Source organism: Mesoplodon mirus (assembly GCF_964341445.2).
Source record: "Mesoplodon mirus genome assembly, chromosome: 18".
NCBI classification, from domain to species: Eukaryota; Metazoa; Chordata; class Mammalia; order Artiodactyla; family Ziphiidae; genus Mesoplodon; species Mesoplodon mirus.
The window spans coordinates 1,812,931-1,957,109 of NC_138994.1; the positions used below are offsets into that span (position 1 = coordinate 1,812,931).

Sequence of the window (144,179 nt, forward strand, 5' to 3'; positions counted from 1 at the left end):
GACCCTTTAGAGCATCATATTCTATATATATATATTTAATGATAACAGAGAAAACGGAGACAATATGTAATCTCCCTGCCCCGGTGTGACTAGTTTCTTTTAATATAAATCCACTGCACATGACATCCCAAAGATGGCATCCCATGATGTCTTTGAGAACAGACTCTCAAGCTTCCACAAGGTGGCTCCTGAAGCTGGGGGAGTCCAGGGCTCTGCTGGAGGTGGGGTTAGTGTGGCTTCAGCTGTGGCATCCTAGCTGAGGGCTGAACTGGGACAGAGTGTACCCCAGAAAGTACAATGAGGCCAAGGGTTAAGAAAAGAGGGCTAGGGCCTCCCTGGTGGCGCAGTGGTTGAGAGTCCGCCTGCCGATGCAGGGGATACGGGTTCGTGCCCCGGTCTGGGAGGATCCCATATGCCGCGGAGCGGTTGGGCCCGTGAGCCATGGCCGCTGGGCCTGCGCATCCGGAGCCTGTGCTCCGCAACGGGAGAGGCCACAACAGTGAGAGGCCCGCATACCGCAAAAAAAAAAAAAAAAAAAAAAAAAAAAGAAAAGAGGGCTGAAATCCAGGATTAGGGGCTTTAAAGATATTCTCCCAAGTTTCTTATGAGCCTGTAAATATATAGACAATGGAGTAGGGACAATAATGCTTTGAGGAGTCAACATGGAAAGTATTCATACTCACTCTCAAGGCTGTGTTCAGACAGTTTCCTGTATCCGTGCTAGGCTGCTCACAGCTGGGATAGAATGGGCCTTGTTCTGTGTCCTCGCCACTCAGGATAAGTGAGATCTGGGCTTCCCTGGTGGCGCAGTGGATGAGAGTCCGCCTGCCGATGCAGGGGACACGGGTTCGTGCCCTGGTCTGGGAAGATCCCACATAGCCACGGAGCGGCTGGGCCCGTGAGCCATGGCCGCTGAGCCTGTGCATCCGGAGCCTGTGCTCCGCAACGGGAGAGGCCACAAGAGTGAGAGGCCCACGTACCGCAAAAAAAAAAATAAAATAAGTGAGATCTGCCACAAGTCTCTACTTCGCTTTGGGAGCCCTGGTTTTGCCAGGCAAGCCACCACTTTGTGCAGGGTGACAGCTTGCCCCTACCCAATCGCTCCAGTCCAGGCCCCCGCTCTGGGCCTGGCATTCCCCAGGGTCTGATGGGGAAATCTGACTGCTTAGGTTTTTTTTTTTTTTTAAATTGAAGTATAGTTGATTTACAATGTTGTGTTAGTTTCAGGTGTACAGCAAAGTGATCAGTTATATATAATATATACATATATATATTCTTTTTCAGATTCTTTTCCCTTATAGGTTATTACAAGATATTGAATACAGTTCCCTGTGCTATACAGTAGGTCCTTGTTTATCTATTTTATACATAGTAGTGTATATCTGTTAATTCCAAACTCCTAATGTATCCCTCCCAGGCCACTTACTTTTTTTGAACAACAAAAAAAAGCAGCATTCATCTTTTATCCTTTTCTTGAGTGTTTTCATTTTCTGTTTTTAAAATAACTATCTTGGGGGGCTTCCCTGGTGGCGCAGTGGTTGAGGGTCCGCCTGCCGGTGCAGGGGACGCGGGTTCGTGCCCCGGTCCGGGGGGATCCCGTGTGCCGCGGAGCAGCTGGGCCTGTGAGCCGTGGCCGCTGGGCCTGCGCGTCTGGAGCCTGTGCTCCGCGATGGGAGAGGCCACAACAGTGAGAGGCCCGTGTACCGGAAAAAAAATAAATAAATAAAATAAAATAACTATCTTGGGACTTCCCTGGTGGCACAGTGGTTAAGAATCTGCCTGCCAATGCAGGGGACACAGGTGCGATCCCTGGCCCAGGAAAAGCACACGTGCCGCAGAGCAACCAAGGCCAGTGTGCCACAACTACAGAGCCTGTGCTTTAGAGCCTATGAGCCACAACTACTGAGCCCGCGAGCCACAACTACTGGAGCCCGTGCTCCACAACAAGAGAAGCCACTGCAATGAAGATGGAAGGCAGCCAAAAATAAATAAATAAATTTAAAAAAGAATAAAACAATTATCTTTTCAGATTACAAAGGTAAAACATTATGGAAAATGTAGAAAATACAGTAAAGTAGAAGGAAGATTTTTAAATAACTGCAATTCCAACAAGCACTTTTACATTTGATATTTCATTTCCTTTTTTTAAATGCATTTTTAGTCTCACTGTATATATAATTTTATGTTCTGCTTTTGCACTTAACATAATTAAAATGTTAAAAATATTTAAATGGATAATACATGAGCATAATACAAAATTCAAAAGGTATAAAAGGAAAACACAGATAAATAAAACTTCCTGACTAAAATTTTTTTCTGATCGCAGAGGCAACTTCTGATATGGTCCTTCTAGAGATATTTCATTCTTACACAGATATACATGCATATGCATAATCCTTTTCTAGAAAAAGATATCAAAACATTGTTCTGCACCTGGTTTTATTTATTTAGCACCGTATCTTGAGCATTGTTCCATAACAGTACATATGAAATATACCTCACTTTTTAAAAGGCATTTTATTTTGAGATATTATTTACATTAAGGAAAATGCACAAATTGTAACGGAATCAATTATTTTTTACAAATGTATACACTTGTGTGATCATCACCTAGATCAAGATATAGGGCATTTCCATCACTCCAGAAGGTTCCCTGGTGCCTTCTTCCAGTTTTTACTGAAATCACTACTCTGGTTTCTATCACCAGAAATTAGTTTTGCCTGTTATTAGAGTATATGTATACTGTTTTGCAGTATCTATTGCGTGTGGCTTCTTTTGCTAAACATGTTTTCGAGATTCATCCATGTCACTATATATCAGCAGTATGTTTTTCATTGCTGAGAAGTACTCCACTGTATGAATATACCACAGTTTGTTGGTCCATTCTTCAGTTGATGGACATTTGGGTTGTTTCCAGTTTGGGCCTAATATAAGTAAAATTCCTTTACAAACCTTTTTTGGTCTTGGGTATATGACTAGGAATGGAATCGCTGGGTCGTAGGGTAAGTGTACATGTACGTTTATTAGGAACTGCCAAACAGCTTTCCAAAGTGCTTGTGCTATTTTACACTCCCATCACCAGTGTATGAGAGAGTTCCAGTTGCTTCACACCTTAGCTAACAAGTGGTATTATTAGTCGTTTAAATTTAGCCATTCTAGGAAGTGTATAATAATGTTTCCTTTTGCTTTTAATTTGCACTTCCCTAATGGTTAATGATGTTGAACGTATTTTTTTACATGCTCACTAGCCATTTGAATATCTTCTTTTCTAAGTGCTTCAAGTATTTTGCCCATTTAGAAAAAAACAACTGTCTTTATCTTATTGATTTATAAGAATTATATATTTATACACACTTATATATATATATATATATGGACCCATTATGGATATATATATGATAATTATATATATGGATCCTTTATCAAATATTTGTACTGCAGATATTTTCTTCCAGTCTGTGGCTTGTCTTTTCACTTTCTTTTTTTTTTTAATTTTGCTAATTTAAAAAAGTATATTTATTTATTTGGTTGTACTGGGTCTTAGTTGTGGTAGGCGGGCTCCTTCGTTGCGGCATACATGCGGGATCTAGTTCCCCAACCAGGGATCAAACCCGGGACCCCTACATTGGGAGTGCAGAGTCTTAACCACTGTGCCACCAGGGAAGTTTCTTCACTCTCTTTTTTTTTTTTTTTGCAGTACGCGGGCCTCTCACTGCTGTGGCCTCTCCCTTTGCAGAGCACAGGCTTCGGACGTGCAGGCCCAGGGGCCCAGCCACTCCACGGCACGTGGGATCCTCCCGGACCGGGGCATGAACCCGTGTCCTCTGCATCGGCAGGCGGACTCTCAGTCACTGCACCACTAGGGAAGCCCTCTTCACTCTCTTAATAGTGTCTTTTGATTAGCAGGTTTTAATTTCAATCAAGTCAAATTTATCTTTTTTCTTTCCTTTTATGATTAATGCCTCTGTGTTCTTGCATGCAGAGATCTGGGATATTTCCAAGCACACAGGATAGAAGAGGGGCTTGTGCAGTTAATACAGATTACTCAGTTATACAATGAAAACTTTGATAATCTCTTGGTAAAATTTCAAGAGGGATGTAGGTTTTTTTTTTTTTTTCTGTTTTACTTATTTATTTAATTTTTAATTTTTATTTATTTATTTTTTATACAGCAGGTTCTTATGAGGGATGTAGGTGTTATATGGGAGAGTTGTCTGAAACTGGAGCAGGGAGGCTGAAGGGCGGAAAGGTAGCTGGAGCATCCAGGCAAAGGATTAAGGAAAAGAGCCGTATATAGACATGAATACTGTGAGGGTCATTAGATGTAGGTTTGAGCAGAAGAAATGGGGTAGAGAGCAGAGACTTGCTGGGAAGCTGGTGATCCTGAAGTTGTTACTGGTGTCTGAAACACAAACTATGGGCCTATCAAGACTGTAGAATATCAAGAATGGGAAATGGTAGGAAAACATCAGGCTGTTGACATGTGTTAGTCTTCATGTTGGTCCTATGAGAGAGAGAAGTTTTAGGCTGAGGCAGCCTGTTTTAAAGCAGGTGTAATATGGTTTTGCTGAGAGTGTCTTGCAATCCAGGTTTACTGGATGTCCTATGACTTGGAGGCTTGCAGGACTAGAAAAGCTAAAACCTCCAACCCAAGAGAAAGCACTGGCAGAAGCAGCACACTTCGCAGGAGACCAGTTTGAGTCAAAGACCAGCCGACTACACTGCGATGCTTTAAACATTTCCGGCCCATTAAGAGGAAAAACCCGGGGGCAAAGAGCAAATTGTAGATGGTCTTTCTGTACCTTAGATGACCGTTTTGAAGAGCATCAAGGCAGAGGCCAGGTGCAGAGACCTGTGGGCTTGGAATCCCTAATACATATTCCTGTCGGTCATAGGACACCTGTGCTCTGCCCTACCTCTGGGCTTCAACCTATATATGACAGTTTAAGACAGTTTGGGTCAAGTTTCTGGTACTTGCAGACAAATGCATTCTCATAGGTACACTTGGTAGTGGCTTGTATATGTTGTTAGTCTATCAACAATCAAAAAACAGTTGGGGAGGTACCTTCCTGAGTCAGGGAGAGACTATCCAGAATGAGGCGGACCCCAGTCCCATTTCCACTTCAGCCACAGGAAATGGACACGCCCATGCACGTAAAAAAAAGGCCACTAGCCCAGTAGCCAATAGGATCCCTCCTTTCTGAAAGTCTTAGGAATTTTCCTTTCCTGAGCAGGAGGGTGGGACTAAGTAGAGGGGAAACAGAGAGAGTGGACTTGAGCTCCCCCTGGAGGCCCACACGATTATCTGCACCAAGTTGTCCAGGAATTAGGAGTTTAGCCGCAAGTATCAGAGGCCCTTCACTGTCCTGGAAGGATACCTTTGTCATTGGTTTGGTCCAGGCTGCTCAGTTGTGTCTGAAATTGAAGGTTGGAGGGAGGCCTGTGCGGCAGTTATTTTCTGTGATCTGATTTTTGCTTCCAAACCACCCAAAGAGAAAACCTTTTATTTATGCCTTTCTGTTTTGAAGACACACAGACACACAGAATGGTTGTATTATTTAGGACACTTTGCTTATAAGTCACAGGAGCCGACTGAAATTCGATTAAGCAAAAAAGGAGAATTATAAGGGTATAGTGTTTCACAAAACCCCAGGGAAGGAGTACAGCCAGACCCCAGGAAAGATCCAGAAGGCCACCAGGAGTCTCTCATTTCAGCTCCTTTTTGTGCTTATGTCGAATTCTTTTTTTATTTTTTTAATAAATTTATTTATTTATTTATTTTTGCTGTGTTGGGTCTTCGTTTCTGTGCGAGGGCTCCCTCTAGTTGTGGCAAGCGGGGACCACTCTTCATCGCGGTGCGCGGGCCTCTCACTGTCGCGGCCTCTCTTGTTGTGGAGCACAGGCTCTAGACGCGCAGGCTCAGTAGTTGTGGCTCACGGGCCTAGTTGCTCGGCGGCGTGTGGGATCTTCCCAGACCAGGGCTCGAACCTGTGTCCCCTGCATTGGCAGGCAGATTCTCAACCACTGCGCCACCAGGGAAGTCCATATGTCAAATTCTTTTCTCACTGCAGACTGGCTTTCTCTGCTCCCCGGTCTGCACCGTAAGGGGCTGCCCCGCTGCTCCGGAGTGTGACGCCTGCCATCCAGCCACCCACAGAGCCCCACTGGATGTTCTCAGGCCCAATTCAAATTCCAAGAGAGACAATCTGCTTGGCTCTTGGTACAGCTTCTCTTAATCCAATATATTTGGACTAGGGAATGGAGGCACACACTCTCTGGGTAGTTGATCTATTCCTGGAGAAGAATTCTTGGAGAACTGGCTCACAGTTTAGGCAAACACCCTCCATTTTAAGAACTCCTCCCTGCTGGAGTAGAAGGTTCCAGTTCTTGGGACAGGGAAGAGGATTTTCCTGGAACCTACCGATGGTAACCACAGCACATCACAACAGTCCCTGCTGGGGGATGTTTTAGGATGCTACAATCGCCATGAAAGCACACACCTGTATCTCCGTCTCAAGAATGCAAGAAATTCACCAGGAAGGCAGACATTTTTTTTTGGAACCAGGCCTGGGACAAATTAAATATTTGTCTAAATATTTAATTTACATTTTAGCTATGTTTATATATTTAAATATTTAAAAGCTATTTTAACAAATTGTTAAAATAAATGTTCTATCCTCTTACCTTGACAAATATATCTTTAAAAAGGCAAAATCCAAAATATTGTAAAGCTGTGATTTTTGTAGTTATTTTATTATCCCCCCTTTTTTTAAAAAAAGGTTTCTTTTTTGGCCGTGCCCTGAGGCATGTGGTATCTTAGTGCCCCAACCAGGGATTGAACCTGGGCCCCCTTCACTGGGAGCATGGAGTCTTAACCCCTGGACCACCAGGGAAGTCCCTTTTGTAGTTACTTTAATTTTTAAAAATTTAAGCCATTAAATATTTTTATAAAAATAATTACAATTTTTGCATTCAATAACCACTTAATTCCCAGTGTAAAGAATTGGTATTGGAACTTCCCTGGTGGCACAGCAGTTAAGAATCCACCTGCCAATGCAAGGGACGTGGGTTCGTGCCCTGGTCCGGGAAGATCCCACGTGCCGCAGAGCAACTAAGCCCAAGCGCCACAACTACTGAGCCTGCGCTCTCACCCCGCGCACCTAGAACCTGTGCTCCACAAGAGAAACCACTGCAATGAGAAGCGCGTGCACCGCAATGAAGAGCACCCCCCGCCCCCCCACCACAACTAGAGAAAGCCCACGCGCAGCAATTAAGATCCAATGCAGCCAAAAATAAATAAATAAATAAATAAGAATTGGTATCACACTTCAAGCATGATACATCTAGAACTACATGTATAAAAATCAGAGTAATAAAAATTGCTTCTATTTTTATTTTTTTAAACTATCCAATTTAGGATGTTTATTTTTGGCACGAGGCATTGAGGACTCTTTTACATTAAAAATTAAGGTAGGGCTTCCCTGGTGGCGCAGTGGTTGAGAGTCTGCCTGCCGACGCGGGGCACATGGGTTCGTGTCCCGGTCCGGGAAGATCCCACATGCTGCGGAGCGGCTGGGCCCGTGAGCCATGGCCGCTGAGTCTGCGCGTCTGGAGCCTGTGCTCCGCAATGGGAGAGGCCACAACAGTGAGAGGCCCGCGTACCGCAAAAAAAAAAAAAAAAAAAATTAAGGTAAGATCTTACTCCAATAAAGATCTATTAAAAAAACAAAACAAAATGTCTCATAGTATGTTGTTCAGAGATCTTTGTTTACTATTTTTAAATGTTCTTAAGCCACACGTTCAATTGTTGTGAACAGCACACTAATTTTCTAGTACTTTTGGAACCATGAATTGAATGGCAAGAAAATAAACACTAGGTAGTGGGCAAGACTCTATTGCTATTTATGTTATCAGAGAGGAAGAATTTGACAAATTTAAAAATGTGTCTTTTTCTTTTACCTAAGCACTTTGCTGCTCAAATCTTAGCAGCATTCCAAAGCACTGTCCACAGACAGTGATGCTGGAGATGATCTGTGATATAATTTCCACCAAATAACCCTCAAGGACCCAGCAGCCATCTTTTTGACTGAGGATACCAACCCATCATATACTCTGTCGTGTGAGATGAAATGAGATAATGTGAGATACTGTATGTACAAATGTTTCATAAATGGTAAGACATCATACAAACAGTAATGAATACAGTCTCCATTGCCCTGATCAGTGATTGGTCCATTTTTAATGACCCACAGCTTTTGATTGATATTTCCAGTACCTGAGCCAGACCCATCTGCCCTGTCCGTCTTATCTGGAGTTCAAATTTTGATAGCCCATCCACCAGTTCCTCTGTTTTAGATACCTGCCACCAGTCAGCATAGCGCTTTTCCGGTGCCCGGACAACCTTTATGTGGTACATTGAAGATGGTTCTTAAAGTAGTGGAGAGCCAGCTTGAACTGGATCTGAGCTTTGGTGTTGGTCCGGTATACGTTGTAGCTCCTCTCCAGGGCTGCCAGCTCTGGGTCCGCCGCTGGAGAACGGGGCTGGTGACCTATAATCACATTTGAGCAGGACCCCACAAGCAGGCTCCCGAGCCCATCAATAAAGAACTCTGCCAAGAGAGGGAAAGTGCAAGAAGGACATGTGAGCTTCCGCCAGAGACCCAGGGCCATGCTGCAGGTCTGGGAGGAGAGTCAGGGGGAGGGGACATAATTTATACCCCTGGGGAGCTTCCCCCCCTGTGAAGCCACCTGCCCAGGCTACTGAGTTGGAAGGACAGACAGTGATATGGGTAGAGAGACGCAGATTGCCTTCCAACTGGACGGAACTGTGGACTCCAGGACTGAGGGGAATGAGAGGGAAGGTCACCAGCTGCAGTTACACAGGACAGGATGTCTGGCAAAGGAGCAGGTGGGAAAAGAGGGAGGGGCCAGAGCTGTAGGCAAAGGAAGGGGAAGGGTGTCTTGGAGAAGCAGAACAGCCTGGGGGAGGCAAGAAGGCAGAGAGAGTGGAGGGAGGCAAGAGAGACCACGAGGTCTCCATTTTAGGGAGAAAGGGTGAGCTCCCCATTTTGGGGAGAAAGGACAAGCTCCCCTGAGCAGTGGCACACGGCCCTCCCTCCTTGGGCAAAAGCAGGCTTCTGAGAACAGTCCACAGCACAGCTCCCTTCCTCACTCTCCAGCCTCCCCACCTGAGTGCGCCACTCGCTGCAGGCGGGGGTCGAAGCCAACTCTTTGGAGCCGCTCTGTGTGGGCCAGGAAGAAGTTGACAACACCACTGGTCACCACGCAGCTGGGGAAGCCGTCCAGGGGCCGGAAAGACCCCGATCGCCGGTGGAGACAGTCCCCATTCTCACTGTGCTCCAGGAAGAGCTTAAACTGGAACACGTTTCCAAGCACACTGCCGCCTACCTAGCCGGTGGGCAGAGAAATCCACATTAGAGAATAGACTCAATATCCATGTAGCCGCTGTCAAGAAGCCTTACTGGACCGAACCTCGGTTATGACAAGAATCACACCCTTTATCTACCCTTCATACTACACTTACACCAAGTGCAAAGGGCAGACATCTCTGCTCCGATTACCCTCCAGCGAGCTCACTCCTTCCAGAAGGTGACTCACTCCCTTCCAGTACAAGGAGTGGTGTTTAGGGGCAAGCAAGAGGCAGCCTGCTCGTGCAGGGGTCCCTGTGTGGACTTCCTGCAGCCAGTAGTTATTCTCAAGCTGCCTTCCTTCCATTCTCTGCTCCCGGCTCACCTGTCTGGGCTGCCTGTCCCTGCACTCGTGGGAGATGCATGCATCTAGCTGTTGGAGCCCGAGCAAAACAGGACAGGCAATTATATCTATTCCTGAACCATCATCATCACCCAGGGTGGCACAGCAGTCTGATTGTCTGCCATCACCTGTTCCTTCCCTCCCCACTTAGTAAATGAACCCTCTTGAGTTTTAACTGGATTAAATTAAAGTCTAGCCAATTACCCCACTAAAGATGAAATTTTCCCACTTCCCTTGCAAGGTCTGACCATGTGTCTAAGTCCTGGCTGAAAGGAGGTGATCCAGAACAGATGTCTACAACTTTTATAAAGATCTCAATCTTAAAAGAGAACTTCTTGTCCTACACTTCCCCTCTCCCCATTTCTTCCGACCGTGCAGCTGAGGACCACCAAGATGGACAATGGGGAAGGAAGCTGGTCCAGGATGACCCTGGAAGGAGCGTCGAGTGCCAGCTTGCATTCTTACACGGGTGGGAACTGCGCTTTCTATGTCATTTACGCTATTGTGATTGGGTCTCTAGAGACATCTTAGTCAAGCCAGATGCTTTGGGGACTGTCCATCTGGAGTGTGAAGTAACTGTGGTCACTGTGCTACTTCTTATACATTTTCTGTCTTTTTAACAGCTTTATTGAGATATCTTTGACATCTTAAAATTGTATATATTTAAGGTGTACAGCTTGATATTTTGATATATGTATACATTGTGAAAAGATCACCACACTCAAGCTAATTAACAAATCCATCACCTCTACCTAGTAATCTCTGCAAATTTCAAGAATACAACACAGCATTATTAATTATTGTCACCTTTTTCTTCCCTTTTCTGTATGTGACTTGACTTTGGATGTTTTTGTTATTTTTTTAACGTCCTCAGGGCCACACAGCCTTTTACAGCCTTGTGCCACTTTCAGTTTTGTGATGGCGTGTGACAGTGCCCGAGCCCCGCTCGCTTCCTCCGGCCGCTCCAGGGAGGAAGGTAGAAGTAATAAACACACCATTTTAAACACAGAACAACGGTGAGCTTTGCACGCGGGTGTGGGTGTAATTCGCTCAAAGAAAAGTACGAACAGACGCAGAAGCAGAACTCGCGCGTCTGATTTCCCGTGTGATGGTCTCAACCCCAGAGCGGTGCTGCATCGCCTCCTGCCCCGGGCCCTCCCCCGCCCCTTCCGCCCTCCCTTCTCTCTTTCCCTCCTCTTCTTTCGAATACTTTCCTCTCTTCCTTTCTCCTCCCCTTCCCCTCTCACTTGTCAGATTGCAATGGGGTAGAACCAGCAACTCTCCCTTACCACGTCCAGTTCCGTCTTCTCTAGGACATCCACCAGCACCTCAATCTTGGTCTTGTCGTTGAAGAGGAAGTCATCGTCCACCCAGAGAACGTATTTGGTGGTGACCTGAGATATGGCCAGATTCCTACCAGCAAACCAACCCTGTGAGTAGAGTGAGGTTAGATGGTGGTTGCCTGCCCTGCTACGTATCAGCGTCACCTGGGAGCTTTCTCAGTTCCCAACAACCAGGCTGTACCACAAACGGTGGCTGAGAACCACTGGGTTAAAGGGAGTTAAAGGGGGTCCACGTCTCAGAGACACGGGGAGAAGGACAGGGACTCTCGGGATCAAAGACTGAGACAAAGGCAGAAAGTCCTTCCTGGGCCCTGTGGCTAATATGGACAAATGGAAGTCCCCTTTCACCCGAGAGAGTCTCTGTGGCTCTCCCGCCCTTTCCCCTCATGCAGCCTGGACGGTGTTGGGGGGGGACGACACTCTGGTACGTATAATATCCACTATTCACTTCCTCCTGTGTGTGCCTGAAAGATGGTGCATGGGGGCGAGAGACGCTCCAGCGAGGGGGGAATTATAGGGATGAGAGGTTTCTCTGCTGTTGGACCTGCATGTCAGGAAAGCTTAGACTGTCAGACACCTCAAGTCACTTAGAAGGCCCTCAATCAATTTCCACACCAAGTGTGAGGAGAGGCAGATTAACCACCCTGTTAATGCAGAAAAGGGAGGGTGGCCTGATTTCTCTGTGAATTGGGAATCAGCAAGGGGACACCCCTCCCATGCCAGGACCCTGCTGCCTTGGGAGGGCCACTGAAGCAGCCCCATTCAGGGCAGAACCTGACGGTGGGCCCTCTTGTCCCGGGAACCAGGTGTCTCCCCATCTGGGAGGGACGTACCTTCCCATAAGGCATGGTGTAATACTCCACATGGCTGTCATTAATTTTCAGGGGCTCCTTGCTGTCATCAGCCACGATCACGGTCAAGTCTGGGTAATACTCACGAATGCTCTGGAGCATGGTCATGAGCTTGTGGGGACGGAGGAAAGTTTTGGTGGCAATGGTCACCAGGTCTCTGAGCTTCCTCTCTGAGCAAGAAAGGGTAGATGTCAGAGCTCTGTCTTCAGGAAGCCTCACTGTCCTGACTTGCATCATTCCGGGGGCACGTGGGTCGTCTGGTGCGGTGGGGTCAGGTGAAGTGAACGCATGCTGAAAGCTACACCCTCACCTGTTGTTTGTGGGTGAATGCAACAGAACCCGACTGCAGAGCCACTTCTCAGAATGACAGAAATCAGAAACCATTCCATAAACCCTTTTCTGTACATGCTGCAGCATTACCCAGCTTCTCCTGGGTCTGTGGGAGTGAGTGGAAATGACACAGGGAGACAAGAGCACAGCCATTTTGGGAAAAGACCGATCTGGGGTAAACAAACCTTGCAAACTAAAGAACAAAGGCCCTGGGGGCCCGAGTCCCAGAGGAAAAACACCAGACTCACAGGAATAAAAGATTAACTTTATCTCTGTGCCACTAAGAGTATACTTAGTTGCCACAAGACAAGAAGCTCAACTGTGAATTTTATACCAATCTGTTCCTGGGCTTTCTTACAGAACATTCTCATGCATTTCTTCCCCTCACAGAAGCACTCCCTATTCCTGACAGCCACCATGGAGCCACCTGCTGCTGACAAAGAAGTTGGATGATTTCTGGAAATTATCCGTGATCATGAGACAAACCTCCCTTTTGTTATAAAAGCAACTCTCGAGGCTTCCCTGGTGGCGCAGTGGTTGAGAATCTGCCTGCACATGCAGGGGACACGGGTTCGTGACCCAGTCTGGGAGGATCCCACATGCCGCGGAGCGGCTGGGCCCGTGAGCCATGGCCGCTGAGCCTGTGCGTCCAGAGCCTGTGCTCCGCAACGGGAGAGGCCACAACAGTGAGAGGCCTGCGTACGGCAAAAAAAAAAAAAAAGCAATTCTCCCCTTCTACTCAGGGAGCTGGCACTTTTTTCCCGCCTTCTCTCTCTCTCTCTCTCTTTCTTTTAAAATTTTTGAATTTTATTTTATTTTTTATACAGAAGGTTCTTATTAGTTATCCATTTTATACATATTAGTGTATACATGTCAACCCCAATCTCCCCATTCAACCCACCACCACCACCACCCCGCCACTTGGTGTCCATACATTTGTTCTCTACATCTGTGTCTCTATTTCTGCCCTGCAAACCGATTCATCTATACCATTCTTCTAGGTTCCAAATCTATGCATTAATATACGATATTTGTTTTTCTTTCTGACTTACTTCACTCTGTATGACAGTCTCTAGATCCATCCACATCTCTACAAATGACCCAATTTCGTTCCTTTTTATGGCTGAGTAATATTCCATTGTATATATGTACCACATCTTCCTTATCCATTCATCTGTTGATGGACACTTAGGTTGCTTCCATGTCCTGGCTATCGTAAATAGAGCTGCAATGAACACTGTGGTACATGACTCTTTTTGAACTATGGTTTTCTCTGGGTATATGCCCAGTAGTGGGATTGCTGGGTTGTATGGTAGTTCTATTTTTAGTCTTTTAAGGAACCTCCATACTGTTCTCCATAGTGGCTGTATCAATTTACATTCCCACCAACAGTGCAAGAGGGTTCCCTTTTCTCCACACCCTCTCCAGCATTTGTTGTTTGTAGATTTTTTGATGATGCCCATTCTAACTGGTGTGAGGTGATACCTCATTGTAGTTTTGATTTGCATTTCTCTAAAAATTAGTGATGTTGAGCAGCTTTGCATGTGCATCTTGGCCATCTGTATGTGTTCTTTGGAGAAATGTCTATTTAGGTCTTCTGCCCATTTTTGGATTGGGTTGTTTGTTTTTTTAATATTGAGCTGCATGAGCTATTTATATATTTTGGAGATTAATCCTTTGTCTGTTGATTTGTTTTGCAAATATTTTCTCCCATTCTGAGGGTTGTCTTTTCATCTTGTTTATGGTTTCCTTTGCTGTGCAAAAGCTTTTAAGTTTCATTAGGTCCCATCTGTTTATTTTTGTTTTTATTTCCATTACTCTAGGAGGTGAGTCAAAAAAGATCTTGCTGTGATTTATGTCAAAGAGTGTTCTGCCTATGTTCTCCTCTAAGAGTTTTATAGTGTCCGGTCTTACATTTAGGTCTCTAATCCATTTTGAGTTTATTTCTGTGTATGGTGTTAGGGAGTGTTCTAATTTCATTCTTTTACATGTAGCTGTCCAGTTTTCCCAGCATCACTTATCGAAGAGACTGTCTTTTCCATTGTATATCCTTGCCTCCTTTGTCATAGATTAGTTGACCATAGGTGTGCGGGTTTATCTCTGGGCTTTCTATCCTGTTCCATTGATCTATATTTCTGTTTTTGTGCCAGTACCATATTATCTTGGTTACTGTAGCTTTGTAGTATAGTCTGAAGTCAGGGGGTCTGATTCCTTTAGCTCCGTTTTTTTCTCTCAAGACCACTTTGGCTATTTGGGGCCTTTTGGGTCTCCATACAAATTTTAAGATTTTTTTGTTCTAGTTCTGTAAAAAATGCCATTGGTAATTTGATAGGGATTGCATTGAATCTGTTGATTGCTTTGGGTAGTACAGTCATTTTCACAATATTGATTCTTCCAATCCAAGAACATGGTATACCTTTCCATCTGTTTGTATCATCTTTAATTTCTCTCATCAGTATCTTATAGTTTTCTGCATACAGGTCTTTTGTCTCCCTAGGTAGGTTTATTCCTAGGTATTTTATTCTTTTTGTTGCAATGGTAAATGGGAGTGTTTCCTTAATTTCTCTTTCAGATTTTTCATCATTAGTGTATAGGAATGCAAGAGATTTCTGTGCATTAATTTTGTATCCTGCAACTTTACCAAATTCATTGATTAGCTCTAGTAGTTTTCTGGTGGCATCTTTAAGATTCTCTATGTATAGTATCATGTCGTCTGCAAACAGTGACAGTTTTACTTCTTCTTTTCCAACTTGAATTCCTTTTATTTCTTTTTCTTCTCTGATTGCCATGGCTAGGACTTCAAAAACTATGTTGAATAACAGTGGTGAGAGTGGACATCCTTGTCTTCTTCCTGATCTTAGAGAAAAATGCTTTCAGTTTTTCACCATTGAGAATGATGTTTGCTGTGGGTTTTTGTATATGGCTTTTATTATGTTGAGGTAGGTTCCCTCTATGCCCACTTTCTGGAGAGTTTTTATCACAACTGCGTGTTGAATTTTGTCAAAAGCTTTTTCTGCATCTATTGAGATGATCATATGGTTTTTATTCTTCAATTTGTTAATACGGTTTATCACACTGATTGATTTGCGTATATTGAAGAAACCTTGCATCCCTCGGATAAATCCCACTTGATCATGGTGTATGATGCTTTTAATGTGTTGTTGGACTCTGTTTGCTAGTATTTTGTTGAGGATTTTTGCGTCTATATTCATCAGTGATATTGGTCTGTAATTTTCTTTTTTTGTAGTATCTTTGTCTGGTTTTGGTATCAGGGTGATGGTGACCTCATAGAATGAGTTTGGGAGTGTTCCTTCCTCTGTAATATTTGGAAGAGCTTGAGAAGGATGGGTATTAGCTCTTCTCTAAATGTTTGATAGAATTCACCTGTGAAGCCATCTGGTCCTGGTCTTTTGTTTGTTGGAAGATTTTTAATCACAGTTTCAATTTCATTACTTGTGATTGGTCTGTTCATATTTTCCATTTCTTCCTAGTTTGGTCTTGGAAGGTTATACCTTTCTAAGAATTTGTCCATTTCTTCCAGGTTGTCCATTTTATTGGCATACAGTTGCTTGTTGTAGTCTCTGAGGATGCTTTGTATTTCTGCAGTGTCTGCTGTAACTTCTCCTTTTTCATTTCTAATTTTATTGATTTGAGTCCTCTCCCTCTTTTTCTTGATGAGTCTGGCTAATGGTTTGTCAATTTGGTTTATCTTCTCAAAGAACCAGCTTTTAGTTTTATTGATCTTTGCTATTGTCTTCTTTGTTTGTACTTCATTTATTTCTGCTCTGATCTTTATGATTTCTTTCCTTCTGCTAACTTGGGTTTTGTTTGTTCTTCTTTCTCTAGTTGCTTTAGGTGTAAGGTTAGATTGTTTATTTGAGATTTTTCTTGTTTCCTGAGGTAGGCTTGTATTGCTATAAACTTCCCTCTTAGAACTGCTTTTTCTGTATCCCATAGGTTTTGGATCATCATGTTTTCGTTGTCATTTGTCTCTAGGTATTTTTTGATTTCCTCTTTGATTTCTTCAGTGATCTCTTGGTTATTTAGTAACATATAGTTTAGCCTCCATGTGTTTTGTGGTTTTTTTACATTTTTTCCCTTTAATTGATTTCTAATCTCATAGCGTTGTGGTCAGAAAAGATGCTTGATATGATTTCAGTTTTCTTAACTTTACTGAGGCTTGATTTGTGACCCAAGATGTGCTCTATCCTGGAGAATGTTCCATGTGCACTTGAGAAGAAAGTGTAATCTGCTGTTTTTGGATGGAATGTCTTATAAATATCAATTAAATTATCTGGTATGTTGTGTCATTTAAAACTTGTGTTTCCTTATTAAATTTCTGTTTGGATGATCTGTCCATTGGTATAAGTGAGGTGTTAAAGTCCCCCACTATTATTGTGTAACTGTCGATTTCCTCTTTTATAGCTGTTAGCAGTTGCCTTATGTATTGAGGTGCGCCTATGTTGGGTGCATATATATTTATAATTGTTACATCTCCTCCTTGGATTTATCCCTTGATCATTATGTAGTGTCCTTCCTTGTTTCTTGTAACATTCTTTATTTTAAAGTCTATTTTATCTGATATGAGTATTGCTACTCCAGCTTTCTTTTGATTTCCATTTGCATGGAATATCTTTTTCCATCCCCTCACTTTCAGTCTGTATGTGTCCCTAGGTCTGAAGTGGGTCTCTTGTAGACAGCATATATATGGGTCTTGTTTTTGTATCCATTCAGCGAGCCTGTGTCTTTTGCTTGGAGCATTTAAGCCATTCATGTTTAAGGTAATTATCGATATGCATGTTCCTATGACCATTTTCTTAATTGTTATGGGTTTGTTTTTGTAGGTCCTTTTCTTCCCTTGTGTTTCCCACTTAGAGAAGTTCCTTTAGCATTTGTTGTAGAGCTGGTTTGGTGGTGCTGAATTCTTTTAGCTTTTGCATGTCTGTAAAGCTTTTGAATTCTCTGTCGTATCTGAATGAGATCCTTGCCGGGTAGAGCAATCTTGGTTGTAGGTTCTTCCCGTTCATCATTTTAAATGTATCATGCCACTCTCTTCTGGCTTATAGAGTTTCTGCTGAGAAATCAGATGTTAACCTTATGGGAGTTCCCTTGTATGTTATTTGTCATTTTTCCCTTGCTACTTTCAATAATTTTTCTTTGTCTTTAATTTTTGTCAATTTGATTACTATGTGTCTCAGCATGTTTCTCCTTGGGTTTATCCTGTATGGGACTCTCTGCGCTTCCTGGACTTGGGTGGCTATTTCCTTTCCCATGTAAGGGAGGTTTTCGACTATAATCTCTTCAAATATTTTCTCGGGTCCTTTCTCTCTCGCTTCTCCTTCTGGGACCCCTATAATGTGAATGTTGTTGCATTTAGTGTTGTCCCAGAGGTCTCTTAGGTTGTCTTCAGTTCTTTTCGTTCTTTTTTCTTTATTCTGTTCTGCAGCAGTGAATTCCACCATTCTGTCTTCCAGGTCACGTATCCGTTCTTCTGTCTCTGTTATCCTGCTCTTGATTCCTTCTAGTGTAGTTTTCATTTCAGTTATTGTATTTTTCATCTCTGTTTGTTTGTTCTTTACTTCTTCTAGATCTTTATTAAACATTTCTTGCATCTTCTCGATCTTTGCCTCCATTCTTTTTCTGAGGTCCTGGATCATCTTCACTATCATTATTCTGAATTCTTTTTCTGGAAGGTTGTCTATCTCCACTACATTTAATTGTTTTTCTGGGGTTTTATCTTGTTCCTTCATCTGGTACATAGCCCTCTGCATTTTCATTTTGTCTATCTTTCTATGAATATGGTTTTCATTCCACAGGCTACAGGATTGTAGTTCTTCTTGCTTCTGCTGTCTGCCCTCTGGTGGATAAGGCTGTCCAAGAGGCTTGTCTCCTGCCTTCTCTCTTGTGCACAAACTATCTCTTTTAATAAAAAGCTCTGCGTGCCTAAGAGTCTTGCAGAAGCAATATTCATTTCTGTGGTACTGCTGCTGCCCAAGAATCTGGAAAGGGCTCAGTAACAGAAAGTGTCAAGTAAATCATGTTCAAGAGCATGGCAAATGAATCCTCTCCTACCTTTTCTCTTCTCAAGCCACATGATAAGTTTGGTTCTTTTGTTATAGTAAAGAGAGAATCAGGGGCCTGAATTACCATAGGAGGTCGTCAAGGTAGGGGACTCCCAGCCAAGTTGGTGGTATAGAATTTTGCTTTGAAATTCCGTATTGTTCCAAACACATAGCAATGATAAAGAAAAATGCAGACATAGCCATGCTAAAAAATAGACAACATTTCTTCCAAGAACATATATCAACAGCTGTGAGCAGAGCTGGAGCTGGGCTTGCAGCAATCTGAGGTCAGAACAGCAGAGGAGGCTGGGAGGCCAAGTCTGAGTGTTATAGTGGAATAAAAGTGTCTCATAAGGTATGTGGGTCCACAGCCAGGCTTTTTGCTAGAAGCCACGGACTGAAGCCAGGCTGCACTCCCTCCATCTCTCACCACATACTACCTGCTGGGCAAGGAACCCCAAGCATCCATCATCCCTGTACATAACTCTGGGTGCAGAGATGACACCACATCACAGCCAAGCCCTGTGCCAAGCCACCCTCAGGCCCAGCAACTGGCTCTTCAGTGACGCCAATATCACTAGGGGACAGTATACATTTCATACTCCAGTATGAAATGATGGACTAGGAATCTTGGGCTACTGGGACTAGAAGCAATTGTAAAGCTGTGAGATGGGAACAAATCAGGAGAGAGAGAGCGGAAAGAGGGAGAAAGAGGGAGAGAGGAGAAAACGAAACAGACAAGCAAAAGCCTCCTACTCAAGATGAGCCACCAGAAAAAATTCCAAGACACTCAAAGAAAACTACAGCCAGCAAACCTACCCTGCACAGTGTGTATCTACCACTCTAGACAGACAAAAGAACAGAGGGAACTGAGGAGGATTTAAAATGAGAATGTGTAAAATCTGTAAAGTGACAAATCACAGAATCACCTATGTGAAAGAGAAAATATGGAACAAAAACAGGCATAAATGAAACGAGAAATTTAGATATGAAACCAACTTAAAATTATGGAAGATAAATGTAAAGAACCTATGGGAACAGATGCATATGTATAACTGATTCACTTTCTTATAAAGCAGAAACTAACACACCATTGTGACGCAATTATACTCCAATAAAGTTGTTTAAAAAATGTAAAGAACCAAAAGGGAGACCTGACTTCAGATATTTAAAATTTTTTAGCAAACATAAGAGAATGCTATGAACAGCTCTATGACAAAAAAAAAAAATAAAGGTAATTTACATCAAATTTAAGACAACTTTACAGAAACATTTAAAAAATTGACTCAATGTACATACAGATCAGAAACCATTAAAGAGGACTTCCGGGTAAGATGGCGGAAGAGTAAGACGCGGAGATCACCTTCCTCCCCACGGATACACCAGAAATACAGCTACACGTGGAACAACCCCTACAGAACACCTACTGAACGCTGGCAGAAGACCCCAGACCTCCCAAAAGGCAAGAAACTCCCCACATACCTGGGTAGGGCAAAGCGGAGAGATCCCCACACAGAGGATCGGTGCCGAGCGGCACTCACCAGCCCGAGAGGCTTGTCTGCTTGCCCGCCGGGGCGCGCAGCGCTGGAAGCTGAGGCTCGGGCTACGGTCAGAGCGCAGGGAGAGGACTGGGGCTGGCGGCGAGAACTCAGCCTGAAGGGGGCTAATGTGCCACAGCTAGCCGGGAGGGAGTCCGGGAAAACTCTGGAGCTGCCGAAGAGGCAAGAGACTTTTTCTTCCCTCTTGGTTTCCTGGTGCGCGAGGAGAGGGGATTAAGAGCGCTGCTTAAAGGGGCCCCACAGACGGGCGCGAGTCGCGACTGAAAGCGCGGAGCCCAGTGACAGGCGTGGGACGCTGGGGCTGCTGCTGCCGCCGCCAAGAAGCCTGTGTGCGAGCGCAGGTCACTGCCCACACCGCCCTTCCGGGAGCCTGTGCAGCCCGCCACTGCCGGGGTCCCGGGATCCAGGGGCGGCTTCCCTGGGAGAACGCACGGCGCGCCTCGGGCTGGTGCAACGTCACACCGACCTCTGCCGCTGCAGGCTCGCCCCGCACTCCGTGCCCCTCCCTCCCGCCCGGCCTGAGTGAGCCAGAGTCCCCGAAGAGGCTGCTCCTTTAACCCTCTCCTGTCTGAGCGAAGAACAGACTCCCTCCGGCGACCTACACGCAGAGGCGGGGCCAAATCCAAAGCTGAGACCCAGGAGCTGTGAGAACAAAGAAGAGAAAGGGAAACCTCTCCCAGCAGCCTCAGAAGCAGCGGATTAAAGCTCCACAATCAACTTGATGTACCCTGCATCTGTGGAATACATGAATAGACAACACATCATCCCAAATTGAGGAGCCCGGAGTCAGTGCTGTGCCTCTGAGGTGGGAGAGCCAACTTCAGGACACTGGTCCACAAGAGACCTCCCAGCTCCACATAATATCAAACGGAGAAAATCTTCCAGAGATCTCCATCTCAACACCAGCACCCAACTTCACTCAACGACCAGCAAGCTACAGTGCTGGACACCCTAAGCCAAACAACTAGCAAGACAGGAACACAACGCCACCCATTAGCAGAGAGGTGGCCTAAAATCATAAAAAGTCCACAGACACCCCAAAACACACCACCAGACGTGGACCTCCCCACCAGAAAGACAAAACCCAGCCTCATCCACCAGAACACAGGCACTAGTCCCCTCCACCAGGAAGCCTACACAACCCACTAAACCAACCTTAACCACTGGGGACAGACACCAAAAACAACAGGAACTACGAACCTGCAGCCTGCAAAAAGGAGACCCCAAACACAGTAACATAAGCAAAATGAGAAGACAGAAAAACACACAGCAGGAGAAGGAGCAAGATAAAAACCCACCTGACCTAACAAATGAAGAGGTAATAGGCACTCTACCTGAAAAAGAATTCAGAATAATGATGGTAAAGCTGATCCAAGATTCTATTTCCCAGATCCAAAATCTTGGAAATAGAATAGACAAAATGCAAGAAACAGTTAACAAGGACCTAGAAGAACTAAAGATGAATCAAGCATCAATTAAAAACACAATACATGAAATAAAAAATACTCTAGATGGGATCAATAGCAGAATAACTGAGGCAGAAGAATGGATAAGTGAGGTGGAAGATAAAATAGTGGAAATAACTGCTGCAGAGCAAAATAAAGAAAAAAGAATGAAAAGAACAGAGGACAGTCTCAGAGACCTCTGGGACAACATTAAACGCACCAACATTCGAATTATAGGGGTTCCAGAAGAAGAAGAGAAAAAGAAAGGGACTGAGAAAATATTTGAAGAGATTATAGTTGAAAACTTCTCTAATATGGGAAAGGAAATAGTTAATCAAGTCCAGGAGGCACAGAGAGTCCCATACAGAATAAATCCAAGGAGAAATACGCCAAGACACATATTAATCAAACTGTCAAAAATTAAACACAAAGAAATCATATTAAAAGCAGCAAGGCAAAAACAACAAATCACACACAAGGGAATCCCCATCAGGATAACAGCTGATCTCTCATCAGAAACTCTACAAGCCAGAAGGGAGTTGCAGGACATAATTAAAGTGATGAAGGAGAAAAACCTGCAACCAAGATTACTCTACCCAGCAAGGATCTCATTCAGATTTGATGGAGAAATTAAAACGTTTACAGACAAGCAAAAGCTGAGAGAGTTCAGCACCACCAAACCAGCTTTACAACAAATGCTAAAGGAACTTCTCTAGGCAAGAAACACAACAGAAGTAAAAGACCTACAATAACGAACCCAAAACAATTAAGAAAATGGGAATAGGAACATACATATCGATAATTACCTTAAATGTAAATGGACTAAATGCTCCCACCAAAAGACACAGAGTGGCTGAATGGATACAAAAACAAGACCCATATATATGCTGTCTACAAGAGACCCACTTCAGACCTAGAGACATACAGACTGAAAGTAAGGGGATGGAAAAAGATATTCCATGCAAATGGAAATCAAAAGAAAGCTGGAGTAGCAATTCTCGTATCAGACAAAATAGACTTTAAAATAAAGACTACTAGAAGAGACAAAGAAGGACACTACATAATGATCAAGGGATCGATCCAAGAAGAAGATATAACAATTGTAAATATTTATGCACCCAACATAGGAGCACCTCAGTACATAAGGCAAATACTAACAGCCATAAAAGGAGAAATCGACAGTAACACACTCATAGTAGGGGACTTTAACACCCCACTTTCACCAATGGACAGATCATCCAAAATGAAAATAAATAAGGAAACACAAGCTTTAAATGATACATTAAACAAGATGGACTTAATTGATATTTATAGGACATTCCATCCAAAAACAACACAATACACATTTTTCTCAAGTGCTCATGGAACATTCTCCAGGATAGATCATATCTTGGGTCACAAATCAAGCCTTGGTAAATTTAAGAAAATTGAAATTGTATCAAGTATCTTTTCTGACCACAATGCTATGAGACTAGATATCAATTACAGGAAAAGAGCTGTAAAAAATACAAACACATGGAGGCTAAACAATACACTACTTCATAACGAAGTGATCACTGAAGAAATCAAAGAGGAAATTAAAAAATACCTAGAAACAAATGACAATGGAGACACGACGACCCAAAACCTATGGGATGCAGCAAAAGCAGTTCTAAGAGGGAAGTTTATAGCAATACAATCCCACCTTAAGAAACAGGAAACATCTCGAATAAACAACCTAACCTTGCACCTAAAGCAATTAGAGAAAGAAGAACAAAAACATCCCAAAGTTAGCAGAAGGAAAGAAATCATAAAGATCAGATCAGAAATAAATGAAAAAGAAATGAAGGAAACGATAGCAAAGATCAATAAAACTAAAAGCTGGTTCTTTGAGAAGATAAACAAAATTGATAAACCATTAGCCAGACTCATCAAGAAAAAAAGGGAGAAGACTCAAATCAATAGAATTAGAAATGAAAAAGGAGAAGTAACAACTGACACTGCAGAAATACAAAAGATCATGAGAGATTACTATAAGCAACTCTATGCCAATAAAATGGACAACCTGGAAGAAATGGACAAATTCTTAGAAATGCACAACCTGCCAAGACTGAATCAGGAAGAAATAGAAAATATGAACAGACCAATCACAAGCACTGAAATTGAAACTGTGATAAAAAATCTTCCAACAAACAAAAGCCCAGGACCAGATGGCTTCACAGGCGAATTCTATCAAGCATTTAGAGAAGAGCTAACACCTATCCTTCTGAAACTCTTCCAAAATATAGCAGAGGGAGGAACACTCCCAAACTCATTCTACGAGGCCACCATCACCTTGATACCAAAACCAGACAAGGATGTCACAAAGAAAGAAAACTACAGGCCAATATCACTGATGAACATAGATGCAAAAATCCTCAACAAAATACTAGCAAACAGAATCCAACAGCACATTAAAAGGATCATACACCATGATCAAGTGGGGTTTATTCCAGGAATGCAAGGATTCTTCAATATACGCAAATCAATCAACGTGATACACCATATTAACAAATTGAAGGAGAAAAACCATATGATCATCTCAATAGATGCAGAGAAAGCTTTCGACAAAATTCAACACCCATTTATGATAAAAACCCTGCAGAAAGTAGGCATAGAGGGAACTTTCCTCAACATAATAAAGGCCATATATGACAAACCCACAGCCAGCATCGTCCTCAATGGTGAAAAACTGAAACCATTTCCACTAAGATCAGGAACAAGACAAGGTTGCCCACTGTCACCACTCTTATTCAACCTAGTTTTGGAAGTTTTAGCCACAGCAATCAGAGAAGAAAAGGAAATAAAAGGAATCCAAATTGGAAAAGAAGAAGTAAAGCTGTCACTGTTTGCAGATGACATGATACTATACATAGAGAATCCTAAAGATGCTACCAGAAAACTACTAGAGTTAATCAATGAATTTGGTAAAGTTGCAGGATACAAAATTAATGCACAGAAATCTCTGGCATTCCTATATACTGATGATGAAAAATCTGAAAGTGAAATCAAGGAAACACTCCCATTTACCATTGCAACAAAAAGAATAAAATATCTAGGAATAAACCTACCTAAGGAGACTAAAGACCTGTATGCAGAAAATTATAAGACACTGATGAAAGAAATTAAAGATGATACAAATAGATGGAGAGATGTACCATGTTCTTGGATTGGAAGAATCAACATTGTGAAAATGACTCTACTACCCAAAGCGATCTACAGGTTCAATGCAATCCGTATCAAACTACCACTGGCATTTTTCACAGAACTAGAACAAAAAATTTCACAATTTGTATGGAAACACAAAAGACCCCGAATAGCCAAAGCAATCTTGAGAACGAAAAACGGAGCTGGAGGAATCAGGCTCCCTGACTTCAGACTATACTACAAAGCTACAGTAATCAAGACAGTATGGTACTGGCACAAAAACAGAAAGATAGATCAATGGAACAGGATAGAAAGCCCAGAGTTAAACCCACGGACATATGGTCACCTTATCTTTGATAAAGGAGGCAGGAATGTACAGTGGAGAAAGGACAGTCTCTTCAATAAGTGGTGCTGGGAAAACTGGATAGGGACATGTAAAAGTATGAGATTAGATCACTCCCTAACACCATACACAAAAATAAGCTCAAAATGGATTAAAGACCTAAATGTAAGGCCAGACACTATCAAACTCTTAGAGGAAAACATAGGCAGAACACTCTATGACATAAATCACAGCAAGATCCTTTTTGACCCACCTCCTAGAGAAATGGAAATAAAGACAAAAATAAACACATGGGACCTAATGAAACTTCAAAGCTTTTGCACAGCAAAGGAAACCATAAACAAGACCAAAAGACAACCCTCAGAATGGGAGAAAATATTTGCAAATGAAGGACTGACAAAGGATTAATCTCCAAAATTTATAAGCAGCTCATGCAGCTCAATAACAAAAAAACAAATAACCCAATCCAAAAATGGGCAGAAGACCTAAATAGACATTTCTCCACAGAAGATATACAGACTGCCAACAAACACATGAAAGGATGCTCAACATCTTTACTCATTAGAGAAATGCAAATCAAAACTACAATGAGATATCATCTCACACCAGTCAGAATGGCCATCATCAAAAAATCTAGAAACAATAAATGCTGGAGAGGGTGTGGAGAAAAGGGAACACTCTTACACTGCTGGTGGGAATGTGAATTGGTACAGCCGCTATGGAGAACGGTATGGAGGTTCCTTAAAAAACTACAAATAGAACTACCATATGACCCAGCAATCCCACTACTGGGCATATACCCTGAGAAAACCATAATTCAAAAAGAGACATGTACCAAAATGTTCATAGCAGCCCTATTTACAATAGCCCGGAGATGGAAACAACCTAAGTGTCCATCATCGGATGAATGGATAAAGAAGATGTGGCACATATATACAATGGAATATTACTCAGCCATAAAAAGAAATGAAATTGAGCTATTTGTAATGAGGTGGATAGACCTAGAGTCTGTCATACAGAGTGAAGTAAGTCAGAAAGAGAAAGACAAATACTGTATGCTAACACATATATATGGAATTTAAGGAAAAAAAATGTCATGAAGAACATAGGGGTAAGACAGGAATAAAGACACAGACCTACTAGAGAATGGACTTGAGGATATGGGGAGGGGAAAGGGTAAGCTGTGACAAAGTGAAAGAGCAGCATGGACATATATACACTACCAAACGTGAGGTAGATAGCTAGTGGGAAGCAGCCGCATAGCACAGGGAGATCAGCTCGGTACTTTGTGACCGCCTGGAGGGGTGGGATAGGGAGGGTGGGAGGGAGACGCAAAAGGGAGGGGATATGGAAACATATGTATATGTATAACTGATTAAATTTGCTATAAAGCAAAAAAAAAAAAAAAAAAAGAAACCATTAAAGACACAGAACTCATAGTTTTAAATTTCTTCCCTTTCTCTCACTCCTTCCCATCCACATTCACACATCCTTAACCACCGTCCCCAAAACTTGGACCAAAAAAAAAAAAAAAAAAAGACATAAGGATCAGATAAGTTGTAATAAAACTCCAAGAGATGTATTATTCCTATTTTATTACAATTCACTTCAGCAAACAGTGAAAAAAGGAAAGCTATCCAACTTGTCTTACGAGACTTGTATAATATTGATAACAAAACTGGGCAAGGACATTACAGGAAAAAATAGTCTCAGTTTTGAATACAGATGCAAGAATACTATATAAAATTGCTTCAAATTTAATTCAGCATTTAATCAACTAATACATTGCAATCAAGATGGGTTTATTCCAGAAATACAGGAAAAATTTCAACAGCAGAAAGTCAATCAATGTCACTACATAAACCCAATTAAAGGAGAAAAATTATTTCAATGGGGACAGACAATTTATCTGATAAAATTCAATACTCACTCATATAGAAACTCTATGCAAGGAAATAAAAGTAGAAATAGAAAAATTCTTAGCAGCAGTAATAGAAGGAAAGGGACTTCCCTGGTGGTCCAGAGGTTAAGACTTCGCCTTCCAATGCAAGGGGTGCAGGTTCAATCCCTAGTCGAGGAGCTAAGACCCCACATGCCTCGCAGCCAAAAAACCAAAACATAAAACAGAAGCAGTATTGTGACAAATTCAATAAAGACTTTTAAAAAATGGTCCACATCAGAAATAGAAGGAAAGAAGGAAACTTTCTGACCCTGACACATCTACCACACTCCTACCCAGCAAACATGAATGGTAGAGCATTCGAATGTCCTTAAAGTCAGGAACAAGCAAAAGTGCCTGCTGCCACTGCTATTATTCAACACTGTACCAGAGATTTTAGCAAAATGCAGTAAGACAAGAAAACTAAACAACTGACAAGAACTGGAAAAGAAGAGGTAAAAACTATTATTTGTTCAAGAGACTCTGTGTTAAAAACGATCACTAATATGAGTGCAAGAACTGCTTGTGTAAGTTCAACATTCAAAAATCACTAATGTCTTATATACCAACAGCAACCAGTTAAAATGTAGAAGAAGAAGATCCAATTTAGAAAAGCAATAAGAAATATAAAGCACCTAAGACTAAATCCAGTAAAGTGTGCAATTCCTTTACAAATAAAACTAGAAAATAAATTATTGAAGAACCTATGAAGAGACTATGACTTGGAGATCCTAACATGGAGAGGTATACCGGATTCATGGTTGGGAATATTCAACTTCATAAAACTGCCAATTCATCTCTAATTAATCTACAAATTCTATGAAATTCTCATCGAAATCTCAAGGGATTTTGGAGGACCTTGATGAGCTGATGCCAAAACTCTAATGAAAAAGTAAAAGACCAAGAAGGGCTGAGAAAATTTTGCTAAATGAAATGCAGTCATCCTGAAGTATAGAATTGATCCCCACTAGATACAGAACCTGTTATAAAGTCTATGGAAACATTGTGGAATGAGCCCAAGGATAAATAGATCAATGTGACCTAAGAAAGGTTCAGACCCCTGCATGCATGAAAGTGGGTGTGTGAGGGGGCCGGCTGTACGAGCAGGAGGTGGCTGCACCGCTAGGTCTGTGGTGGTGGGACAACAGGCTCTCCATATACAAAAAGTTAGGCCCTCTTCACATGCCACACGTAAGTATCTAAATGTAAGAACCAAACATGTGCAACTTTTGAAAAAAATACAGGAGAGTATCTTTATGGCTCCAATGTAGGGAGGAATTTCTTGAATAAGGCACAAAAAGCAAAAGCTAGAAAAAAACCAACGAATCAATTTTATTAAAGGATAAAGCCTTATAATAACAAAAGACCCCGAAGCAAAATCAAAAGACAAGCCATGGACTGACAAAAGGTCAGAAACTAGAACTTCATGCCATACAATGTAACTTTTATGAGAAGTTCAAAAATGCATTGTACCACACTGTATATGCTGTGTGTGTGTACACGTGTGTAAGCATAGAAATCTACATATTAAAATGTACAAAAACAGAGAAAAGAGAGATCATGACTGCTGGAAGAAGGGAGGGGAATAAGATTGTGGTGATTTCCATTTTATCGGTAACACTTTATCTTTAAAACAAATCTGAAGCCAAAAAAGGCTTTTGGTGAACTCCTTGTACTTATTTCTTTTATTTATTTATTATTATTTTTTTTTGCGGTACGCGGGCCTCTCACTGTTGTGGCCTTTCCCGTTGCGGAGCGCAGGCTCCGGACGCGCAGGCTTCAGCGGCCATGGCTCACGGGCCTAGCCGCTTCGCGGCATGTGGGATCCTCCTGGACCGGGGCACGAACCTGTGTCCCCTGCATCGGCAGGCGGACTCTCAACCACTGTGCCACCAGGGAAGCCCCTATTTCTTTTATTTTTGAGATAGTTATGATGTTAAGCCCATACTTTAAATCCCTCTCCATAGATATTTAATACTGTTACTTTAAAATAACAATTTATATTTTGAAAATAATCTATTTGAATAGATTACATTTTGAATATATAGGTAATACAGTAAAAAAATGTCAACTGTTCAAAATTCTAAATGTATTGAAAGTTATACCATGAAAATACTTCTTCCCATCCCTGTTCCCAACTACTTGGTTTCTTCCCAGGAGTTTACCAGTATTACTAATTTCTTGTTTATTTTTTCTGTAATCAAGCAGTTATGTCTTCTTTCCCCCTTTCTTTTTACAGAAAAGGTAGCTTACTCTTTACTCTTTTCTGTACATCTTGGAAAGCATTTTGTATCAGAATAAAAATCTTCCTGCTCCTGTTTCCCTCTTCCGTCCTTCTGAATGGCACTGCGTGGCATTTCATTATACCGATGGACCACACTTGATTTAACCAGTGCCTCCCACTTTTAAGGTTTTTGTCATTGCAAACAATGCTGCAATAAATACCTTCAAACAAATGTCATTCCACACAGATGTAAGCATCTTAGGATAATTTCTAGAAGCCACATGATAAGTGGCTGGACCAAAGCACATATACATTTAAAATGCTGATAGGACTTCCCTGGTGGTGCAGTGGTTAAGAATCTGCACTTCCACTGCAGGGGGCGTGGGTTCCATCCCTGGTCAGGGAACTAAGATACCGCTCGCAGTTTATGTTTCCCCACTCCTCCAATACAATATGAATGTAGTTTTCATTTGCACTTTTCTTAGCATGAAATTGAGCATATACTTTAATGGCTAAAAGTATTCTTGAATTTAATTTTTTGTGAACTGGCTTATTCTTTTCTTATTGTTCTTTTCTTATTGATTCACAAGTGCTCTTAAGTAAAATTAGACCTTTGACTTTAATGTGTGTTGAAGATATTTTTTCCCAATTTGTCCTTTGTCATTTGACTTTGCATATGGTAAGTTTCTGTCATAAAAACATTAAAAATTGTTATGTATTTTATGTTTTTAGTCTTTTCCTTATGGCCTGTGGGTTTTGTGTCATATTTAGAAAAGCCTTATATTCCAAAGATTGAATTTATTTATTTATTGATTGATTGATTGATTGATTGATTTGGCTGCGCCGCACGGCATGCGGGATCTTAGTTCCCGGACCAGGGATTGAACTCATGCTCCCTGCTGTGGAAACACGGAATGCTAACCACTGGACCACCAGGGAAGTCCCTCCAAAGTTTTTTGGTTTTTTTTTGTTTTTTGCGGTATGCGGGCCTCTCACTGCCGTGGCCTCTCCCGCCGCAGAGCACAGGCTCCAGACGCGCAGGCCCAGCGGCCATGGCTCACGGGCCCAGCCGCTCCACGGCATGTGGGATCCTCCCGGACCCGGAGACGAACCCGTGTCCCCTGCATCGGCAGGCGGACCCCCACCCACTGCGCCACCAGGGAAGCCCCAAAGTTATTTTTAAACTCCATGTTTTTTTCTAGTACTTAAAAAAAAATAGATATTTGCCTATTTGGAATTTATCTTGGTATGAGCTGTGAGATAGATTCAACTTGTTCTTTTCCACATAGTTACACAGTTATCCTGCATGATTTCTTGAATAATCCATCTTTTCTCCCTTTAATTTGAAAAGATACCTTTATCACATGGTAAAATATCAACAGGTCTATTTCTGGATTTCTAATTTGATTCCATTGATGTATATATTCCTGCTCTAGTACCACTCTATCTTTGTAATTTTTCTCCTCCTCCACCTCAGATGGGATCCCTTCTGAATCTCACCAATATTCTATAGGACCCACCATGAAGCCCCAGGGACAAGGGCCTTACCTGGTCCAGGGTCATATAACTTGGGCATAACAGGAAGGCGGATGGTCACTGGAAACTTGGCCACTGAGGACTTGGACTCCAGACTCACTGGAGAGAGAAATAAGGTCAGGGTGGGTGCACTGTGTCTGGGTCACTCCCCACGCTGCCCGGGAAGCTGCCGGGATGCGGGAGTGGACTGGTGGAGCGAGACTGAGGACCGCAGAGTCTATGGCAGTGTGACTCATAACCTGCTGTGCATCCCTGGGGCAACCTGCTGATCACCTCCAAAACTCACATTTCCTCCCCGTAAGAATCTGTCGGGTAAAGTGGGCTTGGAATCAGAGGGATGGATTAAGTTTGACTTTGCCTTGTTATCTGAAATTCCTTGGGTAAATCACTTCACCTCCTTCTCTATCTACAAAACCAGGATAATACTACCTGCCCCATTTTATACCTCACAGGGTCATTTTATGATAAGAAATGTTTGAAAATCTGAAGGTGAAGAGAACTCTGCCTCTAGTTTGTGCTCTTGGGAAATCTGTCCCACACTTCATTTTTTCTGTTGGTGTCCTGGGAATGCATCCTGTGTAGCTGCTCAAAATGGGAACGGGTGCCTTTAATTCATCCAGAAAGAAACTGGGGCTGCCCTGCCGGTGGCAGGAGTTGTTCTCCCAGGAACTCTGGGGACGGGAATGGGGACTGGTATGGGAGGATGAAGACAAAGCCACTGACCTGGGGGCTTCTAGTTCCCCACATCCCTTTTTCCTGTTAGTGCCCAGGACAAGATACTGATGCATAGACTGCCTCCCATCTACTGCAGCCAAAATCTTCAGGTTTGCTTGCTACTGAGAATGAGGAAGAGAACTGGATGGTTTCTAGGGACACAGCATGAATGATCTGTCTTCATGGAGAGTCGAGCAGGCATTTTGCCTGTCCTTTCCTTCGAGTCACTCTATGTGGTCAATGGCAACGTGGGGGATAGCACTGGGTACAGTAATTGGGAAGTTAGGTGTTTAGAGATAGAAACAGGAGCCAGAGAGGCAGGCTTCCTGGAGGAGGAAGACTTTGAGGGCCTGGTGGTGTTTTTCTGGATCCCTAAGCATTTTGGACAGGTCCCTAAGCATCCAAGGACAGCCTCTCACCTACATCCACCCTGCAGCGCTGATACTCTGAGCTTGTGTATGTCACGTGCTGGAGTATGAAATTCAAAAGCTTCCGGTTACTGGTCAAAATGTTCAGCTGCTTCTGGCCTCTGCCCTGCACTACACTGTCTGGGATGTCAGCGAGGGTGTTCAGTGTACCCAGAGAAGCTGTCAGGGTGACCTAGGGTGGATGAGATAGAAAGACAAAATGCAAAGAACAGCACATACCCAGAATGGTCAGCAGGGGGCAGAGCGCATAAACACGAGAGGATGAGGATCACGGGTGCCCCTGAAACCTAGGGTCTGGCTCTGCGGTTGCTGCCCCAGCCCCAGTGAAGAATGATCAAGTCCTAGGACCTGGTGTGTTCAAGAGCCATTTCTGAAGCATTCTTAACTCTTGTCTTGCAGGATGCCATTCTTAAAGATTTCTTCCTACCCCGGCTGCTCATCTCTCTCTCTCTCTCTATTTAAATTTATTTATTTATGGCTGTGTTGGGTCTTCGTTGCTGCGCGCGCGCTTTCCCTAGTTGTGGTGAGGGGGGCTACTCCTTGTTGCAGCGCAGGCTTCTCATTTCTCATTGCAGTGGCTTCTCTTGTTGCTGAGCATGGGCTCTAGGCGTGCAGGCTTCAGTAGTTGCGGCACATATGGGCTCAGTAGTTGTGCCGCAAGGGCTTAGTTGCTCCGCGGCATGTAGGATCTTCCCAGACCAGGGATTGAACCTGTGCCCCCTGCACTGGCAGGCAGATTCTTAACCACTGCGCCACCAGGGAAACCCCATGGCTGCTCCTTCTGAATTCCGTTTGCCGTCTCCTCGTCTCCTCCTTGTCTCTCTGACTCCAAAGAGAGCTTTTCAGGGTTTGGTTCTGTGTCCTCTTCCCTTCTTAATCTACACCTTTTCACTAGAGGAGGTGGCAGCTTTAAATACTATTTATATGCTGATGGTTTAAAAATGTACATCTTCAGGGACTTCCCTGCTGGGGCAGTGGTTAAGAATACGCCTGCCAATGCAGGGGACAAGGATTCGATCCCTGGTCTGGAAGATCCCACATGCTGTGGAGCAACTAAGGCTGTGCGCCGCAACTACTGAGCCTGCGCTCTAGAACCTGTGAGCCACAACTACTGAGCCCACGCACCACAACTACTGAAGCCTGCACCCTAGAGCCCGTGCTCTGCAACAAGGGAAGCCACCGCAATGAGATGCCTGCGCACTGCAACGATGAGTAGCCCCCGCTTGCCGCAACTAGAGAAAGCCCGCGTGCAGCAATGAAGACCCAACGCAGCCAAAAATAAATAAATAAATTAAATTAAAAAAAAATTTTTTTTTAAAGTACATCTTCAGCTCCTATCTTTCTGAGATCCAGCTGCCTGGTTGGTTGCTCTGCTGGGAAGTTTCACAAGCAGCTCAAACTGATATCTTCAAAACTGAACTACATTTTTTTCTCGATAAACCTGTTTTCCACCCTGTCCCTGGCTCTCCTTGCCTTGTGAATGGCACCTCCACCCACTCAGCTGTTCCAGTCCCCAAGTGAAGTCATCTTGTCCTGCTCTTTCCCCAACACCTACAGCCAATCCATGAGTGAGTACAGCCCGGTCCACCTTCAACATGTAGCTAGAATCCGTCTGCTTCTCTCCATCCCCACTGCTACTCTCTTCCCTTGCCTTCTTGTCTTTTGCAACAGCCAGTTATCTTTAGGAAAAGTAACCTAGATTATGTCATTCCTGCTGAAAACACTTTAGTCATTCCAGAGACACTTTCTGAGATCCAAACTACAGGCACTGGGAAAAGAGCAGTGAATAAGACAGACTCCCTGCCCTCAAGAAGCTTATAGTCTAGTGAGGAAGAGTGGCAATAAGCATATCATGACACATATAAAGTAATTCAGGTATGATAAGTGCCATGAAGAAGGTAACACACACACACACACAAAAGAAGGTAACACAGGGCTTCCCTGGTGGCGCACTGGTTGAGAATCTGCCTGCCAATGCAGGGGACATGGGTTCGAGCCCTGGTCTGGGAAGATCCCACATGCTGCAGAGCAACTGGGCCCGTGAGCCACAACTACTGAGCCTGCGCATCTGGAGCCTGTGCACCGCAACAGGAGAGGCCGTGACAGTGAGAGGCCCACGCACAGCGATGAAGAGTGGCCCCTGCTCGCCGCAACCAGAGAAAGCCCTCGCACAGAAACGAAGACCCAACGCAGCCAAATAAATAAATAAATAAAGTGAATTTATTAAAAAAAAAAAAAAAAGATTTTAAAAGAAGGTAACACAGAGTAGAGAAAAAGTAACAAAGGTGTAGGGGGCAGCGGCGGTGAGGGTAGTTGTGGGGGAGGTGGCCAGAGGCGCCCTCTGGAGGACAGAGCAGCTTTGCTCAATCACCACCCATTACAGACTCGTGTGGCATGCAGAAGGGGGAAAACTAAAACTATATTTCCCAGACTCCTTTTCAGTTAGGGTTCTGGATGTGATTTACACCCCACCCCTTAGACATACTTGCATAGACCATGATTTGGAGTTATCTTAAGTGGGAAAGAAGGGCAGGCCACAGAGCACCCGCCTTGCTGGCGCTGACCTGAACAGAGGCAACACAGCCCGGCTGCGGCGGCAGCTTCCTCTCGTAGCTGAAGGCAGCAGGGCCCTTGGTGGCCCAGTCCTCTGGAAGTCCTCCCTGGAGCTCCAGCTACCCCACGGCTGGAAAATTCATGACTTCTAGAGACACCCTTCCCCCTCTCCCCACCATGGACTCACGTCTAATATTTAATCAAGATAGAGACTCTGTCAAAATCAGAAACCAGCTACCATGGGGGGAAGAGGGCACAGGCAGTGAGCCAAAGACAGGATGCCAAGTGCAAAAGGGAGCTGGGAAGGGGACTCTTGCCTCATAGATGGGAGCATCTGGTCCTTCAAACTGGAGACCTGGAGAACACAGGAAAAAGGACGAAAAACAACATTTGAGAGGATGCCAAGGACTCCCTGATGCTCTCACCTTCCTGGCCAACTCCTACACATCCCTCCAGAGTCCCTTTAAGTGTCACCTATCCAGGGAGTTTGCTGACCACTCCCTTCTCCCCAGGGTTCTATTAGATGGTGTCCCATGGTCCTTCTCAAATTCCAGCAGTTCTAAAGCCTCCAATGCCCACCCTCAGTTTTGGATGGGTGCTGTGAATTAATCCAGTCCCTTCCAGGTATCTCTGTTACTAAAGGGAAGGAAGCAATAGATGAATAACGAATCATCCTTATATGAGTTTCCTGAAATAGTCATTCATAGAGACAGAAAACAGAATGGTGGTTGCCAGGGACTGGGAGGAAAAGGGAGTTACTGTTAAATGGGTGCAGAGTTTCAGTTGGAAAGATGAAAAAGTTCTAGAGATGGTTGCTGGTGATGGTTGCAGAACAATGTGAATGTACTTAATGCCACAGAACTAGATACTTAAAAATGGTTAAAATGGTAAATTTTATGTTATGTATGTTTTACCACAATAAAAAAAAGAACTACCCAAAGTGGCAAATCATTTTTTAAATGACTATTCAAAAACACTAGCAATTCATCCCAAATGACTTTATTTTAGAATCTATCTCTGTTCTTATAATATGATCAATTCAAGCTCTAATTCAGACATATTCTTCTTATGTGGCCTTAGATAACGCTGTGAAGTTGGCAAAATAATATTTACCTCACAGGGATGTGATGCTGAACTAAAAGAGTGTGTAAAATTCCCTCGTAGAGGGGAGTTTTAACTGGCATAAATATCCTTTGCCATATGCACTCCCTGGAGATGGGCTCATGCTTTGCCTGCTCCCATGATGCTGGAGGCCACCAAAAAGCCAATTATGTCCCAAGATTCCTCAATGCACATAGATGTCTGTCCTCTTCTCTGTTATCTCGGATACCCAGGGAGGTCACAGCTACTCAGGGCGATTCCCAGTGGTGGAAAGGGTGAGACTAATGAAATGGTTTCATTTCATTATGTGAAACCATGTCCAGCCTCAGTGTGCTGGGTACACAGCAGGTACCCAATGAATGACTGTTCCCTTCTGCTTCCTCCTTTTGCTTAAGAAGGAATAAGAAAGTTGCTCAGGTCTTTTCTGAACGGAGATGTACCTACCTGGGATGGGAACCGTGTGCAGGGGCATCACTTCCACCCCGTGGACAGGGTACCCAAAGGGCAGGTTGGGCTGAGCCAGCAGGGGCGGTGGGCGAGGCAGCCCTTCTCTGCAGAGAAACAAAACCATTGGCAGCTGCTTTGACGCCTGTCCCTAGTTAGTTCTTAAAGTGATGTTTGTACCCAGAGCTTTGTGCTGCCAATGGTGAGAAACTGAAAGTAGACTGGCCCCATCTGCCCTCCATTTTCTCTCCTCCTTTATTCCTGCCCCTCCCTCCAGCCGCTAATTCCACAAAGGAATTGAAGCAGATTACAACAAAGCACATTCAAAATCAAAACCACAACCAACAAAAAAGAAGAAACAAAATAATCAGACCGTATCGGCCAACCCAGCAGCAGCTGCTAAACACCAAAGACACATCTGAACTTCCTGGTAGCCAAGGTACAAAGTAATTGATAACCAATACACTGGACAAAGGGCAAAGCAGACCAACTCCTGAACAGTGGTAAAACTTATCTTGTCCCTGAACAAATAAAATATATAAAACTTTATCTAGGGGCTTCCCTGGTGGTGCAGTGGTTGAGAGTCCGCCTGCCGATACAGTGGACACGGGTTCGTGCCCCGGTCCGGGAAGATCCCACATGCTGCGGAGCGGCTGGGCCCGTGAGCCATGGCCGCTGAGCCTGCGCGTCCGGAGCCTGTGCTCCGCAACGGGAGAGGCCACAACAGTGAGAGGCCCGCGAACCACAAAAAAAAAAAAAAAAACTTTATCTAGGAGTGGATGTTGTCTCAATATTTTTACAGCAAACACATGACCATTTCCAGATGGCTTTGTTGTTGTAACAACCTTCAGTCAAAGGCATAACACAATCCAGTGATATTGACTGTTTGAGGGACTAAGGTAATACGGTTGATAGGTAGGCTTCAGGGATCCGTTTAACCATGGAAATCATTTAGATTACCTGGAAGAAAGATTAGACTACTGAAGTATTTACGGGAACATGAAAAGGACAAAATTTTAAAATGGAAAAAGGTACAGAAATAGGCAATTAACAGAAGAGGAAATACAAATGGCTAATAAATACATGAAACACGCTCAGCTGCAATATTAATCAGGGAAATGCAACTTTAAAAACAATGAAAAAAACAATGATACCTTTTCCTTGAAGTTTTAAAATTGTATGATAACAAGTGTTGATTAGGTGGAGTATGTAAATAAGGTACTACACTTACCGACTCTTCATGAAAGTGTGAAGTAATATGGGTCCTCTTGAAGGTAATCTGGCCATATTTATTAAAAGCAGAAATAAGCATATCCTACGATTGAGCAATTCAGATGCTAGGTAAGGGGAGAGACTTGTGGTTGTCAACAGTAGGACATGCATAAGAAGGTTTGTTTCAGCATTGCCTGAGGTGAACATCCTTACACACATCTTAATAAATGAAAGAAAGAATGTAAGTATAATGTAATATTAGTATAAATTATGTAAATATAATAATGAAAATTTTGCAAAAATCTGAATATCTTTCAATGGGGGAATGGCTTAATAAAATTCATTGCATTCATATTCATAGCTGTATAGCAATTAAAAGGAATGTGCTGGATGTATCGAACGCTCTTAAAAATATATCATTGAGGCTCTTGGTGTTGCTTGAGTGCTCATTTGGTGCAGACCTGGTACCTCTTTTGTGAAATGGCAGCTGAGGAGACTCCGGCGCTCGGACGGACAAAAAGCCCAAGGAAGGAGTCAAGACTGAGAATGGTTATCACGTGATTTGAAGGGCGCGGGGTAGGATGCGCAGTTTCAGATGAAGAGGCACACACCACTTAGCAAGCGGACGGAAGCCTGTGTGACCAGCAGGGTTTGCCCATGAGGCAGATCCGATTCCGATTTGATGGGCAGCCAATCAATGAGAAAGACACACCCACACAGCTGGAAATGGAGGCTGGAGATACCACTGATATGTCCCAGCAGCAGACAGGAGGTATCCACTAAAAAGAGAACCTCCTACTTTGTTCCTCCAGACCAAGGAGACATTCTCAGAAGACCACAATTTGGTTCCACCACATCTTAACAACTACAGTATCGTTTTCTCTGTTCTTTCATTTTCCCCTTCCCCATTCCTGCTGTGTGTGACAAGTGTATGTGCACAAACATATTGCTTGCTTGCTTTCTGGCTGCACAGCGCTCCTACCAGAGATGGAACCCGGGCCATGGAAGTGGAAACTTGGGGTTTTAACCACTGGACTGCCAGGGAATTCTCACGTGTTGCATTTTTAAAAACGAAATAGTCAGTGGTATGTTTTGATTGGCATCAAATGGAGATGGGATGGGGGAACACTGGTTATGAGAAAATACCCCCTGCTCCATTAGCAACAGCTCACTCGGCTCTTGTCTTCATATTCAGTAAGTTATTTTGCTCTCACTGTTTAACACAAGAATACCAAGATAAAAAAATCCTTGCAGGGCTTCCCTGGTGGCACAGTGGTTAAGGATCTGCCTGCCAATGCAGGGGACACGGGTTTGAGCCCTGGTCTGGGAGGATCCCACATGCCGCGGAGTAGCTGGGCCCGTGTGCCACAACTACTGAGCCTGCGCTCTAGAGCCCGTGAGCCACAACTACTGAAGCCCGTGTGCCACAACTACTGAAGCCTGCGTGCCTAGAGCCTGTGCTCCACAGCAAGAGAGGCCATTGCAATGAAAAGTCCTCGCACAACAACGAAGAGTAGCCCCTGCTCGCCGCACTAGAGAAAGCCAGCACACAGCAACGGAAGACCCAATGCAGCCAAAAATAAATAAATTAAATAAATAAATTTATAAAAAAAATCCTTGCATACCTTGTTCTATTGGAGAATTTTAATGTTTTTCATTGATCTTTGTAAAACCAAGGACAATTTTATAACCCTCTTGCACGTAGCTGTTACAGGTAAAGCAATCTGTATTTAAGGAGGTATAAATTCCTCGAAAAGAAATGCATCCTGGATAGTTTTTCTCTTCAAGTCAAACATCTTGTTGTTTAAATAAACTTCTTGTTTAAAATGGAAAAAAAAAAAGGGACTTCCCTGGTGGCACCGTGGTTAAGACTCCGCGCTCCCAATGCAGGGGGCCTGGGTTTGATCCCTGGTCAGGGAACTAGATCCCACATGCATGCCACAACTAGAGTTCACATGCTACAACTAAGGAGCCCACCTGCCGCAACTAAGACCCAGTGCAACCCAATAAATAAATAAATAAATATTTTAAAAATATAATAAAACAAAAAAAATCATTGAATGAAAGCAAATTTCAGAGTCATTTGTTCTTATGGTACCAATTACATTAAAAAATATACACACAAGGTACTTCCCTGGTGGCGCAGCGGTTAAGAATCCGCCTGCCAATGCAGGGGACGTGGGTTCGAGCCCTGGTCTGGGAAGATCCCACATGGCTCAGAACAACTAAGCCCATGCGCCACAACTACTGAGCCTGCGCTGTAGAGCCCGCATGCCACAACTACTGAGCCTGTGTGCTGCAACTACTGAAGCTCGTGAGCCTAGAGCCCGTGCTCTGCTACAAGAAAAGCCATGGCAGTGAGACGCCCGCGCACCGCAGCGAAGAGTAGCCCCCGCTCGCCGCAACCAGAGAAAGCCCGCGTGCAGCAACAAAGACCCAACGCAGCCAAAAAGTAACTAAATAAATTTATATATAAAAATATATATATACACATAAACGCCAGTAGTATATGTTTATATGGATATATATATAAACACATAAATATGTGTGTGATTATGTGTGTTCATCTGTGTGTAACAGTATAAAAATTAGTGTGAATAACATCCCTTTTACTACCCAGGCCCCCCATCACCCCCAGAAGAATCTCTACTTGCTGTTACCAAGAAGTTGCAGAGTGCCCTATTCCCCCAGGTGTGCTGGGACAGAAAAACTTTTGGGAGCCACTGATCTGGGCCAATCAAGTTTGTACTTGCTGAGCTGAGATAGGCAGGTTTCTAGCCTGAAGATGCCAAATGAAACAGGGGAAGAGAGTGTGTGAAAGAGAATGTGGAAACAATCCTGTTGACTGATGTGTTTTTGCTAAGAACAGCGCTAGGAGGATCTGGGCAGGGACATTGTTAGGCTCCAAGAGTGTCGGTGTCCAGCCTCCTGGCCTGAGAGCTGTCTGGTCCCGCTCAGCTGATATCTACTGGGATGCGGTACCCAAGCTCTGATAGCTTGGCTTACACCTGTATTGCCAGATAAAAACCCAGGTCTGAGTCCTACCCATCCCACAAGTTCCAGACCTGGCCCATACCAGCAAGAAGCCACTGGACTGTCAGCGGTGTGCAAAAGAACAGAGTGAGCCAGCAGATGGGAGTTTGTGCATCTAAGTGTAGTTTACCCAGAGTGTAATTACAACTGGGGGGGGGGGGGCGTCCCTCAGACCGCAGGGGAAAATGTGAAGATCTTGAGCCCTTTAAGGACTGAGGTAAGGAGAAAGACACCATTAGCCCCAAGCAGGATCTTCCTTCCTGAGCATGGGGGACTGACTAGCAGAAAAATTTCCCAGAGCCGGGCCTCTTGGATACCCCTAAATTGGTAGCCAGCGTATCAGCCATTGAAAGCAGGTGCCTCAATGACTTGGCCCAGCCCACTGTCCCCTGGAAAGCTTGGACACTGTGTGTAAAAGGGGCTTGCTTACTCACTTGCCTGCCACCAAGGGACACACAGCCATTGATATTCATGTATAATAGTGGTGTGTGAGATCTGGTTGTACTGACACAGGAGAGTCAATTGTTGAATTTTCAGGAACTTTGAAAGCCAGCTTTTAAACACAGCCAGTAATAAAAATTAAATTATATACATTTAAAATTAAATACAATGGGAACACAGGTAATAAATACTCAAAATTCTCCACTTCCAAATTATTTTACTACATTTTCCTATTATTCTGCTCTTGAGCTTATTTTCATCTATTGTATCTGTATGGTGGAGATATTTTATAACTGGAATTCAGTGATATCTTGTCTGTAGCTTGAAATCAGCCAGTGTGATTATTAAACCACAGAAATTGGCAAACACTACAAGCCACTATCTAAAGCCCATTGTTAAACATTTACACCACTGTTCATACTTCTCCCCCCAACATACATAAACACACCTCTACACACGCACGCAACCACACAAATGTCCACCCCTCTTCTAAAAACACAAACTAATACACTGTACAAACTTTCTGCACCTTGACGCAGAAAGGTGCAGATTTACTTCACCTTCTAAAGGTGCAGCGGGATCTACTTCATTCCTTTTTAATGCCTGAAGCTTCATCCTCCAAACTGCTTCTCTTCCCTCAGGAAGTGAATCACACCCAGAGCTCTGTCCAGAGTCACACATCACCCTATGCCTCTTATTCATTCATTTCTTGACTTGCCCGGCACAGTGCTAAACTGAGGACAAAGAGATCAATAAAGTCCCTTTCCTGGAAGGGTGAGAACCCAGAGCCAGACTCCAAAAGCTAGAATACAAAGTCATCTGTTCAGTAACAGAGGTCAGGCCAGCTCTGAATGTCACCTTTTTCTTGAATGTTCCTTTTTCAATTCTCAGAGCTAGATGCTGCTCTCCCTCTTAAAACCTACCACATCCCTCCCTCTGACTGCTATTATAACATTGAGCTTGGCATTGAACTCTTGAGTTCCATGCAATTTGCTGAAAACACTCCCTGGGCCACAGACTGCCCATGTGCTCTGTGATGATGGTGGCGCAGGGAGGCTGTGATGGGGAGAGTGGCCACTTGACCCCGGGGGGGAGGTCTCTATTATACTGTAATTTTATATACTGTAATATTATACTGTAAACTCATTGAGAGATGTTGTCTAGATCAGATTGATCTTTGTACCTTGTACCTTTGTACCTCAGTGCCTTGCTCAGTGCCATGAGTCTCCCTGCCCAGCTACTTCCTTAATGGCCTGAGACCCAATTCATGTCAATTATCATTACTGGACTCTGTTTTTGTTCATACCCGGATTGCCAGGTATAATCCCAAGAGAGTTGGGCATTTCCAACAGGTGAAGGAGGGGGCAAGTGCGAACATGGCCCGTCTTCGGACTTCCCAGTTTGGAATCTGTTCCTTCTTGTAATTCCTTCTGCCCAGCTCCCTCCAGACCAGTCCCCACTCCCAGCTAGTACCTCCTCTTATCCCTCCCTGCCTCCCAGCCCACTTGCTCCAATCTCTCCAAAGCTCCCTCCCTGCTCTCCCTTCCCCCACCGTGCACCTCCTGCCAGGTGCACACCTGAGGCACTCCCTGCTGGGGACGGCCGTGACTTCTCTCCCTCTGCAGCCCGGTGCCACCCAGGATACAGACAGAGCCATGTTCCCTCATAAACGTGCTCCCGTGTTTCCCCTCCCACCATCCACTTATTCTACAGACGCCTGTTAGCCCTGCTCTGTGCCAAGCACCTCAAGTCCCCGAGCACAGGGACCTCACAGACAGTGGCAAAGGGAGACCAGGAGGCAAATGGTGGGAACCATCCTGGCAGGAAGCAGGCAGACGGTGTTACAGGGGCACATGGCCGGGGCAAAGGTTCTGCTTGGTATAAGAGCTTATCATATCATCTGTCTATCTATATATTTTTCTTACCTCCTCTACTATCCTATAAATTCACTGAGGCTATAAAGGCCTTCCTTGGATCAACTTACTAAACGCCAACCCGAGGGACTATTATCATCCCCACAGCAAAGAGGAGGTTAAGCTGCTTGCCCAGGGTCACCTAGCTGAGACGTGGAGGAGGCAGCCAGTCTGTTCCCTGGCAGCACTGTTAGCCACTGAGCCCCACGCTCCTTGCACAGCCACAGGGGGCCAGGGCTCACACCCCCGCCAGGATCACCGGCACACTGCACTGGCTTCCTGATCTCCAACGCTCCCACCTGCTGCTGTTCCCTCTTCTGGGGAGTCTTGCATTTGTATGGAGTCTGGGGTAGTGACTGATTCCCACAACCAAAGCTGGAGGGGCCTGACTGCCCCTTTCCCTTCTTTAATTCAAGACTTAGGCTCAGTCAACTGAGCAGTAAGGCAGTGGCCTAGGGACCGTTCATCAAAGAGGCACAGACAACGTCCGTCGCGGCAGCAGAAGGAAAGTTTACCTTCCCCCCAACAGCTCCTCAACAGGTCTCCCTGCCTTCCCTTGCCTTCCCCCCAGGTTATCCTCCATAGAAAAGCCAGAGTGATATTTTATATATGAAAGTATCTCATAGAATAATTTGCCTCTTTTTAAAACTGTTCAATTCTTTGCGTCACCCAGAAAGCAAAATGCACACTCCTCCTGCTGGCTTACCAGGGCCGTCACCACTGGCCCCTCTGGACTCATACTGCCAGCCTCCAGCTGACGCACTAGGCGGCAACGGCTATGGCCTGCTTTCGTGTCATGCAGCCATCAAGAAAGGCCCACTCTGGCTTTGGGCCCTGTGTTAACTCTTCCTTCTAGGATGCTCTTCTGGGATGGAGGATTGTGGGAGACTCCTGCTTGATATACAAATCAGAGTTCAAGGTCACCTTCTTTCATTGTACCATTAAATTTTATGCCATCAACCACAATTTTTTTTTTTTTTTTTTTTTTGCGGTACGCGGGCCTCTCACTGTTGCGGCTTCTCCCGTTGCGGAGCACAGGCTCCGGACACGCAGGCTCAGCGGCCATGGCTCACGGGCCCAGCCGCTCCGCGGCATGTGGGATCTTCCCAGACCGGGGCACAAACCTGTGTCCCCTGCACCGGCAGGCGGGACTCTCAACCACTGCACCACCAGGGAAGCCCCACGATATTTTAATTTACCTCTCCATATAGCACTTATAACGATCTACTATTTAGGTGATTTATGTATTTCTTTTCTCTCTCTTTTTTTTTTTTTGGCCGCACTGCACAGCATGCGGATCTTAGTTCCCCAGTCAGGGATCGAACTTGCACCCCCTGCAGTGGAAGCGCGGAGTCTTAACCAGTGGACCACCAGGGAAGTCCCTCTTAATGTATTATGTATTGCCTGTGAAGAACTATAAGAATGATAACGTTAATAATAAACCACAACAATGACAGTAGGTAATATTTCTGCAGTGCTTCTATATGTCAGGCCCTTTATCAGTTACTAGCCTTTTGTATGTTAACACAATGTTCCTTACAATAAACCTATGAAGGAGGTATCTCTGTTCCAGTTTTTCATATGAAGACACTGAAGTACCATGAGGCTAAGGAACTTGCCATCCAGCCTGTTCCAGAGTTCAAGTCCTTAATCACAATGTTATTACTTAGTACAGCACGCTTTCCACTGAAACTCATAAATGATTGCTAGGAGGGAAAAAAATGGGAAAAGACCTGCTCAGCCATTCCGTGCTCCCCTGGTTCTTGACTTCCCAGCCTGGTCATCCTACCACCTATGGATTTGGGGGAAGTGCCAACATCCTTCCTACAAATTCCCTCTTGATATGAGCCAGACACAATCCATCCCTGCTCTTTTCAACTGACAATCCTGGCCGATACACCCAGAAGGTTTAACTCCGGGCTTTGCACATAGCAGAGGGACAGTACATTCTTAACATATAAATGAATAAGAGAGTGCAACATGGTGAGACTCTAAAGGTACGTGCTCTGATGGCCTGGGTGCGTGAAGACTGTGCCCCCAACACCGCACTGATGTTTCAAAGTTTCTTCATTCCTTTGCTCTTTCTTTATTATGCAATGCTTGAGACATGTCACGTGTGGTGGGCTTTTTGTTTTGTTTTGTTTTTGCCACGCAGCATGGCTTGCAGGCTCTTAGTTCCCCAGCCAGGGATCAAACCCAGGCCCCTGGCAATGAAAGCGCCAAGTACTAACACTAGACCTCCAGGGAATTCCCGAGTTTTAGAAATCTGTATTGAAGGACTATTTCCTCAGTTCTCCTTACTTGGTTTACTCCTAATAGTTCCTTCCAGGGACCCTGACAGAGCGGGAGTGCCTTCCTTCTCTCCCTGGACCCACACCCTCCGGAGACAGTAGGAGAGCTTCTGTCCCACCTCAGGGCCCAAGAGCCCTCAGAGTCTGCATTACCTCCTCTGAAAGTGTTCAAGTTCAGCCTGTCTCCTCACTTTCACCGCAGGGAGGTCGCTCTGGCCATAGGCATCCTCAAAGTTATAGCTTCCCTGACGTTCCGAGGCTTCACATTTGCACTGGTTTTTCGGGAAGAGCCTAGAACAAGATGAGGACTAAGATCACGGATTGGGTGGGTGGGCTGGTGGGTAAGGCGGGGCCTGAAGCCTAACCCAGTGTGTTGCTCCCCTCAGACTCTCCTTTCCCATAGCCACCATCTGGGTTGGGTTGAGACTCTAGAATGCCAGCAGTGGCTGTTCCCAAAGACACAGGGAGGGGAAGGAAGGGGAAAGGGCAAGAAGGCCCCCCTCTCAAAACCAACGTCATGGCCACCAAAGGGGAAACGTGGGGGGGAGGGATAAATTAGGAGCTTGGGATTAACATAGACACACTACTATAGATAAAATAGATAACCAACAAGGACCTACTGTATAGCACAGGGAACTCTACACAATATTCTGTATATAACTGAACCACTTTGCTGTACACCTGAAACTAACACAACATTGTAAATCAACTAGACTCCAATAAAATAATAAAAAATAAATTTTAGGGCTTCCCTGGTGGTGCAGTGGTTGAGAGTCCGCCTGCCGATGCAGGGGACACGGGTTCGTGCCCTGGTCTGGGAAGATCCCACATGCAGCGGAGTGGCTGGGCCCGTGAGCCATGGCCGCTGAGCCTGCGCGTCCGGAGCCTGTGCTCCGCAACGGGAGAGGCCACAGCAGTGAGAGGCCCGCGTACCGCAAAAATAAATAAATAAATAAATAAATAAATAAATAAATTTTATAATCCAAAAAAAAAAAGGCCGCCTCTCTTGAGTCATCTCTGGCACCAAACTTCTGCCACACTGCGTGGCTTGTGTGATCTTAGTTCCCCGACCAGGAATCTAGCCCAGGCCCGGCAGTGAAAGCTCAGAGTCCTAACCACTGGACAGCCAGGGAATTCCCCAAGCTTCTTTAAACTTGAGAGTCGCAGGAATGTCAGTGGCATCTCAGCAACCCCGACCAGAAGAGGAGGCCAGAGGGACAGAAAGGCAACATCTTTCCTGTAGTTTGGGTTAAACAGGCCCTCCAAAATCACAAGGGACTTCGCTGGGAACAGAGTCCGTGCCCTGCAGACCAAGCCCTTTCCTGGTTCTGTGGTTTGGAATCACGTTCGCAATCAACACAGGTGCAGGAAGGTAGGGAACTGGCTGTAAAGTGGGCACAACAGGACACTGTGAGACACAGGAAGGAAAGGTCAGACCAAGGTGGAATAACTTGCTAACTCACCAGATTCCATCATAGGTAAAGAGGCTCCTGACACGTTCCTCAGGTAGAAGCTTCAGCATCCCGGCAGCCAGAGTAGGGTGAGGGAGCCGTGGTTTGTGGTTACTGGACTGAGTATAAAGGTATCCACTTCTGAACATAAATAACACAATGCCCAGGGCCAAGAGTAAGACCGACATCTTGAGGATCCACAGACATCTGGAGCTGTTGGGACACAAAAGAGTAAAGGCTGTTAAAGTTATTTTTCTTGATTATGTAAACAAAAAAGACTTGATTGTGTAATATAGACGGGAACAGTAACTGGAGGAAAAATGTCAGTTAAACCTGTATCTTACACTACTTAGCAAGCTTGATTTCTGTTAAATAGAAGAGTAAAGAATCAATTTGCAACAGAGAGACTCAATAAAAAATCACGAATAAAAGAATAGGCAAAAAGAGCCCAAGGGGAAATAAAGAGTAAGGTTTACAATAATATTAATGTCGGCACAGTTGAATTCGAGACAAAAAACTTATTAAGTGGGACCAAAAGGATCATGATCACATGCATGATCCACAAAACAGATGTAAAGGTCATGAACTTTATCCATTAAATAATAGCATTAAAGCACACAAAGCAAAGAATGGCAGGATATGGAAGGAGAAGGATTACAAATACAAAGATAGTCATAGATTCTAACATTTTCACATCTAACACTCTAAAATCACAGTCCTTAACGGATCAAGTCTCAAAAATATATAAAGCAATAGAGCAACTAAATTATAGAACTCATATTCTGTTAAAGAGCTTTTAGAGGGCTTTCCTGGTGGCGCAGTGGTTGAGAGTCCGCCTGCCGATGCAGGGGACATGGGTTCGTGCCCCGGTCTGGGAAGATCCCCCACGCCATGGAGCGGCTGGGCCCGTGAGCCATGGCCGCTGAGCCTGTGTGTCCGGAGCCTTTGCTCTGCAATGGGAGAGGCCACAACAGTGAGAGGCCCGCGTACCACGAAAAAAAAAAAACTACAAATAGAACTACCATACGATCCAGCAATCCCACTACTGGGCGTATACCCTGAGAAAACCATAATTCAACAAGAGTCATGTACCAAAATGTTCATTGCAGCTCTATTTACAATAGCCAGGACATGGAAGCAACCTAAGTGTCCATCAACAGATGAATGCATAAGGAAGATATGGCACATATATACAATGGAATATTACTCAGCCATAAAAAGAAACGAAATTGAGTTATTTGTAGTGAGGTGGATAGACCTAGAGTCTGTCATACAGAGTGAAGTAAGTCAGAAGGAGAAAAACAAATACCGTATGTTAATACATATATATGGAATCTAAGAAAAAAAAATGTCATGAAGAACCTAGGGTAAGACAGGAATAAAGACACAGACCTACTAGAGCATGGACTTGAGGATATGGGGAGGGGGAAGGGTAAGCTAGGACAAAGTGAGAGAGTGGCTTGGACATATATACACTACCAAACGTGAGGTAGATAGCTAGTGGGAAGCAGCCGCATAGCACAGGGAGATCAGCTCGGTGCTTTGTGACCACCTAGAGGGGTGGGATAGGGAGGGTGGGAGGGAGATGCAAGAGGGAAGAGATATGGGGATATATGTAGATGTATAACTGATTCACTTTGTTATAAAGCAGAAACTAACACACCATTGTAAAGCAATTATACTCCAATAAAGATGTTTAAAAAATAATAATAAATAAATAAATAAATAAATAATTTTAAAAAAGGTTAGCAGCAGTGTGGAATCTGAAACCATATCAATGAATTTTTTGTACACTGTTACATTAAAATCCACTGGTATGACTTGGACTTTGAATGGATCTTTTACCTACTCATGATTTTATTACACTATGCATTAGTCATATGGAAAATATTGGTTGAGTTACACTGATCCCCCAAATGCTTATTTATTTATTTATTTATTTATTTATTTATTAGCTGTGTTGGGTCTTTGTTGCTGTGCACCAGCTTTCTCTAGTTGCGATGAGCGGGGGCTACTTTTCCTTGTGGTGCTCGGGCTTCTCATTGTTGCAGCTTCTCTTGTTGCAGAGCACGGGCTCTAGGCGTGAGGGCTTCAGTAGTTGCAGCACGTGAGCTCAGTAGTTGTGGCGCACAGCCTTAGTTGATCCACGGCATGTGGGATGTTCCTGGACCAGGGCTCGAACCCATGTCCCCTACATTGGCAGGCGGATTCTTAACCACTGCACCACCAGGGAAGCCCTGCTGATGTATTTTTAATGCAATATCGAGAATTCACATTCATTAATATCAACACCAATCTCATCAGAAAAGTCTCTAAATATTAAGACTGTCAAACTCATTGCGGTGGAAATAAGTTTTACAAAGTTCTAATTTTTTGGAAAGCTTGAACTTTATGATTGGCAACGAATACTGGCAACTGGCAGATCACTTGGTCCATTTTTTTGAGAAGACATCTACCCTGTACAGAAGTCTGAATAACCAGCTTATTCTTATTCATTCTTATTCTTTCAAGCAAAAAACATTTCCTTTAAAAAGCAGCTACTTCAGGGGCTTCCCTGGTGGCACGGTGGTTAGGAATCCGCCTGCCAGTGCAGGGCACATGGGTTTGAGCCCTGGTCCGGGAAGATCCCACATGTCGCGGAGCAGCTAAGCCTGTGCTCCACATCTACTGAGCCTGCGCTCTAGAGCCCGCGAGCCACAACTTCTGAAGCCTGCGCTCTACAGCCAGTGCTCCGCAACAAGAGAAGCCACGGCAATAAGAAGCCCGCGCACTGCAACAAAGAGTAGTCCCCACTCGCTGCAACTAGAGGAGGACTGGGTGCAGCAACAAAGACCCAACGCAGCCAAAAATAAATAAATAAATAAATTTATAAAAAGAAAAAAAGAGATTTCTATTAAAAAGCAGCTACTTCACGGTCTTCCCTGGTGGTGCAGTGGTTAAGGATCCACCTGCCAGTGCGGGGGACACGGGTTAGAGCCCTGATCCAGGAAGATCCCACATGCCGTGGAAAAACTAAACCCGTGTGCCACAACTACTGAAGACCGCACACCTAGAGCCCGTGCCCGCGAGCCACAACTACGGAGCCCACATGCCACAACTACTGAAGCCTACGCGCCTAGAGCCCGTGCTCCACAACAAGAGAAGCCACCGCAATGAGAAGCTCACACACCACCATGAAGAGTAGCCCCCCGCTCGCCACAACTAAAGAAAGCCCGCCTGCAGCAATGAAGACCCAACACAGCCAAAAGTAAATAAGTTTATAAAAAAAAGAAAAGCAGCTACTTCAGCTCACTACTCAAATTGCACAAGCACTTCGTCTTGAGACAGCAATCGCGGCACTTCAGTCTCTGGCAGGAATGTTGTACGTGTACCTTCCATCAAACAATCTACGTAAAATGGACACTTAAAAAATCAATTGAGTTTACTGTTTCATCAAGGATATTCTGAAGTCAACTGGCTTTCTTCCCTGAGTGTGGTGGGAAAGTACACCTCCCACCAGTTCAGGCTAAGGTACCAGCGGTTTTGCCCATCACTGCCTTTGCATCATCAGTGCGAATGTCAGTACAGTGAAAAAAGCAAAGAGCATCCTACTATTATCATGAAAAAGCTTTCACCTTGCAGACTCCCTGAGGCGTCACTGGGACCCTCAGGAGTCTACGGCCCACAGTTGGAGAAGCCCTGCTCTAGCTCATTCTTCTACAGGCTTTTCCTTCCCTAAGTTTAGAAGCTCTTGACGTATAGAGATATTCACCTTTTGTCTGTGGTGTAAATAGCTAAGGCTGTCTTTCCCAATTTGTCACTTGTCTTTTTTCTTTTAAAAAAAATGTTTAATTGTGGGAATAAACATAAAGTTTAGCACCTTAACCATTTCTAAGTGTACAGCTCAGTAACGTTAAGTATGTTGTTCACATTGTTGTACAATGGATCTCCAGAACTTTTCCTTTTTTTCTTTGCTGATTTTTTTTTTTTTTTTTTTTTTTTTTTTTTTTTGCTGTACGCGGGCCTCTCACTGCTGTGGCCTCTCCCGTTGTGGAGCACAGGCTCCGGACACACAGGCTCCGCGGCCATGGCTCGCGGGCCCAGCCGCTCCGCGGCATGTGGGATCTTCCGGGATCGGGGCACGAACCCGTGTCCCCTGCATCGGCAGGCGGACTCTCAACCACTGCGCCACCAGGGAAGCCCTTGCTGATATTTTTGCATGCAAATATATTTTATCAATTTTTCCGTAATTGAAATCTTAATCTTTTATCAGTTTTTCCGTAATTGAAATCTTAATCTTTTATCAGTTTTTCTGTAATTGAAATCTTAATCTTCCATTGAAGAAAAAAAGCCCCTCTTTACAAAAACATGAAAATTAATGTATGTAGGAGAAATGATAGAATTAGAGAAATAAATCACCACTTTGCTACCACCAATGTAATAAATGATTCTGGCCAGGACCATCAATGTACGTTAAAACCATCGGGTGGAAGGCTGTTGGGGAGCAGGATATTGAATGGTGCCAACGTCCAGATTGCTTACTATTTACAAAGAGAAAAAAACTCACCTTTACAATGGAATGATCAGGTAGTCACTACCTTAACCACGTGATCCAAATGAGCGTCACTAATAATGAGACAGCCTAACAAAATGTCCCCCTGATATGATGTGATATGAAGCACACAAATCACTTATGGAGTATTAATGCCAAAAATGTTGAATCAAAATGTAATCAAGACTCAGAGACCTCACTACCAGTTTGTAGGAAATAACAGCAGATAAAGAAGCAAACTGAATAACACCATCAACAACTATCAGACACATCAGGATGTGGAACGTTCTGTAAGACAACTGGCCTGGGCTCTTCAAAAAGACAATGCTATGAAAAGAGAAAAAAGAAAAAAGTGGAGGGATGGGATAGCTTTTGATAGTTTAAGGAAACTAAAAAGATCAAACAACAAAATGCAATGTGTGAACTTTGACTGGATCATTGTTTCAAAAAACAGTTTTGAAAGACGTTTAGCACTAATTATTAGATAAATGCAAATCAAAACTACAGTGAGGTACCATCTCACATTAGTCAGAATGGCCATAATTTAAAAATCTACAAATAACAAATGCTGCAGAGGGTGTGAAGAAAACAGAACCCTTCTACATTTTTGGTTGAGATGTAAATTGGTGCAGCCACTACGGAAAACAGTATGGAGGTTCCTCAAACTAAAAATAGAGTTGCCATATGATCCTGCAATCCCACTCCTGGGCAAATATCCGGAGAAAACTATAATTTGAGAAGACACATGCACCACAATGTTCACTGCAGCACTATTTACAATAGCCAGGACATGGATGCAATCTAAATGTCTATCGATAGATAAATGGATATAAGAAGATGTGGTATATATGTATATAACACACACACACACACACACAATGGAATACTACTTGGCCACAAACAAGAATGAAATAATGCCATTTGCAGCATGTTGACTGGACCTAGAGATTATCACACTAAGTGAAATAAGTCAGACAGAAAAAAATATCATACGACAATCACTTATATGTAGAATCTAAAATATGACACAAATGAACTTATCTACAAAACAGAAACAGACTCACAGGGGAGTTCCCTGGTGGCCTAATGGTCAGGATTCTCTGCTTTCACTGCCATGGCCTCAGTTCAATCCCTAGTCATGGAACTGAGATCCCACAAGGCCGCGCAGAGCAATCAAAAGAAAAAAACACTCACAGACATAGAGAACAGACTTGTGGTTGCCAAGGAGGAGGGGGGTGGAGGAGGGAAGGACTGGGAGTTTGGGATTAGAAGATGCAAACTATTATATATAGAATGGATAAGCAACAAGGTCCTACTGTATAGCACAGGGAACTATATTCAATATCCTGTGATAAGCCATAATGGGAAAGAATATGAAAAAGAATGTACATATGTGCATAACTGAATCATTTTGCTATACAGTAGAAATTAACACATCATTGTAAATCAACTATACTTCAATAAAATAAATTTAAAAAGCCATTTAGGGGACAACTGTGAATATTTGAGCATGGGCTGAATGTTAGATCATGTTAAGGGATTGTTCATTTTTTTTAGGTGAGATCATTATATTATGATTATATAGGAGAATGCTGTTATTCTTAGAAGTATGCTCGAGTATTTAAGGGTGAAGTGTTAACATGTCTGAAAATTCTTTTCAATGGTTCAGCCATTTGAAAGAAGGGGTGAGGGCTTCCCTGGTGGCGCAGTGGTTGAGAGTCCGCCTGCCGATGCAGGGAACACGGGTTCGTGCCCCGGTCCGGGAAGATCCCACATGCCGTGGAGCGGCTGGGCCTGTGAGCCGTGGCCGCTGGGCCTGCGCGTCCGGAGCCTGTGCTCCGCAACGGGAGAGGCCACAACAGTGAGAGGCCCGCGTACCGCAAAAAAAAAAAAAAAAAGAAGGGGTGAGAGATAAAGCAAACAAACGTGGTAAAATATGAATCTAGGTGGATCTAGGTGCAGGGTGTATGAGTGTATTCAGTAACATTGTTTCGAGCTTTCTTTAGTTTGACAATTTTAAAAATAAAACTTTGGGATTTATAAACAATTAAGTAAAAATTCCTCAGGTAAAATAAGAATAGGGGGATGCTTTCTTAACATGGCAAAAGATTTACCTTTCAAGCCAAAGCCAGCATTATGCAAAACTCCATTATATCCAGGAACAAGATAAGAATGCCCACTGCTATTATTTAATATTATCATGAAAGTATTAATAAATGCAATAAAATTAGCTTATGGACTAAAATGATATAACTAAAAGGGTAATTAAAAACATAATTATTTACAAGATGTAATAATTGCATATTTGGAAAAACTAAAATGTTTTAAATGGGAAACTATTAGAAACTAAGATTTTAGTAGGGTAGCTAATTACAAAATAAATTTTTTTTTCTTTTTTTTTCTTTCTTTTTTTTTTTTGTGGTACGCGGGTCTCTCACTGCTGTGGCCTCTCCCGTTGCGGAGCACAGGCTCTGGATGCGCAGGTTCAGCAGCCATGGCTCACGGGCCCAGCCGCTCCGCGGCATGTGGGATCCTCCCGGACCGGGGCACGAACCCATGTCCCCTGCATCGGCAGGCGGACTCTTAAACTGTGCCACCAGGGAAGCCCCAAAATAAATATTTTAAAAATAATAATAATTATAGTTATAATCTAATGACCACGTACTATGTCTTACCCCTCTGCCAAGAGCTTTGTGTGTATCATCTCATTTAATTCTTACAACAACATAATAAAGACGTTCCATTACTCCACCCAATTAACAGATGAATTAGCTGAGGGCGAAAGCAACTTGCACAGTTGGTTGGTGTTAGATGCAGGATTCAAAACCAGACCACACTTTTAAACACTACATTACCCAGTTTTCTATAAGCCAACAACCATGAGTCAAAACGTAATGAAAGGGATTTCCCTGGTGGCGCAGTGGTTAAGAATCCGCCTGCCAATGCAGGGGACACGGGTTCTATCCCTGGTCCAGGAAGATCCCACACGCCGGGGAGCAACTAAGCCTGTGAGCCACAACTACTGAGCCCACACGCTGCAACTACTGAGCCTGCTGGCTGCACTACTGAAGCCCACGCCTAGAGCCCGTGCTCCGCAACAATAGAAGCCACCGGAATGACAAGCCAGCGCACCGCAATGAAGAGTAGCCCCCGCTCTGTGCAACTAGAGAAAGCCAGTGCACAGCAACAAAGACCCAACACAGCTAATAAATAAATAAATTAATTAATTAATTAAAAGAATTAAGAAAAACCAGTATATTAGGGAAGTACAAATAAATGGAGATGATAAATTTCTTATTATTGACTAGACTAATTCCACATTGTGAAAATGGAACTTCACCCTATATTAATGTATAAATTCAATACAATAACTACATAAATGAACCCACAACAAAATTTTTTTTCATTTGTCAAAATGACTCTAACTGGAAGTAACACATGAGAATAGCAAGGAAGATATTATACATAAGGAGAGCCATACTACTAGAGAACAAAATTATTGTAAAGCTAGAGTTAACTAAAAGCATGTTATTGATTCAAGAATAAGCATATAGGTAAATGGAATAAACCAAAGTAAGCCAAAGTCCAGAAATACTTGGGACTTCCCTGGTGGTCCAGTGGTTAAGAATCTGCCTTCCAATGCAGGGGATGCAGGTTTGATCCCTGGTTGGGGAACTAAGATCTCACATGCCAAGGGGCAACTAAGCCCACACACTGCAACTAAGCCTCTGCGCAGCAACTAGAGAGCTCGTCGTGCCACATCTACTGAGCCCAAGCACTCTAGAGCCCAAGCACCACAACTAGAGAGAAGCCCACATGCCGCAACAAAAGATATCGTGTGCCGCGGCTAAGACCCGACGCAGCCAAATAAATATTAAAAACAAACAAACAAAGTCCAGAAATACTTGAGTGGAATTTTATGTGGAATTTTCACTATTTTGTTATATATTTCTGTAACATCTGAATTTTCTAAAATGGCATTCAGAACAAGATAGATATATTTAAACTATTCAAGTTATAGACATGCCTGCAGAAAAAAGGCCTTTACTTCCTCTTAGTCAAGTTCAACCATCTGATCAGACCCCTCTCAGCTTGGAGTTTTGATTTACCAAAGCTGGTTCCAGCTAGGGACAGCATTTTGTGATGCAGTCATTAATAGGAATTGTTCGGTAGGAGATTCCTAATAAAATGTTCAACAGCCGAATTTTTAACAGACGACTACAAATGTTCTACACTGTTAAAATCACAGTTTATGTGCTTACGTGGGGATATTAAAATTATAATTGTATGGGTCTGCTATTCTGGTTGGACCATATTTGAGAAACATTCGAAAAAGGACCATAATCCAGTTTATAAAGTCAGTGAGAAATAAGGAAATGAGCTTGTCATGTGTATCAGCTGATGGCAACTTGTCCCTTCAAGCCAGGTGAAGCTGTTGAGCTTTGGGACCAGGCAGAAACTAGAGAGGCAGCCTGAGTCCTGAGTCAAAGGTGGTGACCCTCATTGCCCCAAAGCACTCTTGTACCCGAGCAAGTAGGGTCTGATGTTAAGCTGTCTCTGCAGACAGTAGACACCGATTAGTCAAGATTTTCCTTTTGCCTAAAAAAGTAGTCTCATGATTCTGTGCGCTTTATTACAATAATCCCTTTGTGAACCATGACACTTTGACAGCATAGAAACATCTGCAAAGAGAAAGATTTAAATACTTAAAGATGCATCAGAACTTTTTAAAATGTCTGCACAGTGGAAAAAAAACTGAAATCAAAATGGTAGCATTGGGGCTTCCCTGGTGGCGCAGTGATTGAGGGTCCGCCTGCCGATGCAGGGGACACGGGTTCGTGCCCTGGTTTGGGAGGATCCCACGTGCCGCGGAGCGGCTGGGCCCGTGAGCCATGGCCGCTGAGCCTGCGCGTCCGGAGCCTGTGCTCCGCGCTGGGAGAGGCCACAGCAGTGAGAGGCCTGCGTACCCCCCAAAAAAAGAAAAATGGTAGCATTGGCCTACTGAAATGGTTCCTAACAAATATGAGAGCAAAGGTTTAATCTTAATTTACCTATGAGAAAAACACCAAGACACCAAGTAATAAATGGGCACAGAGTATGAAGAAATGACTGACCAAAGGATAAGTACATTTAGTAGGTGAACACACAGGAAAATATTTGTTCTCACCTGTAAGTTAAAAAGATTGATATTGAAAAATAACACTGAAGTAGCATTTTATGCCTATTAAGTTAATAACTAAAAAGGGTGGGACTTCCCTGGTGGTGCAGTGGTTAAGAATCCGCCTGCCAATGCAGGGGACACTGGTTCGAGCCCTGGTCAGGGAAGATCCCACATGCCACAGAGCAACTAAGCCCGAGCACCACAACTATTGAGCCTGCACTCTAGAGCCCGTGAGCCACAACTACTGAGCCCACGTGTCACGACTACTGAAGCCCGTGCGCCTAGAGCCCGTGCTCCGCAACAAGAGAAGCCACTGCAATGAGAAGCCCACGCACCACAACGAAGAGTAACCCCCGCTCGCTGCAACTAGAGAAAGCCCACGCGCAGCAATGAAGACCCAACGTAGCCAAATAAATAAAATAAATATATTAATTAATTAATTATAAATAAGGTTTGGTGAAATTGTGGGCAAAGGTGATATATACACACTACTTTTAAATATTTTAGTCAGGAATTTTTGGTTGCAAGTAACAGAAACTTAGTCAAATTATTTACATAATAACTATGAGTTATTATGTAATTATATAATACCTATGAATTGCTTCACTATATTAAGAACACAGATAACATTATCTTTTATTTCCTTGAACTAAGTTAGAATTGGCTATACCCCATCCTCTACTGTGATTGGTAGAAAGTCAGAAAAACATTCTGACGGAGCTCCTGCCTCCTCTACTGGCTAGTCTAAGAGCCTGAGAGGCAAAAGAGACTTCTGCCTCCAATAACAATGGACTGGGCGACTCAGACCAACTTTCTCAGTGATGACAACTAGAAAAGCTGAACAACAACAACAAATCTGCCTGAAAGGATCAGATGGCTACCAAGACAGTGAAGAATTACTGGGACTGGATTCAAGAGATAACGGAGGCTAAGGATGGAGGTTACTTTTTCCTCTGGATGTGTTTGCTGATTCCTAAGTGGGCAGCTCACAGGCTGTGCATGTTTATCTCAGCCCCTTGGGGTTAAGGGAATAAACGTTAGAGTCCAAGATCCATCGTGAGTGGAGATGGGCGGCAGGGGTGGGGGGCGGGGGTTTCCTGGTGAATCCCCTTTGCTTTGCATTGGAACTCCAATGGCTTACACCTCGGAGGAGTGAACCAGAATCGGACAGGAATTCCCAGGCATGGCCACAAGGCTTCCCGTCATCTCTTGAAGTTGGATTGAGGCAATCCCACGTTGCTAGTGAACCCAGTGCCTAGCAGAACGAAACATAAATCATCTCTGGCAGAAGTTATCCTAGGTCTCAGATTATTTTCACGAACTATTTTGTAAAGACACTGTTTGGCACATGCGGAGATAGCGTTTTTAAAAAGAGGAAAATAAGGCAATAAAAACACAGGGCTTCAGATACTGGAGTTATCAGACATATATTGTAAAGTAAATAGACTTAGTATTAAAGAACTATAAATTAATTATTGAGAATTTTAACACAAAATTGGAGAATACAAAAAGAAACAGACAGAAATTTTAGAAATACAAAATAAAATAACACTATTGAAATGTTAAGTGGATGAATTTAACAGACAATTAGACAAGACTGGAAGATAAGTCAGACTATAACTGCCAAGGCGGGCGGAGGGGCGGGAGGAATAAATTAGGAATCTGAGATTAACAGATATACACTGCTATATATAAAGCAGATAAACAACAAGGACCTACTGTACAGCACAAGGAACTATATTCAGTGTCTTGTAATAACCTATTATGGAAAAGAAACTGAAAAAGAATAGATATAAATATATGTATATATATAACTGAATCACTTTGCTGTACACCTGAAACATTGTAAATCAACTATATTTCAATAAAAAAATAAAATAAGAGCGTTAGACGGAGTGGGCGCTGCCGCCTGAGACCGAGGCCTGAAGAGACCTGAGACGCGCCCCAGGAGCACAGTTAGGAGTTGAAACTCGCCTGGGTTTCGTGCAGAAGGCCGGAGCAAGGGCGTAGAGAAGTGGGGCGCAGGCAAGGGGGTCTGCAGTCCGTCCGGGGTCGGGCGCGCGCGGGTCCGGCGGACTGTAGTCGGAGCACGCAGCCCGCCCGGGCGAGTTACGCTGCAGGCGGAGTATTGAACACTAAGTAATGGCTATGCAGGTGCAGCTTGAAGCAAATGCAGATACTTCAGTGGAAGAAGAGAGCTTTGGCCCACAACCTATTTCTCGATTACAGCAATGTGGCATACATGCCAATGATGTGAAGAAATTGGAAGAAGCTGGATTCCATACTGTGGAGGCTGTTGCCTATGCACCAAAGAAGGAGCTAATAAATATTAAGAGAATTAGTGAAGCCAAAGCTGATAAAATTCTGAGGCAGCTAAATTAGTTCCAATGGGTTTCACCACTGCAACTGAGTTCCACCAAAGGCGGTCTGAGATCATACAGATTACTTCTGGCTCCAAAGAGCTTGACAACTACTTCAAGGAGGAATTGAGACTGGATCCATCACAGACATGTTTGGAGAATTCCGAACTGGGAAGACCCAGATCTGTCATACGTTGGCTGTAACATGCCAGCTTCCCATTGACCGAGGTGGAGGTGAAGGAAAGGCCATGTACATTGACACCGAGGGTACCTTTAGGCCAGAACGGCTGCCAGCAGTGGCTGAGAGATATGGCCTCTCTGGCAGTGATGTCCTGGATAATGTAGCATATGCTCGAGGGTTCAACACAGACCACCAGACCCAGCTCCTTTATCAAGCATCAGCCATGATGGTAGAGTCCAGGTATGCATTGCTAATTGTAGACAGTGCCACCGCCCTCTACAGAACAGACTATTCGGGTCGAGGTGAGCTTTCAGCCAGGCAGATGCACTTGGCCAGGTTTCTGAGGATGCTTCTGCGACTTGCTGATGAGTTTGGTGTAGCAGTGGCAGCCCAAGTGGATGAAGCAGCCATGTTTGCTGCAGATCCTAAAAAACCTATTGGAGGAAATATCATTGCTTATGCCTCAACGACAAGGCTGAGAAAAGGAAGAGGGGAAACCAGAATCTGCAGAATCTATGACTCTCCTTGTCTTCCTGAAGCTGAAGCTATGTTTGCCATCAATGCGGATGGAGTAGGAGATGCCAAGGACTGAATCGTTGGCTTTTTTCCTGAGATAAACCTTAAGTGCTGCAGCCTAATGGAGAGGACTGCTCCCTGAGGTTCTTCACAGGCCTCTTCCTGTTGTGACCTGCCAGGAAAAGAGCTATTATATCGGCTTTTCTTATGGTGTAAACACGAGACAGGTCAGTAGTCACAAGCTGATCTGAAACGTTTATTCCTTCTAGAGTGTATTAATCTCTATGTGAATTCTTTGGTTTGGGGGTGTAGGTATGAAGTACCTTTGATATCATAGTGCCTTGGGGTTGTCTCAGGACTAACTGCTATTGGCCAATCTTATGTCTCTAAGAGAACTAACTGAAACTGGAGAGACCTGACTTCTCTCGCTGTCTGAATAATGTTGGGGAAAAAATGCCTGAGCTATGTGGCAAAGGGAGTGGGTCTCCTCACAGGTTTTTTTTTTTTTTTTTTTTCTCTGTCAGTAAAACTCTTAAATCAGAAGCAGGTAAAGTTTGTGTGTCTGAATTAGCTTATATAAGAATGTTTTTTCAGATAAGGAGTATTGAGTAGGCCTGCTGGGCTACCGGCCCTTCACCATCTACTCTTTTTTAATGCTAAGAGCAATTCAAGATAGTTCTGGAATGTTAAACACTTCAGAAGCTCTTCAAGTAAGTAGATTCAATGTGGGACTGCTAATAAAGTAGTTATTTGTAATGAATGTGCTGTTTATAGGAGTTATTCTGGTACAAGCTGAATATTTCAGGATAGGGCCTTCATAATATAATTTTGGCTCTGGGTAGGGTGATCAGTTTCTATTGCTTTAAAATTGAAATTTTAAAAGGGAAGTCCCACATTCAGATGATTCATTTTATACTCCTTTAACCTAATAGAAGATCTCACAAGATGGCTACACCATGGCTTTCCTGTGGCCTTTGTTTTTATTCTTTAAGTTTTGTATTGTATAGGGCTGGTTCTTGCCCAGATTATTCTACTTCAGGGGTTTGAGATACTCCTTCCTCTTCAAACTTCTACTCAGGATGGGTTCTAACCAACTCTTCCAATTTCAAAGGGCCTCTCAGCTAGTATTAGGAGGAGAGGCAGTGCAAATCTCTGCTGTTGCCTGTGTTGATCCTACTGTATGTACGGAGATAGGATGACACAATTTAATGCAACTTTGTTTTAAAAACAGTTCTGTTCCCTGACTTTATAGAACAGAGTACCTCCTAGGCCTTCTTTCATTTCTACATTACAGAACAAACCTGAGATGAAATAATAAAGCCACAGTAACAGAAAAAAAATCATTAAAAAAAAAATATATATATATATATAATAAGAAGATAACTGCCAAAATGAATGACAGAGGAACAAAAGATCTCAAATTACTGAAAAGAATTAAGGACACAGAGGATACAGTGAGCACTGGAGTATTAGAGGAGAGAGAACGGGGCAGAGTAATACGTGAAGAAAAAAAATGATTGAAAACTTTCCAAATTAATGAAGGAGTTTTCAAGAAATTCTATTTAAGCCACAAGGAAGAAAATTTAAAAATAAATACGCACCAAAGAACATTGTATCAGTAGTAAAAATTAAAATACAAGGAGAATCGAGGCTAGTCACACTTGGGTATCAGCTATCGCCTTAATGTGCTAGAGTCTTCCAAGAGTAACTGCTGACTTTACTCACTGGCTGTGGCCCTCATGGCATAGTCAGTCACCAGGTTAGTGACATGTGTCAGATTGACTCACACAACTGTTAGATCCACTTATGCCCACAAATTAGGGGAATGTTTAGGAGACCTCTGTTATAGGAATGTGTAGAAGCTGTCAAGTGACCTAAATTCTCGTCTTGGCACTGACTTTCTCAGTGACTTATTCTGGTTCCATGAAAAGACTAGTCTTTCCCATCTGACAGTCTTCGGTGGCTTTTTTTTTTACATTTTATTTTTATTATTTATTTATTTATTTTGGCTGCACCGGGTCTTAGATGCAGCACATGGGATCTTTAGTTGTGGCATGCAGACTTCTTAGTTGTGGCATGCATGTGGGATCTAGTTCCCTGACCCGGGATCAAACCCGAGCCCCCTGCATTGGGAATGCGGAGTCTTACCCACTGGACCCCCAGGGAAGTCCCTGGTGGCTTTTTAAAGATTTGTTTTATTCAACAAGTGGAGTACCTGCTATGTCACTCTTCTGCAAGAGTGAACAACTTTTACACTGTAATGGGGGGAGATGGACTGTGAAGATGATAAACATAGCTTTTTAATTGGAGTGAAGTAATGAAAATGGCTGCCTTCTCTCCCCAGTCACCAAGGATACTTTGGGAAAGTTGATAGGAGGCATTACCACTTAAAGAAGAACCAGAGCTTCTGCCCAGCTGTCAACCTTGATAAATTGTGGAACCTTGGTCAGTGAGCAGACACGAGTAAATGCCACCAAGAACAAGACTGGAGCGGCTCCTGTCACTGATGTGGTGCCATCAGGCTACTACAAAGTTCTGGGGAAGAGAAAGCTCCCAAAGCAGCCTGTCAACTGAAGGCCAAATTCTTCAGCAGAAGAGCTGAGATTAAGGGTGTGGGTGGGGCATGTGTCCTGGTAGCTTGAACCCACATGGTGGGAGATTAATTAAATGTTAACAAGTGCTTTTCAATAAATAAATAAATAAAATACAAGAACAGCCAGAAGAGAAAAGATTACCTTTAAAAGAGATTGCTAGTTAACTTTCCAGCAGATTATACGGGAAGCCAGAGACACTGAAATATCTTCTATACCGTTAGAACTATTCAAAAATCAAGGTGCCCATAGAGACATTTTCAGACAAGCAACATTTGAGGGAATCTGTCACCAGTATACTTGCACTAAAGTAACTACTAAAGGCACATTACTCCAGAAGGAAGATCATAAGGAAAGAAGGAAGAGAAATAAAAATGACAAATAAGTGGGTAAGTCTAGATGACTACTGACTGTATAAAATAATACTGTTTTGTTCCTAAACAAAACAGTAAAAAAAATTATAAAGCACAATATGACCAAAAAAGGGTAAAGTAATGACATGTAAATCAGGAAAGGCAGCAAACAGACTAAAATTGTTCCAAGGTCTTTGCATTGTCTAGGAAGAAGATTAAAAATACCAAGTAATTTTAGACTATGATAGGTCAAGAATATGTTATAATCTATAGAGTAACTACTATAGAAATAGTACAAATAAGAAATAATATTCAATAGGAAAATGGGATAATAAAAAAAAGAACACAAAATAGCGCAAGAAAAGAGAAGAACATAGATCAGGTAGAACAAATAGAAAGGACTTATTGAGAAGTTAGATTTAAACCAATTGTATCAATAATTACATAAATGTAAATTGATTAAATGCTCCAATTAAAACATAAAGTAATCAGACTGGATGGAAAAAAGAAGCCCAGTTATACACGGTTTGCAGGAGACATATCTAAAACAGTGATATAGAAACTGAGAGTAAAAAGGAAGATAAATATGCCAAGTGTAACGAAGATAAAGTTGATATCTCTATATTAATATCAAATGAAGTAGACTTTTAAGACAAAAAGTCAAAACCACAGATAAATACCTCAAGTTATAAAATATTCAGTTCACAGGAAGAGATAACAGTTCTTTATTCTAATAACATAGCCTCAAAATACATAAAGCAAAATCCTGAAAGAATTAAAAGGAGAAATAGACATATCCACAATCATGGTGTGAGATTTTAACATACTACCTGGCTCAGCAACATAGGTTCCTTTCAAGGGTAAACTTGCAATCAGAGTAAATGTGTAACATTCAGAACTCTTCAGGCTGGCTTAGGGAGAAGTTTGTGTCCCTAACCTAGGGGGCACTACTCATTCCTCCATCTACGCAACAGATGTGAAATAAACACTAACAGGCACAATGATTTTAAAGATGAAACCAAGCAGCAGTTACTTCAATTCGGCCATTAGTGTGACTGACCACTTTGAGTTTTTCATTAGTGTTTAAAATTTAAAACAGTGCAAACTGCCAAGTATATTTTGTCTGGTAAGTGTGAATGTACCACTTATGGATTAATTCATACATAAAATATTTTACCCAGTTGCATACCTTTAAAAATTGTAGTTTTTAAAAATTGTCTTCCAATGAAAAGAAAGCAAGACAACAGTAATTATCATTGGTATTACATATTACTACTGAAAATAATTCTGTCCTATAGAGAAGGGGAGTATTAATAAATGATCAGCTGATGATGTCAAATATGCTAGAGTCGTAACTTCTCCAAGAGGTCATGTCCGTTGTATTCCCAGTACCTAGTACGATGCCTCGCACGTGGTAGGATTATCAAACTTTTGTGGAATGAAATATTATGAATAGAATGTCCCACACAATCAAAAAAATATTGGCTTTATCCCCAAATGGAGTTGGATTCCAACCTGCTCCTTCCATTGCAGTCCTTGGGCAAACTTCATTTCATTCTCCATTTCCACAACTATGGCATGGACATAATTCTTCAAAGAGTGCTTCGGTGAGCACTAGAGCACAATCTAGAACAGGGCCTATACGTAACAAATAAGAGCTCCACACTGAAGGAAATGAAATGAATTTACCAACTAACAGCCCTCTTGTCTGTATTTCCCATCAGTCTGAAAACTGTTTTTGGAGATACCCTGCTCAACATAACGCTGCTTTATTTTCCCTGACTCATATGCCACATGCTGCATTTGCTGATGAAGGTCCTGCAGTATTACCAAAGAATAAAAAACATGAAAACCTAGACTATTCCTGCCAGCTAGCCTAAGTCACTGGCATTTTAGTTTTAAAAAAAGCTTACTAATATGCAAAAAAAAACCCTAACATTGACTGAGTTTACTGCATGCTACCGTAGTGATCATTTCCTGGGTTGGTAGGGTGTGTTGGAGTCAACTAGCCTATCTCAGAGGGACAAAAATCAGAAATACCTATTTCAAAGCCAGATACTTTTTTTTTTTTTTTTCTTTTTTGCGGTACGCGGGCCTTTCACTGTAGTGGCCTCTCCCGTTGCGGAGCGCAGGCTCCGGACGCGCAGGCTCAGCGGCCATGGCTCCGGTGGGGGCACGAACCCGCGTCCCCTGCATCGGCAGGCAGACTGTCAACCAGTGCGCCACCAGGGAAGCCCCAAAGCCAGATACTTTTTAATAAAAAAAGAAAACTAAAAGGGCAAAGAAAAGTTTAAAAGAAATAGTTTCTTCGGAGGAAGAAACGTTAGTTCCCCAAGGCCACAAAGGCCAGCCGCCTTAAGATCATAGAGATGTAAATTAAACAGCAACAACATCATTTAAAACCCAGACCTTTTGTTCACGATTCCAGCTGTCCATATGTGAAAGGAAAGTCAAGTTTGCCGAGGACTTGCCAGCTTTAAATTCGTTGGCACCAGTTTGGAGCCTGGTGCCAGGACTCCTTATCACTCATTAAGGGCGGGGTGTGGGAATGAGAAAGGTGCTGGAACGAAAGCCTTAGCCAGGGATTTTCAGCGACACAAGGGCTGCCTCCTTCCCCTCACTCCGCCACAGCCTCTGTACAACGTGTGCTTCATTTTAATGCTCATAAAACATCATCTGACCAACACGTTTTTGCATTGTCGGGAGACACCTTCCTTGTTAGCGTTAAATGATCGTCCTAGTTTTGAAAAATAAAAAGTAAACTTTGGGGATAAAAAGGCACAAAATGTATTTCTGATCCTTCTTCCTGGTTTATAAAAACTAAATGAGCCCTCCAAGTCTACTTTTCCCCCGTTAATTATTATGCTATTCCTTAGAGTCTTTAGCGCCCGGAGCCCCAAAACAGACTCTCACTCTGCCTCGAGGCTGTCACCTGAACCTGAAAACCTACTTTTCGAAACCCCTGACTCCAAAACCCTGGGCTGTTTTCTGAAGCTGCGTAAGAAGGAGCAGCCTCGGCTTCCCGACTGCCCAGAGCCCGCGGTCCGGACCCACATCACCAGGGACCCACATGTCCAGCCCTGGTCAGAGCGTCCGGGTTCCAGGCCGCCCCCCACGCTCGGCACCACCGCGCTACGCACTCCAAGCACGAGAGGCAACCTCCACGTCGAATTTTCCACCTCGAAAACCAGCGTTCCCTGGAGCGCAGCGCTGGATAACGAGCAGGGGCTCTCAATACCGTCCCCAGGTACTGTCTCCTCGCTGCCCCACCTACGCAGGGGACCGGTTGGACTTAATTTAGAGGCCGGCTGCCCCCTCCCTCGGCCCTGGCTGCCGCGGCCCCCGCACCTGGCCGTTACCCGACGGCGCGTCCGGCTGGCCAAGTCTGACCTCCCGCTTTTCTCTGCTTCGGGGACACTCACCCGCACGAAGTCATCCCGAAACCCACCGCCTCGCACGTTCCCAGGTGGTGGAGCCGGGCAGCCACCCCGCCGATTGTCCCGCCCTCGGCACCGACCCGGGGTAGAGGAAGCCGCGAGAACTTGGGTCGGACCCGTCCACGTCACCACCAACCCCCGCCCACCGCCTGGGTCTTGCCTTCCGCCCAGCTTGGCGCCAGTCCGTCCCGGCATCTTTGTGGTCCTTTGGGGACGACCACACCTTGCAGGATCTTAGTTCCCGGACCAGGGATCGAACCCAGTGCCCCGTGCAGTGGACGCCCTGAGTCCTAACCACTGGACCGCCAGGGAATTGCCGAAAAGGTGACAGTAATGACCACAGCCCCTGCTTGTGATAGATACCAGGCAAGGGCTTGGGGGCTAAACGCTTTATTTACGTTGTACCATTTATTCGTCCCAACAGCCCCAAGAGACGAGTGCTGTTATTAGCCCCACTTTTAGGACGGGGAAGCTGAGGAGGAGTGGGGTGATCAGCTAGTAGGTGGAAGAGCTGGGAATCCAAGTGAGTCTGGGTGACTCGGAAGCCCCGGGCGAGTGGTGCAGTTTGTGTCCCTTGTACGCGGAACCCCCACGCTGGCCAGACGCCACCTTGTTGGTGGTCCGAGGTGAAAAAGGGGGCCTTTCTGCGGAGAACCGCGTGGACCCGGCGGCACCCGCGCTTCCCTTCTCCCGGCCGGGTCACCCGCCCTAGGCTGTCGGAGCCCGTCCTCGCAGCGCTCTTCGAACGCGTAGCGCACCCTACCCAAGGGCTGCAGTCCCGCTCCCGCGCTTCTCTCCCAACTTCCCAGCCTCGGTCTGGGACCACTTCTCCCGCTCGTGTGTAAACGGAGTTTCCGCTGCACCTTAAGGAGTAACAAAATCCCCGCGCCCACCTCTAGGCTCCCTACTATCGCGTCCTCTCGCTTTCCTTCCCATAGAAACCGTATCCACCTGTCCGCGAGCCTCACTGCCTCCCGCGCAGCTCGCGCTTGAGTTCCGCCTTTGCCCCGCCTCCACCTCGCTCCGCACCCCACACCCCACCGGAACAGTTCCGGCAAGAGACGCAGGGGAGGAAAACTGGAGTGGGTTGAATCCCTCTAACAGCCCCTTACAGCCGCTTAATGCCTCTGTGTCTGGAAGAGTCTGGTGAATTTCACATGAAATTAGCCTTTGCCGGACCCTTTTCATAAGCCAGGTGCGGTGCTGGGCGGCTTCCTGTGGTTCATCTCAAGTGCGATTGTATTTTACTATATTCACTGTATTTGACCCAGCTTAAGTCACAAACATAACCTTGCTTTTTTTTTTTTTTTTTTGCGGTACGTGGGCCTCTCACTGTTGTGGCCTCTCCCGTTGCGGAGCACAGGCTCCGGACTCGCAGGCTCAGCGGCCATGGCTCACGGGCCCAGCCGCTCCGCGGCATGTGGGATCTTCCCCGGACGAGGGCACGAACTCGTGTTCCCTGCATCGGCAGGCGGACTCTCAACCACTACGCCACCAGGGAAGCCCCATAACCTTGCTTTAAACTAGACAAAACGGTGTCATTGGGCTTGCCAGGTGGCACCGTGGTTAAGAATCTGCCTGACAATGCAGGGAACACGGGTTCGAGCCCTTGTCCGGGAAGATCCCACATGCCACGGAGCAACTGAGCCCCTGCGCCACAGCTACTGAGCCTGCGCTCTAGAGTCTGCGAGCCACAACTAATGAGCCCACGCGCCACAACTACTGAAGCCCGTGTGCCTAGAGCCCATTTTCTGCAACAAGAGAAGCCACCACAGTGAGAAGCCCGAATACCCCAACAAAGAGTAGCCCCAGATCGCCACAACTAGAGAAAGCCCCAGCGCAGCAACAAAGACCCAACACAGCCAAAAATAAATAAATAAAATAAATAAATTTATTTAAAAAAATAAAGGCATTTAAAATGCTTTTGCAAAATGACCGGTGTTTCTATGTGTATATACTGCGTACTTAACTTATACCCTGCCGTGTCCCAAAAAGGAATTTAAGACAGAGACATAAAATAGAATGTCGTGCAAATAAAAGAGAAAAATGACAATCAATCAAACCAAATAAGTCTGGAAAGAGATCTGCTACCAGAGGGATCTATGACCTTGCTGCAGGTGAGTCCCAAATTCAGCTCAGAGCTTCTCAGCAGTCAGCAGAAAAGAGAAACCCTGCTGGAGAGAGTTCTGAAGTAGCTATTATAGGTAACTATTTTCTAGGAATAGCTGTGAAAGGGATGCTATGTTTCCTGAGCAAGACTAATCAGCAAAGCGTTGTACCTTGTACTATTTGCCACTTACATGTAATAAAAACACCTCATCGTTTACCAAGGGCTTTCACATGCATTGTCCTCCTTACTTTAACGGATAATAAAGCTATGAACCGCTTCGCAGATGTGAAGACCCAGCCTGTGAGAGATTTCATGACTTGTTCAAATCTTTGTGGCCAGCCTCGAGCTAGGACTTGCACCCAGGAGTTGTGTCTCTAAGGCCAGTGCTGACTCCACTCTATCGCCCCCCGCCCCCCAGCTCTATCTAAGTGGGGAGCTCTTCTTGTGACTTGGAAGTGGGACTGGATTAATTCAGCCAGATTAACTCTTGCCTCACAGAAGTATTGTTGAACCGAGAAGGACCCTGTGGGGTCCTCCTGGGCACAAAAGCTTTTTGGGTGCCCCCTATTTCTTTTCTTTTTTTTTACTTTCTTTTTTTGAAACTTTTTATTTTTTTAAAATCTTATTGAAGTATAGTTGATCAGGTCCCCCATTTCGTATTTGCACGATAAAGGCTTCAGCCTTCTAAAGCTTCCCTGAGTACCAAAGGGCAGATTCAAATAGGGAAATAGGGAATGCAGAAACAAAGGAGGAACTATCAAGAAACTATAGTGCAGCGATGGGGCAAGATCCTGGTTCCTCCTCAGGGAATATACATAACAATACCTTTGAGTTCTTCTACAGGAAGTAAGGCCCCCACCCAAGCGGAGGTGGTAACTTCAGGCTGAACACAAGATTCTGTTGCTGACCAGGGTTCTTGGTCTTCCCCCATCAATAGAAATTGATTAAGAGGCCAAACAAGAAATTCAGGCAAGGCTTTATTGGGGCCCCTGCTGCAGCAGGGAGGGGGAGCGAAAACAAGTAACAGGTTCCCTTGCTGGCTCCAGAGTAGAGACGGGGCGGGGGATGAGCTGGTCCCTTACAGGGGGTGAGGGTAGGGGGTGTGTCCAGGGGTCAAGCCAAAGGGGTGGCTTAGGAGGTTTACCCACCCTTTTGGCTGTGTTGAGTGCAGGGGGCATGCGCAGTACCCTGCTTTTGCTCCTGACACCCTGGTATTTGCTCCCGCTCTTCAGAAATGGCAGCTGGGGTTTTTTTTCGTCTTTTTGTATGTTGTCCATAATTTGCCCCAACTGCGCATGGACGCAGTTGTTTTTAGTCTCTTATAGTTTCCTTGTATTTTGTTGCTTGAGGAGACTTTTGTCCAGGTGCAAGCACTGCAGCAAAGTGTCCCAGGTCCCAAATCCCAGCCTGTCTCAATTCCTGGAACACCAACCATTACCTCACTACCAGCCAATCAGAAGAAAGTCACACACACTGCAGCCCTCACCCCAAATTTTGCCTATAAAATCTTCTCCCCCAAAACCATTCGGGAGTTAGGGGTTTTTGAGCATGAGCCACCCATTCTCCTTGCTTAGCTCTGAAATAAACCTTTCTCTGCTCCAAACTCCGAAGCCTCAGCTTGGCCTCATTGTGCATTGGACACAGAACTTTTCTTCAGTAACATTGTGACTTGTGATTTTGGTTCCAGGGTGCATTCTTTGTGATTGGCAGGAAGGGAAAGTTAGCTAATTGAGGATGTTTGCTGTTTTTCAGCTTGATTAGCCAGGGGTTTAAACACCAGTTCCCCATGGCCAAGCCTGGCTGTGGTCCCTGGGTGTCTAGACCCAGAGCCAAGCAGTGTTCACTGCTGCCCTGAGAGATAGGGAAGAAAGGGCCTCTCCAGTCTACGTGGAGCCCTAACATGTGGCCAGGTCTGTGCACATCTTACACCAGGTGCTGTCTGGGCCAGCCTGAGGGTTGCCTCTCCCAGATTGACTTCAGGCTTTTTCATGGTGGCTGGTTACTATATATTTTACCACCATAACAAGACCTCCACTTCTCCCTATGTGTGGGCCCATTTCTGGCTGTCACTTGATAAATTGGCAAGTTCTTAAGTCATTTGAACTTCCTCTGTGCTTGGTTATTCCAGCCACTTCCAGTGTCCATTACACCCACCTCCATTACTGGTGTCACTGGGTCAAAAGCCAAACTCTTTTTTTTTAAATTGACGTATAGTTGATTTACAGTGTTGTGTTAATCACTGCTGTACAGCAAATTGCACAAACTAGGCACTGTTCATTGACTGAGTGGATGATTACCTTGAGTGGTGGAATTGCTCTCTTATCCACATGGTCACTCGCCCTTCCTCCTCCCCAAATCTAGTCCTTGCTGATGCTCAATAAATGTATGCTGAAATTATTTTTATATAAATTTATTTAGTTAGTTAGTTTTGGTTGTGCTGGGTCTTCATTGCTGTGCTCGGGCTTTCTCTAGTTGCGGCGAGCAGGGGCTACTCTTCGCTGCAGTGTGCAGGCTTCAGGCTCTAGGCGCACGGGCTTCAGTAGTTGTGGCTCTCGGGCTTAGTTGCTCTGTGGTAGGTGGGATCTTCCCGGCCCAGGGCTCGAACCCGTGTCCCCTGCATTGGCAGGTGGATTCTTAATCACTGAGCCACCAGGGAAGTCCTATGTTGAAATTTAAAAAAAAAGAAGAAGATGGGGGTCAGCTGTTCAAAGGACTGAAGGAGCAGGGACAAAACACCCTGGTGTTGGTTTGCAAACTGGCCCGTGTACACGGAGGGCAAGGAGAGACTGAAGAAAGAAGAGGACCACTCCAGATTGGTAGCTGGCAATTTTACTAAGCAAGGGAACTTAAAGGCTTGTCTTGACCAGCAGCAAGACAAGTAGATCTCAGCATCCATCTGCCAGAACCTTAAGTTTATATAGAGGCCTTAACAGGGTTCAATCACATATACCGATGTTGATGGTCCCAACACCACCCACCTTACTCTCTCAGGGCTGTGTCCTTGGAACGGCTCCCGCTGTGGGAACAATGCACAGAGTGTACCTTCCCAGGACAGGGGAGGGGGCGAGGAGCTGCCTACATCCACCTCGAGGGTCAACCAGAAGCCAGGTCCTCTTGATTACCTCCTCCAACACCTGGCTTGCCATAATCTCAAAAGGCAAGTGGTGTCATTTGCTCGAGAATAAGAATTAAGCTCTAGATGTACAGGGTTGGGCCCTCAAGGAGGGAGGGTCCTAAATAAATTATGCTATGATCTTGATGAGGCTCAAAGGTTGTTCAGGGTCTAACATGCTATTCCTTCTCCCCGAAAGACTCCTCCAATCCTCCATGCTTCTTTTGTCTGGCTTTTATTTTCAGTCTCTGGTTAAATGTCACTTCCTCAAAGTGGTCTTTTCCAGAGGAGGTGTAGCTAAATCGGATTCCTTGTTTGATCTGTTTCTTTGACTTTAACCTTTGCTTTTCGTTGCTTTTGTTATTATAATCATACCTGCCTCAGGGAACCCTGCCCACCTGTGAATGGCTGCAAGAAAAAGGAAACTGGGCTTCCCTGGTGGCGCAATGGTTGAGAGTCCGCCTGCCGATGCAGGGGACACGGGTTCATGCCCTGGTCCGGGAGGATCCCACAGGCCGCGGAGTGGCTGGGCTTGTGAGCCATGGCCGCTGGGCCTGAGCGTCCGGAGCCTGTGCTCCGCAACGGGAGAGGCCACAACAGTGAGAGGCCCGCGTAACGCAAAAAAAAAAAAAAATTCAAACAGTAAAATCTTAGGCAATGAATAGTAACAGAGACAAGGAGTAATATTTTGTAAAGATAAAAGGAACACTCTTAAAAGAATAGATAGTAATCAGGAAATCTTCTGTCTCCTTATAATAGAACCTCAAAAATGTAATTATAAGGAGAAATTAACAAGCGTCCAAATATAGTTGGAGATTTTAACATAAACAGTTCAAGCAGACAAAATTCTAGTGAGGATTTACTAGAATCGAATAATCCAGTTAACAACCTTGATCAAGTGTGTGTGTGCGCGTGCGCACGCACACTTATGTACACTGACATATATACACATACACACATATATGTACTCAAAAGATAGAGAATATGCATTCTTTTTAAGCACACACACAAACATTTACGAAATGGACTGTTTACTGTGCCCCCCAAAATCTCCAAAAAGTCAGCATCTTATAGACCACATTCTCTAACCACAATGCAGAGCAGTTAGAATCACACACACACACACACACACACACACACACGCCAGGAACCCTTATTAATTTGTAAACTGAGACACAGACTTTAAAATGATGCATGCCTTAAAGAGGAAATCTCAATGGAAATTGCTAAATATTTAGAAGTGAACTATGGTGTGGTTCTGGTTTTTACCAATAAGCTGAACTAGCTATGGAGGGAAAACACCATGAAATGGGAAGATTGTGAAAAAACCTGGGGTGGAGTTCTTGGTGGAAGGTATAGGATAGCAGCTTTGGCTCAAGGCCAGCCGAAGGTGGTTATATAAACTCAAGGAGGCGTTACTGGAGTTATGCCATTACCTTGGAACAACTAGTGCCTGGCCACACCTCTGGTGACTCAGAGCTGTTCCAGTTGTCCTCAGAGTAAAATCAGGGCAGCACAAGCAAGTGAGGGGCTAAGGAAAACAAGGAGGCCTACCAACCTGTATATTCACTTCTCTTCCCAAACCTCCAGGAGACAGTTTCAGTTCCTAATTCCGTGAAACTATGACTGTGCATTTCAGTGAGAACATTCCTCCTTGTTCACTAGGACCTTCACATCCCCAAACACAAGGTCATGGGGGATGGGAAGAAAAATTATTCAAGCAAATTTTTCTTTTTTCTTTTTTTTTTTTTTGAGGTAGACGGGCCTCTCACTGTTGGGGCCTCTCCCATTGCAGAGCACAGGCTCCTGACGCACAGGCTCAGTGGCCATGGCTCACGGGCCCAGCCGCTCCGCGGCATGTGGGATCTTCCCGGACCGGGGCACGAACCCGTGTCCCCTGTATCGGCAGGCGGACTCTCAGCCACTGCGCCACCAGGGAAGCCCTATTCAAGCAAATTTTTATGTGTAATAGTAAGAGGACTGCTTCATCCTTCACTCCATGGCTCCCCAATCCGTGCTTCCAGGCTAAGGGGAAGAAGATGGCATATACTGGCCACAGGTTTAAGGCATATGCCCTTTAGACCCAAGCGAAAGGGAACCCTGACTTGGGCCATGAACTTCAGCGGCCCTGTTGTGTTTCTCCTGAGGGGGCACTCTCATGGGAGGAAGAATCTGGGCCAAGGGGATGTACCAACCCAGAGCCCAAACACACTCAGGCCACTCTCTAGGTGCCCAGGACCCTGGAATTCACTGCCCACTTCCAGAATCTGCACAGGCCTCTTCCCTAGGCCTGTGTCACCACCATCAACATATACATCCCTAGACTCACAGAGTGGCCAAGCGTTAGCTGTTTGCAGGGCGTGTGGATGGCGCTTGAGATGTGAAGGTTTGGTCTATACAAATTCATGGAAAGACAAAGCAAGTGGTTGGAAAGGGAGGGGGCTAGACCATGGGCCGCAGCTGGAGGTTGGTTTGCCTTGCACTACAGAGATCCGAAAACTCTAAGTTCAAATTTGAGTTTCTCCTGCTAATCTGTACCTGTTAATCCCCTACACCTATTTTGCCCCTCCCCCTATCCCTCTCCCCTGTGGTAACCTCTAGTTTGTTCTCTGTATCTGTGAGACTGTTTCTGTTATACTTGTTTCGTTTTTTAGATTCCACATATAAGTGAAAACATACAGCATTTCTCTTTCTCGGTCTGACTTAGTTCATAACACCCTCCAGATCCATTCATGTTGTTGCAAATGCCAACATTCATTTTTATGGTTAATATTCCATTGTATATATATATATATACCATATCCTCTTTATCCATTCATCTGTTGATGGGCACTTATTTTTTATTAATATTTATTTATTTGGTTGTACCAGGTCTTAGTTGCTGTGGCATGTGAGATCTTTTAGTTGGGGGCATGCGGGATCTTTAGCTGCGGCATGTGGGATCTAGTTCCTTGACCAGGGATCGAACTCCGGCCCCCCTGCATTGGGAGCGCAGAGTCTTAGCCACTGGTCCACCAGAGAAGTCACTGTCGATGGGCATTTAGGTTGCTTCCATATCTTGGCTATTGTAAAGAGTGCCGCAGTGAACACAGGAGCGCACATATCTTTTCAGTTTCTTCGGATAAATACCCAGAAGTGGAACTGCTACATCGATGGTAGTCCTATTTTTAATTTTTTGAGGAACTTCCATACTGCTTTCCATGGAAGCTGTACCAATTTACATTTCCACCAACAGTGTATCAGGGTTGTAAAGTACAGCACAGGCAATATAGTCAATATTTTGTAATAACTTTGTATCGAATTGCCATTTGTACACCTAAAACTAATATAGTATTGTAAGCCAACTATATTTCAATAAAAATAGTAATACATACAGAAATAGAGAATAGATGCACTGGGGCTTCCCTGGTGGCGCAGTGGTTGGGAGTCCGCCTGCCGATGCAGGGGACATGGGTTCGAGCCCTGGTCTGGGAAGATCCCACATGCCACGTTGCAACTAAGCCCGGGCGGGGCACCACAACCACTGAGCCTGCGCTCTAGAGCCCACGTGCCACAACTATTGAAGCCCTCGCGCCTAGAGCCCGTGCTCCCAACAAGAGAAGCCACTACAGTGAGATTGTGCACCACAATGAAGAGTAGCCTCTGCTCGCCACAACCAGAGAAAAGCCCACGTGCAGCAACAGACCCAGTGCAGCCAAAAATAAAGTAAACAAAATAAATAAATTTATTTTTTAAAAAAAGAATAGGGCTTCCCTGGTGGCGCAGTGGTTGAGGGTCCGCCTGCCGATGCAGGGGACATGGGTTCGTGCCCCGGTCCGGGAAGATCCCACATGCCGCGGAGCGGCTGGGCCCGTGAGCCATGGCCGTTGAGCCTGCGCGTCCAGACCCTGTGCTCCGCAACGGGAGAGGCCACAACAGCGCGAAGCCCACATACCGCAAAAAATAATAATAATAAAGTAAAATAAAATAAAAAAAGAATAGATGCACTAAAAAATTGAGTTTCCAATTCATTATGAAAGTGTACTTGTTACGGTAGGCGGGCAGAACATTTTCTACTTGGCTGTTAGCCTCATCTGTAACTTGAAGGATTTAGACACATGGTACGTCTGCCTCTCATATTCTCGCCTTAGCCTCGCCACTGGGCCTGTGTACTGTGCGCTGTAGGACGGAAGTCCAAAGGCACAGTGCCGTCTCCCAGCTCGTGTGTGACTGAGCCTTCAGCAGGCCTTTCTGTTCTGTCAAGCCGCTGCTTCTGTGATGGGGCCGCTTGTTAAGACCAGGAATTCTGTGAGCACGAGCCCACTGTCATACCTGCTTCACCACAAAACATGTCCCCTGGTTGGCATTCCACACTTTATGGGGGACATCCTGGTGATGGACAAAGCATTCTGTACAGGGCGTTTGGGCAGAAGTGCCGAGGGGAGGCAGGCAAGTCTGTACCCGAATGTGGCTTATCCCCATGTGTACAAAGCACTGCCCTCCGTGATGGGGAAGGGGCCAAGGTAGTCCACCCACCTTGCCTCCAGGTGGCCAGCTGGTGCCCAGGGAACTGGGGGAGCTTAGTAGTAGTCTCTGCTGTTGGCAGGTTCGGCACTCAGCAGTGGCAGAAGCCAAATCAACCTTGGGAAGGGAAGAACGTGTCTCCACTATGGCCACGTTGTACCTGGGCCCATTGAGCAGGCACTAGGGTGACTGGGCAGGGAAAACCACCCCATGCCTGGTATTTACATCAATCCTAGTTAGGACCCTCCAGAGCAGAAAGGATCTGATATAACCAACCTGCCCCTGACTCGCAAGTTGGTTTCCTAAAGGTGGAACCGTTTTGAGGGTTTAGCCATTGTTTCTGCTGCTCACAGGTCAGACACTCAGAGGTAGCAGAACACAGATCAGCCTTGATGACGGGAGCCCATGCACAGGGCCATGGCTCGCTGCATCCCTGCCATTATGGCTACTCTGCTCATGGGCCCATTGGCAAGCATGGGGTGGGGAAGGACAGAGGCTGGCTGGCATCCACTGAATGAGTTAGTGGATCCACCTGGTGGTTGAGTGCCTCTGAGGTGGATGCCCTCTTACGGTTATTGATGGAAAACATAAACATGAGCACACTGATGCCCCCACTCCCACAGGTCCATCCACACACGTCTTCTCTAGACCTCCTTCCTCTCGTCTTTCAACCTTGCTTCTTCCAGACCCCAGAGCATCCAGCCAAGCTATTCTTTATTTTATTTATTTATTTATTTATTTATTATTTTTTGGCCGTACACGGGCCTCTCACTGTTGTGGCCTCTCCTGCTGTGGAGCACAGGCTCCGGACGCGCCGGCTCAGCGGCCATGGCTCACGGGCCCAGCCGCTCCGCGGCATGTGGGATCTTCCCGGACCGGGGCACGAACCCGTGTCCCCTGCATCGGCAGGCGGACTCTCAACCACTGCGCCACCAGGGAAGCCCCAAGCTCTTCTTTATCATCCAGACGTTCATGTATCTCTTAGCCTCCGACCACTGTACCATCTCTACTATGATGCTGCCAGTAAGATACAGCCTGTATCAGTTAGCTTTTGCTACGTAAAATCTTCTCCAGTCTGAATGGCTTAAAAACAACCACTTATTGTTTCTCATGAAACTGTGGGTCGACTGGGCAGCTCCTCTGCTCTGGACTGGACTCAGCTGGAGCTGGGGCTGAATAACCTGAGGGCCTCATGGCATGGCTGGTTGTTGGCAGGCTGAGTGGTCTACGGAGACCTCAGCTGGAATTGAGGACTCTTCGCATTTAGAAACCCTTCTGAGGGAGAAAGGTTCCCAAATTCAGCGAGGGCAAACCCTTCCCAAGTCTCTGCTTTCATCACTTTTGCTAATGTAACATCCTACAGAGCAAGCCACCTGGCCCAACCCAGATGGAAAGGGTGAAAAACAGGATCTACCTCTTGATGGAAGGATTGGCAGTCACCGTGAAAGGGGTGTGTGCATACAGTCACTGGAGGAATTTGTGGCCATTGCTGCAATCTACTACATGGCATTAAGACAAAGAAAAAGTCAAGGGTGTGGCTATCACACCCTTTTAAAAAGACCTCTGAAAAGATTAAGGCAGGGCCTAATCAATCCATTCAGCTAGACAGAAGGGTTCCTGGAAAGATTAACTGTAAACTCACAGAAGAGTGATAGCCAGTTCTTGTTTTGTTTGTCTTGCCTTTTTTTAAACTTTTTATTTTATATATAGCTGATTATATATATATATATATATATATATATATATATATAGCTGATTAACAATGTTGTGTTAGTTTCAGGTGTACAGCAAAGTATACATATACATGTATCTATACCTTTTCAAATTCTTTTCCCATTTAGGTTGTTACATAATATTGAGCTGGGTTCCCTGTGCTATACAATAGGTCTTTGCTGGTTATCCCTTTTTTTGTTTGTTTTGCGGTATGCGGGTCTCTCACTGTCGTGGCCTCTCCCGTTGCGGAGCACAGGCTCCGGAAGAGCAGGCTCAGCGGCCATGGCTCATGGGCCCAGCCACTCCACGGCATGTGGGATCTTCCCGGACCGGAGTACGAAACTGCGTCCCCTGCATCGGCAGGCGGACTCTCAACCACTGCTCCACCAGAGAAGCCCCCATCCGTTTTTAATACAGCCGTGTGTACATGTCAATCCCAAACTCCCTAACTACCCCGTCCCCCCACCCTTCCCCCCGGTTACCATAAGTTCGTTCTCTAAGTCTGTGAGTTTCTGTTTTGTAAATAAGTTCATTTTTAAAATTTTTTTTTAGATTCCACATGTAGGTGATATCATACGATCTTTCTCTTCCTCTGACTTACTTCACTCGGTATGACAATCTCTAGATCCATCCATGTTGCTGCAAATGGCATTATTATTATTCTTTTAATGCTATAAAGTATGAAACTCTTTGTTTATTTGGTTGCTCCAGGTCTTAGTTGTGGCACGCGGGCCCCTTAGTGGTAGCTTGTCTGCTCCTTAGTTGTGGCACACGGGCTCCTTTACTTGTGGCAGGAAGGCTCCTTAGTTGCGGCACACCAACCGTTAGTTGTGGCATGCATGTGGGATCTAGTTCCCTGGCCAGGGATCGAACCTGAGCCCCCTGCACTGGGAGTGTGGAGTCTTAACAACTGCACCCCAAGGGAAGTCCTGCAAATGGCATTATTTTGTTCTTTTTTATGGCTGAGTGATATTCCATTGTATATATGTACCACATCTTCTTTATCTATTCCTCTATCAATGGACATTTAGGTTGCTTCCATGCCTTGGCTATTGTAAACAGTTGATATGCCTGTTCATAAATATCCAATATTAAGCCTAGAGAGCATAAAAGAATTGTGAGCATGGCTTCTGGCCCATGAAGTTGTCTGAAATCAAATACATAAGAAATATTCATTTCTGGCAGTTATGTTGACAAAGTGGCCCCAACTTGGACTGAAAGAGACAGGAGATGTAAAAGAACTTCGATGCCCCCAAGTTTCTACTGTGAAAGGAAAATCACAATGGAGTCTGCATTGCTAAGAGCACTCTCCACAATGGAACCAGCAGGCCACCAGGGAAGTGTGATGTATGCAAGTCTCAGCCTGGATGGAATCTGACCTTTTGACCTGACGAAGTCACACAGAACACCTGCCAGAAACTCAAGATATGTATTGGACCCTTACACTAGAATAACTTGTGATAATCTACCTACTTATCAGACACCTACCCTACAACAACTTGGGATTCCTTGAGGACAAATAGTTTCCGATTTTCCTCAAAGTCAATCACAATTCTCACCAGGCAACTTTTAACAACCTAGTGGCTTTTTGTATTTATAAACCCCCGATTCTCTCTTCCTTGGAACACTCTTTCAGTATTACCCAAATCTGTGCCTCTCAAATTGCAATTCTTTTGTTTTAAATTTATTTACTTTATTTTTGGCTGCATTGGGTCTTTGTTGCTGTGCACGAGCTTTCTCTAATAGCAGCGAGCGGGGGCTACTCTTTGTTGCAGTGCGCAGGCTTCTCACTGCGGTGGCCTCTCTTGTTGCAGAGCACGGGCTCTAGGTGCGCGGGCTTCAGTAGTTCTAGACTGCAGGCTTAGTAGTTGTGACACACAGGCTTAGCTGCTCTGCGGCATGTGGGATCTTCCCGGACCAGGGCTTGAACCTGTGTCCCCTGCATTGGCAGGCGGATTCTTTAACCACTGCGCCACCAGGGAAGCCCTCAAATCGCACTTCTCAAGACCCCAATTAAATAAATAAGTAAATTCTTTTCTTATTTGCAGCTCCTGCATTATTATTATTATTATTATTATTATTATTATTATTTTCATTGACACTGAAGACAAGAAGGCTAACAAAGCTTCTCCGCCAACACAGAGGGCATATTTTCAATGCCTTCTTCCAAACTGACCAAGGAGAATGAGAAAGGAAGGATCTTGTAAATACTGAGCTAGGTCTGACAGGAAGGACGCCCAGGTGGTAAACACTCCACTGAGAATGTCACGATGCCAAATGCAATGGTCCCTTCTCGACACTCATGCTATTTGTCTTCTTAGGAGCTTTTAGCAGTTGACTGCTCCCTCTTTCTAGGGACCCATTCTTCTTTTGGTTTCTCCTCCACCACATGTTTCAGGTTTCCCTCCTACACCCTGGCAGCTGCTTTCCAGTCTTCTTTACTGGCTCTGTTATCTGCTCAAACTCAAAACTCACAGCATCTCCACCACAAAACAGGAAGAGGACGAGAGAGACGATTTCCAAATCATGATTTTGCAAATCATGGTTTTCCCTATGTGAGTGCTTCTGATAAAGGGTTTAAAAGAAAGAGAAGGCAGGTAAAGATACTGCTTCGGGTAAAGGTTTAAAATTCTTATTATGCATAGGTCTTCCCTAATAACATAAATAACTAAGAGACTTGGCTGAAATAAATGTCCCTAATGATAGTGCAAACAGTGAGAATAGATCTCAGGACTCCTAATGCCTAGCCTAAAGCAATTTACTACTAACTAACCCAATTTTTTATTAAAAAAGAAGTAGTAAAGGGGAAAACAGCGTTGGGACATGAAAAACATGGGGCTGGCAGCAGAGATAATCATCCTAAACTCAGTAGTCTCCTCAGGCCCCAGTCCGGGTGCTGACTCCTCCACGGAGTAAACACTATGGGCTCCGCCCCCAACCCACAGTGTCAGGGCATCTTAGTTCTTCCCCTGGGGTTGGGGTCAGGGTTGCGTATGAGCTCTGACTCTCCCTGGGAAGGTTTCACTCTTCTGTCGGAACACTACAGCCAGAAAGAAGGCTTCTTCTCTCCTCCTGGTACAGGGGCTCTTCCCTTTGGGCAGGGCTGGTTCTGTCCCAGGAGAAGGTTGCAGATGCTCTCACAGGAGAGCGGGGCCTAGCAGACAGCTGTTTGGACAGTTTCTGGACCTGCCTTCCCAGCCATGCCTTGAGATGGGCTTAGAATTTTGGCTTCAAACAATTAGTAAACCTATAAAAGCCATCTCGGCAAGGAGGAGAGAAGGCAGACGAGTTAGTTGTTTGCATCTAAATGTACGGTTTCACCTCCACGTGATGTCCAGAAACCAAGGACCCTCTGAGCAAGACCCTTAATCCTGGAGAGTGAAAATAATATGTAAACCCATCCTGAGTTCCCTCTCTTTCCTCCCTTCTCTGGATTAGGTTTCCAGCCTTTATCAGTTTCTTAGCCTGTTTTGTCCCCCACACCCCAACTCCCCCCCAGATCTGCTGTTATCACCTTATTTTCCCTTCCCGAGGCTCAGTTTGCGCTCAGTGACGTGGGTAGATTCGTCTCTGCCCTGGAAACCACTGCTGCTGGGAATGTTGCCGCTTCCCAGCCTCCTGCAGGAGCGTCTGCTCACAGCCCCCGGCCTCATCCATCCCTTCCCCTGCTGAACTGTCAGGACTCTGCCCTGGGCGCTCCGCTTCGGTCAGGAAAGGAAAGACACAACAGTTCAGCTGATTGGAATGAGTGATGCAGCACCTGGAATCACGTATCTGCACGGGTCAGGCTCTCAGGTGGGAAGACGGGAGGGAGAATCTGCACACTTGGGGCTTCCCTGGTGGCGCAGTGGTTGGGAGTCTGCCTGCCGATGCAGGGGACGCGGGTTCGTGCCCCGGTCCGGGAAGATCCCACATGCCACGGAGTGGCTGGGCCCATGAGCCGTGGCCGCTGAGCCTGCGCGTCCGGAGCCTGTGCTCTGCAACGGGAGAGGCCACAGCAGTGAGAGGCCTGCGTACCGCAAAAAAAAAAAAAAGAACCTGCACACTCAGGTACCTTCCCTCTCCTTGCCAAGAGAGCAGTGAGACCCCCTTGGTGGGATCAGAAATAACAGGGAGGCCTGCACAGCCCCACAAACCTCTGCCCCACTCTGCCTTGTCACACTGCCTGACTGAGCCTCACTGACTAGCCTCTCGAGGTCTAAGATTGGCTCTCCCACTGACCCAGGTTCTTCCCTGCCTTCCACAGCCACGTGATTATATGACCAGTCTCTGCAGGGATCATTCCACCCTTTATCCAGTCCTCCCCATGTCTTGCCTGCATCGCACACTCAGCCTCATCCCTAGGTGACTCAGCAATTTCTTTCTTATATAACTTGTACCATCCTAGACCATCTCACCTTGTACCTTACCCACTGTGTGAGCTCCACCACTCTGTGATCTATGCCAGGACCAGCCTAGGAGTTGTCACTTGTATTCTTGATCATTATCTTCAGTGTCCATAATTGTCCAAATCCAGCAAGCATGGGCAGGGGATGGGGGCAAAAGAATCACCGGGTTGGGAGGGCGGTGCCTGATCTTCTCTGTTACTCTCCAATTCCAGTGGTCCAGTCTCCCAGGGGTAGATGTGGAAAGGAAAAATGTGAAGTGAGAAGGGCTCAGTATGTCGTTTGGGTCTCTTACAGCCATTCTGGGTCTCCTCCCCTCCTCCCCAACCTCGTAATTAAGCAATTTATTTAAATGGGAGGGACTTTCTAGAAAATTGCCACATTCAGAGACCAAACTGCCTTTCTTAAGTGTGATTTGCTGGAAAATGAACCTCGGTTGTCTGGTTAGTTGTCTTTTCCAGTTTTTCCTTTAAGAGTCCATACTAGGGGGGCTTCCCTGGTGGCGCAGTGGTAAGAATCCGCCTGCCAGTGCCGGGGACACAGGTTCGAGCCCTGGTCCGGGAAGATCCCATGTGCCGCGGAGCAACAAAGCCAGTGCGCCACAACTACTGAGCCTGTGCTCTAGAGCCTGTGAGCCACAACTACTGAAGCCCGCGCGCCTAGAGCCCATGCTCCACAATGAGAAGCCACCGCAATAAGAAGCCTGCACACTATAAGGAAGAGTAGCCCCCGCTCTCCGCAACTAGAGAAAAAGCCCGCACACAGCAATGAAGACCCAATGCAGCCAAAAATAAATAAATAAAATAAATAAATTTATTAAAAAAAAAAAAAAAAAGGAGTCCATACTAGGCGTCAATGGCACTTGAAGCCAGGGGATGATATGGGGCATGAAAGGTCCAGTGAATGTTCCAGGTGCTGCCCACTGCTGCTGTACTTTCTGCTGCAAAAGCAATGCCATTGTCTGATTGTATGTGTTCAGGGAATCCAAACACATTACTCAGTCCATCTAAGAGTCCTTGAACAGTATGGCACCCATCTCTTGTGCAGACAGAGATGGTTGTGCCACCCCCAAGAAGATATCCATGGACCCCCAAAGGTATCCACATCCTAATCCCTGGAACCTGTGACCATATGTTACCTGGGAAGGGGAATGAGAGTTACAGATGGAATTAAGGTTGCTGAGTTTGAGGTGAGGAGATTATCCTGGATTTTCTGGGTGGGCCCAATGAAATCACAAGGATCCTTATAAGTGAAAGAGGGAGGCTGGAGGGTCAACGTCAGAATGATGCACGTGAGAAAGACCGATCAGCCATTGCTAGCTTTGAAGATGGAAGAAGCCAGGAGTCAAGACTGTGAGCACCCTCTAGAAACTGGAAAAGACAGGGAAAAGGGTTCTGCCTTGGAGCTTCCAGGAAGGAATGCAGGCCTGCCAACATCTTGGTGTTAGCCCAGTGAGACCCATTTTGTATTTCTGAACTACAGAACTGTAAGATAATAACTGTATGTTGACTTAAGCCTCTAAACGTGTGGCAATTTGTTACAGCAGCAATAGGGAAAGAACACAAGACTCCTGCAGCCAGTGCCCAGCAGTGCCCTCAAGAAAGAGTAGGGACCTATGCAGTCTACTTGCCAGGGCCAGCCCTGTCTGGTACCCCTAACTGTACACTCTGAAGTCCCCTTTGCTACTTAACTATGTAGCTGGCAGTCCAGGCACATTTTCCAGGCTTCCTTAGCCTCCTGGGCTGGAATCACTAGGCCTTGTTTTAGGGCCCAGTTCTGAACTGTACCTGGATGACCACACCCCATGTGACAGTGTATCCACAGAGTTGCGGTCCTCACCTGGGCAGTGCAGACCAGCTTGTTGATTCCACCGATGTTCATCCCTGAAGGGTCTATTTCCCCACGGGTCATGAACAGGGGGTGTGGCTCTTGTGCAATCTGCTGCCATGGTGTTCGGCCCCACAGGGCCTGAGACTTGATGATCCGGTCAACTCCGGCCAGGCACCAGACCGCACTGCCAGTCCCATGACTTAATAAATAGATCACAAGGTACATTTTGGTGGGTGTTTTCAAGACAAGCACCGAAGTCTGCACTCTGCCTACTGAGCAGAATTCCTTTGCCCATGCAGCCTGAAACCATTTTCTAGGGCTGCCACAACAAAATACCACACACTGGGTGGCTTAAACAACAGACATTTATTTTCCCACAGTTCTACAGATTAAAAGTCCAAGATCAAGGTGTCAGCGAGTTTGGTTTCTTCTGAGGCCTCTGTCCCTGGCTTGCACACGGCCACCTTCTCACTGTATCTCCATATGGCCTTTCCTCTGTGTTGCACATCCCGGGTGCCTGTGTGTGTCCAAATTTCCTCTTTTTATAAAGACACCAGGCAGACTGGATTAGGACCCGCTCTAACACCCTCATTTTAACTTAATCACCTCTTTAAAGCCCCTCTCTCCAAATGCAATCCAATTCTGAGGTACTGGGGGTTAGGGGTTTTGTTTGGCTGTGCCACGCGGCTTTCAGGATCTTAGCTCCCGGACCAGGGATCGAACCCCTGTCCCCTTGCATGAGAATTCTGGGGGTTAGGACTTTGACACATGAATTTTAAGGGGACACAATTCAGACCATAACAGTTTTCAAGAACTTTGGTTGGGTTACTGGTCCCAGATTCATGATGGGGTTAATCTTCCAGCCCTGTTCACTCAGAAACTGAACCATCTTATCTAAGGCAGTCGGTATGCTGTCCTTAGCCCTTCCAGTCAGAATAATGTCTCCGTGTAATAGTACTGGACCCTGCTGGTGAGATGTTAGCCTTTTTAGTCTCGATCTATCCACTGGTGACAAGTTGTGGGAGAGATTAGGCTGCCTTGCAGCAGCCCAGTGACAACATTGTAACCTAAGCCACATGAAGGCAAATCGGCTCTGATCATCTGGATGCAGTGGGATGCTGGAGTCGGCGTTAGCAACGCTCCCCCACAGTGTATGAGGCTGCTCCAGTCTGCACAGCAGGGCACTAGGCCACATTGAGCTTGTAGGGGTCCACAGGAAGAAGCCAGGTGCCAATGGCTTTTTCACTGACCACAAGGGTTATTATAAGGTGATAATACTTCAGGTTTTTTTCATTAATTAATTGATTGATTGATTTTTGGCTGCGTTGGGTCTTCATTGCTGCACGTGGGCTTTCTCTACTTGTGGCGAGCGGGGGCTACTCTTTTTTATTTTTTTAACATCTTTATTGGAGTATAATTGCTTTACAATGGTGTGTTAGTTTCTGCTTTATAACAAAGTGAATCAGTTATACATATACATATGTTCCCATATCTCTTCCATCTTGTGTCTCCCTCCCTCCCACCCACCCTATCCCACCCCTCTAGGTGGTCACAAACCACCGAGCTGATCTCCCTGTGCTATGCGGCTGTTTCCCACTATCTATCTACCTTATGTTTGGTAGTGTATATATGTCCATGCCACTCTCTCACTTTGTCACAGCTTACCCTTCCCCATAGCCTCAAGTCCATTCTCTAGTAGGTCTGTGTCTTTATTCCCGTCTTGGCCCTAGGTTCTTCATGACTTTTTTTTTTTCTTAGATTCCATATATATGTGTTAGCATACGGTATTTGTTTTTCTCTTTCTGACTCACTTCACTCCGTATGACAGACTCTAGGTCCATCCACCTCACTACAAATAACTCAATTTTGTTTCTTATTATGGCTGAGTAATATTCCATTGTATATATGTGCCACATCTTGTTTATCCATTCATTTGTTGATGGACACTTAGGTTGCTTCCATGTCCTGGCTATTGTAAATAGAGCTGCAGTGAACATTTTGGTACATGACTCTTTTTGAAGTATGGTTTTCTCAGGGTACATGCCCAGGAGTGGGATTGCTGGGTCGTATGGTAGTTCTATTTGTAGTTTTTTAAGGAACCTCCATACTGTTCTCCATAGTGGCTGCACCAATTTACATTCCCACCAGCAGTGCAAGAGGGTTCCCTTTTCTCCACACCCTCTCCAGCATTTATTGTTTCTAGATTTTTTGATGATGGCCATTCTGACCGGTGTGAGATGATATCTCATTGTAGTTTTTTTTTTTTCATTGTAGTTTTGATTTGCATTTCTCGATTGATTAATGATGTTGAGCATTCTTTCATGTGTTTGTTGGCAATCTGTGTATCTTCTTTGGAGAAATGTCTATTTACGTCTTCTGCCCATTTTGGGATTGGATTGTTTGTTTTTTTGATATTAAGCTGCATGAGCTGCTTGTAAATTTTGGAGATTAATTCTTTGTCAGTTGCTCCATTTGCAAATATTTTCTCCCATTCTGAAGGTTGTCTTTTGGTCTTGTTTATGGTTTCCTTTGCTGCGCAAAAGCTTTGAAGTTTCATTACGTCCCATTTGTTTATTTTTGTTTTTACTTCCATTTCTCTAGGAGGTGGATCAGAAAGGATCTTGCTGTGATTTATATCATAGAGTGTTCTGCCTATGTTTTCCTCTAAGAGTTTTAGTGTCTGGTCTTACATTTAGGTCTTTAATCCATTTTGAGTTTATTTTTGTGTATGGTGTTAGGGAGTGATCTAATCTCATACTTTTACATGTACCTGTCCAGTTTTCCCAGCACTACTTATCGAAGAGGCTGTCTTTTCTCCATTATATATTCCTGCCTCCTTTATCAAAGATAAGGTGACCATAGGTGCATGGGTTTATCTCTGGGCTTTCTATCCTGTTCCATTGATCTATATTTCTGTTTTTGTGCCAGTAGCATACTGTCTCGATTACTGTAGCTTTGTAGTATAGTCTGAAGTCAGGGAGCCTGATTCCTCCAGCTCCATTTTTCATTCTCAAGATAGCTTTGGCTATTCAGGGTCTTTTGTGTTTCCATACAAATTGTGAAATTTTTTGTTCTAGTTCTGTGAAAAATGCCAGTGGTAGTTTGACAGGGATTGTATTAAATCTGTAGATTGCTTTGGGTAGTAGAGTTATTTTCACAATGTTGATTCTTCCAATCTAAGAACATGGTATATCTCTCCATCTATTTGTATCATCTTTAATTTCTTTCATCAGTGTCTTATAATTTTCTGCATACAGGTCTTTTGTCTCCTTAGGTAGGTTTATTCCTAGATATTTTATTCTTTTTGTTGCAATGGTAAATGGGAGTGTTTTCTTGATTTCACTTTCAGATTTTTCATCATCAGTATATAGGAATGCCAGAGATTTCTGTGCATTAATTTTGTATCCTGCAACTTTACCAAATTCAGTGATTAGCTCTATTAGTTTTCTGGTAGCATCTTTAGGATTCTCCATGTATAGTATCATGTCATCTGCAAGCAGTGACAGCTTTACTTCTTCTTTTCCAATTTGGATTCCTTTAATTTCTTTTCCTTCTCTGATTGCTGTGGCTAGAACTTTCAAAGTTGTGTTGAATAAGAGTGGTGAGAGTGGGCAACCTTGTCTTGTTCCTGATCTTAGTGGAAATGGTTTCAGTTTTTCACCACTGAGGACACTGTTGGCTGTGCGTTTGTCATATATGGCCTTTATTATGTTGAGGAAAGTTCCCTCTATGCCTACTTTCTGCAGGGTTTTTATCATAAATGGGTGTTGAATTTTGTCAAAAGCTTTCTCTGCATCCATTGAGATGATCATGTGGTTTTTCTCCTCCAATTTGTTAATATGGTGTTATCACATTGATTAATTTGCGTATATTGAAGAATCCTTGCATTCCTGGAAAAAACCCCACTTGACGTGTCTCCATTGTCATTTGTTTCTAGGTATTTTTTGATTTCCTCTTTTGATTTCTTCAGTGATCACTTGGTTATTACGTAGTGTATTGTTTAGCCTCCGTGTGTTTGTATTTCCTACAGATCTTTTCCTGTAATTGATATCTAGTCTCATAGCGTTGTGGTCGGAAAAGATACTTGATATGATTTCAATTTTCTTAAATTTACCAAGGCTTGATTTCTGACCCAAGATATGATCTATCCTGGAGAATGTTCCATGAGCACTTGAGAAGAATGTGTATTCTTTTGTTTTTGGATGGAATGTCCTATAAATACCAATTAATAAGTCCATCTTGTTTAATGTATCATTTAAAGCTTGTGTTTCCTTATGTATTTTCATTTTGGATGATCTGTCCATTGGTGAAAGTGGGGTGTTAAAGTCCCCTACTATGATTGTGTTACTGTCGATTTCTCCTTTTATGGCTGTTAGCATTTGCCTTATGTATTGAGTTGAAAACTTCCCTAATATGGGAAAGGAAATAGTTAATCAAGTCCAGGAAGCACAGAGAGTCCCATACAGAATAAATCCAAGGAGAAACACACCAAGACACATATTAATCAAACTATCAAAAATTAAATACAAATAAAACATATTAAAAGCAGCAAGGGAAAAATAACACACAAGGGAATCCCCATAAGGTTAACAGCTGATCTTTCAGCAGAAACTCTGCAAGCCAGAAGGGAGTGGCAAGACATATTTAAAGTGATGAAGGAGAAAAACCTACAACCAAGATTACTCTACCCAGTAAGGATCTCATTCAGATTTGATGGAGAAATTAAAACCTTTACAGACAAGCAAAAGCTGAGAGAGTTCAGCACCACAAAACCACCTTTACAACAAATGCTAAAGGAACTTCTCTAGGGAGGAAACACAAGAGAAGGAAAAGACGTACAATAACAAACCCAAAAGAATTAAGAAAATGGTAATAGGAACATACATATCGATAATTACCTTAAATGTAAATGGTTTAAATGCTCCCACCAAAAGACACAGACTGGCTGAATGGATATAAAAACAAGACCCATATATATGCTGTCTACAAGAGACCCACTTCAGACCTAGGGGCACATACAGACTGAAATTGAGGGGATGGAAAAAGATATTCCATGCAAATGGAAATCAAAAGAAAGCTGGAGTAGCAATTCTCATATCAGACAAAATTGACTTTAAAATAAAGACTATTATAAGAGACAAAGGACAGTACATAATGATCAAGGGATCAATCCAAGAAGAAGATACAACAACTGTAAATATTTATGCACCTAACACAGGAGCACCTCAAGATATAAGGCAAATACTAACAGCCATAAAAAGGGAAATCGACAGTAACACAATCATAGTAGGGGACTTTAACACCCCACTTTCACCAATGGGGGCTACTCTTCGTTGTGGTGCGCAGGCTTCTCATTGCGGTGGCTTCTCTTGTTGCGGAGCAGGGGCTCTAGGCGCATGGGCTTCAGTAGTTGTGGCACGCAGGCTCTAGAGCGCAGGCTCAGTAGTTGTGGTGCACAGGCTTAGTTGCTCTGCGGCATGTGGGATCTTCCCAGACCAGGGCTCGAACCTGTGTCCACTGCATTGGCAGGTGGATTCTCAACCACTGAGCCACCAGAGAAGCCCGATAACAGTTGTTAAACATCTCTGACTCCATTAGCTTCTTGGTCAGTATAGTGACCTCCTACCCTTTCTTCGGCCCCAACCTCATAGCATCCTGTATTGGTTCACAGTCATAAGAGTAGGCCAGGGAAGCCCGTTGGGCTCCTGGCTGGACTTGTCCCACTACCACTGTTCTAATTGTGGCATTTCCCCATTGGGAACATTCTTTGTAGTCAAAAGCAGTATCAGTGACAACCACTTGAGTATGTATTGGCCCAAAGGGCCCACTCATCAAGTTACAGTTGTCCACTGTCCAAGCTGAGAGTTAGTCCCAAATCCAGGGGCAGTAGTTTTCCAGCCATGTCCCTGGGTGTTTCCTGGCACCACAGACTTGTACCTCAGTGTCCAAAAGGACTGAAAAGGTTTGGCAACCTTGGTTGCCATTAGGTCCCCAGCATATTTTGACCAGTGCATACAGCCTCCAGCCCTCCTTAGGGAAGAGGGGACCTTGGCTTCTGCCATAGTCCTGTTTGTTCTTGAAAGGGTGACATCTGGTTAGACAGGCGAAGTGAAGGCATCGGACCAACACAAGTGTAAACAGCGCAGACCTCAGCAGGGCCTCTCAGCCCTCCTGGTCCTCCTATTTGTCCACAGTAAATGTCACAGCTGGCCAGGCATCTTCACCTGCTACAGCCCAGATCTTTAAAATTTGTGGCCCTCTAATGGCCCAAGAGTGAGAATTTCCTTCGTGGGCAAGTCATCAATCTCCTGTTAGGGAACTCCCTGACGTAAATTGTCCACATTGTCCTACAGCCTGGATCTTCGATCTGTTTCTCTCCTCTTTGGTCTGAAGGGCATTTACCTTGACCTGTGTCAGGCCTCTGACCTGCGGAGTTGGTTGCCCAGTAGCTAAATAGTTTTCTGGACTTAATTGTCCCTGACGATTGGTGCCAATTGACCAAGCCAGTCAGTCTGACCCTGAGTAACTATCTCATCGCCTCTGCACTCATGGTTTCCACTGAAATTCCAGGCTGGGGTTCCAGTGACCCTAAGGAAATTTATAGGTTCTCCTTCTATCATCCATGGATGCTTATCAGACAAGGGAAGCTCCTGTAGGGTAGGCCATTGTTTCATTGTGGAGGCAAACACCCACTAACTGGGCTTCCCTGGTGGTGCAGTGGTTAAGAATCTGCCTGGGGCTTCCCTGGTGGCGCAGTGGTTGAGAATCTGCCTGCCAATGCAGGGGACACGGGTTCGAGCCTTGGTCTGGGAAGATCCCACATGCCGCGGAGCAACGAAGCCCGTGTGCCACAACTACTGAGCCTGCGCTCTAGAGTCCATGAACCACAACTACTGAGCCCGCATGCTGCAACTACTGAAGCCCATGCTCCGCAACAAGAGAAGCCACGGCAACAAGAAGGCCATGCACCGCAACTAAGAGTAGCCCCCGCTCTCCACGACTAGAGAAAGCCCGAGCGCAACAACGAAGACCCAGCGCAGCCCTCAACCCTCCTGCCACAAGAGGACACAGCTGGAAGACAGTTGTCTATGAACCAGAAAGCAGGTCCTCACCACACACAAAATCTGTGGGCAACTTGATCTTGGACTTCCCAGCCTCCAGAATAGTAAGAAGAACATTTCCGTGGTTTATAAGGTACGCAATCTATGGTGCTCTGTTATAGCAGCCCCAGCTAAGACGCTGGGCTTTTGTCCAAACCTAATGTTCCTCCTTTCCCACTCATTGTAAGAGCAGACCACAGGACAGTTCTGCATAACTGACTGCACTTGACCACCAGGGAGTATTTTATCTCGGGTTACCCCCAAGCAGTTTTGCTTTTCCAGTGGTGCAGAAGGGTGAACAATGACCATGCTATGTTTTTCTTAGTGTTACGGGGTCCTCTAACTCTAACCATGAACACAAACTATGAAGGTTCTTGGGGCAATAGTCAAGTGCCACTTGTCCCCTTATCACCAAATGTTTCACTAACCAGGGTGCTACCGTCCAAGTATCCTGATCCACAGCTGGTAGGGTCTCACCTGTCTTTTTCCAAAAGGGCATTGTGGTCTTATCAACCTCCAGGAGAAGGAGGATTAAAAGTCCCATGTAGGACTTCCCTGGTAGTGTAGTGGTTAAGAATCCACCAGCTAATGCAGGGGACACGGGTTCAAGCCCTGGTCCAGGAAGATCCCACGTGCTGTGGAGCAACTAAGCCCATGCACCGCAACTACTGAGCCTGCGTGCTAGAGCCCGCAAGCCACAACTACTGAAGCCCTCGTGCCTAGAGCCCATGCTCTGCAACAAGAGAAGCCACCGTAATGAGAAGTCCTGTGCACCACACGAAGGTAGCCCCTGCTTGCCACAACTAGACAGAGCCCGCGCGCAACAACGAAGACCCAACACTGCCAAAAATAAATTAAAAAAAAAAAAAGAAAAAACCCATGTAGGCAGCCTGTCAGGTAGGCCCAAGTAGTATGTCTTCTGTAGTAAGTTGCATGGTGTCCCCCCAAAAGATATGCCCACCCCAGACCTTAGAATGTGACCTTAATAGAAATAAGGGTCTTGGGCTTCCCTGGTGGCGCAGTGGTTGAGAGTCCACCTGCCGATGCAGGGGACATGGGTTCGTGCCCCGGTCCGGGAAGATCCCACATGCCGCGGAGCGGCTGGGCCCGTGAGCCACGGCCACCGAGCCTGCGCGTCCGGAGCCTGTGCTCCGCAGCGGGAGAGGCCACAACAGTGAGAGGCCCACGTACCGCAAAACAAAAAAAACAAAAAAAACAAAAAAAAAAAACAAAAAAGAAATAAGGGTCTTTGCAGATATGTGCAAGGATCTCGAGATCATCCTGGATGAGGGTGGACCCTAAATCCAGTGAGGACTGTCTTTACAGGAGACAGAAAAACAGAGACAGAGCCACAGAGAAGACCATGTTGGCAGAGATTGATCTGTCTTCAGGCCATGGAGGGCCAATGATGGCTATTAACTACCAGAAGCTGGAAGACAGGCATGAGATGGATGTCCCTAAGGGCCTCCAGAAGGAACAGACCTGCTGACACCTTGATCTGACTTGTTGTTTTGGGTAATTTGTTACAGCGGCCCAAGGAAACTAATATGGTTTCTTTTACAGCAAGATGAATAGGCCAACTTTGACCAACTTTTGCCAAGAGCTACAAGTTTTGAATTAGGACATAGAGTTTCTTGTTTAAAAAAAAAAAAAGCAGCTTTTCCTTGACTGTCAGAGAAAATCATTGTTTCAAGACACTTGACTTGGCAAGCAGGCCTGAGTCTCGCTGAGGCCCATGGGTTGTGGTCGCTGCCACTGGCAGGCATCCAAGGCCACTAAGAACGAGACCTCTAAACTCACCAAACAAGATACCAGCATAGAGTGAAAAGTTCGGACACCAGAGGAATTTTCTAACACTTCATGCACAGTCACAATTCAAACAGGTGACACATTTCAATACCAATTGCACGTTTATACAATAGTTCATACAATGAATGGGCTGGACCCTTGGCCTGCAAAGTTACTTTAACTGTTTTTTTTCCTCTCTTCACTGCAAGTTTTTTTGCCCAAACTCTATTAGTTGCTTTTTCACAGAAACAGAGACCAAGGAGTTTTAACACAGCCACGGCAGAAGCTGGAAGCTGAGGGAGCAACTTGTGCCAATAAGCAGCTTTGCACTTACTTTGGGTTTTACGTGGTCATTAATTCAGCCTCAAACTCACTTTTTTTTTAAATAAATTAATTGAGGGAGTTCCCTGTATTATTTATTTATTTATTTATTTATTTATTTATTTATGGCTGTGCTGGGTCTTCGTTTCTGTGCGAGGGCTTTCTCTAGTTGTGGCAAGCGGGGGCCACTCTTCATCGTGGTGCACGGGCCTCTCACTGTTGCAGCCTCTCTTGTTGCGGAGCACAGGCTCCAGACGCGCAGGCTCAGTAATTGTGGCTCACGGGCCCAGTTGCTCTGCGGCATGTGGGATCTTCCCAGACCAGGGCTCGAACCCATGTCGCCTGCATTGGCAGGCAAACTCTCAACCACTGCGCCACCAGGGAAGCCCCTCAAACTCACGTTTAACACCTGAAAGCTCCAATCCTACCTCTAGCCACATGACCTCCAACATTTATCAAGTGGCATTAGCTATCAGATCCCTGGAGGTCCTGTCCCCTAATGTGACTCACGAAGCACATAGCCCCTGAATAGCTAGGACCTCTGCCCTCTTGCCAACCACTGAATTACCAGGTCCGGGGGCAAGTATATTATTCTCTAGCCTGGTCCATGCAGCCTCCAGTCTTCTTTTAAGGGCATTTTAACTTTATGAGCTCCACAGTGGGCACCAATTTGTCAAACTCATGTACACCTGACAAGGCAGGGCCAAGGTCAAGGTCTAACGGATTTGACCAGCAAAGATACAAGAGATTTACAGTTTATTACTCACATGCATGGTGAAAAGAAGAAAAAGGTTTTCCAGTAAACCTTTCATCTTGTCTCACATGCATCAATGACGATTTCTCTCGCAGAGATGCTGGTTAGCCTTGTTGCGAAAGGTAGTTTCTAGAATCAAATGTCTGTGTGACTTTAGTAACAACCACTCTGAACTTCAGTTGCTTCATCTATAAAATGGGAATAACATTCACTTTAGAATTGTTGTAAGGGTTAAATAAATAATCCATCATGTAAAGTCCTTAATGCCTTAAATGTGTAACAAGCACAATATTTATCTCAACAAACACTGGCCACCATTAGGAAAGTATCCTCAGGGTTTCATTCCCATGTTTAACCACCTTAATTATTCCTGTTTTCTTTTTTCTTTTTTGGCCGCACCTCAAGTGGCTTGCAGGATCTTAGTTCCCCAACCAGGGATTGAACCTGGGCCCCGGCAGTGAAAGCACTGGACCACCAGGGAATTCCCTAAGCTGCTTTTTTTTCCCACCTTAATTATTCCTAAAAAAAAAAAGTCAGGGAACCAATAAATATTAGTCTCCTATATAAAGCTTCCACTAAGACTTGAAAATCATGTTCCAACGTTTATCCAATTATTTGGGAAGGCACTATGACAGCAACACTAAGTCTAGCCCAATGACCTTATCCCATCCAGTCACTTTGCAGAGGAAGAGCGTTAAGTATGGTATCACCATACTTAGCAAATACCCCTCACTGTCCCCCGTGGAAGTCAAGTTCTCACTGATCTGCTCACTATCCAGGGCTGCTAAAAAACCTAAGTGGGAGGGACAGTTCTTAGTGTGTTCCTTCTACACCAGACTTCTGGGGGTAGCCACATCTATTCACTCAAAAGATAACCTGGAATGTTTCTTTAAGCGTGGCGTTGCCCAGTACCATCATGTCATCTTTTAAGGATGGGTGACAGAGTGGAAAAGGCTGGACCGAGAATCAGGAGAGCCAAGTTCGGGTCCAGGTTGTGTCACACAAGGCTGTCCCTCAACCAATCTGGGCTTCAAAAAAGGAAAAAAAAAAAAAAATAAGGGAGGGCAGGGTCACAGTAGATGATGACCAAGCTCCCTTCCAGGAAACCCCCCCAAAAAGCCATTGGCACCGTTTTTCTTAGGGCAGGTGTCAGGAAAAGCAAGGGCAACTCATCTGCAGACGTTATCCAACATCTTCTTTAACGATGGAGGTCTTACTCCAATATGCAAAGTAAATTAGGAGCAAGGCCGTTTAAAAGCCACTCCTCTCTTGCTATCCTGTAAATATAAGAAAAACGCCCACTTTGCATTTGAGTGGCTCTGGTCCCTGGAGACCAGAGCTCGGGCCCCCCAGAAGTCTGAGCATCTCAGCTGCCAGATCCCCAAAACCCTCCCTGAAACATAGACACAGTTCACAGCTTTCAATATGTTTCCTTTTATTTTGAAATTGAAACAGCGGAATGAAGTGATTTGTAGCTGAAACAACCTTCACAGGAAAGAAAACGGGAGCGCGCTCATCCAGCAAAAGAACAAACCCCAAGAGTCGGAGGCAGCCGCCCCACCTCCCCAGACCAAGCACAGAGCAGGTTAAAGGGTGTTAGGAAGGGTACAATCAAAACCTGGTGGCGACGGGCCGGCAGATTCCCAGCCAAGTACAGTTTTCAAAGTGGCCGCAGTTACAGAATACGGTTACACAGTCACAGGCGTGAGTCCCCCCTCCAGCCCCCACCCATGTTTTGCATTTATAAAAATACATTTTTCACTCTCCCACGTGAGTGATGTCTCAGGACCAGACCCCAATTCACTTTGCCTCAGGGGAGGGGGCTCTTTCATTCTGGTTTCTGGAACCAGGATCAAGATGCTGGAGAAAGGGGAGACCTCAAACGGTGGCAGAGGATTTTTATGCCTCCTGCTAACTCATTCTCGGCTGAAATTCATCTTGAACACCTGTACACTGCAGTAGGTTAGAGAAACTTTACATCCAAGTGTTACAAGTGCTCCCCCAACCCCCAGAGGTTGAAATGGTGAGACCAGACTTCAGCACCCTGACATACACAAAGTGGGGGTGAGTGAAGTCACCTGGCTGAGAAGCAACAGGGAGAGCACAGGTAGGAACTCACTGGCGGGAATGGCGTCTGGGGTGGGGCAAGCCAGGGGGCAGGTCGTGAAAGCTGAACTGTTAGCTGTTAGAAGAGCACATCATCTTAAACAAGTGGAGAAAAATCACCAAAGAGTGAAACTTATTTGCGGGGGAAAAAAAGAGAAAAGTTTGGGGAATTAAAACAATCCAGCAGTCACTGGAAAATGTCTCCCTCTTAAAAATTTTTTTTTTGGTTTTTTTTTTTTTTTTAATTTTTTGGAAAGTATTTTTAAGGTAATATTTTTTCTTTTCCTTTGGAAAAAGAAATCTTTTTCCCCCCCTAATCTAAGCAAGTGGAGTTGCCACTACCTAATTTATCTCTATTGTCTTGCTAAGAGGTAGATAAAACAAAAGTGAAATGGGGCTTCTATGAGGAGGTCCATTAGAGGGTGGGGAGGGGCTGGGATCGCCCAGTGGAACTCCCCGACTACAAAGACTCCTGAGTGACCAGAGGACCAGGCCCTCGGACTCTCAGGATAAGGGGTCCTGCTCCACCTCTCCTTCTAGAGCCAACCGTCCCCGTGAAGACTGGGAAGGGGTACAGCGGAGGTGGAGCATCTCCAAGAAACCCTGTTGGAGAGGTCTTAGCTCCGGCTTCCCCAGGCTTCCTGGCTTTGGGGCTGAGTAGCGGGTTCCAGGCTGAGCCCCACATCTCACCTCCAGGCAGCCCCCCCTCTGCAGGAAGAGAGGAGGCAAGTCCTCTCCTCACCCTCTGGTCCAGTAAGATACAGCAGGTGAGGGAGGCACAGGCTGAGGGGAACAAGGTGAAGCATAGGACCCCGGGGCAAGGAAGGCAGAAAGGGGGGCCTAATGGCCAGTCCTCCCAACCCAACCGATGAGTATCTAGCAGGCATGCCTGTTCCTCAAGGACACAAGGCTTGTGGCACAAGCCTCAGCTCACTCCTCCTGACTGGGATCCAAACCCTTACCCACCAGTCCCAGCCCTCGGTTCTAATCTCACTGTGAGGATTGAGGTAGTTAATCCATTTCTACTCCTAGCATCCACCACCTGTGGTTACTCAGAGCACATATGCCCCGAGGAGCTTCCTGCTATTTCATTTAAGGAAAAAAATTCTTTCTTTTGTCTTGTCCATCCAGATTCAACCAGACTAAGGCGCCAGTAATGGTGCCATCAGACTGTGCCCCCAAGGAGTTGCACAGGGCCGAGGGTCAGGGTTGGGGCTCCGGCCCTCACCCTCTAAATCCACCTTCGGTCATGAGGCCCCCTCCCTGTTCTGTACCCCGATAGAGAAGCCTTATGTATCCAAAGGAAAGAAACTGAAGTTTTTAGCTGGTGTTGCTCTAAGTCTGAACACAAGAGAAAAGTCCTGCATCTAAATCACCAAGAGTTTGGAAAGGAAGTGGCTTTATGTCCCCTGGCATTGAGGATTCTTCTATCTTCCTGCAGCTGGGGTGGCAGGCTGTGCTGTTTTCCTCCTACCAGTTTTTCAACAAACAGGCAAAAGTTGGCAGGGCTTGAACGTCAAAGCCACTAGGATCTCCCCCACCAACACGTCAGGGGGGAAAGGGGACTCCCCACCCCTGAGCCAGGAGGAGGAGGGAAGGCTGGACTAGAGGCGGAAGCTCGGGCAGTCCCTCTGGGGCCCTGTGAGGTAGTTACGTAGTACTGCTGTTCCCAGTTTGGCAGAGGGTACGTCTGGGGTGGGAGGAGGGGAAGGCACCCTTGAGAGCTAACTGAGGCCCCTCCTCGCTGCCAGTCTGCCAGGCCTGAAGAGAACTCGCAGCGTTGCCTCTGCAGTGGGGTCAGGGGACAGGGCACAGCCCCACTCGGAGGAGCCCCAAACTTCCCCTCCTTCTCCAAAGTGCAACCAGGAGCCATCGGACCCCCTTCTCAGCTCCCCGCCCCTTGGCACGTACCGCCCCCAATCCCCCAGGAGCCTCAGAGGGGAAGGGACGGGTCTCTAAGCCCACGCTGTTTCCGGGAGCCCTCCCCCGCTCAGACAGCCCAGGTCTAGGTCGAAAGATGGTTATTGCTTTGATTCAGAAATGGCGTCTCTCAGCCTCTGTCTGTCTGTCTTTGGCACAGAGGGAAACGGACACACAGAACCAACTGGAGCGTTCCCCTCCAGTGTTCCCTGGGTTTTACACAGGGTCTTTTCTGCCAATCGTGAGGCATAACTTAACAGCCCCCAACCGCCCCCAGAAGTGGAGAGCTCAGGGTAAAGGGAAACAGACTGAGGAGGACCAGGAGAAGGGGAGGAAAGAGAAGGTGACGAAAGTCCCTGTCCCTAAACACAGCTCCCTCCTCCCCAGACCCCTCCTAAGAGCCAAGTCCACAACCCAAACTGCAAAAGGCAAGCAGACCCTCGAGGGGATTCAAGCCATTGGGTGTCACTGTCAGATGCAGCTTCAAAGTCAGGGAATCAAACCATTTTGGTTTTTTACGTGTTCCACAGAATTAAACAATATATCCCAAAGTGATGGTCCTTTCTTCAAAATATGTATGTAGCTCACACACGTATCAGAGCACAGAAGCTGTTTCTTACAAGTCGTTTTTCTCAAATCAACCAAACCTCCCAAGTGCGTTTCACGTTGTCATCTCACCAAGGATGGGGAAATGGAGGTGATGTGCAGGGTGGGGCATGAGGTGCCCAAAGCCCTCGTCTATAGGTCAAAGGCAGACCCACCAAGACAGGCCTTTTATCCTGCTAAACCTTAACCACCAAACCATATTCCTTTGCTTTCTGGTAGCGTAACTTCCACAATTTTCCTGCTGGGCGAGTATCAGCCGTGCCTAATCCAAGTCAAGTTTGACAGTCCCTTGCCACACTCCTGGTCTCTTCTGGGAGCTGAATCAGCCAAAGGGAAAGGAAGTGGGCTTCACATGTGAAGGGAGCCGGATCCCAAGGAAACTGAACACTGCAACAATCACATTTCAGGTACTGTGGGGATTTTCTTCTGATGGTAGTTTGAACCAGATATCAAAGCATGCTTGCTGCTGGAAATTCACCTTACATCACTAAATGGCCGATGTCTGAATGTTATCTGCTTCATTTTGGAATAAAGCACATAGAGCCAGAGAGAGAAGTTGGGAGACCCTTTTTTGTGGTTTGGACAGGTGGGAAGCTTAATTATACTGGCCTGATAGCATCCCTAAATGCTTTCCTGCTTCCTCCTCTCTGGGGTAGACAGTTCTGGGGGCTATAAAGGAATGCCATGGGGAGAAAGTGACAAGACACAAATGAGGCAGGAACCTGTCCCCAGTCGCATTCCCGAATCCCCTGCCCCTCCGTGCCACCCACCACCCTAAATCAAGAATTTGGTTAAGTTTGGGTCCACAGTTAAGAGTCCATCAGATCAATCGAAAGAAGACGGGGAGACAGAGGGGGCAGTTAACTGTTTGCCCCTTGGTCTACCGATAAAGACCAAGAATAGCAAGATGGGGTTGAAATGAAATAACAAGAACAAACAGTGAAGAGCACTGCAACGATACAGCAGGTGGGCCTCTCTGAGGGTGAGAGGATGGCTTTGTCTCTTCCACTAATGGAATCTTGGCTCCCATATTCTTAGACAGAGAAGTATAGATTCTTTAAAGGGTATCTTTTTTAGTTATTATTTCTCTCCTCGATAAAACGGAGGCAATATGTTTAAATATCTCAACAGCACCACTGGTGGGAAAAACCGACTGGGGTGCCCTTTAACCAAAGGGGGGAGGGGAGACCACAGGCCGGCTGTTGGAGGCTGTTGTTTCGCCCTTGGGGCCACAGCTCTGCTGGGCCTGTTAATCTCATCCGGCAGGATTTTCCTGGGAGAGGCTGGTGGCTTAGAGATCAGAGCCTGGCCCTGGGCTCTCTCACACGTGGGCCTTCCCACTCGGCCCAGCCTCCGTCCAAGGGGCAGCTCCAGCTGCCTTTCCCACAGGGCCTGTTCTCCATAGAGAGTTCCTAAAGGGTTACACTGGCTCATGTTGTAAGAAATTATGAAACATAACTTTCTCGTTTTTTTTCTTTTCATTAAAAAAATAAAATATTCAAGACTATCAGCTTCTCTTTTGCTTTGCTTTTCTTTTTTATATAAAATATCAGCAAGCCGCAAAGAAAAAAAGATTAAAAAAAAAGAGGTGGGGGGAACAAAAAGGAAAGTAATTGCTGAGGTAACTTCATACCTTGAGGTAGTTTACTTCGCGCACAGCATTACCTGACTGACTCCGCCCACATGTCAAGGTTGTCTGGTTGTTACTGTCGTGTTGCAATGTCGGAAGGAGGGGAGTCCAGAGCATGGGCTCTTCCACATGCGGGAGGCCTTCCTCCCTTCCCAGCACACTTGATAGCATTGTCCAAGGTAGCTAAAGTGCACCACCTGGCTAACATGCACTGACAATCAGTGCATTTGGAGGGGAGGCCTAACCTCATTTAACTGATGGCTGGTGTCTTCCACAAGGGCTGAACTGAAAACGGGATCTTGCTGAGCCTGGAAAATTAATAAATTAAGCTTGTTTACCCCTTTGTGCATAAGGTTGCTGGTATTTTGAATTTTGTTTTTTTAGGCACACATAACATCATGCCAACGACTCGTGGAGGCAGAAGCCATCAGTTCAATATGCCTCTAGGATAAAAACAGAAGCCATCAGTTCAATATGCCTCTAGGATAAAAACAGAAGCAAATTTTCTCTCCAATTTACTGAACAGTCATAAAAGATGCCAAATGATGGACTTCAGCTTTATCAGGAGCTCAGGGTCGGGTTCCACGTCCCACCACCACCAAGGGAACAGTGCCGTGGGGGGGAGTGCCCCGCAACCCCTGCTTCTGGGAACCAGCCCTTATGGGAGCACATGGGCTGGCGTGAGGGCACAGTGGCAGCCTTTGGGGCCACTCAAGTCCTCCATGGAACTGAGACTTTATCAAGGGGCGTTAGTGTCCCCTTCCCAGTGCTCGTATCCAATCATTAAAATAGACTTTAAAAAAATATAAAATCTGCCTGAGAATGATAGGAATCAGGGACAGTACAGTGGTCAGCCCCTATCCCGCTGAGCAGTCAGTACCACCCATGTGCACCTGGACATGACGTGGGACTTACATGGCTAGAGGGACATGAACGGGGCGGGAATCCTAGTGGGGAAGCCCCAACAGAGCGGGAAATTTGAACTGTGCCAATTTTTCAAGGTGGTGATCTGGAATCAATCGGCCACAAGGGCACTCCTTTTAAACGTGGATTACTGTATAGTTCAATCACCTTTCTCCCCATTTCTCCCCCATTCTTTATCCCTTGCTGTTCCTCCTGGTTGGTTAGGAAGGGACTGGAATTAATCTACAGATGCCAATGTGTCTTCCCCCTTCGAGTCAATAAGGTAAGCAAAGCAATGGATTGGTTCTCACTTTTGCCAGTAGGAGAAAGGTAACATAACCAGTGTGAATATACGAAAAGGCTATGTCAGGGCACAAGAATAGAGGTATTTTCATCAATAAACCAAGTAGAAGAAGGTTGGAAGGATCTTAGGGTCAAGAAGTAAACCATCCTTTGAGGTCGATTAAAACACCCCTCTGCATGTTTTCAAAACCTGAAGGAAATTATTCCTCTTCCCACTGGGGTCTGACCCACCCTCTCGGTGGGACCTGGAGAACTTAAAACAATCCACGTTTAAAAGCACCCTGACCTAGAATTTCCATGGTGACACCCTCAGGGGTGGGCAGTGTTGGGCCAATTGGTTGGGTGTTTAGGGCTGAGAGATCAGGGTTCCTCACTGGAACAACTTCCTCAAGCAAGTGGGCAAACCTGATCTACATCCCGGCCCAAGTGTCCCTGATTCCCGCTCATTCTCAGGCCTGCTGGGGAGAACGTGCTCTCGATCTCGGCCTGTTGTCCTTGAGCCGACGTGATGGGAAGGGGCCGGTCACTTCCTCCGGGCCTGGGCCTGGTTACCCTGTCCCTTTTGGTGCAGCTGTTTGACTTGGGCCAAGATGTCTCGTATCTTCCGCTGAGCCATCTGCAGATAGAACAAGTGAGAGTGAGGGTCTCCGAAGGTGAGGAGATATAGCCTCACGTGCGGAGAGAAGCCATCGGGGTCTGGACACCAGCGGCAACAACAGGTCACGTTGGACTTGTAAGAAAGAAGACTGAGGATTAGAGTGACCAAAAGTTTCTTTGCCTCCGAGCAGACCCTGAGCGCCCCCTGGATTCATACAGAGGAAGGCAGGATAAACAGTAGTATAAACTCATTCATCAGAATTTAAAACATGACCAAGTTGACACACGTTACTGAACTCAAGGGGGAACTCCCAGAGCTTCCAGGAGCACGTGTTGTCAGAAGGACAAAAAGCAGGAGACCTCGTCACCGATCACAACTCCACTATGCATGTAAGTATCCCAGGAAAGGGGATGAACTGGGATAACCAAAAGGTAGTGGAATAAGCTCCACTGTGAAAATGGACAAAACACCAAAGGACTGGTATCTTTACTCTCTCCTTAGTAATTAAAAGTGTCCTCCCTATGAACAAAGTTTTATAAGGGAAATCAACTGCAGAATGTGATTCTCTTGACAGAAATTTACCAGAATGTCTCCTTTCCATAAATTGAGTGCTTGATTTCTTGGTTAAAGAGAAAGTTGGTCTAGGTTGGGGAAAGAATGTGGAGTCAATATTTATACATTAATTCCTACTCTGTCAGCCCTGTGCTTGATGTTTTACAGAGTTTTTCATTGAGTTCTCATTTTAACCAATGAACAATGTCCCCACTTTGGTATTTAATACACCCTGGCTCTCTGCATCCCTGGATACATCATTTAAATCTCACATTCCTGGGCTTCCCTGGTGGCGCAGTGGTTGGGAGTCTGCCTGCCGATGCAGGGGACACTGGTTCATGCCCCGGTCTGGGAAGATCCCACATGCCGCGGAGCGGCTGGGCCCGTGAGCCATGGCCGCTGAGCCTGCGCGTCCGGAGCCTGTGCTCCGCAACGGGAGAGGCCACGACAGTGAGAGGCCCGCGTACCGCAAACAAAACAAAACAAAACAAAACAAAACATCTCACATTCCTCATGTGTACAATGAGGCTGTTATGAGGATTACATGAGTTAACAGAGACCACACAGAATAATGCTTGGTGTAGCAGCAGAACCTATAAATCGTAAATATTTCTGTGGCTATTAATGGCCCCCAAAGGGCTGTCAGAGAAAGTTGTCACGCTACGCTGGGGTCTGGGTTCCTGTTTTGCCCTCGATATGTGTGAGCAGCCTCAGGTGGGCCACAAGCCTGATGTGACATGCTTATCCTCTGTGAGTGGAAGGGAATGTATCCAATAGTCTCCACATCCCTTCTAGCTCCAACACTAAGGGGTTTTAGGAAAACCCCACTAGCTTCCAATCATCCTACAATGTGAACCTGATACCTGCCGTCCTTTCTAGACTCGGGTCAGTCCCAATGCTGGGCACTGCTGACCGGCTTCCTGGAAGCAATGCAGGGATAGATGGTGAGCTCCAGGAAGAGAACAGGAGGTGGAAGAACGGGAAGCAAGGACGGAGCCGTGGTTCTGGGGACGGTGGAGGAACTGCACTGCAAACGGGCCACCCAGGACGTTACTCCATGAACAAGGCTGGGTGGTGGATAAGACCCACTTCTCTTCTCATCCAGTGCAGAAGAGAAGGACTAAGGTTAGACGACAGAGAAGACTATTAACACGTAACATACGACACACCATAGTTATTACATAATATAGACCACCTATGAAAACCGTCAAATCACTGTCCCTACAGCTTTAAGAGGGAATAAAACATCTACAGCTCACACCCTTACACATGGAAGGAAAGAATGACCCAGCCCAGAGGCGGGCAGAGCACAGACTTGTCGGGGTCATGCTTCTGGAGCCCTGCCGCCCTCCCGTGATGGGGGAGTGACATATGTACCTGGCTGGCATAGAAATGCCCAATGATCTTGACGATGACCTGGTCGTTCTCATCAGGGGTCTGGTCTCTTGGCACCACCACCTCAGCTGCTGTCAGATTTTGCAGCTCATTAACCTGGGGGCAGGGGCAGGGAGGACAGGTCAAAGAGGAGCTCAGGGTGCTGTCCATGTCAAACATGGATGGAACTGGAGGGTCAAGAGCTTGGTCACTAGCAGGTAGAAACTGGAGGAGTCAGGAGCTGGGCTTGGGAAGTGGAATCAAGTGAATGGGCAAATTGGGAGCACCCAGGCTGAGGCGGGTGGAGGAGCTGGGGGCCAGGGAAGAGCTGTTGGGTTCGGGGACTAATGTCCAGAGCTTTCAACCTGACCCTCACAGCTCACCGTTTTGCCACCTTTGCCAATGACCCGGCCAGCTGCCGACGCTGGCACCCGGATATGGGTCTCCAGCTTTACTTCCTCCTTGGGACCAAAGAAGTTCTCCTCCTTGAGTTTTCCATAAATTCTTCCCTGAGCCTGAGAAGAGGAGGTCATTGTTGTATCAGAGGGCCACGTGTATGTGACGAAAGGGAAGCTCCCCAAGCCCCACCCCCTCCTCCTCTGGCCCACAGGCCCACGCCCACTCGGGGTGGGTCACCATCTGGGCCAGGTGATACGAAAGGTCCACAGAAACGACCTGCCAATACTCCTGCTCACTGTAACACTGGGGAGGCTGGGCAGAGTAACTGAGTATGAATACGTAGCTCTTCAGAGGAACATAGCACCTGAGCTACAAACCAGACCTATGGGGTCTGGGATGCTTGCATGGACTTGGACAAGCCGTGGCTGGCAAGTCAAGGCCCTGAGTGGCAGCTGGTGGAAGTCACTCACTCAGAGGGCAGGCTCTTGGTCACTCCACACAGTCTAGAGAGCTGTCCCCGTTCTCCATCCCTCCCTAGGTCAGAATAAGCTATTAGCTCTTCGGCTGTCTGCCCAGAAGTTCGAGAACCTCGGCACGTCATAGGGACATAAAGGAGAGAAGGGCCTTCCTCAGTCACTAAGGCAGAGGACAAGGAGGAAGCCCTCAGACTGCCTTCTTCCCCACATGCCTATTTACTCTCAGGAAGCAAAGAGGGAAAGCAACAGAATTCCCATCTGAGGTCAATTTGAAAGCAGCCTTGCAGCCCTGTGTTTTGCAGGGAAGCTTAAAAACATGATGCAGATTTGCACTCCCATCCAAACTCAATTCCTCTGGGTCCTACTTGGAAAAACAATAAAGATCAGAACCTTGAATTGGGCCTCTGGGGGTCCAGTGATGATGACCATGCGAACTTTGGAGTCCGGAGTTTCAGGAGGAGCGATCTGCAAAGCAAACGCCCGTCAAAGAGGTGCCCTTGCCCTCCACCTCCGCGGGCCCCTACCACCACCCTGCGTCCACTCCCCGCTTCGGACGGCCAGGGCAGTGAAGAACAAAGAGCCCGAGCCCCAAGGCTATTGCGCCTGCACCGAAACCCTTATGAGGGCATGGGCGCGTTCGTTTCCTGACATTTTCTAAGTAGGGGCACCCGCCCACACCCCATGTCCCCCTCTCCCCAGCAGGTCTCAGTAGAGTCCTGCCAAGAGGGAGGGGCACAGATGACCAGTGCGGGGAGGGCAGTGACCTCCCAGAGAATCTCCCGGAGCTCTTCTTCAGAGAGCATATACTGCATTTGACCAAAACCTTTCAGACCACTGAAACCAACGGCTTGAGACTTGTGAAATCTAACAAAACATCTGTTCACTGTGACAGGTTCTCCATGGCCAGGGAAGGCGGAAAGACGGCTAACATTTACTGAGCAACCACTGTGCACCAGGCACTGAGCCAGGGGCTTTGGCTGCATTACTGCAGAGTATTATCATCCCTACTGTACTGATGAGGAACCGAAGGCTCAGGTTCTATATAGCTCAGAACCTGCGATTTGAACCCGGTCAGTCTCGCCTGAACTGAAGTTCTCTTCTGTGCCTGTACCACCTCCTCCCTTAGCCTGAAAGCCCAGGAGCCTGGAAGGCATCCCACAGAGGACCAAGCGAGGTCAAAAGCAAAGCATCTGCCCGACACTAGGCAGATGGGGTGTCTGAGAACAAGCGTCGAGGGTGACGGGAGCCGCGCGCTCTCCCACCGCGGGAGCGGGACGGAGACGGCAGGTCACCTTGATGGAGGCGCTGGCGAAGCGCGAGAGCTGCTTGATGTGCTGCCCCTTCTTGCCGATGATGGCGCCCACCGCCTGCGCGGGGATGAACACCTGTACCATCTCCTGCTCTGGAGCCTGCTGCCAAGACAGGACGTGTTACTAACGCAGGTCAAGGGACACAGCCCGGAAGCCCTCCGTGGCCCTGGCCTGCATCCTCGAGGAGGAAAGGGTGCAGGCACCCAGCGGCCACCCTGGGCTACGTGCTCTGTAGCTCTTTGTAGCCGGGACAAAGGGAAGAAGCCGGACAAGACAAGGAGGAAGCGTGCTGCCAGCATCTGAGGCTGCCGTGCCCAGGGCGGATGCTCTGGAGGGTTGGCGCCAGTGGCTGGGAGCCCTTCCCTCTCCCCGCAAATCCCCAAGCGTCAGGCTGCCACAAAGAGTTGGACCCTGCGGCCGCATGGCCCAGGGGTCCCCTGTAATAAGACCCTGCACCTACCATAAAGGAGCTGTAGGGGGCGGCTCCGGTGACGCTGCTGGGAGGTGGTGGGACTGCACTGGAGGAGGCTGGAAAAAGGCCTACAGCAGCCAAGTTCAGGCCGGGGATGAGGTGAGACTGCAGCTGGGGAAGGAAGGTGAAGAGAGAGAGGTCGGCTCATTCTGACAGGACCTGGTGGCCCTTGTACGTGGCCCTGGCTGAACGAGAGGGTGAGCAGGCCTCGAGAGTGGAATGACGTGCTTTTGCCCCCAACCTGCCTGTCCTTCTGGTTTTTACACACACTCGCATGTACACGGAGAGTTCTCGCTGGACCAAGAACCGGCAGCTCTGAAGAGGGGGCCCAGCGTTAGACCCTCAGACGTCCTTCCTCTCTAGTGGTTTACTGCGCTCTGACAGAGACACACCTCGGACTCGGCCGATGGCGAGGAAGAGGAGACAGACCTCTGACCTTCAGGGCTCACCTTTTTGGTCACGTGCCCCACATCCTCACTCCCCTCTAAAAACCAGATGAAAATTATGGACCCTCTCCCCACTAAGTGCACATAAACACAAGCTTTACAGGAGGATCACAGACCTCAAAGCCCAAGACTGGACTCCCCCGTGCACCCCAGGAATCAAATGAAGAATCCCTATTAATTTAATTTTAAAAGGATTCTGATGAATCGAGGTCCAAAAGCAAAGTAAAAGCTCCAAGGCCCCCCAGCCTGAGAATGCCCACCTCACTGGACACCCACTTCTGCCATGGCTCAGGCTCACGGAAGGGCAAGCAGAGGCACCCAGCACTCACACTCATGGCAGCCACGTCATTCTCATAGGCTTCCCGAACTTTCTTCATGATCTCCTGCTCGGCCCTGCAGCAGTTCTCGATGGCGCCCTTCACAGTGATGGTCCTCTCGGGGTTATAGAGCGTGAGGTCCTGGAGCCTGGGGCGGGGAGCACAGCGGTGTCAAGCTCCCGCCGACAGGCCAGGACCGGGAGACAGGTCCTGGCTGGGGCCGAGACACAACAAGGCCATTTCTGCAGGCTGTTTAGTTCAGGGCAAACAGCTCTCTGTTTCTGGCCTTCAGTTTGTAACCAAGGCAAGGATTCCCCACGGGGAGGTGAGGATACTCAGAGCAGACTGGTAAAGCAAGGAGGATGCTCATAACTGGAAGCTGGTCCCCAATGGTGCCAGGCAACCCATTTCCCGTGCCCTTAGGCACAGAGCAGTTACTTTGCCCACCGGTAAGTCTCTGACAACATCAAGAGGCACACAGTGCTCACGGAGCTGCATGACTGTGGTCCCCCCCACAGTGAGGCAAACCGTCACGCACAGCACGTGCTCAGGGCTCAGAAAAGGATCTGGGTCTGTCCACTTCCCAGGGCCTGGCAAATGCTCCCGAAACCCCAAAGCCCTGGCTCCTGGCCACAGGTTCTCTCCTCCAGATGCAGAGCAAGAGAGACAGGATGCGGCAGCAAAGGACTGAAGAGGCAGCACGCTAACAGCAGCCCACAGCGGTGACGGGCGCTCTAATAAGTGCTCCAGCCCTTACAGATAACTGCTCTTTACCGCTTCTTGGATTCTTCTTCTTCAACAAGCAGAAACTGTATCCAACGTCAGGGGCAGATATTAAGGCTCAGTAATGAAACGCCGCCACCCCAGGTGCCCAGGCCTCCCACTCATAAAGAGAAGTGAGAGAGCGCCTTACGAGGAGATGGTGATCTTTGTCTCCGTGTCCTGCTCCACCTTCTTCAGGTTGCGCCCCTCCTTGCCGATGAGACGCCCCACGAAATTGTTATGGGCCAGGATCTTCAGGGGAACCTCGTCAGCCCTTGGGAAGAAGCGAGGGACAAGGGCTTCTTAGATGGCGGGCCACCGCAGGTGAGGGGTTTCCAAGGTAAACCCCAAGACAGAATTACGTTTTCAAAGAAAACCAGCAGATCAGTGGTTGTTTAGGGAGAGAAATGGGAAGTAGGGGCGGGTGGCCAAGGGCACAAGGTCAATAAGGGCGATGGATATGTTCCTTATCCGAACTGTGGTGATGGTTTTAGAGATGTACTCACAGACGAAAAGAAGCCAACTATAGAACAGCATGTTCATTATGATCCTATTTGTGCTAAAATATACGCACATACATACACACGCACACACCTGTGAGGGCACAGCATTGCTAAGATATACAAGGCGTTATTTACAAGGATTCATTTTCTCAGCTTTTATCCTTTCATAGAATTTCTGTGTCTCCTATTTGTCTCTATTCTTGCTTTAAAAAAGTCTGTGTTAGGGCTTCCCTGGTGGCGCAGTGGTTGGGAGTCCGCCTGCCGACGCGAGGGACACGGGTTCGTGCCCCGGTCCGGGAAGGTCCCACATGCCGCGGAGCGGCTGGGCCCGTGAGCCATGGCCGCTGAGCCTGCGTGTCCGGACCCTGTGCTCCGCAACGGGAGAGGCCACAACAGTGAGAGGCCCGTGTGCCGCAGGAAAAAAAAAAAAAAAAAAAAAGTCTGCGTTAGAGTCGAGGAGGTGGCAGTGCCCACGTGCCCAGAAGCTGAAGCCTTACGTTTTGGTGTCCTTTGCCTCCTTGTGCATAATCTCCAAGATCATCTTACAGGCAGAGGAGCAGCCCTCGGGGGTCGAATGGATGCTGATGGCCTTCTCGGCAGCACCTGCATTCTCCTTCCTGTGCACGTCGATCCTGAGGACCACAGGTACACGGATGGTTAGCTAACCCTCAGTCAAAGCTACAGTCCGGCTCCTTTTGGAACAAGGCCAAGCGCAGAATTGAAATGGGCAGAGAAAAGGGCCAGCCTGTTTGTTTTGGATTCTGTCTCAGTCAGGAGGTGGTGGCTGAGAATGGTGGCGTCTATCATGGGAATACAGGGTTGGGGGATCAACAGCCCTCAGCTGTGAAGCTGCATTTCCCCTTGAATTCTGCATTTCCCCCTTGAAACAACTATAAAGAGAAAGCACACTGTCCCAAATTAAAAGTAAATAATAAAAGGATGCATTATGAATAAGGACACAATGTGACCTGTTCTCTTTCCACAGAACACACAATGATCAGCTATAAAGATCAGAGAAGAGGGGTGGCTGTGGTGGAATGGGAGAAGGGTCAGAACTGTGACCTCTTACTAAGGTCCCTGACAGGCCCCATCCTGTTGCCGCCAATAAGCGGTGCTGAAACCACCGAGCACTAAGGAGGGGCCACCTTTTTGCCAAGACTAGGTTTGCTCGATGAGACCTTCTACAAGAAATAGAACCCTTCTTACTAACGAAAGTGTGTGGCCCAGCCACTGCCACCAAACGGCACCCTCAGGCTTATTCTACCTCCCCAACATTTCCTAAGAGGTAAAGTTGAGTCGAGGCCCTTCAGCGTGCTTCCCGGAGAGGCTTCGCCTCCTGGGCACCAACCACTGCTCCCTGGCCCCACCTCCACTTCCCCTGCAGCCAAGACTCACTTGGACTGGGTCTGCTTTGTGATGTTGCGGATGGTGGCACCCTCCTTGCCGATGATGGCGCCCACGTACTGGGTGGGCACGAGGAGCCGCAGGGGGATGTCCACTTGCTGTTGCTTGGCCGGGGCTCCTGCTGCCACAGGAGAGCCCTGGCGGGGCTGGCCCCGAGAGCCAAAGCCTCCTCGGCGCCCATTCTCGGGACCCTGTGCCATCTGCCCATCAGGAATGTAGGAGACCTTCAAGGCGTGGTTCTCCAGCTGGTGGCCGTTCAGCTTCATGATGGCTCTGAGGACAGAGGGAGAATCTACTGGTCACTCCAATCCACGCCAATCACACCAAATGCCCTCCAGGTGTAAAGCACTCAGCTGGGTTACAACATGGAACATGCCAGAAGAAAGGGAGATGACCACCTGCGCACCACTCCCACCTCCACCTTAGAGAACCTTCCAGTCTAAATAGCATAAGACATCAAGTAAGGTATTATAACACAAAGAAGTTATTTCCACCGAATTTTGGAATTGGCCTGTGAATTTCGACCAGAGCTACCTATCACATAGGATTCACATGAGAATCACATGTGATCTGCGATAAGTGAATACTAAATAAAACGTGCCAGAACAAGGTTTGTCGTGTCAGCTATTGAGAGTGATACTGTCCCTGTTTAAGCAAACTCCATGGAAACAGAAAAGGTGGAGACAGGAGTTTAAGTCTGTCTGGAATGTCTGAAAAACGGGACTGATGAACACTGAAGGCAGGGGACAGGCACCGTCCATTCCCAAGGCTGATGCTGGTTAGAAATGTTAACAAGGCAACAATGTGTAGTAGGAAGTAAGCAAGTGTTGTCTTAAAGCCAGGTTAAGGCCCACAGATCAGCCACAGGGACCTCCAGAAAATTCTGAGTCCAGCAGGCATCTAAAAGAAAACTGAATGGTCTGAGAAAGTGGGGGGATTTTACACTAGGTTGGAGGAAACAAATTGGAGAGAGGCAACATGCTGAAGGGACAAGAAGGCCATCAAAAGAAAAATGGCCTATAACTGAGTGTAAGTGAGTCCACAAAGTATACAAGCCTGTCAGTACCAGTGGGTGGAGAAGTGTGACTCAACCAAACAGGCTAAGGAGCCAGAAACTGTGGGTGTGATGGGACGCAAGGCAATCCCCGAGATAAAATGTCTGCCTCTGCCACATCATAACAAATCCTTTAGGTCTTAGTTCCTGCTCATCACCACTAGATGGCGCCATCAACACAGCAAAGGACCCCATGGGTTCTCCCGCAACCAGAGACCTGTTAAAAGCCAGTATCTAGTCCTAAAGAGGATGTCCCACCTTCCCCGGGAGGTCTTTGGGTCCCTCCCTTCAAAGTATTTGCTATCAGTCCTGGTGAGGTTTCTGAACCTTTGAGATTCCAGAACCAAAAGACAAGAGTCTGGATTTGGTTGCCACAAAATCAGAGGCTAGGTGCGGACTCGTGCCCACCTAGACCCCATCCCTGCCCAAGTAGGGGCACCTGGCTCCCACCACTCACAACGACCCTCCTTTGCCCCACTTTTGGGTCCACTCACTGCCTGGTCTGTTCGCGGTTGGAATAGGTGACATTCACCACTGCCGTCTCACTCTCGGTGTTCACTGGGGAAGCAAAACAGAGGTCAAGGTTAGAGCAGTGAGATCTGGAGATGGCACCAATGATGTAAACGTTGTAAAAAGCTCATCTTTGATGGTTATGCAATCAAGAAGGAAATACTTGAATGACGAAGCATTTCCCCTATAGACCACTTTCACCACAACTCCTGGAAAATTCAAATTAGACTTTACATGCCTTCCTTTGATTTCCCTACCAGCCCTCAAGAGAGACAGGAATACAAAAGGGTGTGCAGTCAACATATTCGGCAGTTATGCAGCAGGGAGAAAGGACACACACACACACACATACATACATACATACATACATACATACACCCCAACCTGGAGATAAATTTATTCTTAGAAAGAAATTTAAACTAGTTAAAAATCACACACCTAGTGAGACTGGACCAAGAAATGGTCTGTAAGGACATGGCTGAAGAGATTTGGAGAAACACCCGAAACCATTTTAGAGTATCCTCAAGGATATACTGATCAAATATAAGTGTATCATGACCGAGCTGAATGAGTTGACAAGAGTGGCTGCCATGGAGTCTGGGGGGAAGGATTTGGGAGTGGACCTGGGTTGGACATTAGAATTCCAGGCGATCTGGGCACATAATCTTCCCCCTTTTGGGATTGATAAAAATTAACCACTTATGCCTCGTCTTGTGATTATGGGTCGCCTAGGCCTGCTTAGCCCTGGCATGGAGGACTTGGACCAAAAAAATCAAGCCGCCGCTCCACGACACTGAAGGCACTTAGCCACAAAACTGCAATGCAGACCACTCTCAGCCCTTCTGACCTCAGTGGTACAGCTCTCCCACCTCAGTGGAGAGGAAGATTCTGAAAGTATAATCTACCAGAGACCTCCCTGGTGGCGCAGTGGTTGAGAATGTGCCTGCCAATGCAGGGGACACGGGTTCGAGCCCTGGTCCGGGAAGATCCCACATGCCGCGGAGCAACTAAGCCCGTGTGCCACAGCTACTGAGCCAGCACTCTAGTGCCAGCAAGCCACAACTACCGAGCCCGTGTGCCACAACTACTGAAGCTCGCGCGCCTAGACCCCGTGCTCTGCAACAAGAAAAACAACTGCAATGAGAAGCCCGCGCACCGCAACGAAGAGTAGCCCCCACTTGCCGCAACTAGAGAAAGCCCGTGTGCAGCAACAAAGACCCAACGCAGCCAAAAATTAATTAACTAAAAAGTGGCATCTGAGCAGACTAGAAGACTTAATTTTTACAAAATCAAACACTTCCCATTCTGTTCTCTCCAGGTAGCAGGTATTGCCCCCAGATTCGGTGTGTTATAGCTCCCTGGTGAGCCTCTTAACCAGCGGTGACTCCTGTTGGGCGCCCCTCGTGAGGCTCTCCAACGTGCTCCCAAGCCATTGCTGTCTCTTTGTCCAGGAGTAACTGAGTCATCAGTCTAAGCTGTGAGCAGAACTGGGCGATGGTTATCAGCGCTTCCAGTTGTGTCCTGGCGTTTATGATAAAAGGCAAGCTTCGGGGTCAGCAGGAGAGAACCTGTTTGATTGATTCAGCACTTCATACCTTTATGCAGGCAAGTATTTTCATCATTTATAATGATTTACAGCTTGCCCCTTTCCACAAAGAATTTGGAGATGAATATTTAAGTCTTGTCTAGGTTTCTTAAAGGTCTGCAAACTCCAACTGTTTATTTTGTCTACCTAAATGACCAAGCTCTGCTTTATGTCCAACCCAAATCACTCCAAATTTTATTTTAGCTTATTTTCTCTGAAAATAATTTATAACCTTAAGCAACGGAGAAACTTCAAAAATCGTACCAAACTTCTTATGATCTAGAATTCTTTTTTATTATTTCTCTTTCCTGAAAGAGAATAAAAAGAACTTAAATAATAATAAAAATAAGTTCTTCTCCACTCTTGAAAGATTTTGCCTGCCCATCAATATGTACAAAAATTCTGTTTTTTTTTAATTGACCAAAGACAGGTAGCTCACAATCAGAGGTTCTACAAAAAAAAAAAAAAGACGACCCATTGACTATTCCAGACAAAAACAAAGAATTGTGAAGCTTTTAAAGTAAAAGGGCTACAGATTTGCTCAAGCCGCGTGCACAGTTTCCATTCTTAATCTATTCCTAAAATCTTGGGACGTCTATTGCTACCTTGGTTGACCCCAGGAGCCTGGGGACCCCGCGCTTAGAATGAGTGACCTTGTTGAGTCTCTCATTAAACAGAGGAGAAACCTGTCCCGGAGAAGCAGCAGAGCTGAAGCTGGAACTACATGTCCCAGCCCCCACCGCAGCGTGCCTCCCTCCACACCTTCGGCCGTCTGCCCCTCTTCCCCACCCCCGCCCCCGCCCCCGCCTCCAACAGCCACCCCTACCCCACCGCCCCACTCCTCCGCCCGCTCTTACCTTGCTCGCAGTTCTCCACTGTCCCATACTGAGCCAGCAAGCTGTCCAGTACCTGGGAGCAGGGAGAAGGGAATACAGCTGCTCTGGGCATCCCAGGAGCTCACAAAGCATCACTAGACACTCCTCACCCCAAAGCACTGGGGTACGGGCGGAGCCTTTGGTGGGGATTGAGCACGTTACCTGCTCCGTTAGCCCTTTCTCAGGTACTAATGCCGACGGTAATCCGTCGGGGTGTCTTTACAGAATGTACTTGAGCTCAGAAAGACATTTAAGGGCCTTTTTGGAAGCAGACCTGTGCCACCTGAGTCCCTAGCTGATCCTCTGTCATCACTAAGTTTGGGGTTCAGGGAATACCCTTCCCTCCTCCCTAATGCCTCTCACGGTAGGGACTGCCCAAAGGACTAATGTTGGAAGTCTTAGGTTAAGGATGCGATCCAACCAGCCTCCCCTCAGCACCAGCTTCTCTGGCCTGGCCCCAAACCCCCAGGGCACCTCCCAGTCATCTCGGCCAACTCAGGCTGACCCCGACTTTTTTCCCAGTGTCACTGAGGGTTTCCCCCAGTCACTTACTTCCCATCGAAGCTGAGGTGGAATATTTCGGATCTGTAGTTTTCGACTCCTGAAATGAGAGAGAACAGCGTCAGTGACAGCTCTGGATACTTCAGGGGCCTGTGACCTTGCATGTTTTAGTCCTGTTCCAGTCTATCTTCCTACCTTCTGCTCAACACCAAAGCCTGAGAGTCGGAGAACGATAACCTTTGGGAATGGAGATCTGGCTTCGTTTCAGAGAGCAAAATATAGTGCTACCACAGATAGGAAAGCCAAAATCAGATGCCCTAAGCACTGGGAGAACGTAATTACCCCCCGCCCCCCGCACCAGTCACATCTGCTTTGTTTATCTCTCTTAGGTTCTCCTCACCAGTTCTCTGACTCAGCAACCATCTATTACCACCCACTGTGTTTCAGGATGTAGGAATACAGAGCTAGCTATGTGAATTACTACACGAATCATTAACCTGATACCTTTTCAATCGGTGTCTACTTCATGCTGGACTTTGTTCTGCATGCTGGGGACACAATAAGCAAAACAGACAAAGTACCTGGCCTCAAGGTGCTCACAATTTATTAGGGGAAACATATATGCAAACAAATTACAGCAGGATAATTAGCAGCAGCTCAGCTCTTTCTTGGTACAGATATGGATTTAAACCTGTGCTCCACTTAACAGCACCGATCTTTAAAAGGTTATTTAACTTCTTTGACGCTCAATTTCCTCCTTTGTAAAACAGGGATAATACCTATTCACAGGGAGGTATAAAGTAATGTTAGATAATATTATCAAGAGCTTAGCAAAGGACTTGGAGTAAGTACTTAAAATGTAATAACAGACACACGTGTGGACCGTAAGGTGGAGTAATTAACACACACACAACCCAGCATTATGACCACCCCCTTTCCCTCCTCCCGGGTTTGCTAGGGTTTCTCCTTTCCATCTTTCCAATACCTCTTAAAAACGTAATTTTCCCTGAGGAAGGCTTTCAGGTTCAAGGCTGACTCCCACGGTGATTAACTGCACACCACCCAAATCAATGCCCTAATCCCTGGGCTGAAAACATTTCAACTGACTTGATCTGCATTGGTCAGTTGTCACTTATGTCTTTGCATATCCTTGATCACAAACTCTTAGTTCAGGGACATGGTCCAACAAAATTCTAGTGGCACGAGGGAAAATGAAACTAGGAAGCAAGAAAATCCAGTTCTAGCCCTTAAACTGCCCCCGATTGGCTGTTCTGACTAAGCCACTCAAGCTTCAGGCCCCGTATTCCTGGCTGACATGCAACAGGGCCCAAGGCAGTTCTTGCCAAGCTAGGGGGAAGGGGTACTCAAAGCACAGGAGAGCAAGGGAAGGGATGCTAAGCTCTAAACGTAAATTGTTTTGATCTTGGCTCTGTCCACAGCCAGGTCACTCATTTCATCCCTGTGACCAAGTATCTTGAGATGTAAAATGGAAGCAGAAGGGTCTTTAAGATCCCTTCTAGCTCTGCCGCTTTTGAGGGTAGAAAGTCTTTATCAACGAAGTCTTTTCCCGGGTTGAAATAACTTAAGGGAAATGGAAGTGTAGCGTAAGTGTTGGAGAATCTATGTCCACAGTTCTCTACTTTGGTTGGTTCATGAACCTGATCTAAGGAGGTGAGATTACAGCAGGACAAAAGAACAAGGGTCAGAAACAAGTCCAGTTCCAGGCCCTCGGGTCCCACACCAGGCCAGCTTCTTGGGATCCAATTCACTGGCCAAGAGGGAAGAGCCTCATGGCATAGGCATGACCTGGCACATAGGATTCCCCATACACAACACATTTCGTGATGAAACGGGCAAAGGAAACGCAGGGGCCCTCACATGAGGAAAATCAAACTCTTGGTGAACTGAAGAGATGATTATACCATCGGAAGGCTGAGAACACTGACCTACCTTAATGCTAGTGACAGGGGTCACCTAAGCTGAGGGAGGACCTCCCCCAAGCAAACGCTTCTGGAAGGACTGCAAGGAGATGGGCGGTGCCCGCCTGGAGTTCAAACCAGTAAGAGCTTAAAGCAGTCCCCTGCAAAAGTTTAGTTTGAAGAGCACCCTTTCAAGATGGTCCTATAGATTACTATCATCTCAGGTCAAGGGTCCAAAATACCCTCTTCCTACTTCTTTAAGGGCTTCCTTTTCAGGGTAGGGAGGAATTGGGAGGGGATGGGGAGGTGAAATCAAATCTCAGTTTGGGATGTTAATCCATATCCTGAAAGCAATGGCAGTCTGGAATGTCTGGAATGTTCCAGGAGGGGGAGGAGGGCAGGGACACCCAACCAATGGAAGAAAAGACATCCTGGCAACCCTCCCCCACCCCCAACAGGCAGGGGCTCACCCACCCCTCCAGGGCACACACGCCCAATCCTGGGAACCCATGCCAGGCCCCTTGAGGCCTCCAAACCTGGCCAGCAAAGCCCCCAACCCTGACAAAAACACAGAGACCAAGAAGGATCTTTGTCTTTTATGCCGTTGGCCTGGTTTGTGTTAAGTATGGCGCTACCTAATTTCTTTCTGGCCCAAAGCACATGTGACCATGCTGAGAACTGGACCCAGTACTCCCTTCCAGGAACCCATGGGTAACTCACTCACCCTACAGGTATTTCTGGATGCCTAGCTCATACTGGGCAGGGCAGTGTGCTGAGGGCTTGGGGGATCAGCATGGAGGCTAAGAGACCCTAACTACTTAGTTCTTTGCTCAGTACCTTAGTTTCCTGTGGAAAACTGATAGGGCTTTTGTGAGGGTTTAAAGCAGGCGGGCGGGGGGTGGGGGGGTGGGTGGGCGCGGGGGTGTGCCTGCCAGACCGTGGTGCTCAGTCTCAGCCCCCAGGAGCCACTACCTGTGATAGTAAAGTGGTTAGGCTTCTGCACTGGTGGGGAAATAGCAGGAGATGCCACAGCCTAGAGAGACCCCTGCACTCCCACCTCCTGTGACAACCAAAGGGCCCCACTCCAGCACTCCTGTTGATGGGCTTCCACTAGGCTTGAGTGGAGCCTTCGCCCTACAGGCAATAGGGCACTGCACTATGAGCAGGACCCTAACCTCTAACATCCGTTGTTTAGAAAAGCAAGGGAACTCCCAGAGGCTCAGGAGCCACCACCCACCCTGGAGCTGATAAACCTGTTGAGTGAAAGAATGAAGCCTCCAGCCCCTGGCAATGAAGGCAATGGTTGCGCCAAATTATTTCCCTGGATGCTGATACCCGGTGGCTTCTTACCCCCTCTGCCTGCCCTGACCAGCAGGGCAGTTACCAGGCCCTGGGGCAGCTCCCCAGATACAGAGCAATCACAAGGAATGCCCCTTTCTAATGCTGCTGGGGACAAGCAGGGGTCACCAGGGTCACAGGGACCAAGTGGCCATTCAAGCCCAGGGGAGATTCCAGGAGAGAACAGAGGGAGAGAGCATCTGAGCAGCAGGAGTTAAGTAGGAAAACAAGAGATTCAGGAAGCACAAGAGCTAGGCACCCGGAAGTATGGCTGGGAGTGCTCCCTGGGCAGGAAGCTCTCGTCCTTTTCACCTTTTCAGAGAAATGTCATTGACTTAGACTGGATGGGAAGGAAAACAGTTCATTACGGAAGAAGCTAACATGTGAGGAGTGCTTACCAGATGCCAGGCTCAGATTCAGCACCTCCTATAAGCCTCCCACTACCCATGACCACGAGAACCACGGCTCCACTTTACAGACTGGGGTCCTGAGATTGAGGGCGTGAGTATCTGCCAAGTCACACAGGTTCTAAGAGCCAGAGCCAGTATTCGAACCCAAAGACTGTCTGGTTCCCGGCTCTTTGCACAGTCCCCTGCGCTGCCTTTTTGATGGCAGAAAGTAAACAAAAGCCTTTGCCAAAATATAGTCAAGTTTTGCCTTGAGAACAAATTTAAAAGACTAAGAGTTCACACAACAGAGGGAACAACGGGCCTGCTGAGCGGGTGCTGCCCTCCAGTAAGTCGAAACATCCCACCTGTAACTCCTTAAGATGCATATTTCCATTGTTAGTGGAAAAGTGATTCTGTGCTTATTGAACACTGACTAGACATTTGATAATATTGTTAATATTTTAAAATCAGGTAATTCCCTGGCAGTCCAGTGGTTAGGACTCTGCGCTCTCATTGACGAGGGTGCAGGTTCAATCCCTGGTCAGGGAACTAAGATCCCACAAGCCGTGCGGCACGGCCAAAAAAATAAAATAAAAAATAAAATAAAATCATACTGATTTCTAGAAATACATACTGAAATAGTTACAGATAAAATGTCATGTCTAGGACTTGCTTTAAAGTAATTAGGGGGAAAATGAATACAGATTAGATATGATTTGGTCATTTTTAAAGCCAGGTGATGAGTACGTGGTGGAATTATTTAATTATCCTTTCCATATTTCAAAGTTTTTTTCCGTAACAAAAAAACTTAAAAAAAAAAAAGATAATTCTGAGAAGATGTGGTACTTATATACAATGGAATATTACTAAGCCATAAAGAGGAATGGAATTGGGTCATTTGTAGAGACGTGGATGAACCTAGAGTCTCATACAGAGTGAAGTAAGTCAGAAAGAGAAAAGCAAATATCGTATATTAACACATATATGTGGAATCTAGAAAAATGATATAGATGATCTTATTTGCAAAGCAGAAACAGAGACACAGACGTACAGAACAAATGTATAGATACCATGGGAGAAAGGGGTGGGGTGGGAGGAACTGGGAGACTGGGATTGACACATATACATTATTCATACTATGTATAAAATGGACAGCTGATAGGAACATACTTTACAGCACAGGGAACTCTACCTAATGCACTGTGGTCGCCTAGGTGGGAGGGAAGTCCAAAAGGGAAGGGATATCTGTGTGTGTGTGGCTGATTCATTTTGTTGTGCAGTGGACGCTAACACAACATTGCAAAGCAACCATACTCCAGTAAAAATAAATAAATAAAAATAAAAAGATAATTCTAGCTCACCCAATTTTAAAGTCATCACAGATTCAAAATTAATGGGTCTAAGCCAATGAGGTTTTCCTCTTTTATTTTTATTAGCGAGAATCCAGGCCCTGGTGAGGAGCCGGCTGAGGGCAGGGAGAATGGGCCTGAGGTCCAGCGGAGAGCGGAACAGATGCATAGGTAGGACACTTTTCAGAGGGGGGCCTTCCCCATATGACAGAACGCACACCTGGACGGAATGCACCCTGGGAACAGTCTTCAGGTCTCCCGAAGGACAGCTAAAAACTGCCCCAGGGAGTGTTCTTTTTCTAAACCCTTTGCAAACCAGCTCCTTCCTCTTTCCACCCCCATTCTCAGAGGGTAGCGCGCGGTCTTCAGTCATGCTGGTGGCCTTACCCTGCCCGAGAGGGAAGGGTTCCTTTAAACCAGGGTGGAGCAGGCCAGCAGTGAGGAGGGTGGCAATAGTAGGTTTTGGAAATCTTTTCAGGCTTGGGGCCTCAACCCCCAGAGGCCACTATCAGAGTCAAACCTGGACTTTCATCTCTCCAGAGAACTAGGATTAAACCAGGATCTCCAGATTAGACCCTTTACCTCCACCCTTCCCCCAGGCCGTGATTCTCTGACTAGCAGTCTGCTTGCTCTTGGGCAAGTTAGGCCTTCAACTCCCTAGACCTCAGTTTCTCACGTCAGGGAAACAAGGATTAGGATTAGTCCATTTTACTGGATCTTGTGTCCCCAGACAGAGATCAACCCTGTCCACCTATAGTGGACATATGTATACACCTTCTTAATTAGAGTGATTTTCTGTGCCTTAATGGTCTGCCTAAGTGGTTCTTAACCCCCGTTTTTTTCCTGGAGACTAGGTTCCCATCAGGAAATATGATAAAAGCTAAGAACACTCTCCACCAGAAAAATGCAAAATTCACGCCAGCCTGCAGACATCTCCTCGAAAATGTGGGAAGAAACTAGCCCAAGGCAATTAGAAAGCTAAGCTGAACTGGAGATGGAGTTGGGGTTATTACCTGGCAATTTTAAGAGTGAGCAACTAAGATTTTTCAAACTCGCAGTAACACCATGCTCTGTCAATTCTAATCAGCAGTCAAGAAGGTCACTACCACTTCCCCAAGGTTTCTGGTGTCCAGCTGATGTGGAATCATTCCCGGTTTTCTTGGCACCTACTATGCACTGGACCTGTGTTGTCCACACTACAGTAGCCATTAGTCTAGTCACATGTAGCTACTGAGCACTTCAAATCAGCAACTGGATTTTTTCTTAAAATTAAAATGTTTGTATAATTTAACTTTTTCTTCTGTATATTTTATGAACTCTAAATACAGATCAACTGTTTCCAAAGAAAATTTAGCATATGAATTGGGACAGGCTCTAACAGTAAAATAAAATACACACTGGGTTCCTAAGACTTAGTAGCCCCCCAAAAGTAAACAATCTCATTAATCGTTTATATTGATTCCATATTGAACTAATAATCTTTTGAATTAACTTTAAAAGTAATTTTTGAAATAATCTTCTACATTAATTCCACTTTTTTCTTTTTTAATGTGGCTATTAGAAAATTTACACTTACGTACGTGGCTTGCCTCACATTTCTCCTGGACAGTGCAAGGCACTATGCTGCAGTACAGAGCATGGAGGGATGAAGAAGCCAGGCAAGGCTCCTGCTCTCAGGAGTTTACAGTCCAGCAGGGGACCCCAGTTTGGTTTTTTGTTGTTGTTGCTGTTTTTTTGTTTTGTTTTGTTTGGCCATGTTGCGGGCCCTGCAGGATCTTAGTTCCCCGACCAGGGATCGAACCCATGCCCCTGCAGTGCAAGCGAGGAGTCCTAACCACTGGACTGCCAGGGAATTCCCCTCAGTTTGGTTTGGGATGGGAGAAGAGAATAGACAAGGTTAACTGGGCTGTGGGGAGGTGGGCTGGCCACAGTACCCTTTCAGAAGTGGGTGATCCTGGGACTTCCCTGGTGGTCCAGTGGTTAAGATTCCATGCTTCCACTGCAGGGGGCGTGGGTTCGATCCCTGGTCGGGGTAGTTCCGGGTGCTACGCAGTGCGGCCAAAGAAAAGAAGTGGGTGATCTTGTTGACTCCTCAACAAGAGTCCCATGCGGCTGACACTGGAGAATAAGCACCGCCCCCCCAAAGCTGGCTCCCATCCCAGCTTCTTCCCCCAGCTGGAAATCACACATGAAAGATGTCCTAACGTGCCAACCTCTGCCCTTTCCATAAGACCACCACTGACCTAGTCCGTCCTCCCCACCCTGCCTCCTTATCCCTGTAGAGTGGAGAGGTGGAGAAAAAAATAATTGTCTAGGAAAGCTTCTGAAGGGGGCGGACCTGGCACGCTCCAAGCATGGCAGTAGCTGAGAAAGCGGGCCAGGCTGGGGAGGGGAGGAGGAGCTGGCCCAATGCCCAGGGCTCCGCGCCAGGCTGATCCAGAGGCAGGGCAGCCAGACAGGCAGGCAGTTGGGTGGGTTGACCAGCAAGGTAGGGGCTGGAAAGGAAAACACTGACCTACTGGAAGGTGCAGGACCAAGCAGAGCAGATGCCACCACCAAGGGGTCAAAGTATTGGGGGGAGGAGCTGGAAAGCAGGGACATCACTGGAATGCATCTGTGGTCCCATGAACACGGTCTTTTAGAGGTACGAGGCACACACACACTGCCCACACGTGCTCCTGAGCTAATTCTGAGGACAGGAAGGAAAAGCAAATCTCGGGGAGAAACTCTGGGATGGACGATATTCCCCCTCTGGCAGGCTCTTGTACTGTGTTTAATGTGCTCTTGGCCTACCTGGAGTCAGGGGAGAAGAGGGGGATTCACCAGGCCTCCTACAGGACCAAGGACACACACGCCCCATTAACCTGGCAATCGGAAGCTCCAACTGAAGAATATCAGATTCCTACACTGAGGAAATAAGATTCATACACCGAGGTCTGAGAGGGTCTTAAACAGTCACCCTCATTTCATAGACGGAGAAACTGAGGATCAGGAAGAGGAAAGAAACTTGGCAACTTTGAGGTAGGACTAGAACTCAGCTGGTTTATGCTGAGTTCTAGTCCTACCTGGTTTATGATGAGCATAAACCAGCCTCCTCCCAGGCTGCTTTATGCTCATCTCACCAAACTTCACTTCTTTCTCTCTGACAAGAAGTGTTAACACAGCAGAAGTTGTATAGCCCCGATGTCAGCAGCAGGAAAAATGCCCATATCCTGTATGGCTAAGTGCATGCCAACTGGCTTTTACTGCATGCGGCTCCAATTTGGGCACAGGATTTAACTTGCAGAAGAGCTATAACTGTACTATAATACGGCTGGATGACTGTCAGAGAGATTGGTTAGCAGGGAAAAGCGTAGTCACCAAAAATTCTGTCTTGAGAAATTTCACATTGGTTTGGGATAGGCAGGGCTGCAAAGGTGAGAGGCAGGTGGGAGGCGCCACCCGACGGTGGAAAGCAAGCAGAAGAGGAATAAATCCTTTGCTCAATTCACTCATCTCGGAAATACGTGGTTGGACTAGAGAGAGCTCACGTTCTTTTTCTTGCCCATCTAGGCAGTGCCAGAGGAAAAGCCAAAACAGAAGCCGAGACAGTGGAGCTCTTTCCAGTCAAGTTCCAAGTCGGCCTGGGCCAACGGCCACTCCCTCCCTCCACCCTGCTCCCTCTGCCTAGAACCGTGCTCTTTCACCTGAGGGGCTCCTAGAGCCAGAGCTGGCCTCCCGAGCCCTACACAGTGTGAAGTGCGAGGTGTGATGAAGCCATCAGATTAAACCTAATGCACGGAGACAAACAGGAGAGGTGACCCGGTGTAAGCAGTGCCACCCTGTTGGTGCAGGCAGCGATGGTGTGGATAAGAAACTAACCACTGGGGACACTGCTCACCTGCCTTCTCTGGCTGGCAATGGGAAGCGTTTCCAGGATCTTCTGGGGGGGGCGGGTGTTAATTCGCTCTGACAGAGGGCAAGGTGGAGGGGGGCTAGAAAGACCATTTCCGGCCCCAGCCTCACGAGAGACGCTGGTTTAGCTCACACACACACACACACCCCAGTGGAGATGTCAGCATCTCTCCAGAAAGCTTCAGAGCCAAAAGGTCTGGCACTCTGGGTCCCAGAGACCTGGCTGAGGGTGGAGCTGACACCCAGAGGAAAGCCCTATGGGACATGCCTGGGAAATGGAGCCAGGTGGAGAGGCTCCCTGCTCAGGAGGGACCGACAAGCTTGGAAGCACAGCTCCAGGCTAGGATTTTGAGGCAGAGAGGCAAAGGAAAGGATACTAGACCAGACTCCACAGAGAAATCCGTTTTCTGCAACTCACAATGTGCACTGAGAAAGACCCTAGTGGAGTCTGGGTACTTCTTGGCATTGTCAGTGTTCCTGCTAAAGGATGAGAATGCATGCCAGCATACGTTGGAAAATACGAATCCACCCTCCTAGTGGAAAGGCGCTCTGGGGTGCCCCTCCAACTGGAGGTTAACGACCTCACGGAATCCTTGTCTCCTCTCCACCGCCGCCAGCACAGACCTGTTGGTGGCCGAACACTTCGGGAAGCTGCTGTTCGTTTCTTTCCAGCGTGTAGGTCTTGATCAGAATGGCTCTCTCCTGACATGGACACCTATCCTGAGTTCTGCCCTGGCTTGTGCGGGAGCAAAATGCCCTCTCGGTAGAGGTCTTTCTCCCCAGCCCCCGACTCTGCCAGGGCGTCACGAGAGCACCGTTCGAGACGGTTCTCATCCATCCTGGGGGGAAGCAGGGGCAAGGTCTCTAACAGCCCAAGGGACGGCGAACACGGCCTTCCAGGAGGCCGGCGGAAAGCAGGCGCGGGCCGGGCAACTGAGAAAGAGGTGCCGGGGAAAGGCGGCAGCAGCTGGGAGTGGGGGAGGGCTGGCAGCAACTGGGGGGGGAGGGGAGTCCTCAGGAACGGGCAACTGAGAAGGGCCGAGCAGCTGGGCGGCCGGGCTGGCGTCGCCGGGCCTGTGCCCCACGTGGGCCGGCCCCTTCCCCCAGCCCCTCTCACCTCACCCAGGGGAAGCTGAGCGCTCGGCCCCGCACCCCGGCCGCTGGGTGGGCCGAGTCGGCAGAGCACAAGGAGGGGGACAGAGGATGTCCCCGGGGGCCCCCTCTGCTGCGGGGCCCGGCGGTCCAGAACGTTCTGCCGCCAGAACCCCCTCGGCGTGCCGACTCTCCCCAGCCCGTCCCACCCGGCCCAGGGGGCCCTGGGCTACGCGCGCAGGGCCCGGAGGGGGAGGGGACACGCGCCGGGGGCTGCCGGGTGGGGGTGGGGACCAGGACTTTGCCCTTTGTCTCTCTCTCTCCAGAGCCACCGGCCGAAACCCGACCCCATCAGTGAGCCAGGCAGCCAGCGAGGGGCAGGCTCCCCCTCCGGGGTCCTTTAGTAAATCCAGACCCGACCTCCCCGTGGTCAGGGCTGACTGAGGTGGTCCTGTGGGGGAGGGGGCTTCCCGCCTGCGAACAGGCCTGCAAGCATTTAAGTGGGAACCGGCTGGGGGCAGGGGGCTGGGAGGGGGCTGGAAGTGGGGCCGCAGAAGCAGAAGGGGAGAAAATGGCCCGGGAGGCGGCATTCCTTGGAGACCTCGGCTGGGCTGTGGGAGGAGGCAGGACCCGGGCGGGAGGCCTCCCACTGAGAAGGCAGGAACCGAGGCCTGGGAGTGGGGTGGGCTGGGGGCGCGGAACCAAGAGGCCTTCCGGGCCTCGGAAAAAAGACCCTCCCCTCCCAGGGCGTTCTGGGAGCCGCTACAGAAAATGTATAATCGAAGAGTCACACCTCCATGCAGAGTAGGGCATTTGCCTGGGGATGCGAATGACCTTCTTTTGTCTGCCCTCTTGGGGTGTCATCAATTACTGATAGTCTTATTAATAACTCACGTTTACACAGTACTTCAGGGTTTACAATCCACACTCTCCCGTGAGCCTAGAACACAGGTTGATCTGAGCCTCTAAACCACAAAAGATTGAGCATATTTTTACTTCCATTCTGCAATTCACAAAGAAGCTCAGAGAGGTTAAGTGCCTAGTCCCAAGTTGACACTAGCCAGCCACTGTCACCACGCCATGAAGCCGGCTCCTGCTCATCAGGGGAAGGTAACTGGGTTCTCGCTCCTCAAAAACATGGATGAGCTATGAATTATGATTCTGCAGGCTTGTAACAAAGGTCAACTCTTTGTCCCTTCCTGCTAGGAGGAGGGGGGATGGGAGGGGAAGCCACTCGATCCCTGCGCCCTTCCCCCCAACCTCTCATTTTCCCCAGGTTTGAACCCAAACAAAAGGAATGGGGAAGGGAAAAAAAAAAAAATTCGCCCAAAGCGCCAGCCCTGGCACCTATAGGAATGCCAAAGGATGGAAGCTCTTAGAACTCAAAATAGCTACCCAGCTTATTTTGCGGGGTTCATGGAGATGGGGAGGCTTCGCATGAGGACACGAGGCCCAGGAAGATACTGACCCCAGATCCCACAGTGTGCACACATCTGGCAGAAGAGCAAACTGAGGTTGACGCCTGAATCCTAAACCACTCAGGTCCTTCTCCACTTCATTCAGCCCCCTTTCCGTGGTTTTTTCATTAAAAGCAGAATTCCCATTTCCCATGATAGCTGCCCAGACAAGGGGAGAATGTCCTTAGTCTTCTTCAACCGTTCAAGATTGCCTGAACATCCCAACGGTGAGAGGAAAAATAATGCAGGGCAAGTATGGAACACCTACGGAGGAAGGAGGCCCAGAGCAGGGAGGAGTTAATGCCGGGCATGTTTTTATTTGCTAACCTTACGCTCTCCCCCGCAAAACATTCAACTTCTCTGAATGTTAGAGGATCAGCTATTCCCACCTTCTAAGAGAGCTCAGCCTTGAAGGTAGAAAGGCCTGGGTTTGAAACCCAGCACCAGTATTCAAGGTATGACCTTGGCTAAGTTACCATAACCACTCAGAGTTCTAGCTTCTTCTTCTGTGGAATGAAGACTAATGCCTGCAGCGTTCTTAGGATTCAATGAAGGAACAGTGCCTAGCTCTGAGTAGATAGATACTCAATAAATGCTCCCTATTATTTTTTTAAAGCATTTTAAAAATATTTATTTATTTATTTTTGGCTTCATTGGGTCTTGTTGCTGCACGTGGGCTTTCTCTAGTTGCGGTGCATGAGCTCCTCACTGCGGTGGCTTCTCTTGTTGCGGAGCACGGGCTCTAGGCGCGAGGGCTTCAGTAGTTGCCACACGCGGGCTCAGTAGTTGTGACTCGCGGGCCCTAAGCGCAGGCTCAGTAGTTGTGGCCCACGGGCCTAGTTGCTCCACGGCACGTGGGATCTTCCCGGACCAGGGCTCGAACCCGTGTCCCCTGCACTGGCAGGCGGATTCTTAACCACTGCGCCACCAGGGAAGCCCTGTGCTCCCTATTATTGCAGAAGGAACTCGTCTTTTGACCCACAGCACGTCACACAGAGCTCTAGAGAAAAGAAGATGCTCAATAAGGGAAATTACGGACATCTGCCATACTTACCTGGGGGCCTCTCCCCACTAGGATGCCATCCCTCTCTTCCAGAAGAGCTGTCTTCCCACAAACATCTCCCTGCCTGTCCACAGTGCTCTCCTGAATCCACTCCTATTTTTTCTGCCTGTCCTCCAAAAACACAGCTTAAGCTCACTCAAAGCCGACCTCCTGTTAGTTCCTGAGGCTGTGTGCCTCTCATTGCAGTCTCTTAGCCTCTGCCGCCCCACAGCTTTTCCTGGATCTAAAGTGAAAATACTGGAGGGCAGGAATTTTATCTTGCACCTCTTTTGTGCAGCTCCTTCTCCCTATGTCTCCCTTCCCTGCCCTGAAAAAGACCCAATAATGCTAAATAAAAACCCAATAAATAATCAAATGTTTAATTCAGGAGAGGGGTCAGGCAAAGACCCCCATTTTATACAGAATGAGGAGGTGACCACCATGTAAGAATCAAAATTGGTGATGCTTTAAATATGGCCAGAGGGAGGCGGGAATGGGGTGTTACTGTTTACTGGGTACCGTTTCAATCTTGTAAGATGAAAAGAGTTCTAGAGACGAACGGAGAGGATGGTTGCACACCACTGTGAATGTTCTTAATACACCCGACCTGTACACTTAAAAATGGTAAATTTTATGTTATGTGTATTTTACTACATAAAATTATTTTAATTATTTCATATTAATTTTAATTTTTAATATAAAAATGAAATTTAATTTAAATTTAGGTGGTTTTTTTTTGGCTGTGCCATGCAGCTTAGCAAAAATAAAAAAAGATAGAGGTGGAAACCTAAAAGCTCCTGGAGAAAAATGATCTGATAAATTGTATTTGTTTGCCATCTCCACTCTAAAGACCAAGGTCTTTTGTTTGTTCTTCATTATATTTCTATAACCTGGCAGAGGGCATGTCAGTAGCAGACTCTGGGGCTTTGCTGGTGGCGCAGTGGTTAAGAATCCGCCTGCCAATACAGGGGACACGGGTTCGAGCCCTGGTCAGGGAAGATCCCACATGCCGCAGAGCAAATAAGTCCGTGCGCCACAACTACTGAGCCCACGTGCCACAAGTACTGAAGCCCTCGCGCCTAGAGCCCATACTCCACAACAAGAGAAGCCACCACAATGAGAAGCCCGGGCACCACAACAAAGAGCAGTCCCCACTCGCCGCAATTAGAGAAAGCCCACCCGCAGCAACGAAGACCCAACACAGCCAAAAATAAATAAATAAATACATTTATTAAAAATAAATAAATAGGGCTTCCCTGGTGGCGCAGTGGTTGAGAGTCCGCCTGCCGATGCAGGGGACACGGGTTCGTGCCCTGGTCTGGGAAGATCCCACATGCCGCGGAGCGGCTGGGCCCGTGAGCCATGGCCGCTGAGCCTGCGTGTCCGGAGCCTGTGCTCCGCAACGGGAGAGGCCACAACAGTGAGAGGTCCGAGTACCGCAAACAAACAAACAAACAAATAAATAAACAGTAGACTCTGAATAGATAAAAATAAGTGGGTGCATGCATACATGTGTGAATGAATGCATGATTAGAAGTACCAAGCTTTGGAGCAATATGCAGGCTATCAAATGTCTATACCATGTTAAATATTTTCTTACATGATTTACTTAGTTGTATATATATATTTTTTAAATTAACACCCCACTCCATCTCCAAAAAATGGCTAATGACTGACTGGCAAGAGCCCCACACACCCAGGCTAAAGTGACTGACCATGTGACGTTTTGAAGAGGAGAACAAAGGAACTTGGGCCTAGACAGGCGTCACTCCTCTTCTAGTTAGAAGTTTAGGGAATTCCCTGGCGGTCCAGTGGTTAGAACTCTGCGCTTCCAGTGCAAGGGGCAGGGGTTCGATCCCTGGTCGGGGAGCTAAGCTCCCCCGGGCATGCCCCCAACCCCCGCAAAAAAAAAAAAAAAAAAAAAAAAAAAGACGTTTAAAGGAAACTACTCAAGACGGTCAGGGGCAAGGGTGGGAAAGTGAAAGAAAGATGATCCGAGAGATCTGTGAGGTTAGGAGGTTCGTGAAGATCATTTTATTCCACCTCTTGCCTCCCACAGCTTATTCTGGACAGATATCACTCCACTCTATTCTAAAAAGTCAGCAGAAGCGGCTTTGAATCAAATGGTAATAAACATTGGGAGGAAACCTCTCTATGTAAAATAACTTCCGTCAGCTAGATTTTCCCTTCTACGTTAAATAAAAGGTTGCTGGAGTGGACACTCTAGAAAAGAAGTGAAGAGAGTATTCTTCTTAACCCTGCCGTCTCCGCAGCCAACATCCTATCTACAGCTCGTCCTCGCTCAGAACACACTGGCTGCAGCCACCAACAGCCACGTCTGTGAAGGATCATCTTTGCCCTTTAATTTAGGGTTCCGTCTCCAAATCCTGCCAAAGCAACTGCTCTCTATTACAGTTGGACTTCTCCTCCCAGGCAACTTAGAGACCTGGAGGAGGAAGTGGCATAAATACGTCTAACTCTGAAGAGATGGCCTCACCAGGCTTACTCAGCCCAACAGCCCCACTCTAGCTCCTCTCTCCCCTCATTTTCTCCTCCTCAGAGAACCTAATGGAAAGGTGACAAGCCCCAAGCAATCCCAAATGCCACTCCAGAAAAGAGGCAACACACATCATTCCGCATAAACTCATTGTAAAACCCTTTATAGTAACTGAATAAAGTCACAAGCCTGTTAAATGGCCTAAAACCACATCCGGATTGGAAGCCCTTCTCCCCACCCCCACTAAGAGAAGATTCAACCTTCATTCCCTGGTCTGAGATGTGGAAAGGGGCTATAAGTCTGTGGGTTTGTGAGTTTGTACCTTTTGGGCAGGGAGGGCTGAAAAAAGGAAGTGGATGTCAAGGTGGGTCCTGAGCACACCTTTGGGGACTGTTTCCAGACCAGGGAGAGAAACTGAGACCACTGTGGCTTTGCCATCTAAGAGGCACGGGATGGGAAGCCACGTATGCAGTCACTTCCTCCGCATCCAAGGGTCCCCAACTCCTGAATGCCTACTTTGTTAGCTTAAGCAAGAAGAGAACTTCAAGCAAACATGTCCATCTCCTACCAGATAGGGGAAGCTGCCCACTTCTTCCTCCTCAGACCCCCAAAAGGACTTACACAGTCCCCTTCATCCTGAATTCTTACAACACCTCATCTGCAGAATTAGGATAGTTCTCCTCTCATCAAAGCCCCTACCCCACATGCACTTTTGACAGGAGCACCAAAGTGTGAAATTTCAACAAGGAACCTGGCCCAGGTTGAGGGCATCAACATTGCAATGTATGCTCCATCCTCCTAAGAGGAGGGTTAAGAGACAGTGGTAGGGGCCATATCTAGGGGCTCTTGAGGGTTGCCCTGATGAGCTTCATCTCCCTCTCCCAGAAGGTGGCCTTTCCTTTCAGCACACAGGTCATCAAAAGCATCCTGCACACAAATCCCCCTCAATATGCCTATCCATCATTGTTCCACATAAAGTACATGCCATATTCACAGAAGTGTACCTGAACACCGTACCTGTTGCCTTAGATATATGGCCAAGCTGTTACACACAGTCCAAAGACAGGAGGCACAGGTCCACATGGGAAACAAAGAAAAATAATAGCTAATGTGTAATAGCACCAGCTTACAGTTAAGCTAATGACGGCTCAAGGAGGTTAAGTAACTTTTCCAGTTTCCCAGTCATTGCCTGACTCCAAAAACTCTTGTTTTTGAGCACTGAGCTCTCCTGGAGAGACCTTTCCTCCACACTCCTGTAGGACTGAGTGAGGGACCTAGGGTAGGTCATGAGACTCTGACCTAATAATAGAGCTTCCTCCCTCCTTGAGCCTCAAGAATTCTGAAAGTGATTCCTGCCCTCCCTGCTCCTGTTGCCAAAGAACTCAGACTCCACAAACAACCTTTACACAAAACAATTATTTTTTAATTTCTAAATTCTCTGATTTGTCCTCTTAAAGATCCTAACTATATCCAATCAACTAAACTATCCAACTTTCACTTAGACTTAACATTTCCCATTTCAAGTGGCCAAAACATCTGGATGAAGGACCAGTTTTTTAACTGAAACTAACGCAAAATGAATAAAAACTGAAGCCTTCCTTAACCCACTTTTCCTAAGGAAATGTTGAAAGAATTGACTGGAATCCACAAAACAGATATATTGGAGAGGGAAAGAGAAAATGAAGAGAGATCCTCCACTTCTCCCGTCTCCTCCTCTCTAACAGAGATTTTCTCCACAACCCTCCCCCTAAACTATGGCCAAAATTCCCACCCATCCTGATGGGTCACTCATATGCCTTTACCCACCAAAATGCCCCTTGTCTAATAATCAGACTTGTCCTAGGGGTGTTGAAAGTATCTGGACAATCCAGTCAAAAATTCTTTTACTCATCCAGCTGCTTGCTCTGTATTTCATGCAAAAGCAGTTTACTGGTGGGCTCGCCATGCTCTCTGCTCTCTGCCACACGACCAGAACATCAAATCCTGGAAGCCTGGACTTCTGCACCAGGACTGCGTTTCTGGTGGTGTTTGTTCTGTATACAGTTACATTTCAGTGTTTCGCAATCAGGTTTTCTCCAACTACATTAAAATGATGAGGTCCAGACCTACTGTTCTCCTGTGATTTACCCGTAATCTACACCCGTTTTATTTCAGCAGAGTCTGCGTTTAGGGTGAAAGCTTGTTCCAGACTGTTGTTCCTTCCTTCCATGACTATTTACTGCAAACCTACTGGCTGCAAGGGAGAAGCCGGTCTTACAAAGCTGGCTCTGCTTGTTCAATACTAGGATGACCCCTTGGACCCACTAAAAAGTACAGAGCCCCCTTTGAACAAACTCAAGTTCTTCTACTAGAATGCAGTTAACAAACTGGGGACTGGACACCTCCCTGCTGGCGATGCGCCCTTGAAACGGTGTGTGTTGTCACAGGCGCTCTCCTGGTTGATCATTTTCTAGCTACATCAGACTTTTATCAATAACCGAAAAAGCATACATTTTGATTCCACGTTTTTTGAGGAGAGACCTTTTCTTATTTGTTTTGACAGACATTTAAAAAGGTGTGGACTGGGCACAGGTGGAAATGGTATTATGCAAATTTGACATTAACATGGAGTCAAACACTGGCTGAGACCCTGAGAAAGATCTTTAAAGCCTCGCCAGTGGCCAACTGGAAGACCTGTTGTCCATCTTTGACAACATAAATAAAACCCATCACAGAACCTCTGGTTACTATTACTCCCTTTGTTATTGTTTCAGTCAGCCTTTGGGACATGGGGACACAGTCCATCTACTGAAGATTACAGATTGTGCGACGCTGTTAACTCTCCAAGGTTCTACGCCCCATGGCCAAGGGGCCTCAGCTCCTGGGAGAGGGCAACAGTTAACATGCACTTCCATTTTCTCTCCACCTCTCCATCCTCTCACTTTCCCCGGACCTGCTGTTTTGCTCCCTCCCCTGACTCTTCCTTCACTCCACAATCACCCTCCAGCCCTTAGCTTTTGCCTTAGAACGTAAAGGTCTTGAGACAGAGCGGGCGCTGGAAGGTCTGCACCGCGGGGCCTGGGACCTCTCCCACTGGGGAAGGCTGGGGAAGCCGCGGCGAGGTTTGGGATCTGGGGGCTCCCAGGACGAAGGCGAGGCTGTGGGCCGGCGCGCCGCGGCCAGGGGTCTCGGGACCCTGGGAAAGGAAGCCCTCGTCGGAGACCCAGGCCTGCGGATGTTCCCGGGCAGGGGCTGGTTCAAAGGCAGGCGAGGGCCCCTGCGCGGAGCGGGCAGAGATTGCGAGGCCAGGGCTGGGCTTGGTCTGCGGCGGGCGGGGAAGGGCAGCGGGGCCGGCGCGGGCTCTCCAGGAAGCGCCTCCAGCGCCGCCGCGACTTTCTCTGTTTTTTGAAAAAGCGAAGGGAAGGCAGGCAACTCCGAAAGCAAAAATCGCCTTGCCCTGGGCTGAATCTACCACCCGTCTTCCAAACCTGGTGTCTGCGACCCCCTCTCCCGTGGGTCGCTGTGCGCCTCCAGCCGCTCCTCTTTAAAAGGGAAGCGGGCAATCCACCCCAACCCCCATCTCCCTCTCCCTCCCTCTCCCTCTCTCTCTCTCTCTCTCTCTCTCTCTCTGTCTCCCCCCCACCTCCCTCTCTCTCCCTCTCTCCCTCTCTCTCTCTCTCTCTCTCTCTCTCTCTCCCCCCCCCCACCTCCCTCTCTCTCTCTCTTTTTTTCTCCCCGTCTGGAATTTCCAACCCAGGACTAACTCGTCTGATTTTTCCAGTCTCCCCTGCTGCTTTTTTCCTCCTCCTCTTTTCTCTCCCAAACACTCCCATCCCAAAATCTAAGCTGCACTTTCTGGAAGGCATTAGCCACATTTTAAGAATCTTTTAAGAGGATGGGGAGCGAACAAGACTGAATTTAAATTCTAACAGCTGGCAAGATGTCTGTTCTTCAAACGCCTTTGCTTCATACATTTATTCTATTAACATCACCAACACTACCCCCCCACACACGACAATCAACACAGGTACAACCAATACATATCTCTTCAACACAAAAACCCTTAGACTTCTACGAATAGCACTTAGGTCTCCCTCTTTTCACTTAACTAAAATTGTAATGTTTTAAAATTTTATACTCACTAGTCAATCTCAATGGTATCTTTGTCAACTGGCTGTTACACATTATAGAATAAATAAGCTCAAAAAATAAGCCTTAAAAGTACCCAAACACATAAAATATGATTCATATGACATACATTAAGGTACTTTTAAAAGATTAGAAGCTCTGGACCTTTGAATCAAGATTCTTCCAATGGTAATGTCATGTATTTTGTCTCTAAAACATAATTACAAGAAAGAATGTTTTGCTCTTGTTCCAGCAAACTCTATGCCATTAAAACTTTACATTTGAAACAGTTAACTATACTTTGAATAAACTAGTGATGGGAATTACGATTCTTCCCCCTCTTTACTCAAAAGTTCTCCATCTGGGAAACCACTGGAGTAAATTTCATCTTTCTACTTTGGGTTAGAAAATAAAGTGTTCTGGAAACCTACAACTCTTCCAAAGGATAATCATATACCACTGTCTTTAGGAAAGTCACCTTGAAATACTGAGCACTAAATAACAAGTTAAAGATTTCTCTAGCAGTGAAAAAAACTTAATATATGAATTTGTAAACATTTATTTTCTAGGTGAAAATTAAAATGGAGAAAGTGAATTGATTTCCACCTTTCCTCCAAACAGCTCAGAAAAATTAAGAATCAACTTATTTAAAACTCAAAAACTTGATATTAGTAAGAAAACCTTTTTACTAAAAGGGTCACAAACCGTTTCTACTTTAAACTTACTAGTTGAATATCTGGTTAGACGTATCTTTCAACCATAACCACCAAGGCAGAAGGGCCTGCAAGTGCTCCCACCCTAGTACTTGTCCTCCTTTATAGCTGTTTTTTAAAGACATTCCCTTGTTTCTTAACAACCCCCATAATTAATTTTCAGCCCATAAGAACAATTTTCCTTAAAGGCAAATCCACTTCTGAAGGCAAAATTTTTGTCTGTTTTGAAAACATTTAGTGATTCAATGATTTCTTCAGAGTCTCCACAAATCACTTAAAAATATTTTGCCACTTACGAGACATCCCTTTGCAGAGATTTTTAAAGCAACTAACTTCAGAAAATTAAACCATAAAATCAGAATTAAGTTTGAATACTTTCTCTTCTGAGAGTTCTCACACTTATAGGGCTAGGAGACCAATTTTTGTGTGCTTTTTGATAGTTAGAAATTTAAGGGAAAGTGTTATTAGTCCCCCTCATTTTAAGTCAGAGAAAACAACCATTAATCTGCCTAAGGAAATCAAAGTCTTTAACTTGAACACATTTCACCTAGAGAAATGCAGTACATCTCTTCACTTCTTTTCTTAACAGCAACAACTTTTATTTTGATGACACCAGTGGACAGGAGGTATGCTATCTTTAGGCCACATTCCTCTAGAAAAAGGCACACAGTGGCAAATGAAACAAAAATTTAATTCCCTTTTAAGGAATTTTCTCCCCAAATACCCAAGCCTCACTAACATGATACCCCTTTACCTTAACTACTCAAGTGTCTCAAATTTAAAAAAACAAACAAACAAAAAAACACATACAACTCCTTTCCACAACAGTCTTTAAAATGCTTTTGGTTTTCCTCCTTTGTCCTAATACTTCACAGTGAATATATACAAATTCTCAACAATAAGCTGAAACTCTTGACCAAAATTCCAACACTGACTAAGAGGGTATTTGGGAAGGTGATCTCAGAGAAATTTAACGCCGCCCATTTTAAAAATTCAACTTAATGCTTTCAGTTTTTCAACTTAATGTCCAGTCTCTTGAGTTCTTAAAAAGGAATAAATTATATTTAGCAAATAGATACAAGGTTAAAACAAAATATATTAATACTTCAAAATCAGTTACTCAGAGTTAACTGCTAAAAAATATTTTATCTTTTTCTTGATAACCCCCCTCTTAAAAAAAAAAAGGAACATTTAGGTTGCCAGGTTTTTATGAATCTCTTAGAAATGTTTAAAAAGTCATAATTCATTTGGACCTGAGTACATCAAGAAGAGTTCTCCTCTATTTTAAACAGTAAAAACAATATATATACACACAAAATATATATATACACCATTGTTCATTTTGCTTAAAATATATTAGTCATAGTTAATTAACTAGTTCCTGTTCTATACATCCATGAGACTGAAAAAGCCAGGAACAAACCAACTGAAGAAATACTTTCAGACAGACTAAAAACACATACCACAACATGCTTCCTCAAAGAACACAAAATGATAGAGCAAACTGACTTCATGAAAACAAACTTTCTTTTTTAAAATCCTAAAACTTCAAAAATTGATTCTAGAAAAATGAAGTGCCTTACCACCACTCAGCAAAAAATAAAACACAACTGACTCAATGTTTGTGCTCAAAAATTATTTCAGGAAGGGGGGGAGAATACACAAAAGATTGAATATGGGTGTGGAAGGTAAGATTTTGTACCCACTCCTCACAAACCCCACCCCTTCCCAACTCAAAGGAGCCCTCAGTAATACAGTTTGGAGGGAACAAGAAGGAGCCTAAAAATGGCTTTAAAGCAAGCAGATGGCTTAGGGGAAAAGATCCATAAACACTGAGCACCATAAAAATTAAAATATAAATGTTTTGGGTTCCATTTCATCACATTTTGCTATTTTCTTGTTTATCACTTCATTCCCTTTAAAATTTAAACCATCCTTTAGAGCAAAAGAAAAAAATTCCATATATTTCAGAATTCCAGTTATTCTGGTTATTGTCCATCAACATGTTTCAGACACTTAGCTTTCAGTTCAAATATCCACTATCTTCTCAGTAGATCTACTGATGTCAGTGTACATAGTTCTCTCATTCCCATCTCCAGGAAGTGCTTCCAAATAATAAATAAGACTTTTTTTCTTTCTTCCGATTTTATTGCCTCTTTACTCCTAACTCTAATTGCCTTTCCAATAACAGGGTATTTCAAGCACTTGAGGTTAAATCACAAGCTCTATAAACATAGTTACAAGCCATATTGATCATCTATAGAAACAATAGTTCCAAGTTACTTAAATATCTCAAGCTAAACCACTGAACAGATTTTTCTCACATTAAACTTTCTAGACTCTCTTAACTGCCTTCAGAAAAACACAGCCACCCACCTCCACCTTCCCACCCAGAAAAGGCCAGGAACTATTCTAAAATGCAGCAAGTTTCCAGTTGAAATGAGGGGAGAAAGCGAGGAGAAGATCAAAGATTTACTGGGGGCTGCAACACGAGAGAAAACTCTGCACTGTCAACATGTTTAAAGTCAGGTCTGAGAAAGCAGAAAGACTGCCCTTATACTTCCCAGCCAGAGTTCATTGAAAGATTTGAACCATGAATCAGCTTTGGGGATAACATGATAAGAGTTACCCCCTTTGCTGAAGTGAAGATAGGAAGGTATTGGAACACACTCTCTCTCTCTTTCTCTCTCACACACACACACACACGCACACACACATACCCCATTCATCCAGGGAGTTCTAGACCCTCCAAAGAGCCCCAGCTCACAGCCTGAACACAAAGCTCTCACCCCAGATGGTCGGTCCCCTTGCAACAATGGACTGAAGGAGTGGGGGTGGGGGGCTCAGAAAGGATAGTACAGCCAAAGCGTATTTGCAAAATCCAGTTGGGAGGGGAGGATGTGTGATGGGAGGGACTAGAGGTAGGTGTCTGTGAAAAAAATAATGTCCTTGCCTGTTGCAGAAATATAAATAAAGCACAAGCACAGAATTCTTTGGGGGGCAGGAATTCATTCCACTTCCCCTAGGGAGTCAAAGGGGACCCCCTCCCAATCCACTTAAGAATTATGGTGAGGGAAGGGGGGGAAAAACAGTCCTGTTAGAAACTTGCTGAATGTCCATGAGTCTCAACTCTCTAAAGATTTTTAGCTTCCCCACAAAAATGGTCCCACACACCTCGAACAAACTCCACAAGGTTCCTCCTCTATTGATTTTTCTCGCTTTTACTTCTCCAAGGAACATCTCCTAGCCCACCCCAGCCTCAGCTTTTTTTTTTTTTACAAGCTGTAAACCACCCATTACAAGATCTTAGCCAATCTTCCCTCCCTGCCCCCAACATCCGGAGTTGGGGGTGGGAAGGCCAGTAATGGGTTTCTTCCACTGGAGACACTATGGACCCCTGAACACAACCTCTCAGCGCCCCCAGGCTGACCCCCTCCCCAGAGAAGAGCCCTTTCCTACCTTTGTTTTTTGGGGACGGAGTGTTCAATCTCTAGGCGTTTTCCTTGCAGCTCCACTTTCCCTAAAGATTAAATTGAAAAAGACAACATGAGAGCTTGGACGGGGAGGGGGGGGGTGCGGCAAAAGGAAGGAGAAATCAGAGTAATTCAGGAGTTACTGGGATTTGAGATCTTCCTAGGAATCCAGGTAGTGGGTTCCGCAGCCGGTTGCGAAAAGGTCGCCTGGGGAATGGTGGACTCTCTAAATTCATTATCGTGTTTTCTGAATTTTTGTTTTGTTCTCTCACTGAGGTAGCCGAGTAGTGGACGGCTCTGGGAGCCGGATCTGGGGGAGGTGCGAGGGCGTCCGTGTGGGCCGGCTGCCTTTACGGCTCCCAGATGTGGGGAGAAGGGGCCGAGAAAGGGCTCCCCGTTTCTCCCAAGTCTGTGGCGGGGGTGGGGGTGGGGCTGCAGAATGAAACTTTATTTTCCTGTCGAGCCAGGGAGAAGGGCTTCGGGCGGCGGGGTGGTCACCTGTCGGGGCCGGCCGGGAGGCGAGGTCCGGGGGAGCAGAGCTGGGCCCCGCGGGGAGGGTCCCCGGCGGCCGCGGCGCGCGCCTCTCGGCCCAGCCTGGGCGTCTCGGGAAGCAGCATGGCGACCCGCCGCCGCCGCCGCCGCGCCACCCCGCTCACGCCCCACTTTCAAATCAAAATGGCTCAAGCCCCGGGCCCTGGGCGGTAGGCGGGACCCCGCTCCTCTCAGGTCAGGCCCGAAGGCTGCCGTCCCCACGGAAACCCTGGAGGTCGGGAGCGGAGCGGGGACCCCTTCCCAGCCCGGAAAGGCCCACGGCGGAGGAAGGGGAGGGGGTGCGCACGGGGTGGGGGCGTCCAGCCTCGGACACCGAGGGACTGACGTAGGGCGCCCAGACTGAGTTCGCCTCGGTGGCGAGCCCCCCCGACTCCTGCCAACAGGGGCTCCCGCCCCGTCGGTGGGGGGCTACGAGGATCACCTCACTAAAGCCTCCAGCTCTTCATCTCGGGCTAGGAGGAAGGGGCGAGGAAAGCCGAGTATTTCCGCGCGAGGGGCCAGCAAAGGGACGGAGGGGGCGTCGGAGAAGGTGGATGGGAGTCGGTACCGAGGCCAAGCCCCGCAGGCCGGAGGCAGAGAGGAGTTGGCGGGCAAGGAAAGAGGAGGAGCAGGTCCCCGTTGTTCAGGCATTTCGCGGTGCTTTTTCCGGGGAGGTGGGTGCACTCTTACCGGAGAAAGTTTCGATGGCCTTCATCGCCCAGTGCTCGTCGGGGCAGTCCACGAAGGCATAGCCGGACTTGACCAAGAACTGGCCGCTGTAGGAGATCTTGTGCTCCGCAAACACTTTCTCCAAGTCCGCGGGGGTCACGCTCTCGTTGAGATTGCCGATGTACAGCTTGTTCATGGTGGCGGTCTCGGGCAGGACGCAGTCCTGGGCAAGGCCGAGCGGGCGGGCGCGGGCGGCGAGCCTCCTAGGCCGAGGCGGGAGGCGGCGGCAGCAGACGCAAACTTTCTTTGCACCCCACCCCTGAAGTTGTCCGGAGCCGAGGAGGGGAGGGCGGCCGGAGGGCGCGCAGAGGTCGCGGGAGAGTTCGGGGAGGCCCGGGAGAAGTGCCCGCGGCGCGCTGGGAGGCGGACGACGCGGCGCGGCTCCTTCCCTTCTGTCCGAAACCCCTCCAAGCGGGCTGGTGTGTCACGTTTCTCCGCGGCCGCCCTGGCGCCGCCTCTAAATAAAATCGACTTGAAAAAAAAAAATGGAGCGGAAAAAAAAAAAAAAAAAAGGCGAAGCCACGTGGTGAAAGCCCCCACCCACCCTGCAGGGGAAGACCCCCGACGCCTCCGGGCCCTTGGGCCCTCCAACCCGGCCCAGCCCACCAAACTCCCGGCCGGGGGGGGGGGGGAGGGTGCCTCTCAACTCACCCCCCGGGTAAGTTGGGCGGGTGGGGGCTGTTTTCCCGAAGCTCTACTTGCCCCCTCCCCCTTGCAAGAATCTGGCCCCTAGGGAGGCGCCCCGCCCCCCACCCATCCCCCTACCCGGGCCCTAGCTGGGGGGAGAGTGGTCCGGCCCAGAATCTCCCACCTCTTAATGGGTTGGATAAAATGTGCGGTTATTTTTTATTCGAGTGGTCGGGAGTGGGGGGAGTTTGCCCACCCTACCCCAGCTAACTGCTAGCGACTGACAGGCGGGGGACGGCCGAGAGAGACAAAGAGAAGCCGAGGACTCTGGGGTCTTCAAGAGGGGGTCGCGCGAGCCGGTGATTTCAAAAGAAAAGCGCTATTCCCCTAGATCTTTAAGTGGGGGGGGGGGTCTCGGCCTTCCCAGCCCCAGCGCTAGGAGACTCCCTCGCCTCGGGGGATACAGGATCGAGGGACCCTGCGAGCGCGGGACTGGGAAGCTGGAAACACGGGGGATCGTGGCTGGAAACCAGGGATCCACAGGAAATCATGTTTCGGGATTCCCCCGGGGTTCATACCGAGGGTTCGGCTGTTGAACTATAACGTCTCGTGGTCCTGGGGGAAAGCGCGGATCCGGCCCAAGATGACCCCGAGAGAGAGGGAGGGGTGGAGAGAAGGAAGAGGAGTGGTCGCGTGAGCGGACCCGGGCTAACCAAAGGGGGAGGTCTCAGGCAGGGAGTGACAGGGTGGAGATCTAAATGATCCCTTTCTCCCTCCCTGACGCGGGGGCAGACAGGTGGAGTACCCTCCCCCCGTCCCACCCGCGACAGCGACGGCAGCTTTCCCAGCGCTGGGTTCGGGTCTCGGAACTTTGTTTGGGGTGCGGGATTTGGATCCCGGCGGGAAGGCGGGAGAGGCGCGGAGGGCCGGGGGCCGAGCTTTAAGCCCCGCCCACGTCCCCAGGTCAGACCCGCAGGGGGAGGGGGTAATTTCCGCTCGGCGCTCGGGGAAGCGAGGGGCGGGAGCTGTGCTCGGAGGAGGGGGCGGCGGCCCCTCCCCCGCCCGCCTGGGGAGGGGGAAGCGGATCCGCCCTGGTCCCTTCCTTCGCCTTTGACCAACTCGTTCCGGATCTTCTAGCCCCGGGAACCCGAGGGACGGACCCGACTGGGCAAGGGGCGACACGTGGGCGGTCGCACCCCGTCTCGGCGGTGGGGGAGGGGGCAGTTGGCCGCGCGTTTCGGAGTCCCGGCTACGCTACGCAGAGCCGGGCGTGCGGTCCACGAGCACCCGGGATCCCAGGCCGAGGGGCGAGCGAGGCCAACGAGTTTCTAGCGGCGGGGGCTGGGATGGCGCCAGCGGGTGGTGTAGAGCGCGGCCAGGGGACCCTGGAGCCCCCTTACCCAGCGAACCAGGGAAAGGGGCGGGGGTGGACCCCCAGTCATACCAGAGTCTCCTCGAACTGGGCGGAAGCTGGGGTTTTGCTCTGGGTTCTGCGGGAGGGAGAAATAATTCTGTCGCGGGCACGCGTGCTGCGAGGGCAGGTGAGGAAGGGGGTCACTCTCCCTTTCCCGGTCCCCGACCCCATTGTCTCAGTCGCCTGCGGCCCGGGCCGACTCCGCAACACGTGTTGGCTGCACCGATATGAATGCCTTAGATTTTTTTTTCTTGTTATTATTTTGTGTTTGCAGAGGCAGTGAGCCGATTCCGACTTCGGCGCACCGCCCTTCTGGCAGAAGATTTTCTACCGTTCAAAAGTCAGGAGTTAAAGAACTGCACGCTCCACCTTTGTCCCCCTCCCCGTTTTCCCCGCGCGCTGAAAAGAAATGGGGCTTGGGGGTGGGGGTGGGGGAGGGCTTCCAACTCGGTTTCTCCATCTCCACCACCTTAAAAACCCACCCTCCAAATCCGCGTTTTGTTCTTGCCAGCCACGTGTTTGTCGGATTTTTACTTTTGTGATATTTTTTCTTTCCGTGGGTCTGCAGAAATTAAAATACTATAAGCCATCAGTTGCTGAGCAGACAAAAAATGTTTTCTCTCCAAGAAGGTGGGCGATATCTCTATTCCACCCCCCACACCTCCTCCACCTCTACTCCCTGTTTCTGACTTCATATTCAGTCAGCTCTTGACCATAAACAATTTTAAACAAACCAACGAGCTGGAGACTGCCTGCCACATAGTAGGTATTCAGTAAGTAGTTTCTTAAGTGAAAAGCAAGCTAATACAAATGTTCTTTGTACTAGAGCAAAGAGCATTTGGAGGAAAATTAAGAGGCCGGGGGGAAAAAAATTATCTTGGCGAGAATGTGTGGGTCTGTTGCCCGGGGACTCTTCTTGGTGCCGTGTGTGTACTTTTGAAAGGGCTAAAAGATGGTCTCAGAAACGCTGTTGTGTTCCTTGGCCTTTCCCTATATGGGAACCCCGATCTCCTGAAACCTTTTCTGTTATATCTGGGAACAAGGAAGAGGGTACTTGGGAGGGCATTCCAGTTCCCAGAAACTTTAAGTGCTGTTTGCTTCATTTAATTTAAATCTTCAGGAATTAATAGAAGCACCTCTCAGGTTTTCTCCCTGGGGAGCATGTCCACTACTCTCTCTTTATTCCTGAAACAAAAGCAAGTTACACCCCACAAAAATCTTCATTCAGATCTCTAGACGCTTGTAAAATGCAGTCCACCTTTTCTTATCCTAAATTCAAAGGGAAACAAATTTAAGTTAATAATTGAATTCGGTTCACTTTTATGTTGATTTTTTTCCATTTAAAAATAGAAGTCGAAATGTTAGCTGAAATTACTCAGTTTCTTTAATGTTTTAAAATGACAGAGGAAAAAAATATAAATGTATTAAATTAAAAATGTACCAACTACTGATAAATTGAAACTGATTAGTTCTTTTTAAAAATCAGCTGTTCACTGAATTCTAATCCTCCCCCCACCCCCACCAAGAGCTTCTGTGTATAGTCAGAAGCTGCAAGAACACAAGAGAGAGGAGGCAGCTGGGGCTGAGATGCAGACCCTTTTAGCCCCCAAATCAGTTTTGCCTCAGTGACCTGGCTATTTTAGGCTGAGGTTGGGGAGACTGAATGATGTTGATTGGTGCTTCATCTCTCCCCTCTGAGTGAGTCCAGCTCTAAAATTAACCTGAGAGAAGGGTTATTTCTTGTCAAGACTCACATTCCCAGGTTAGGGATAGGAATGGGATGACTTGGGATTCCATAATTTATCATCATTATTTTCTTTGGCTTCTTAAAAATTAAAGACAACTAGTCAACATTTATTTGTTAATAATTTTGTTTCTACACAACTTCTTTGGGAAATTTAATCTTCAGTGCAGAGTTCAGTTTAGTTTGTGAGAGTTAAAAATATAGCCGCAGGATAAATTGTTTTCTTTAAGAATAATGATTTTTAAAAAGTATTATCATTATACTTCTTGTTGTTCTCCTCCCCCCCTTCCTCCTTCTTCTCTATTTTTTCCTGGAGAAGTGTTTGGTCTAGTTACATAACCCAATTCTCTGAATTCAGAAACACTGAAACTTGACTCCATTTTAAAGATGGGATTCTGATCCATTTTCCTTCAGTGTGCACATACAAATACATGCAGAGAAAAAAAATTAAGAGAATAAAACAACTTAAAAATTTTAAATATAAAGTAAAAGAAAATCAATGTCTACCATTGTCATACAAAATTAATTTTAGTATTTCTTTTCAGTTGTTTTCCATTTGTAATCGTTTTATATTTTGTCATCTTATTTGCATATCTTGATTTTTTACTTGCTGTTGTGCCATAAGTATTTTCCCATGCTGCCTCCAAGTTTTGATAATGATCATTTTTAGCCAGCATGTTCTCATCAGCCCAATAGGTGTAAGTTAATCATTATTCTTAGATATATGTTACATCAATTTTTTTTTACTTATGTTAGTAGTGCTGAATAGGTATTTGAGGGCATCTAACTTTTTCCTCTTTTAGATTAGCTCCTTTGGATAAATCCCCAAAATATATATTGCATTTTAAATCTAACAGTTATCAATGACTTTCTATTTTAAAAGCTTCACATGTTTTACAAAAAAGAGGACCCACACACAAACTGGAAAGCAGTTAGGAGGAAAATACATTAAAATAGAATTTTTCCATTTTTTGTTTTCTAATGAATCATAATCAATATTGAAATAAACTTATGGTTTCTATGAAATATAGAAAAAGAAAATTTCACATTTACTGACATATGGCCACTTCGACTTCAAAGTGTTTGAAAGAATTTGTCTTTTGTTTGCCTTGGTTTTTGTTTATTCTGTTGTTGTTTGCTTGTTTTTCATTGTTATTGTCTTCAGATATTTTATTTCTTCCTGCAACTTAAAGTCTTAGTGTGGTTCTTTTAAATGCCTATAAACTTTGAGAAAGTGTAAATTTGTCCCAGTTTTAAAGCACATTCAGCATTTTCTCCTGTCAAATAAAGATAACTATGTGTTTAAGATAACTCCTAAAATGTAAGAGAATTATAAGCAGAAAAGGAAATTTCATCCTTCAAATTATTATTTAAAGGTGTTCAATGTTTAAAGCCTTAAATAGAAATGTATTTATTCCAGAGATAGAAGAAATTCAAGGAGGAAAAAGAACTTTTAAGAACAATCATTTGTTTTTGTATGGGTCACACAATGTGTGTGACAAAACTGCTCAATTTTTGGTTTTGGCTCAGGTTTGCAATGTAGAAACTTGGATCAAGCAGGGAATCATTTATTTTATTAACTTTAAAAAAATGGATATTTCCAAATTCAATTTGTTAGTCAATTAAACTGCACCACACTAGCCCCTATTGACACATGTAAAAGAGATGGTCGATAACATTCCTCAGATTACAAGTACTGCATTTCACTCCTAAATCACTTGGTTAAAAGAAAATGAACAACTTTCTTTAGTCCCTATTTTGCACAAAATGTAAAATAGATTATTGGTTTGTTTGGGGGGAAATTGTACAATTGAAGAAAAGACAAGGAAATAAATGTTATTTTTCAAAATAAAACAAATTGTAGAAAGCAACAAAAGTGAGGGAATACATACTTGAATATTATTTAAGTGAGAATAGTAGAAAGACAATTTTGTACTTGAAAGCTACATATCTTCTAGGTATTTAAATGATTTTAATTCAAAATGAATCAGTTACAACATCAAACTGCATGGAGTTAATTTGACTTTAGCTGCATAACTTCTATGTTTTTTAAGACTGAAAGAATTTTTCTATCTGGAAAGCAAAATATTTTTGTTCGCTTCATTAAAAATTTACTTCTGATGATAAAATTAATGGATTTTACTCCTGTTTCTAGTTAGGACTTTTTTTTTCACGAGGTGTCTTAAATGTTTCTGAGTGCTTAAAAGGGGATGCTACTATTTTTTTTTAAGTTGAAAAAAGTAATACATATACTATTTCACTAATATTTCATCAGCAAAATACTCATTAAAAACACTTCAATCTGTTTTTGTAAAACAAACCTTTCCTTTGTAAAAGGAAAGGGACCCAGCCTAACAGTATAT

General features: G+C 46.2%; 2 protein-coding genes and 1 pseudogene across 7 annotated transcripts; 1 reads left to right on the forward strand and 2 right to left on the reverse strand.

Annotated features, from left to right (window-relative positions):
- Positions 1–2,118: 2,118 nt before the first annotated feature.
- B4GALNT2 (beta-1,4-N-acetyl-galactosaminyltransferase 2 (SID blood group)) lies at positions 2,119–65,357 on the reverse strand. 2 transcript variants are annotated; one of them, XM_082603611.1, is made up of 11 exons: positions 65,265–65,357; positions 46,162–46,362; positions 44,852–44,989; positions 35,809–35,915; positions 34,581–34,618; positions 31,702–31,882; positions 30,581–30,667; positions 11,948–12,135; positions 11,061–11,201; positions 9,189–9,408; positions 2,119–8,609 (listed from the first exon to the last, which is right to left on the reverse strand). In XM_082603611.1, exons 1-11 carry the CDS (start codon positions 65,276–65,278, stop codon positions 8,404–8,406), a joined length of 1,521 nt encoding a protein of 506 aa, XP_082459737.1. In that variant the 5' UTR covers positions 65,279–65,357; the 3' UTR covers positions 2,119–8,403. The 2 variants fall into 2 exon arrangements, with proteins under 2 accessions (XP_082459737.1, XP_082459738.1); XM_082603612.1 differs by lacking the exon at positions 65,265–65,357 and adding an exon at positions 65,191–65,231.
- LOC309793621 (DNA repair protein RAD51 homolog 1-like) lies at positions 57,731–58,974 on the forward strand (annotated as a pseudogene). Its single transcript has one exon. The product of its transcript is annotated as a DNA repair protein RAD51 homolog 1-like (transcript).
- A 35,529-nt stretch (positions 65,358–100,886) lies between the features above and the next one.
- IGF2BP1 (insulin like growth factor 2 mRNA binding protein 1) lies at positions 100,887–138,167 on the reverse strand (the record flags this gene model as incomplete). 4 transcript variants are annotated; one of them, XM_082604199.1, is made up of 15 exons in its annotated part: positions 100,887–100,979; positions 102,891–103,004; positions 103,271–103,402; positions 104,153–104,227; positions 105,055–105,171; positions 105,533–105,655; positions 106,320–106,455; positions 107,221–107,343; positions 108,070–108,204; positions 108,968–109,249; positions 110,525–110,588; positions 112,983–113,034; positions 113,553–113,601; positions 136,758–136,818; positions 137,993–138,167. In XM_082604199.1, the coding sequence occupies 15 exons, from the start codon at positions 138,165–138,167 to the stop codon at positions 100,887–100,889; spliced, it is 1,731 nt and encodes a 576-aa protein (XP_082460325.1). The 4 variants fall into 4 exon arrangements, with proteins under 4 accessions (XP_082460325.1, XP_082460324.1, XP_082460326.1 ...); XM_082604198.1 differs by having other exon boundaries at positions 105,055–105,174; XM_082604200.1 differs by lacking the exon at positions 104,153–104,227.
- Positions 138,168–144,179: the final 6,012 nt, after the last annotated feature.

What these genes read in the sequence shown, in the direction of transcription:
- B4GALNT2 (XM_082603611.1), bottom strand. An exon ending in GCACACGGTTCCCATCCCAG is followed by an intron (nt 34,619 to 35,808) that starts GTAGGTACATCT and finishes TGTGTTCTCCAG; the next exon opens with GTCTCCAGTTTGAAGGACCA. An exon ending in GTTATATGACCCTGGACCAG is followed by an intron (nt 12,136 to 30,580) that starts GTAAGGCCCTTG and finishes TTTCTTGCTCAG; the next exon opens with AGAGGAAGCTCAGAGACCTG.